A 139,654-nucleotide genomic window follows, 5' to 3' on the forward strand; every position below is an offset into this window, starting at 1 on the left:
ATGGAGGCAGACTGCCTCTGGGAGGTGTGTGTGCTGTGAGGGGTTGGTAGGATTCCTGGGAAACCACTGGAGCTAGACAGGAAAATCCTCTCCTTTCCTAGAGAGCTGGCAGAAAGCTCTGGGCTTGCACCTTTCATTCTGGAGACAGCACACAGGTCATAATTAAAGGTGCCTCTTACTCTTCCCACTCAGTAACTCGCCATTGTCTGGAAAATAAACACAGAGTTGAATAAAACAAGCGAGATTGCATTGCTCAGCCTGGCAATCCACCTTCTGCAGTCCCGTTTCATGCAGATGACTTCTTGTTTAGTCTCACTGTACCTTCCTCTTTCTTTCTGCCCATCTTAGCATTTCTTAAAAAAAACCCAAACATTGTAAAAATACCATTTCTCAAAAATACCACTTGCCTGGAGGTGGGGACAGAGGGAGTTGTCTTATCTCACTTGCTCGGGCAGACTCAAGCTTGGAAAGTAACTTAATTTCAAGTGACACACAACACTTAATCTTGGACAATAACTGAAGTCTGGAAGTCCACTCAGAGCTGAATTTTTAAAAGCTGAGCCCAGAGAATACATTTACACCTACTATGGGGCATTTTATGCAGAGGGGCCGTTCTACTGCGGAGGGTGATGAACGTTCAGGAGCAAAAAGTGGAATATTTAATATCTCTGGAGTTATTGCATGTGGAAAACTGCTCAGTGGGGAAGCTCTCCTCTGAGCTTTCTTAGAAACAGGGTGGTATTAAGGCCCACAAAGAAAGAGCCTGCTCCTCCTGCTGACACTCCAGAGCACCAACAGAAATCTCCTTTGCTCTTGCAGCAGATGCTGGCAGGAGCTTCCCAGGGAGGCCTCTGGGCAAGGACTCTCAGTTGTGATCGGTGTTTTTCCACCACCAGTGTACTGTCATTGCAAGGGGAAAAAGGATGTTTGCAGCCTGTGGAGTGCACATGCTGAATGTGTCTTCTGGGATGTGTTAAATCTGGGTACAGCTGCAGGTTTCCCTGGGGAAATCAGGTGGGGAGGCCACAAAGGTTGAGGAAGGTTGTGGTAAGCAGCACGGGCAAGTGGGAGTTTGGTCTGAAAAGCCACTGTCAATGATGGTGTAGACAGAGTTGATGTGGCAAGCAGAGCATGGGGGTGGAGCACGTACTTACTGTGCTCCACAAGCAATTCACAGCTTGCTCATGCCATATTTGGACCAAGCACCATGACACCTGAGCCCATACCTGTGGTCCTCACTATCTGCTGATGTCTGTTGTCTGGTGGCCCCTCGCTTGGAGATGTGCTGAGGGAAGGGCTCCACCAAACTCTGGCCTTTGCCTCAGCCTGTGGAAATCAAGGGATAAGCCTATGGGCTTAGACTCGCTCCAGGTCAGGTGCCAAATCCTTATGGAAAATCCTTGCTGTGATTACTGTGTGTGGTCAACACCGGCTGTGTTGTTGGCACTAAACACATATTCAGAAATAAGCCCTGTTTGTTCTGACAGTAGGATTTTATTAGGTATGAAAGCATAGGAAAAGCATTTGTTGCCATCAATAAGCCCAGGATCATTTCCATATGGACATACAAAATCAGAAATATACCCTTGTACTATCCAAAACGTTCCCCTTTGCTAACAGTCAGCTACCATTCATTAAGGAGACGCCTCTTCCCTTCAAAATGAGTTTAGGTCTATGTACATTTGTAGTGTGTGTGCCTACACCCACACACACAGAGCTCTCCGTGTTGAAACTGTTTTAACAGCTTCTCTACCCTTAAATTCTTCTCCATCACTTGTTCTAGACACAGAGTACTGCCTTTGCTTCTGCCTTCTCTCTTGATTCAGTTCCACGTTCAGCCTTCGCCTTGGTTTTACCATTTCCATGTAATGCTTCACAAGAGACACGTCAGTAATTCAGTGCAGCCCTTAAGTCTCTTCCTATGGGTAATGGCAAGCCCTGGTAGATTTACACACATTTCTTCTTCACAGAGCCTTTTAGACGAAGACAGAGCCATCCTGGTCGCTGGTGTTCACAGTGATGTTGCTGATCACAATGCTCTCCGCATAGCTGGCCGAGTGGCTGACCCGGTAGCGACTGCAAGGGCCACAGAAGCACAGGAAAGGGCAGTACCTTAAGCAGATGTGGTGAAGGTATCTCCTGAATTTCTCCCCAGCAAAAGCATAGATGAGAGGATTGAGACAGCAGTGGCTGAACGCAATGGTTTCGGTCAGGTGCATCGCGTAGTCCAAGGATTTGATTTGGTTGCAACTGGTGAACAACTCGAAGCGCTTTAAAGTCTCTAGAAAAATCAGGACGTTGTAGGGGGACCAAAACAGCAAAAACACCACCACCACAACCAAGACCAGCCTTATAGCTCGTGCCTTTTTCTGGTTTTTGCAGAGCAGCAGGGTTTTGACGATCCCACAGTAGCAGTAGCAGATGATACACACCGGGATGAAAAAGCCGACGGCGTTCAGCTCCACGTTGCAGAACACCGGCCAGATGTTCTCCAGCTCCCGGGGGAAGGCAGAAGTGCAGTCGCTTTCAACCAGCCTGGAGAACACAAAATGTGGCACTGAAACGAGAACTGCTGTTGCCCAGACTCCACAGGTCACGAGAAGGCCGTGTTTCACCGTTCTGGATTTCAGAGAATACGTTGCCCGGACGATGGCCGAGTACCTGTCGATACTGATAACAGTGATAAAGAACATGCCCCCAAAGAAGCCAATGTAATACAGTGAGGAAACAGCTGTGCATGGAATAGTCCCCAAGGTCCACCCACGCACCGTGTTGGAAGCCCAGAAGGGGAGGGAGACCACGAAGAGAAGGTCCGAGATAGCCAAGTTCAGGAGATAGATGTCAGTGATGCTTTTCTTACGGCCTTCTTTCACAATGGCAAGAACCACCATTAGATTCCCTGCGAGGCCAAGAGCAAACACTGCAATGTAAAATATGGGCAGAAATATTTTCCCAAACTCTTGGATGTCAGTCTTATTGCAGGAAAAAGCGTGTTCATCGTAAGTGTATTCAGCCGTCGTTTCTGTGGATGCTTCCGTCATGCTGGGCTTGCTGGCTAAGGCAACATCAAAAGGGAGAAGAGAATCGTGTTAGAGAGAGATCCAGTACTTGCTGTGGTAAAACAGTGAGAGACCTGTGGGAACTGGGGCTGTTTAGTCTGGAGGAGACTGACGGGGGATCTTATTTATAAGTATCTAAAGGGTGGGTGTCAGGAGGTTGGGACATCCCTTCTTTCTGTTGTATCCAGCAAGAGGACAAGGGGTGATGGGATGAAGCTGGAGCACAAAAAGTTCCATTTAAACATAAGGCAAAACTCTTTCCCTGTTGAGGTGAGGGAGCCCTGGCACAGGCTGCCCAGGGAGGGTGTGGAGGCTCCTTCCTTGGAGGTCTTCAAGATCCACCTGGACATGTTCCTGTGTGACCTGATCTAGGTGACCCTGCTTCTGCAGGGGGGTTGGGCTGGATGATCTCTAAAGGTCCCTTCCAACCCCACCATTTGGTGATTCTATGATCTCACCAACACTTTGGGATTTTGTCACTATGTGAGAGTTGTCTTGCTGTGGAGGTGGTGGTGGTGACAAACAAAATCCCAGACTCTGCTGTTACATGCACTTCACTCTCTTTAGGATAAGAAAAAAGAAATGAGAGTTTCCAGGCTGTCAGAGGAGGATCAGAAGAAGCAGCAAGCTGCTCTGGGACTGAGTGAGCTCTGCAGGTGGTGTGTGGCAGCTTAAGTGCAGGTGCTCTCCTGCAGTGCTTGGCAAGAAACCCTACCTGGCCTGTTGCTGTTGAGCAGCTCGAGGTGCTTCTGAGCACCACAATAAGCCCAATCTCACCCCACATGCTAACCCCAGAGGAGAAGGGTGGTTAGATGCTGAGTTTGGCTGGGTCTGAGGCAGTGCTTGGTGATGTGGGAGAAGCAAAGCTTGCTCTGGGACATCCCTTGGGAGCAAGGGTATCTATGATGAGTGAGTGGGGTCTGGTAAAAAATGAGCCTCTGATCGAAAGAGGAGAAACCACACTGATGTTCTCAGGCACCAGCATGTCTCATGATTGCTCCTGCCTTGGCCATGTGGTAGCCAGGTGAGAGCCTGGAGCTTGCTAGTTTGGAGGCTGCACTCAAAGAAGGCATGGGGTGCCGGTGTGGGACCTCTGGGCTCCCTGCTCTGCACATCCAGTAACCCAAAGCACCCATCAGTTCTTATGTGCTCCCTTGAGATGTGGTGTTCAAGTCTCAGCAAAGATTTCTGCTTGCAGGGAACCAAAACTCCTGAAGGGGTGCAGATGCTACTGCTTTGAGTCTGCTCCCTGGTTGAAGTAAAGTAGCCATTGCTTTCTTTCATTGTAGGAAATGAAGGAAGTTGAGTGGGGTATGCTGTGCAGGGGCCCAGGGAGATGACAACATGGCCAAAGCAGCCTGTTAAAGCCAAGACTGAAGGGACAGGTCAGTGACGACAGAACTGCAACCAATAACTACCCCTTGGTCACAGTGTCTCAAGCTTCTTACAGGCTTTCCAGTCTTCCCATTGACTGTAAAAGGACTCAGCTCAGTGATCATAAGCTGTCTCTAATACAGATGTTTACATCTCCTGTTAGTGGGAGGTGTAGTCAATACAGCCAATGCAGAGCAGTGCATCTGACCCAATGCAGGTCAGGCCAAATCTGCTTTCAGATGAGAAAGACCGCTTCCCAGATTCTGCTGACTGCACTGGTGGAACTCCTCTTGGCTATAAGGAGAGCGTGGGTGCATTACTCAGTGGCAGATGCTAATAGTGGATAACTACTCCCACTCCTGACAGAGAGAAGTGGTTGGAATCCCAACCTACATGTCAACTGACAGCAGTCGTTTTTATAGCCTCTGTTTAAAACAAGCCTCGCGAAACTAAGCGTGAAATAAAGATGCCCTGACACATGAGACAGTGCTTGCCTGACAAGTCTCATATGGTGTGGTGGTAACCACAACAAACTCCCTCATGGGTGGCTGCTGTGACCATACTGACATTTTCTTTAGTGCCTGATTGCCAGAGTGTTGTCTGTGGTGTGGGCCATCAAGTTCTGGCCTCTATTTGTAGTCGTTTCTCAAAGAGGAGGGTTTTTTTGGCACCAGTTGGAAATGCAGGCTCTCTGTTTTAAAATACCTTCTTATTCTGAGAGTTCAAAGCCTAGTTGTCCCCAAAACATTTAAATTAGAAGTGCCCTCAGTCATTAGAAAACAGTCTTTGTGGTTTTGCACAGGAAAAGTGGGCTAGAAGAAGGGCTGTCTCAGCGCTGATAGTTTCGGGGCACGGGCACAGCGTGGGGAAGGCTGTTTGCAGCAGGCAGGCACACCCATGGGCTGAGAGGCTCTTGCAGTGCCTTGCCACTTGAACTGGAAGGTGACATTGTCTGTGGAGCCTACCCAGAGCCTTGCTTGCAGCCCAGTTCAACTCTCCAGCTTCTGGAGATGTGTTATCTGACAGCAGCAGAATTAAAGGGGGTGAACAGGACGTGCCTAGGTGAAGGGCTGAAGCTGGTGGCAGTTGCAAACAAGATACTGATTTTCTACTGGTGAGATAGCTGAGTTGTCTACAGAGATACGTGATGGGTTCCTTATCTCTTCACCTGTCTGTTCCAGTCATTATCTACCCTGTAGAGGGGACACAGAAATGAGCAGGAGATATCTCACATAATCCAAATAGCCCATCTGCCTTCCCATCCTTGTGTTTTCTTTCTCTTCTGAGATTAAATGTATACAGCAGGTGCCTTTAACATGAAGAGCAGTGCTGGGGTACACCAAGTCTCTGGTGCTGACTATGAGTCACTACACCAGCTCCTTGCCACTGAGCTGCTCCTGCACCCATCTGCACAGCCTCAGAGCCTCTGTCTTAGCTCCACAACGGGTTCTTCACCAATGTACTGGTGTGCTGTAGCTGAGGGCTGCCAAAGTGATTGGAGCTGGAGCACTTGGTGTATGAGAAGATGCTGAGAAATGGGTTTGCTCAGCCACAGCAAGAGACATCTCAAGGGCCATCTAGTGAGAAGGAGTAAAGGTGAAGCACACAAGTTTCCTTAGAGGAAAATGGGACAGTGGCCATGGGGAATTGTTACTCAATGTATGAGAAAAATTACTTCACCATGAGAAAGGTCAAATACCAACACAGGGCTTCAGTGAGGTGTGAGTTCTCCATCCCTGGAGATATTTGAAACTTGGCTGGCCTTGATCTGAAGTCTGGAAGCTCCAGAAGTCCAGTTCTAACTTTGGACTCTGTGACAAAGCTGGACAGAGACCATGATGCCTCTGCAAAGTGCCCCAGCTTCCTCTCAGACGTGTAAACTCCTGTTTCAGACGTGCCTTAGCTGGCATGACAAGCAGAAGTCTCATCATGCACAGAGAAAACAACTGTTTGATGCCTGCTGGTATCCCATTAGCATCTTTTCCACCTCCATGGGCATCCAGAGAGGGCTGCCTGGTGCTGTTGGCCTAGATTGTGTGTGCTGTGAGAACTCCTTGACCTGGAGAGAGGCATTGCCTTACTCTCCTCTCTGAGAACCTCTAGCTCTGCTGGTCTTTGCCATCCTTGCTCCCTTAATCAATGTCTGGAAATATCAGCAAACTTCTAGAGCAGCAAATGATTTCCTTGACCCCTGGGTGGGTGGCTGCAAAGCCTGTGGTGCCCATGCTAACGGGAAGGGCAAGATGCTACACAGCTTGTCCAGGGGCAAGCGAGAGCTGCAGTTGCCAAAATGACACTGGCATCCAAAACTGCCAGCACAGGCTGTGGTTTGTTCACTCTCTAGCTCCCAGATTTTGTACATCACCAGCCACACACCCCTACCCTCCCACCACCACTCATCCTGCCCCATGCAATGACATTGGTTCCCTTTGGATATTTAGCTCCTCTTGTAGTCACTTTACTCAGTTTAAGCTGATGTTGCTCCACAAGTGGGCTGCAAACTCCAAAGGGCTCCCAAAACCCAGCCCATGGCAGACAGGAACAATATGATGACCTTTAGCTGCACCCTAAAAGCGAGGAAATGTAGCTGTGCCCATCCTCTGTGATCCCCTGACAGGTATTCCGTGTCAGCCTCACAAAGCCCACCTCAGCACACGCTATAGCTTGTCAGCTTCAACCCAGTTTGTGCCTGGGTTAAATGTTGACCCAAGGGACAAAGTGAGCATAAAGGACACTGAAGGAGAACCTCAGGGCTGTGAGGTGCCTCCAGCACTCGTTTTCCCTTGCTGAGCACAGAAAATAGTAGATTCACTTCTGCTTCTCATGGAACTGCTCAACAGCTTTGCTCTCTCTGCAGATTTCCCCAGCAGTGTTGCACCCTACTCCTCACAGACACTTCTGCCCTTTATCATGTTTATTGCTGTCTCAAAGACAATAGTCTGCAGGACCAAACCCCTTGTTTCTCAACCCAGCTATCCCCCACAACCATGTGCACTCTATGTAACATATAGGGAAGTGAAATTATGAGAGACCCACAAACTCCTCTAAGGAACAGAAGCTGCATTTCAACCTTCAAACAACACAAGAGCCAAATCCTATTTGTGCATCTGAGCTTTACAGTTATCAGCCCTGGCACTTCAGCCCAGTGCCACGTTACATGCTTTACTGCCAAGGAGAGGGCTCTGCAAGGAAAAATAACCAAAGGCAGAGCTCTGCTAGAGGGTCACAGCTCAGATCTGCACAGTAAGCTGGGAGAAGTGTTCACGCCTCAGAAAGATTTTCACACCTTAGTCAGCATTTCTGGGGGAGGCAGACTTGCACACTTTTCTCAGGCAAGCAAAGCACATTTCCAGCACGTGCATTGTGGGGTCATCAAGAAGAGTGTGGCCAGCAGGTCAAGGGAGGTTCTGCTCCCTGCCAACTCTGCCCTGCTGAGGCCTCATCTGGAGTCCTGTGTCCAGTTCTGGGCTCCTCAGCTCAAGAGGGACAAGGAACTGCTGGAGAGAGGCCAGTGCAGGGCCACCAAGATGATCAGGGGACTGGAGCATCTTCCTTATGAGGAAAGGCTGCGGGAACTGGGGCTGTTTAGTCTGGAGAAGAGGAGACTGAGGGGGGATCTCATTAACATTTACAAGTATATAAGAGGTGGATGTTGAGAGGACAGGGTGACACTTTTTTCCTGTAGTGTCAAGGGACAGGACAAGGGGCAACAGGATGAAGCTGGAACAGAAAAAGTACCACTTAAACACAAGGAGAAGCTCCTTTGGTGCTGAGGTGAGGGAGCCCTGGCCCAGGCTGCCCAGGGAGGGTGTGGAGGTTTCCAAACCCACCTGGACACGTTCCTGTGCCCCCTGGTCAATGGCAACCTGCTGTAGCAGGGAGTTGGGCTGGATGGTCTCTAGAGGTCCCTTCCAACCCTAACCATTCAGTGATTCTATGCTGAGTGTGTTGGAGCTGCACACTGAGGCTGCAGCTGGCTCAGGGAAGCTGTAGGCTTTGTGAGAACCCCTGTGAAACCCTTACAGGCACACATGCTATTCTCACCCTTAGATCTGAGCTGCCACCACCCTGCCCAAACATTACCACCTTGGCTTTTGCATGTTTGTGACTATACCCAGCTGTGTCTTACTGGCTGCTGGCTCTTGCCAAAACTGTAGGGATGTCCTTGGGTACCTCCAGAGGAAATGTTGTAGCTGACAGTGGCAGTTCTGACACGCACATAGAAAAAAGAGGTTGAAGGGAATTAACCAGAACTGGTTGGACACTAGCAGGAGAGATATGAGTCTTAATAGAGCTCTGGGTGAGACTCTCAACCAGCCTGGTGCTGGAGAGATATGAGTCTTAATAGAGCTCTGGGTGAGACTCACCGACCAACCTGGTGCTGAGCAGCTGCCACACAGTCACCAAACTGCTGCAGACATCTCTAACCACTGTTTGGATGAACCACTGCGTGGCTCCAGTCTTAGGGGATGGTCTCTGGAGTTGCTTCGGATGGCATGAGATGGCTGGGATTAAAAGCAGGCCTGGCACAGCACATGCAGTCACTTTAAATCTTAAATCTCTGTCTTTTATTCAATTTTGAAGTGGTGAGATGTTCTCCTCATTCCCCCCCCCGAAGGTGCTGGAAGCAACTGACACAATGCCTACCTTTGACAGCAAGCTGAAATCAGCTGGTGTAGCCTCACCTGGAACCTGGGCAAAATTGAAATCAGTGAAGGAGGAGAGTGTAGCTGCTGCCAATCTGTGTGGCTTTATAGAAGAGAAGCTTGAGTTTGGACACCTGATGAGACTGGAAGGTTGGTAAAGGGTAATGCATGTGAGAGTTGGAGCTTTGCTTTGTACTGCCTCCTTATTCAACTGGCACTTCCCTCCAGCCCAAAGCAACACCAGCCCAACAAAGCACGACAACAGGAGCTGGGCTGGTGAGCTGTCACATCTCAAAAGCCAGCCTGGGAATGTTGCTTGTGAAAGCCAAAAAAAACCCCTCCTCTATTTTTATTGTCAGTCTGAAAGCAAATTGGGATCCAGAGCTGGCAGGGGGAAGTGATAAAAGTGTTAGAGAATTGGACAGTGATTCAGAGAGATCTGAGTAATCTGGGGCTTCTCGGATGATTCACGTTGGCTTTGATGTAGCCAAAGCAACACGCCTGGGAGTGAAACAACACAGACCACGTCTGGAGAGTGGGGGCACATCTGCCAGGAAACCTGACTGCTGATCTGGGCAGACTCTGAAACCCAGCTCCCAGCCAGATGTGGCAAGAAGAGCTGATGCAACCCTCTGAAGAGATGCTAAATGGGAAGGAACAAAAGAGAGAAGACCTTACCATTGAGGAGCTTGACGCTGGGGCTGTAGACTCTGGCATACTTTGAATCATAGACTGGTAGGGGTTGGAAGGGACCTTTAGAGATCATCTAGTCCAACCTCCCTGCAGAAGCAGGTCCCACCTAGACCAGGTTGCAAACACTTGATAACACTTTGTTTTCACTCTTGCCAATAATCTTGCTAATTTAGTGAGATTACCCCTAAAAACCCCCGAGGCATGGAACACACACCACAAACACACAAGCGAGAAACCAGATACACATTTTTAATGGTGAAAGGCTAAGGACTGCAACAGGCTCTAAGTAAGACAAGGAGGCTCTTTTTGCATGTCTGAGGGTCTCCATGTCAAGAGAAATCAGCCTGGGAAAGGGCTTTAGGCCAGACACGATGGAGAAGCTCAGCAGACGGGCACTGTGTAGAACCCTGCAGCCCCTGATAGGCAGGGAGGCAGAGCAAACAGGACACTCTTCACCACTGTGACTCTGCTTTGGTAAGAAATGACTAGAAAAGCCAAACTGTCCTCTCCCCAGGTACTTCAGGAGCACTAGCTAGCCCAAATCCTGGGATGGGAGCCCCTGGAAGGATGTGGGGCCCTGTGCAGAGCATAGAGCAGCTGCTGAGGGCTGGGTTAGAGGGAAGGCTGTAGGATGGCTGTGGAAAGCGAGCAGCACAGTTTGGGGACAGGGATGTTGTTATCAAAAAGCCAGCCTGAGCTGCCTCTGTTAAACACTGTGTGTTTTCCCTCCTTCTAGCCAGTTCTTTCACCATCCCTCCATCACTTCCAAGTGGATGTGGTGTAATCCCAGATGCACCCTTGCTCCCTGCTCCCCCCAGTCCTTCCCTGATGGCTTTAAAGGTGAGCAAATTCCTTTCTTTGGTGTTTCCTCTTTCTCCTGTGATTGATTCTCAGGCCACTTCTGTGGCCCAGCAGAGTTCTGCAAGCTTATCGATTGCTGATGGATTTGAGTGATCTCATTTATGGAGGATCCCCCCAAAGACTTTTGATGATGAGTTTTTTAAAAGCAAGCAGTGCTCTGAAGTGATCAGAAGCATGATGGAGAGGCTTTCCAAAAATCAGAGCATTTAAGGTGTCCTAAATAAGGGACCCAGAAATGGAATCCTACTGAGCCACTGCTGATGAAGATAAACATAAGGCTGAATGTTGCAGAGGGCTGGGGTCCCTTTCTAAAGGCATTTAGGTCAAAGAGGTGAAAAAAAGTGCCCCTTTCCAGTTCTACAGTTTTTGCACCATTATCAAAAACTATGTTAGAAGCAGATACCACTAGCTGGAGATGAGCAGTATGTAACCTCGAATCAATCGTATGGGGTTAAAGAAATACATTGGAAAAGATCAGGCTTGGATCATGGAGAGCAGGATGGGGACAGCAGAGTCCAAAATCCCCGTGATTCAGAGCTTCAGAGCAACCACAGAGGGATTATTTTGAACAAGATCTTGCTAGGTGACCCTGCTTCTGCAGGGAGGGTGGACTAGATGATCTCTAAAGGTCCCTTCCAACCCTACCATTCTATGGTTCTTTTGCTCCATCGGTGTGTGGTCCAGCTGCCTGGGCCAGTGGCCTGGCTCGGGCTGGTTGTGCCACTGGCACAGCAAAGCAGGCACAGGGGACAGAATCCCGATGCCCTGGGTGAATCCTGCCCATCCCTTCCCTTGCTAGTTCAGTTTCCCTGCCAGGAAGACCCGCCGTGAGCCCTCTGGGAGGGACGGCAGCACTGCAGCTGTGTGTGGTTTGCTGAGGCCGTGGCAAACCCTGCCAAACCTCTGGCAGCTCATCCCTGCAGTGTATTTATAGCAAAAGCTCTGAGCTGGAGCTTTCAGTGGTTTCAGCTCCTTCCCTCTACTCTGGGCAGGGCAAAAGCCCTCTGAGGCAGACACAGTGGCCGTGCAGGAGACTTGGTGCCTGTCTCACCTACTCCTTAACGGAGCGGAGAATAGGCTCAGGTCAGGGCATCACCACGGCTCTGGAGCAAGTGAGGATGCAGATAGTCACATCAAAGCATTTCCATGGGGTGCCAGCATGGATTCAAATCAATCTGAATGGAGCTAAGCACTGAGGGGCTTCTGAAAAATCACACAAGGCCTTGGTCTGAACCTCTGGCAGTCAAAGTACCTTTAGAAATCTGTCCCTAAGGAGGTCAGAGCCTTAAATATCCATTTGAGAAATGACCTACTCATCTAGGAAATGCGGCCTGACGGTATGATTCAGACTCCCACATCTCCCCATGGTCTCAAAACTGAGGTTCAAACATCACTGAAATGGTTCTGAAGCTTTCATCCGTGACTCTCGGGGTCACGGCTTTGTGGTCTCAGTCCCAGCACCAGATCAAAGGGTTCTCTGCAACCTGAGATGGTTTCCAGGCGGTGTCCTGCCCCCAGGAGATGTGAAATTAGGAAACTGGTGTGAGAACCGTGCTGGAGATTAGTATTTTTTGTCCTTGCAGAGAGGCTGAGGAGCACTTCAGCTCGGCTGCAGGAGGGCAGGTGCCCTCCCAGGAGCTGCCCATGGTTTGGAGCTGGATGGTGATTGCCAGGATGGGGATTTGCACTGGAAAACTTGTTTCACAGGTATTTCCTCCTGCTTGTTAGTTCTCCTATCTGCCTTTTCTGCTTGCACAGTTGCCCCTGACACTCTGTACCCCCTTTTAAATGCATAGCTGAGCATTTTGCCCGTGTTTTCTCTTACCTGCTCTTCTTCAGGATTCTTTTTCCCAGGCCTTCCCAAGCTGCATTCAGGTTTCTTTGGTATTTTCTGTTGAAGGGACAGTGAAGACAGAGGCTTGTTTGTAGCTCTGTGCACTGTTGGTACTTGTTTATCACTCCCACTTGCTCTGTCCTCTTGCTGCCTTTAGCGTGGCACCTACTTACTTCCTGCCTCCCTTGCTGTTATTAATAACTTCACAGTGCTATTATTGAGAAATCAGGCTCTCTAGAAATGGGAGATCTCTCCAATCACCTTCTCCATCATGTTCGAGAGCAGCACACGTTAGTGCTCCTTGGCTGTGTCTGGATGAGATTTGAGTTCTGGAGCTGACAGCCCCTTCCTGGGAAAATCACATTTGCTATGTGATTTACTCTTACACAGAATCACAGAAGGGTTGGGGTTGGAAGGGACTTCCAGAGCTCATCCAGCCCAATTCCCTGCTAAAGCAGGTTCCCTTCAATCAGGGGCACAGGAGCATGTCCAGGTGGGTTTGGAAATCTCCAGAGAAGGAGCCTCCACACCCTCCCTGGGCAGCCTGGGCCAGGGCTCCCTCACCTCAGCACCAAAGCAGTTTTAGCTTAGGTTTAAGTGGAACTTGTTGTGTCCCAGCTTATGCCCATTACCCCTTGTCCTGTCACTGGGCACCACAGAAAACAGACTGGCCCCATCCTCTTGACACTCACCCTTTAGGTATTTATAAGCATTGATAAGATCCCTCTTCAGCCTTCTCTTCTCCAGGCTGAACAGCCCCAGGTCCCGCAGCCTTTCCTCCTCACAGAGACGCTCCAGTCCCCTCAGCATCCCGGTAGCCCTGTGATGGCCTCTCTCCAGCAGTTCCCTGTCCCTCTTGAACTGGAGAGCCCAGAATTTGCTCTCAATTTACCATCTGCTCTCCTTAGTCAAACTTCAGTCTTTTCCTCTCCCTTTTGGACTTCTTCTGCCCTGCCCAAACCCTCATAATTCATTACAGTTGTGTCTTTTCTCCTGTCACCCTCTTCCCTGCCTCTGCCTGTGCTGCCTCCACACAGGGGTTGCACCAGCAGACCTGATTTTGGCAACCACTGTTGTTTTTATACCACACAAGCACGTAAAGGGCTGCTGCCACTCTGTTACCCAAATATCTCACCGAAACCAGCAGACATCTCAGTGCAACATCCTTCCTATGGAAAGCTGAGTCACAGAGAAATGAAGTAATATAGTCATACAGAAAGCTGGGGTTTTCAAGTGTTTGGATTTGTGCCATTCTCTTGCTGGTCTGTCTGCATCAGACACTTTCTTATCATCTCTACCAGATTTGCTGTGTTGGGCTGCCTTTCAGGGTCAGTACTGTTTGGGATGTCGGTTCACTGACCCAAACTAAAGGTAAGCAATGCTGGCGGGTTGTGAAATCCCTGCAGACATCTAACAAAACCAGCTAATCAAGTAGAACAGCTGCATCTTTTTGGTCTGTCCTTCTGGGCTAATGCTGCACACTAGTCACCTATCAGCATTTTGCTTTAACCTTGAGGACTTCAAGCCAGGAGGAGGATTTTTCTCTTACCACAAGATGCCACAAATAATTAGTCACCGGGTAAAACCCATCCGCCCTGGTCCTCTCCAATTAATTAAAGTCTTCTCCTTTCTGCTTTCACAGATTGTAAACACTACCCAAATTAAGTATCACTCAGATCCCAAGCATTAAGCAGTGAAGAGTTTCACTGAGTCCATGAGACACCACTTCTTGCCACCTCGCTCTGTCAAATTATAGGTAAAATGCAGTTGTTTCTTACCTTAATTCATAGCTGCATTGAAAACCAAAGTTTCCTTCAAGCTGAGCCTGTTTGGGTTTAAATGTATGTTTCCTCTTCTCTAGTGCTCATGCCTACCCTATGAAACGTGAACTTTGGCAGGGCAGCTTCCTGGGCTGAGCTTCGGGGCTGAGCTGAGGCAGTATCGATGTGCTTTGCCGCAGTCCCGCTGGTGCCATGGGCAGCTGTGAAGCAAGATGCAGCCACTCAGAGGGTCAGAAGTGCTGGCAGGGGCTTGCACCTGAGACACAAATGCCTGAGGAGGTTCACACGCAGCATGTAAGAGCTCTCACCCCCTGGGCAGGATAAGGCACTTTTGAGTCAGACACTATTGGTACAGTGTACAGCAACACCAGCCTGGTACAATAGCAGGGCTCTTGGGCAGTGGGGATGTGGGATACAGGTGAAAGATAAAAGATGGGGACACAAGCTGGCATTGGGGAGCCTCCCCCCCAAGTTGTATGCAACTCACTGCTGGTCAGTTAAAAGCATGCAGACCTGAGGCTGGCAAAACTGGGTTTAGCGGTAGCAGACAGAACAAAAGTAGTATCTAACATACCTAAGGGGCACTGCACATAGTAATGTGGGGTTGCAGGCCAGTGGAGACAGAGAAGGTGGAGAAGCATGTTAGAAAACACATTAAAATGACCCAGGGAAGGGCTGGTGATGCTGACAGCTCCCTCTAACACACCCTTCCCCCCACTACCACCACCTGGGACCCGGAGGGGCAGAGGAAGGGTGAGCATTAGCACCGGGAAGAAGGCTAGAAACTATCTCTGTGCAAAACACTGTGAGCAGCATTAGTATTCTTCTCCTTTTTTTCTGCAACCAGCAGATCTAAACCCTTCCAACCCTTTAGATTCTGTGATTCTGTGATAAGGATTGGAGCCTTGAGATTGCCATGACACAAACAACAAATCCTTGGCTTTGCCTCTGTACACGTTGTGCCTCCTCCTGGCACCTCTCTGCAGCCCCGGGCTTCCAGTGGGCTGGAGGAGCATGAGGGTTTGAAAACATTGGCATGTTTGTTAATCAAAGAGCCTTCTTGGTCTCCTGAGCCCTCATCACATTCAGGGTTGCATTGCAGGTGCACCCACACCTGGGATCCTGCATAGCACATGTCCAAGCAGAGCAGTTAATCAGGCAGGGGGCCGCACAGTGGGGTGGGTTGTTATGGGCATCAGAGACACCAGTAGAGGCTGTACCAATCCCAAAGTGCTCTGGCACTGTCCCTGCCTCAGATGCCAAGAGGTTAAAATGCCTTCTCCCTGCAGGCAGAGTTGTGTGGCCTCCATGCAGGCTGAGCTGGATGAAGGTTTTGGGGCTGAGGGTACCTTCCAGGTTGTCTGAGCTGTTGCTCATTGATGGGTGGTAGCAAGTCACCAGGCAAATATTCTTGTGTAAGTTCAGTTGTGGTATTTCTGCCAGTTACATGGTTTTTCATGATGTTATGCTTTACCTAGTAAAGGTTCCCAACAGCTACACAGCAATTTACCAGAGATCAAACTGTGGGCCTCCAGCATCAGCTGAATGATGCAAGTGACGTCAGACACAGTGCCCATGGAAATAAGCAATACCTGGGTAGATCTTAGGCAGGAACATCAAAGGAACACTGCTGAAAATAAAGTTTGAAGCTCAGGGAACAGCACAGAGCAGCAGATCTTCAAAACTCACCTTGTAATCCTTTCTCTCTTCAAGTGCCAGCAGCCTCCTCCTGCCCTTTCTTTAAAAACAGGTGGAAAGAGCTCTGCACTTTTCCCAGGTAAACACCAAAAGGCTGATGGCTGGTTTCTTCCCACACACTGAAAGCAGGAGCTGTGACTGCTCAAATTAGGAACTTCCACCTTTCAGAACAATGATTTGTGGTGTGTAATGCTAAGGCAGCATTCTCACTGTGGGAGAAATGAAGTTGGTTGAAGGCAATACCCATATGGAGGACTTCAAATAAAGAGAAACCAAGTCAGGCTGACTCACAGATGTCCTCAACAGATCTCCCCTGGAGACAGAAAAGGCTTTGTGCTGTGTTCTGCTGTTAGTGATAACCCTAGATTAAGAGTGCTGCTCGTTATCATGGTGTGCACTTGCAATGCAACGTGAAGATATGAAATGCGCACTGCCTGAAAGACCATTGCAACATCAAGAAATACCTCTGCTCTCCATCTTCAACCTCTGTTCACCCTCTGGTATTGAGGACACACAGCTCAGGGATAAGAAAGTCTGAGGAAGCTGTAAAAAAGATTTTGATTCTGATCTCTACATAAGAGGGAGGAGCATCTTTGTTTCTCCAGGCCTAAAAGAAAGAGGCCTTGCATCCCTTGTAACCATCCAGAGAGGCTTTTCCTGGGAAGGGTGAGGTAGAGTTTACTGAGGCACAGGATGGTTTCAGAGGTGGAAATAAAAAGTTGGGCTGCACAGGGATACAGAAGGTAAAGAGGGCATGAACCCTCTTTTCTTTTTATCTCATCTCCCTCTGAGTTGCCTCTCAAACTTGAGTACTTATTTCTCTCAACATCTGGGGAGACAACAAGTACACCCACACCAGTGGCATCTCCTCCTGCTCCATGGCCAGGCTGCCAGGGCAGCTTGTGGAGGCAGCTTTCACACAGCAGCAGTGGCAAGTTCCAGCTCTGTGGAGCTGGTAAAGAAATGTCTGGCCTGAAGGATCAAAATGCTGTTTTCCCCAGCCCACCCTGCTTTCCCTGCTGTGTGGGAATGCCTGATGGTGGTTGGTTGTCCACAGAAAGGGGCTTCACTGGAATCCCCTCTGCAGGGACAATGGGCAACTGTAACTGCCTGAGGGTACCAGAGGGAACCTCAGCAACCTCCTCTCTCCCAGTGCTGTGACACCAGGGCTTCCCTCTGTGGACTACAGAAAATTGCCAGAGTTACCAGACTCTTTGTTTGATTGATTGCATGGCTCGAGTGGAAAGCAGTTACAGCTGAGGCCATGGCAAAGCTGGAACGAGTACATGCAGGCAGAACGTGGGTTTGGAGATGTAGCAGAAAAGGCTCTTGAGGATTTCATTCCTTGAGAGAATCACCTCTCACATCCTGAGAAAGAGCTCTGCCAGCCTCAAGCCCTGCCAGCTTCTTTGGCATTCGTTTCAAGTGAAGGGACAGGAGCAAACCCCAGGTAGCTGTGCCCTTTGCTGCACTGTCAGGAGCTGTATTGTTCAGGCTGTGTGCTTTGGAGATCCTCCTGAAGGCTGGGCAGTGAGCGGGGTTGGAGCCCCTGGGTCCTACTGAGGCTCTCTGATGCAGAGCTGCCCTGCACAGCTCAGCAGCACCATATGTGGGGGAAAGCTGTGACTGCACTGAACCCTGCTGGAAACTTTTGGTTTTCATCGTTTCTGTGCCTCTCTTCTGAAAGAACACCCGGCAGAGGGAGCTTCATCCTTTCGAGTCACTCTGCGGGAGAGATGCAAGGAGGCAAGCCAGTGGCAAACTCATTGATTCCTCATGAAAAAGGCGGTCAGGCAAAAATTAGCCTGAGAGACAGAGGAAGAAGGAAAGGGAGGAGGAGGGAGGGAAGCTATGTCTAGGGATGAAAACGTTTCAGCCCGAGGGCTGGTGAAGGCAAAAGCCAAAGAAAGCTGAAGGTTTGCACACTTTCTGCAAGGAAATATTAGTATCACAGAGATATCAGAGGAGAAACATCCCCATATTAGAAATTCCACCAAAGGGCTAAGGGCATTGGAACAGCTCAGTGCTCAGACTCACTCGTGCCTCAGTTACCACATCTGAGTTCTCAAGTGCAATCTCCTCTCATCCTCTGGCATGTTAGAATTCACCAAGGACTTGCATCCAGTGTGGAGGCAGCCAGCACAGAGGCAGGTGTGCTCAGCCACGCTTTGCTGCTGCAGACCATACCACACGTGCAGCAGGCCCCTGGGCACTGGGAAAGATCCCTTTGATTTCCAACTATGGGTCAGCATAGAGCTAGGGCTTGGAGGACTGATGGCCTTGCTGCACTCTGTCAGCCACCAGCCTGGGTTTGGGGTGGGGGTTTTTTTCTGTAGAAAAAGGAGAAAAAAAGTGGAGTGCTGAAGGCACAACAGCCTTGTTGTTGAGTCCCTCCTGAACCTGTGCTGCTCGTGGTGGACAGCTGTGATGTGAATCACAGAATCATAGAATCTTAAGGGTTGGAAGGGACCTGGAAACCTCACCCAGTGCAACCCCCCTGCCAGAGCAGCACCACCTAGAGTAGGTCACACAGGAACTCATCCAGCTGGGTTTGAACGTCTCCAGAGAAGGAGACTCCACAATCCATCTGGGCAGCCCCTGCCAGTGCTCCCTCACCTCAACAGGGAAGAAATTCTTCCTTGTATTTCTCTGGAATCTCTTCTGTTCCAGCTTGTACCCATTGCCCCTTGTCCTATCACTCGCCATCACTGAGCACAGCCTGGCTCCATCCTCCTGACACCCACCCTTTATGTATTTGTAACCATGAATGAGGTCACCCCTCAGTCTCCTCCAAGCTGTAGAGCCCCAGCTCCCTCAGCCTTTCATCACAAGGGAGATGTTCCACTCCCTGAATCACCTTGGTGGCCCTGTGCTGAGCTCTCTCCAGCAGCTCCCTGACCTTCTGGAACTGAAGGGCCCAGAACTGGACACAGTATCAGCTGGTTGTGCTGTTTGAGTGCCTTTTTCTTTCAGAGCTCCTGTGCTTTACCTTCTCTAAACCCAAGCCTGTTGGAGGTCTGTGGGGACCAAACACCCTCTGAGAGTGCCAGGTGAAGGATGGGATGGACACATTAATGTTTGTAAGACCAGAACAGATGTGAGGAAACCCAGCATCTACTGGGGTAAATGTTGGCTTGGTATCACTCTTCCAAAGAAACACAAGGAAGGATTTCTTCCCTGTTGAGGTGAGGGAGCACTGGCAGGGGCTGCCCAGATGGGCTGTGGAGGCTCCTTCTCTGGGGACATTCCAACCCAGCTGGATGAGTTCCTGTGTGACCTGCTCTAGGTGGCCCTGCTCTGGCAGGGGGGTTGCACTGGATGATCTTTCGAGGCTCCTTCCAGCCCTTGTGATCCTGTGGTTCTCTGGCACAGATCTCACCCCACAGGGTAAGCCTGGGCCACGCTCTGCCAGCTGCACAGCACACGGGCCAACCGCCAGACGAGAGCGGGTCAGGGCAAGGCCCTGGCAGGTGCCCTCCCCAGCAGAGGTTGTGGGAGCCCAACTGCCGGTGCTGCCGTGCTGAGGAGGGGTCTGTGGGACGTGGTGGCATTGGAGCTGAGTCAGCAGGAATGCGGGATGACGCACAGGCCGCTCAGGGCCGTGCGTCACAGCGGCCGGGGTACGGCTTTGCTCAGCAGTACTTTGCTACCTTTGAGGTACAAAGATTAACTGACAGTGCATGCCAGCCCACACATTCGTTACTCAGATGTATTCAGACTCAAGATACAACTGCCTTTCAGCTTCCCAGACTGGGGTTTTTTTTACCTCCAGGCAGAATAACTAAGGTCAGGTTTACTTTCTTCTCTATGGTGATCCTGTCTCGATCCTTTCCTGACACAGTCAGTAATTTCTATGGTGCTTTTGAACTTGTACATTAACATCAGTGTTTTCAAGAGGCTGAAACTCAAGTAGGATTAGCCTGGACACACACAATACAATTACCAGGGGTTTGGGGAGTTTTGTGCACGCTAACGCAGGCCCGGGAGAATCATTCAGCCAGGACAAGTGTGGGACACAAATACCCTTCATCAGCTTTTCTGGTTTTAACTCCTAGAACTTTGGACTGGTTCTGATCTCCAGCTGTAGCTGGATGTTCCCACAGCACAGAGAAGCAGAATTGTGCTGCTGACTGGGAGGACTCCCCTGGAAAGAGAAGCCAGAAGCTCTCACCCTCATCCTTGCACACAACGCTCTGAAGGAGTGACTTGAAAGACAGAAATTCTGACAAGGATTTCATCATTGTCCCCTCTGTGGTGGTTTAGCCTGATGTCCACCCAGTTGTAAAATCACTCCCCCTCCTAAACTGGACAGGAGAGAGTGAAATACAACAAAGGGCTTGTGAGTTAAGGACAGAGAGATCACTCGGCAATCAGCATCACGGGCAAAACAGACTCAACTTAGGGAGAAAAAGGTTTGATTTATTAAAGAAACAATAAGAGCAGGGAGATGAGAAATAAAACCATCTTAAAAACACCTCCCCCCACTCTCCTCTTCCCAGGACTCCCTTTCCTCCCCCCACTAGCAGTGCAGGGGATGGGGACTGGGGTCAGTTCATTACAGATGGACTTTGCTGCTGCTGCTGCTCAGGGGGAGCCCTCCTCACACTTCCCACTGCTGCACTGTGGGGTCCCTCCCCATGAGAGACAGTCCCTCACCAACTGCTCCAGCGTGGCTCCTTCCCATGGGCTGCAGCTCCTCACACCCTGCCCCAGCACGGGTCACTGGGAGGACAGTCCTTCAGGGACAGACTGCTCCAGCCTGGGTCCCTCACAGGGTCACAAGCCCTGACAGCAAACCTGCTCTGGCCTGGGCTCCTCTCTCCCCACGGGCTCCCAGGTCCTGCCAGGAGCTTGCTCCAGGGTGAGCTTCCCATGGAGTCACAGCCTCCTTCAGGCATCCACGTGCCTCAGCGTGGGCTCCTCCACGGGCTGCCAGTGGGTCTCTGCTTCCTGGTGGTCCTCCATGGGGTGCAGGGGGACAACCTGCTTCACCGTGGTCCTCACCACATATCACAGGGGAGCCTTTTCAGTGCCTTGGCACCCTCCTCCCCCTCCTTCTCCACTGACCTTGGTGTCTGCGGAGATGTCCTCACATTCTCCCTCCCTGTTGCTGCTGCAGTTCAGCAACTGCACAACTTCTTCTCCTTCTCAAATATGTTGTTCCCAGAGGCGTTACCTCCATCACTAATTGGCCAGGCCTGGGTCAGGTGCAGGGTCCAGCTTAAAATTGACTGGACCTAACCCTGTCAGCTACAGAGGAAGCTTCTGGCAACTCTTTTGTTTAAAGAAGCCACCCCTGTAGCCTCCTGCTACCAAAAAAACCTGGCCCAGGCAAAACCACTACACCCTCCGGAGGGAGAGGAGCTCTGAGAGCCACGGGGATGCTCCTGGCCTCCCACTGCCACAGAGGGCAGGTGCTGCCAGCCATGCAGCCTCCAGATGTGGGTCTCACCTGCTCCCTTTGCACAGGAAAGCAGCAGTAGCAGCTCAAAGCATTTGCACTGCAAGGAGAAATTGAGGTCAGGACTAGCTGCCTCTGGCAGGAAATATTTTAAGCTGCAGAAAGCATCTCCAGCCTCTGCTGGACGGGTTTGCAAGTGGAGCTGAGGCAGCAGCAGGGGAAAGAAGCTCTCCAGTGAGACCTGCAGAAATGAAAGACTTCGCAAAGAAGGCTCTGCACACCTGTGCTACCCTTGCTGCAAGGTTCCACTCCAACAGCTATACACCAGCAATCAATGAAACCTGTGTACAGAGGCAGATATTCCCTAGCAGAAATGCCCAGCAGCACCAGGGAAGAGCCACAGTCTCACCAGCTTGGGCAAATGGGCTCCAGCACCCATCCCCAAGCACTTACACAGGGACCCACAAAACGGGGCTGTGGGCTGCAGAAACCCTTCCCATCTCCTGTGCTTCAGCTGAGCAGAATTCAGCTGAGATTGGGCTAAACCCAGGGCTCACACTGTGAATCTGCAGGGGAGACAGCTGATGCTGTCACACTTTGGCTTTGCTTTTGTGAATCCCCTTCCAGAGCACTTGAGTGTTTGCATAGACAGAAATAGCCTGATTGCCCAAGGCACCTGAGCAGCAGGAGCTGTACCGGCTACCATCCTGCTGCTTGGACCTAGGCAGCACCTGAACCTTGTCCCCAGCTCACAGTCTCTGCTTTACAACTGGGAGAAGGTGTGTTGTGTCCCACACAAGGCAGCCTGTATCCTTTACACGCCTGCCATCACCAGACTGCTCTTGCAAAGGGTTGTGCCTTGCAAGATTGCAAATGTGAGCACTGATTAAAGTAAGTAAATCCTATCCAAAGAAGATTGGTGGTTTAAGGGAATTGTGTTTTGAGTTTTGCTCTGCTCTACCCTAGGAAGTAAGCCCAAGGCTACTCACTATGTGTAGAAACACCACGAGGGCAGAGTCCTGTGGGAAATTACATTTCTAGACTAAAAGATAATCCACTCTCCACTGCTTTTTCCCAGGGGAAGGGGAAGAGGGAGGGAGGAAGGAGAGAAGAGGCAGCTGGAGGGATTGTCAGTTTTGTAGAACTGCCCAGGACAGAAAGAAATGCACGAGCTGAAAGAATTAAGGATGAAACAGGTTCCTCAGGTACAGGGATTGTGCAGTTTCACTGCATGCAGTATCTTTATTATAAAGCTTCAAATATGGTGGTATCTTGTAGGGACAAATAGATCAGGACTAAAAGCTTCAGAACACCATTGCATCTATCTGTCAATACCTGTCTACAGAAAAAAGGTACATAAAGAGGTGCATGTGTATATCTGTGTGTATATTTGCACACATGTGCATGCATGCATCTGTACATCTACATTATAGGCATGGGTGACCATTCAGATAGAAATCAGTCATTTCCAGTTACTGAGGTAGAACAGCAACAAGGAGGTGAAGCCCAGCTGCTGCTCAATAGCAGCTTCCATCCTGGCACACCAGTTGCTTGAAGCATTCAAAAGGTTCCCTCATGGGCAAGTGTGAGGGTCATCTGGCTTTCAGGCTGCTCTGGAGCCTCTTGCCACTCAAAGCAGCCAGTGCTTGTGTGCTTGTGTGCACACCACCTCAGTTACAGGATGCTTGGTGCTTGTGTCTCTCTCCATCTGCAGAACACCCAGCCTCTCGGCCAGTGGCCTGTGGTTTACCAGCCAGCAGCTCCACAGGAAGCTTGGACAGGAAGCTCTTACACTCTCTCAGCTCACACAAGGTATTTTTTCAACTCTTTAGCCTTTTTTTTTTTTAACCTAGTAACTACTTCTCCACTCATCCCTGGGGTATGTGTTTATTCACGTAGTGTTTTTTCCCTTGACAAACCCTCCCAGCCCACGAGCTGCAGGCCTTTGGAGCAGATGGGGAGCCTCTCAACAAAACACACATGTAGCATTTATTTCCTCATTGCTTATCTAACTATTCACTCACCAAGGTCTTTCTGGGCTGGAAGCCTCATTCAACTGAATGCCAGGCCCTGGTATGATGGCTTAAACATGGCCACTGTTTCCCTCCAAAGAGCAGGCTCCCAGTCCTGCTGAGAGCCTTGTTCCTGCCTACAAAGCAAGTGTGCTCTGCTGAAATGAAGGAAAGAGCAGCCAAGCATCCGACTTTGGAAGCATAAAGAGTTCTTTTCAGTACTGAATCAGAGGTGGAGGAAGAAAGGTTTGTAAAGCACCTCTGTGTGCACTGTGCTGGTGATTGTGGGCTTTCACAAAGCAGGCGGGGCAGGATGTGAAAGAGAGGAAGAGAAAAGGGAGGAAGATGCAAAGGAAGGTGCTAAAAAGTAAAGACTCCAAAGGCAACCGTGATAAAAGCAAGCTCAAGCAGCTGCTTCCACTTTTCCAGTCCTAAAAGGCTGCCCAAACAGTGCATCCCTGCAGGAGGGATCCTCAGGGCCCCTCTTCAGGAGGAAAGTTTTTGCATGGTAGCTCTAGAAGGCAGTGCCAGCAAAAGACAACTGTGAGGACTTTGTGTGCAGAGAGGAGTGCTTTTCCAAGCTGTGCCCATCGAAACCACCTTTGCAGGCTGACAGAAAACGTGTGTATCTACTGAAAGCTTCGTGGAGTTGCTTCTTGAACTTCTGACCCACAAAGGCGTAGATGAAGGGGTTGAGGCAGCAGTGGATGAAGGAGAACGCCTCAGCCAGCTCCATGGCCAGGTCGAGCCTTTGGCTCGTGTGGCAGTCATCCAGGATGTACATGTACCTCAGAGAGTTCAGAAAAAGGGTGACATTGAGGGGGGTCCAGAAGAGGAAGAACACAATGACGACGATAAAAACCAGTTTCATTGCCTTGTACTTGTTGTGAGTGTGGCACTTGGGCAGGTTTTTCAAGATGCTGTGGTAGCAGAAGGTGAGGATGGCAGCGGGGATCAGCCACCCCAGGATATTGACTTCAAAATTGCTGAAGATCTTCCAGCCATTGTCACTGCCAGGATAATGAGGGACACACTTAGTCCAGTTATTTTCATTCATTGCCTGGAAAAAAACTAAGTCTGGTGTCGCTGCTAAAATGGCAAGTGCCCAAAGGAGCAGGCTGGTGAGGAGGCCGTGGGCAGGCGTGCGGATCTGCAGAGCGTGCACGGACTGCACGATGGCCAAGTACCGGTCAATGCTCAGGATGGTGATGAAGAAGGCGCTGCTGTAGAAGCCAATGAAGTAAGCTGAGCTGATGATTTTACACATGGCATTTCCGAAAGTCCACTGGCTCACGATGGAGTACTGAACCAAGAAAGGGAGGGAGAAAACAAAGAGGAGGTCAGAGATGGCGAGGTTCAGCAGGTACATGTCGGCCACGGCCTTGACTTTCCTGAGTGTTAGGATCCAAATGACCAAAGCATTTCCCACGAGGCCAGTCACGAACAGTAGGGAGTACAGCACTGGGAAAAAGGTAGATGCAAATGCTGGGATGTGTCCAAGGCCACAGTTGATGTCCAGATCTGTGTAGAAGTCCATGTAGTCATAGGCTGCAGAGGTGTTGGGTGTCAGTGACGTGTAATCCTCCTGTTCAAAGATAAAGAAGTTCATGAGGCCTCAGTCTCAAATTACCCTCTTAGTAAATATAATAGGCATGAGTCAGCTCACAGCAAGCCACATGAGGACAAAACAGCTGTGCCTCAGCTGTGCTGGAGGATGCAAATGAATGCGAGCGACCTGCCCTGCGAGATGTGGGATATGGTTCTTGCACCAGAGGGGCAGAGGACGTTGAGGAAAAGGCAGCCTGTGGTGTTATAGCAGAGGTAACCTGTATCTCCCTGCCAGCACCATGTGGACTGCCCAGCCCTGTGCCAGCAGTCCAGGTGAGGCATTGGGGCCAGAGACAGAGAACATCCCCAAGCCAGCAACCAAATGGGCATGGCCAGGGGTCTGAGAGCCCCTGACATAGGGTCTTATTCCTTGTTTCTTTCAAAAAGGGGAAAGAGAGCAGGGCTCAGGAAGGAATTGACATGTAAATGTGAATCTCCCAAAAGCTCCATTTCCAATTAGCTGCGTGCCAGAAATAGCCCTTGATGAGACAAGCAACTTCTGCAGAGGATTCCTGCACAGTTCAAGCAGGTTTTCAGCCGTAAAGGCACCAGCACATACAGGTCACCAGCGGGTGCTGCACATCACATGCTCTCTCCATCCCAGCAGGGCAGCTTTTCCCAAAGAGTAGAGGAGGCTTTCTGCCCCTTCCTGCCTCATCCCTAGCAGGAGCTTTGCCCTCTCAGCCTGTGCCAGCACAGACTGCTGCTGCCAGCAGGTCATGCCCATCAAAACTTTGCTGACAGGGATGGCTGGTTTTCCTTTCCAACACCAGCAGCCTTGCTCTCCTGGCAGCTGTCAGGATGCACCAGCAGCAGTGACCTGTCCCTTCCCTGCTGCTCCCTGCCCCCTCACAGACCCCCAGCAACAACCACCACATCCCCAGGCAAGACCTGTGGCAGCAAACAGCTAAAGATGATGGGTGGCAGCACATCTCCTGGCCCCCACTTCTAACACTGCTCCTGCCTATGAACACGGTCTCATCAGCCAAATATATTTTCACTTTGTGGGGGTTTTATCCAGAGAAAAACAACCACCCTGATTTCTCCTAAACCCTCATCTTTCATACCAGTGCCATGTGTCCTCGTAGGCAAAACTGGATGCTTCAGATGTACTACTGGCCTCAGCTTGCAGGGCAGCAGCCCAGTGGGAAGCAACTCACCAGCACGTCCTCGAAGCCTCCTCCACTGGACAGGTATGTCAAGTTCCCCTCCATAATCCAACACTGTGTCTGAAAGAGGAAACCCAAAAAGATCTGTATATCACAGGTTTTTAAGAAGTGGGCATACCCTCACACATGTACACCAGCAGTATTTACCTTAGCTTCTGTTGCAATGTCAAACCACAGGCAAGCTTCTCACCGTAGCACTGCAGTCATCAAATGCCTTTGCCTCTGTGTGATAGGTCTTACATTAAAGACACACCAAACCCCAAGCCAATGAGTTCAGGCTCCGTGCTTAGACAAATGGAAATGTGAGAGGTTTATCTTGAATAATCAGTAAGTCTTTTTCACTTTGAGCATTTATAGCAACATCAGTGGAAGAGATTCGCAATTTCCCGTCTGTAAAACGCTCCCATCCCTCACCTGAGTGCCCCATCCTGCCTGCCACCAGTCCTGCTGGCTGAGACAGAGGAAGCTGAGCTGCCTCTCCTCTGCTCTAAGGACTTTTGGTGAAGATGTCTGTGTGGGGGATGGCTCAGTGCTGCCCAACAGCCAGCGATGGCCAAGGGCACCATGTTTGCTTTAACACTTTGCTTTGGAAGGTGCCTTCCCCCTGCAGCCAGCCCCACACAGACAGAAGTACCCAAGAGAGCTGATCATAGAATCATAGAACCATTTAGGTTGGAAAAGACCTTTAAGATCATCAAATCCAACTGTAAACCTAACACTGCCAAGCCTCTATCGCCCTTCTTTCCCAAAACATCCTCCCTGCAGGATGCTCTCATAGACTAACACTGAAATAAAACCTTGAACAGCACTGGATTTCCACCAGACCTGCTGAGGCCTCATCCTCACCCAACATGGTTTACACCCCACAGCTCTCTCTGATCTCTCCCCACAATTCCTGGGGTCAGGCTTCGTCCCCAGCCAGATGTGCCAAAGGGCACCTCTGCTTGCAGCTCCTGAGCCCAGGAACCATGCAAATTGGCCACTAGCCCTGGAGGGAGGTGGCCAGTGCCCTCCTCCACTTTCAAAAAGTGAAGTCAGTGAGAGGAGAAGGCAGAGGAGCAGGCAGCAGGTGCCCAGGAGGAGCAGGCAGGGCTGGCAGCGTGCCCCAGCCCTGGGCAGGATGCCCTGCTCTCTCGCCTGCCCACTCCTTGGCCTCGCAGGTGCACTCCTGGTGTCACGGCAGAGGGAAAATGTGAGTAATGGCATGAGATAACCTTTAAAGGTCTCTTCCAACCTAAACTATTCAATGATTCTCTGACATAAGCGTTCTGGATAGAGCCTCACCAGAAAACTCCCTGCAGGCACTGCAGAGCCAAACCCTCCCAAGTTACAGCAGGGTCCTGGTCTGCAGCACAGCAGCACACAGCCCCTGTGGGATCCTTTTGGCTCTTGTCAAGAGCTAGAAAATGCCTTTCTTAACTCAAAGCCACAAATTTCTCACCTTCAGGAGCCAGGTGGTTGGTCTGGCCGCAGGGGTGCAGAGAGGGAGGTGGTGCTGGCTGCAAACACGCTCGCCAGCCTCAGCTCTGCCTCTCAGGGCTCACCAGCAGCTCCTCTCCTGCAGCAGTGCAGCTTTGTGCAGTCCTGGGGCCTCAGTGGTAATTCCACAAACCAAGCAATGGTTAGTTAGTAATTTGCAATTACAATACCTCTATGCCATTCTAAATGGCTACTATGCATGGTCTAAGAGGGTCTTTGGTGGTTTCTGGTGGTCCTTCGTGACTCAGTGGTCACCATCGCCCCCTACTGCAATTACCTTCCAACTAGTTTCTTCATTAGTTGGCCAGGCACAAGTGGTTCGTCGCAGTCTCTTGACTCTACTTCCCATCAATCCTACCCTGCTGTCTGCTTTTGACATGCCTATACAATAGTGAATTGCTCCAAGCTTGATCTTTGTTCTTACAGTGTTCCTAACAAAGTTGCCCTCATTCTTTTGACAGTCTGACAGCAATCTGGCTGCTGTCCAGACCTGCCATGGAGAGGTGGCCGCTGCACAGCCTCAGCTCCAACACGGTGGTGGGCTTGTTGAGCAGTGCTGTCACTGGGAATTATGTGGGGGGTGTGAGGAGGTGTCTCTCCTGAGCTGGCAGTGTCTCAAAGCAATGTTTGGCTCTGCAGAGGCCTGTGTCCTTCAGGAGTGTCAGTGACGCTTCACCTTTCAATCCCTGTCTCTAGCAGCTGGGGAATTTGGGACTGTAAGGACACCATAGTGTGAGATGTGGGGGCAGAAAAGCCCACGGTTTGAGAGTCATCCTGCACTTAAAGCCAACAGTGCCTGGGCACCCCAGCTGCAGGCACCAGCCTGGATCCAGAAGGTGCACCTAATTTTTCCCTCCCCACCCTTTTAATGAAGAATAAATGTGACTCCCTCTGGTGTCTGGAAAGCCATCAGAGCCCAGTCGTCTCCTCGCATCGCTCCAGGAGCGTGACCCAAAGGGCTGAGGCTCCCTCTGCTGGGTTTTCTTTCAGAAGTGAGGCACAGAAATCATCCCTGCAGAGAGATGTGCATGATCGGCAGTGCTCCCCCACCTCCTCATTCATCATGAGGCTCATTTTAAGGGAGAAAAACACTTTCAGGTCCATCTTCTCCAGGAAACTGGAGACAGCTGTTACTGACAGGGTTTTGTGCTGGAAGAGCTCTTTCCTGGGATGTGAGAAGTCCTGGCTTTTCTCTGTAAAACAGTAAAAGTGTTTGTAGCTCCACCCAAAGCCACGGAGAGAGAGGAGCCAGGAACACCACTCTCAGCTCCAACCAAATCCTCAGCTCCATACAGAAACATTTCAAATGCACCACTTGTGTTTGTCGGCCTAGTTAGACTTGTTAAGATCACTCCTCTAAATAAGCAACTGCACATGTTTTTATTGTGTCTTCAGAGGATAGACATCGCCATGGTGAAAGTCAGAATTGGTTCTGAGAACAAGACATCCCCTTAAGTGCTGGGGTACCTACCCAGCCGCACCAGCACTGCAGAAACACGCCAAAGGAGCTTTCTCAAACCCAGCCAGCTTCCTTATCTAATCAGTGATGATGTATTGGTAGCAAGGGGGCTGCCGTGTGGGCTTCTGTGAGAAGATGCCACAAGCTGACTCCAAGACAGATCTGCCACTAGCCAAAGCTGAGCCCATCAGAAACGTCGGTGGTTCCTCTGTGATAAGGTATTTAAAAAGTAAGGGGGAAATGCTGCACAACAGCAGCTGTGAGAAAGCAGTAAGAGTACATGAGAGAAACAGCCCTGCAGATACCATGGTCAGAGGAGGGAGAGTTGTTGCTCCAGGTGCTGGAGAAGATTTCCCTGCAGCCCATGGGGACACAAGTTATCCCCCATGGAAGTCCTCAGTGGAGTATGGTGTGAGCTAGGGAAAGGGGGCTGGGGTAATGGACATAAGCTGGAACACAGAAAAGTTTCACTTAAACACAAGGAAAAACACGTTTGGTGCTGAGGTGAGGGAGCCCTGGCCCAGGCTGCCCAGGGAGGGTGTGGAGGCTCTTTCTTGGGAGGTTTCCAAACCCGCCTGGACACATTCCTGTGCCCCCTGAGCGAGGGGAACCTGCTTTAGCAGGGGTTTGGGCTGGATGATTATTCTAGAGGTCTCTTCCAGCCCCTACCATCCTATGACTCTATGAAAGAAGCAACAGGAGGAATGGGGTTGAGCAGATCCCCTTTTCCATGAGTTGGGAAGCAGTCAGTTAATGAAATGTAAGACAGTCACTCCCTGGAGGAGGAAGCTGCATAAGGAGAGAGGAGCTTGCAAAAGGGAAGGTGGAGTCGCTAACACAGAGCTTTTGCTAGCCTGTGTGTTACATTTTATTACTGTCCCTCTTTCTTAAGGATCTGCCACATGGCAAAGCAATCAAACAAGAGCAAGAGGTTTGTGCACGTGGTTATCGCTGCGCCCAGGATTTTGTTTCTAGGATCAGCCCAAACTAGGTGGAGTGTGAGGTGTCTCAGCTGTGAGGTGTCTCAGTTGTGAGGTGTCTGGATGTGATGCCCCTTACAGGTCACAGCAAGCTTCCAGGCAAGGTTCTCAGAAAAGCAGCTTGCCAAAGGCGCTTTGTGCTCCTCCCAGCCTCCTGCTTCGCTGATAAGCAGCAGCTGGCTCTGCAGATGCCGTGGAGATGGCACAGAGCTGACGCAGGTCAAAACCAGAAGCGTCTCGTTTCGGCACATCACATTCAATGCTCTGGAAACACAGCCTTTCTCTGCTCCAGGCCCAGGATGTGGAAGGCCAAATGGAAACACTGGTGGTAAGAAAGCAACGTGTTTATGAACGCCATAGTCTCCATGGCAAGGTGGTTGTGGAGGTGGCTGTGGGAAGCCACGAAGACTACTCATTATAAATATTATATATTAGTGTGGCCAGTGGGCCCAGGGCAGTGATTGTCCCCTTGTACTCTGCACTGGTGTGGCTGCAGCTCAAGGGCTGTGTTCAGTGCCGGGTCCCTCACTGCCACAGGGACACTGAGGGGCTGCAGCGTGGCCAGAGCCGGGCACAGAGCTGGGAAAGGGGCTGGAGCACAAGGGTGCTGGGGAGGGGCTGAGGGAATGGGGGTGTTTTAGTCTGGAGGACACTGAGGGGAGACACAAGCGCTCTCTGTAATTACTTGATAGGTTATAGAGAGTTAGGGGTCAGTCTCTTCTCCCGAGTGACAGGACAAGAGGAAACGGCCTCAGGTTGTGCCAGGGGAGGCTGAGGTTGGAGCTGAGGCAGAACTGTTTCCCTGAGAGGGGTGTGAGCCCCTGTGCCAGGCTGCCCAGGGAGCTGGGGGAGTGCCCAGCCCTGGAGGGATCCCAGGGCCGTGGAGCTGAGGTGCTGAGGGCCGTGGGGTAGTGGTGGCTGTGGCAGGGTGAGGGGAGGGCTTGGACTCCAGGAGCCTAAAGGGCTTTTCCAACCAAAACGATCCTCTGAAACTGTCCCCTTCCCGCTGCTTCGTATCTAACAGAGCCCACGGGGCCTGGATGTGTAACAGCAGAGAGCCGTGACGCCGGCGGCACAGCAAGGGTTAAGAGCGGAGGCGCGTGCGCAGCCGGTGCCCCGGGCGGGCCGCGGGAGGGCGGGGCGGGGCGGGGCGGGGCGGGCGTCACGCGCTGCCGCTGCGCTCAGTGGCCGCCGCCGCCGCCGCGCTCAGGGCGATGCCGGCGCGAGAGGCCGAGGTAGCGGCGCGCGGCCTGCTGGGGCCTTCCGCTGCCGCCGGGCCCGCCCGGGAGCCCCGCGGCACCGAACGGCACGGCGAGGGGAGGGGAGGCTGCCCGAGGGACGGGAGGGAGGCTCGGGGCCTGCCCCGTAACGGTGTGCCCGGGTGAAGGCTGAGGCTGCTGCCGCGTTCGTGCGGAGGGTCGGGGCGGGTTTTGCGGCGGGGGCCGGAGGCGGTGGGTGTGAGGCAGCCGTGTGCAGCTCGCCGCCGAAGGGGCGGCTCTGGCTGTTGGAGCGTCCCTGCAGAACGCAGCGTGCTGCACAAACCGTCCCTGCCCAGCTTCTGCTTCCAGGGGCGTACAGACTTCTTCCTTAACAAAGCAGGCTGCCCAGGGATGGTGTGGAGGCTCCTCAGGAGGTTTCCAAACCCTTCTGGCCACGTTCCTGTGCCTCCTGATGGAGAGGAAACTGCTTCAGCAGGGGCCCGGGCTGGATGAGCTCTAGAGATCCCTTCCAACCCCCTCCACTCTATGATTCTATGGTTCCCTATTAAAAAAACCCCACACAACTCTCCACCCTGCTGTTGGTGGTTTAAGCCTTCAGCTTTACCCCCTGGGAAGTGCTGTGAAGCAGCAGCTGGTGTGCAGAGGAAAAGCAGGCCTTAGCTGAGCCATCCGTGCAGCACTTTGAGTTCTTTCAGCTGAATGATGTGGTGGGCACTTTTAAGGGAGAGCCTCACTAGTGCCTGTGGCAGTGGGGAGACCTTAGTGTGCACTGAGGAGAAAGGGCTGGAGGTGCTTCCAGCCAGGTGCTGAGCAGAGGTAGATGGAACTGGGGCTGAGGCACAGGTAATTAAGGGAGTGGTGGGACAAGAGCACCCATTTCTTTTCCGGTGGCAGATGGTTACCAGATAATACATTTGATGTTCAGGAAACTCCTTCTAGCCACCAAGGAGTTTCTGGAACAATCTCCCAGGAAAGGCAGAGGGATTGAAAACCATAAATAAAACTTAGGGTCTGAAGAGGTTTCCTATGCCCTGAGCAGCAGTCCTCAGCATCTGGGGTCAGCTCATCCTCCTGTCCTGTAACATGACATTTTATCTGCTTGTGCCATTATTAATTAAATGGCCACTTCAAGTCCTTTTCTTCATCTTCCAGATGCATCCCGTCCTAAAGGCCTTTGTGTGTGGCTCCATCAGTGGGACTTGCTCCACGCTCCTCTTCCAACCCCTTGACCTGCTGAAAACCCGCCTGCAAACTCTGCAGCCTGCTGTGAATGGGTGAGAGAGTGGGGATGCCCCACCATAGGCTTCTGCCTCATTTGCTGTCTGGGGCTTGGAGTTGTTAAGTGGGATACTGAGACTCTGAAAGAGGATATGTGTTTTTGTGGCATGGAGGAGAATCGATGTTTTGCTTCAGAAAAGAGCAACTGACTGCCTTTGTGAGTGCTGCTTTAAGAACGTTCAAGCTCAGCGTTTGTCTGTACTCATCTGAGAGACTGGTGTTTGCTGTGATTTCACAGGGTGCCCTCTGCCTGAAAAGTCCTGTGTGTTGTCACAAAACTTTTCCATGCTCCTGTTTGCTTGGTGTATTCAACCATGGCTACACCTGCTGCTAACAAATGCAGTGAGCAACTATAAATGCTAACTAGAGAAACCTCTAATGTGTGCTACTAGCAGTGGAAAAGAAGAAGGTGACAGAGAAGCCCTGCAGATAGTGACCAAGCGCTGCAGGCTGAGTTGACAGAGAGCGCCTTGGAGGTGCTGGGGCAATGCACAGAGCTGTGAGTGAAAGGGGGTTACTGCAAAGTGCATCTGCCAGAGAGCAGCAGCAGGGCATCTCTGTAGTTCCCCTCTTGTCTCTCTCTCAGGTCCGGTCGTGCTGGGATGGTGACGCTGCTCTTTAGGGTTGTCCGTACAGAGAGTCTTCTGGGGCTCTGGAAAGGTGTCTCTCCTGTAAGTGATGGTTTTTACTATGACTTCTAAACAAATAAGTAAATAGATAAACCTACTGTTTATGACAAACCATGACTGCCTGGATTTGTACAATTTGATGTGTACAAGCCAGCTCTTGTATGATTATGAACAGAACCATGTGATTCAGGTGAAATCCTGTTTTCAGGGGTTAATGTTGTGAATGCCACTGATTTGGTCACTGCAGTGGCTTTGCAGTCCCAACCAGATGAATCACAGAATGGTAGAGGTTGGAAGGGACCTTTAGAGATCATCCAGTCCAACCCCCCTGCAGAAGCAGGTCCCACCTAGATCAGGTCACACAGGAATGTGTCCAGGCCAGTCTTGAAGCCCTCCAAGGAAGGAGCCTCCACACCCTCCCTGGGCAGCCTGTGCCAGGGCTCCCTCAGTCTCACAGTGAAACAGTTTTTCCTTGAGTTTAAATGGAGCTTTTTGTGTTCCAGCTTCATCCCATCACCCCTTGTCCTGTTGCTGGATACCATAGAAAAAAGTGCTGCCCCAAACTCCTGACACCCAGCATTTAAATACTTGTAAATATGAATTAGATCCCCCCTCAGTCTCCTCTTCTGCAGACTAAATACTTGAACACACTTGAATACTTCTGCAAATGTGGGGTGACAACTACACCAGCTTCATTTTGGTTTGGAGGGTCTTATTCCTAGAAAACTGCCATTGAGGAAATGCATTAGATCTTGGCACCCTTTGAATCAGTTGACTCTTGGTGCTGTTAGTGTTTTTTACCTTTTCTTTCCTCAGCTTGTTGGCTTTAATGACTTCTTTGTTTCCTACAAAGCTTTCTGCCAAGCTTAACAGGTCTCAGAAATGTTCTCTGGTAGATGTTGTCTAACATATACCCTTTCCTTTCTCCATCTGCTTCCTCCTCAAGTCCTTTGCAAGATGTATTCCTGGGGTTGGGATTTACTTCAGCACTTTGTACATGATGAAGCAAAAGCTTCTAGTGGAGCGTTCACCCACAGCCCTGGAGTCTGTGTTTCTGGGAGCCACTGCACGTGCGGTTTCTGGAGTGTGCATGTTGCCAGTAACTGTAGTGAAGACCCGATACGAGGCAAGTATGACTTTCTAATTGGCTCTGTTAATGATTTCACAGCCCTTCCTGGTGATGAAAAAGAAATTGTTCTGTTTCTGGAAGGTTTACTGCCACGTGAGTACAGCCAGGCATGTGGTCCCAATCTCATCCTGGCTCACACGTTGTGCAGGAAATAGCATTATCAATTTAGACAAGAAGAAACAGAATTTCCTTTTCCTATTTTCCTTCCTGAAGGATTGTTTAGAGGCTGAGGTAGCTGAAACTCACTCTTTTGCCTCAGGCTGTCCTCTGTGCTGCCTTGAGTTACTATTTGTTTGGGTGCTGTGGCCTCAGGGCTTGTGTGGGGCTCCTTGACCTGTGCCTGGCACATGGGTGACTGACCATCACCTCCCCTTGCAGAGTGGAAGGTTTGGCTATGGGAGTGTGTATGGAGCTCTGAAGAACATCTATCAGACAGAAGGGGCTCGTGGCATGTTCAGTGGGCTGACGGCGACGCTGCTGCGGGATGCTCCCTTCTCTGGCATCTACCTGATGTTCTACACACAGACCAAAAAACTCTCACCTCAGGGTAAGGCTGAAGGTTGGAGGCTGTAATGGAACATGTTCCTCTTCTCACATCTTTCCCTGCAGTGAATGGCCTGCATGCTCTGCCTAGTCTCTGCCTCAGCAGTTAAATTAGTCTCTTGTAGGGCTTTAGGTGGGACAGTCACACTTGCCTATGAAGAACTGTAGACCTGAAGCTCAGGTTAGTGAACAGCTGAGAGGATGTCTTCAGCAGTGCTTTCTGCTGCTGGTTGTCTTGCATACTGCTCAGTTTCCACTGAACCAAGGTTTCTGTGATGTTAGAACTGACTGAGGCAACACTTGCCCAGCCTTTCCTTTTCTGAATTCCTGTCAAATTCAGTTCCCCTTTAAAGGTCTCTGTATCCTGTGTGGATTTTGGCTTCTTCCAGATTCTAATGCTGTTAATCATTCAGTATTTTTTCACTTTGCCAGGCAGCACGAGTCTTCCTGTCCTGTTTTGTGTCTGAGTGCATTCCCTCTGCTCTGTTGCAGACCAGCTGGATCCAGTGCTCATGCCCTTGCTGAATTTTGGCTGTGGGGTCTTTGCAGGAATCTTGGCCTCACTGGCAACGCAGCCTGCTGACGTCATCAAAACACACATGCAGCTCTGCCCTCAAAAGTACCACAGGACCAGCCAGGCCATTGCCTTCATCTACAAGGTAAGGTGAATCCCTTCTAATATGCACAGTCACAGTCTCACATCTGTTCTCCTTGCTTGAAACACAGTGCTGCAGAGAAAGTTGTTACCTTTTAAAAGAGATGAACAAGTGTGAGTGCTTGCTCTGCTCTTGCAGCCAGGCCCATTGGCATCAGCGTTTCCAGAAGTTGAAGCTGGTCGTGCTGTGAGAGACAGAGGCTGAATCTCTTGTCACTGGTTTATGTGCAGACCTGTTCAGTAGCAACTGGGAAGTACTCTGGTTGATGGTCTGAAAGCAGTCAGAAGCCTCAGTCTACTCCTTAGGGGCTGTTGTCACTACTCAGGTGTCTTTCTTGCTCCCCTCAAATGGATCACAAGGCAATGAACACACCCCCTGGTTATTCTTGCCATTCCTTAGTCCTCCACCTGTTTTCACAAAATGACAGGTGATGGGGAATCAGGGAGCAAGTATTAGAGTGGAGAGATGGATGTATTCAAGCATGCATATCCACACAGACCTGCTTCATGTTTCGGGCTGGTGAATGATTTCACTTCAGTTCTATCTGTTCCGTATCGATTCCTATACTTATAGTGATGGAAAGTGCATAGTTTGTCATCTTTACAGCTTCTCCTTCTCTTTGTGGGTCTGGAGTGTGACTTTCCCTGTCCTGCCATCCCCTTCTCTGCTCACTGCTTGTCCTGCTCTTGTGGGTGGCTACAGAGTGCTACGACTTCTTCCTAAACATTAAACACTACTGAAGCCTGGGGCTTTCAGAAACTGATGTAGGCCTGAGCTGAAATATGTAAATACTGCTGTTCCATGTAATAAATACAAAGTGAAAAGAGTTAGAGAGGCAGCTTGTGATGGCTGGCTGTTGGTTTCTCTCCTGTTGCAGGATTTTGGGTTGGTGGGCTTCTTCCGAGGCGGCGTGCCCCGTGCCCTCCGTCGGACTCTGATGGCAGCGATGGCATGGACAGTGTATGAACAGATGATGGAAAAAATGGGCTTGAAATCTTGACTGGCTTGCACAAGAAGTGACCAGCTTCACTCCTCCTCCTGCTTGCTGTGATCAACTGGCACTAGGAAGTTCCCAGTTCCACAGAGGAATAAGCCTTACTCAGCCAGAAAGAAGAAAGCGCTACTGAGACAGAGGATGAGGCCTTTTGGCAAGTCAAAGACTGTGCTTGCAGACTGCCATGGGAAATGGCAGTGTTTGGCAAGTCAAAGACTGTGCTTGCAGACTGCCATGGGAAATGGCAGTGTTTCCACCGCCTGGTAACTGTGCTGAGAGAAAAGCCCCTTTTAGAAACAGCTCTCTGCTCATGACCTTTATGCAATGAGACGTTGCTGAGCAAAGGTGTTCTGAGGAGAAAACAGCGATTGCAGAACGTGCCAGCCTGTCCCTTGCTGGTCTGGCCAGTAGGGTCACAATGACCCACCATCTGATGGAGATCCTCCTGCCTCAGATGCTTTGTTCTCACAGGGGAACGTTGCAGACCACGGTGGGAGACTGGATGTGTCTCCTAATGCAGGAGTGGGTGGAAGAGAAATGAAGTGCTGACGGAATCTGTTGTCACTTTTGTACTATGCAGGATAGCAGAGAAGGTAACTGGAACCTCCGTGCTTTGTCATGTGTTAGTATGTGTTGAGCATCTTAACACTCTTGGAATGTGCTTCTGCCTCTACAGCAGTGTTTGCACAGGAATTAAGAAGCATAAGGCACTTTAGAGTTGATTGCTACCAAAGTTCTACTCGTTCTCTGAGAAATATTTTTCCTGCTAGTCTGAGTATCAGGAACACACAAGTGGCTTTGGTTGTTTTTTAATCCAGTTGCACTAGAGACTTACTTGCTTCTGATTATTCATTTGCTGGTCCTTGATCAACGCCCCCAGTGAGAGCTGGTCCTTAGAGGTAGCTTTTAGGGTCATAGCTCATGATGAATGAATGTGTAACGGAAGCAGGATATAGATACGCTTGAGATTGCCCTTAAAAGCTGCTGCTGATTGCATGTGGAGTATCTTGGGGTTTAGAAAGAAAAGGTTACTGTCTTCTACAAGCTTTTCTCTCCAAACTTTCAGACCTGTGAGTGTTTGGTAGGGAACTTCCGTTCTCTGTGAGCTCCACATAGACCCTTCAGAGTTTCCTGGATGATCAGTTTCTATTAGTGGCTAGTCCATATTTCAGTATTCCTCACTTTAGGCTTAGAGGTAAATGTCTGCTGTGCCTTCTTCCTCATTGCTCCTTTGTTATACAGACCTCACAGTGTGTGCTGTCCCAACTCGGGTACAGCCCGCTCCCCTCTTCACTTGTACCTCTGTGCTGTCTGTCTGGCTTGGGATCCTTACTGCTCTGTTGGCATTGCCGCAAAGCTGGGCATGCAAGTGTGCTGCATCTTCTCAGGTGTGCCTTGCAGGAAACTGGTGTGGGGAAACTGGTGCTATGTGGTGCTGGAGTCACCAGGAATGGTGGTGGAGGGTCTCACGTGCACATGTCTACATGTTAATGATAGAGCACTTCATCAAATCATTCCATGTTGGGACTGATGAACTGTCAGATTGCCTCTGCTTCTTCTGTGTGCCCAGGCATGTGGGCACATAGTTTTCCAAATCCTAAATAATCCTAAATCCCAATTGTTCCTTTCTTTTGCTGTCCCTCCTACCCTTAGTGACCTGAACTCGTGAGACTGCATGAAACAGTGGTAACTGCACATCCTCCTTTGTTTCCTTATCCTGACTACTACTGCCACAGAGAGCTGGGGAACCCAAGTCTAGGATTGTTGGCCTGGCAGAGAAAGGTGCCAGTTACACAAGTTACCTCATTTATTTTTTATTCCCCAGTGTGTGGGATCAACATGTTGTACTGGAAGCCTGAGTGTATGTGTTGGTGTGTGAGCTGGATCTGGCGATCATCCTGGACTGTGGCAGCAAAGGGCTGCTTATGGTGTTCTGTGAAGTGCTTCATGACTGAATTCACGATCTAGCAATGGCAAAGTGATGTGCATTTAAAAATGAGGCAGGTGAGCAAAGATCGCCAGGTGGTTAAGACTTGAATTAAGTAACATCCTCATTGGAAGCCTGAAGTGCAGGAACACTTCCGTGGCTTTTATGCCCTATACTTCTGCCTGGTCAAGTAACAAAGGAAGAACTAGAGAGTTTATAGCATTGTGCTGGTGTTTTGAAGCCTACTGAGATTTTCTTTATGAAGTTTTATTATTTATTGTCTTAATCTGGATTCAGTGTTAGCTTTTCCTCCGGGAGTGTTCTTCCTTTCCCCTTACTTTGTGGACAGTGATGAGGCTCTTTGTTACTGTGGTAGAGTGAGAAAGTGTATGGTTTTGGCTTGTGAATTAGCCATTGTGAATGGCTCCTTTGAGTTGAAGAGATAGAGAATCTAAGCTACACTGTGTATCAACCCTTGGTGCTACAAATCCCTGCAGATGAGCTGGGGAGACTGAGGTTTTGCAATGCAAGTTTGTGGTTTGATATTCTTTCTTTGCTGTTTGTTGAAGCTACTTCTTGATAGCTGTAGCAAGTCAAAAACCACAAGTCTTAGATGTATTGCCCTTGAGGTTGAACACTTCTAATTAACAAGTGGGCACTGTACTACCTAAATGCTGAGTAAATCCATTAGAATACCCCTCATAAGAGGTGCTCAGTCACCTCCCTGCATCATGCCAGTGATTCAGCACTCACAGTCCCATGGGGTAATCATTTCCAAAGCCATCTTAGCTCAGATTCCAAAGAAGGTGGTGTCACCTGTTCTGTATGCAGCAGGATGGCAGTTGGGTCCCTCAGAACCCCACTGTCTGGGAACACACTGCTAGTGAAGGGGCATGGTGTCTGCTTCCCCTGCAGCTGTGCTGTAAGAACCCAGCTGGGTAACATCTGGAGCTGTAAGGACACGAGAGAAATAGTCTGGTTATTTATTCTTCAGAAACTTCACCTTTCCATTCTTCCTGTGCCAATGGTGTTTGGTTTGCACTGTTCAAACAGACCTGAAGCTTTGGAACATTGCATAGGTTTGAGTATTGTGTTCCTGTGTCTGTAAAACATTCACATCAGAAAGTGTATTAAATGTTTCTGCTAAAAACTGTTTTAAAGTGGTTCAAAAAAAATGACCATGTCATATCTTGGGTGTTCCTTTAAAAAAAACCCCAAACAACAAACCCTAAACCAATCAAACCCACAAGGGATGGGATGGAGTAAAGGGTTATGAAAGCAAAAGCTTCCCAAGAGGAGAGGACTATTGGTTGAGCTTGGAGCCTGTACAAGGCAATGCAGAGCCTCTCTTTCTGTGGGGTGTAATACACACAGCTGTGCTAGTACAACCTAAATCAGCTGTACTGAAAGGGAAAAAACACCCAGCCATGGGGAACCTTGTCTTTTTGCCAGCTTCCTCTGCCTGCCTGCCGAGTGTAAAGACTGATGGAAATTGAGTCTCCATAGTAGCTGGTGAGAAACCCACCTCTAGGACAGCAGGGCTTCAAGCATGCTTGGGAGAGACTGGTTTTCATCTGCTACCAACCAGGTCTTTGCTACTGTGGCAGCCTGATCTCAGCAGGGGACCTTGTGCCTAGGACATAATCCTTTGCTGCAAGGCACAGTTCAAGGGGACACTAGATGGCTGGGATCTGCTCTGGCTGGCACGGTACAGTCCTGGGGTTCAGTAGTGGGGAGGTTGTGCTGAGCTGATACCAAGATGCACATCTTCCAGAAGGGAAGATCTCAGACCTCTTTTCAGATGTTGCCTAGATGATACATGGAGCTATTTTTGTGGAGAGTGTGCAATGGACTCACCAGCCAGTCCTGGAGTGCAGCCTTGTGCGAGCTGGACCTGAGCCACTTGTGCAGGTACCTGATACCAAGTGAGGCTGGCGGTAGTGCCCACCCTTCCCCAGGGCTCCCCAGGGCTCCTGCTGCCCTGCAGAACCACCCCCAGGGGAAAGGGTGTTTCTGCTCATGCTGCTGACAGCTGCCCCAGCTGTGAGATGAGATAGCAGGCACGCTCCCTGACTCTCTTGCGTAGTGGAGGCTGGGAAAGATAGGAGAAGAACAGTTTAAAGGCACTGTCGTTGCAATGAAACATTGAATTGCCAATGTCCTTTCCACCTAAAAAGCAGACAAACACTTTGCTTGCTTTTTTCAATATTTAATGTATATGGGGCCATGTATAATCACTGAGGCCAGAACTGAGCAGGTGTGCTTGCTGATTTTCTTCCTCACACTTTCTTCATCTCCCTTTTTCTTTGACTATAAAATGCTTTGGGAGATTTTATCGTTAATGCATGAAGGATTTTTAGTCAAAATGACTAGAGGGCAGTAAGAGGTTAAAATGAGACCTCCACAACTTGTGTAACAGATGTGTCCCTTGGGAGAGAGGCCAGTGAAGGCTACCAAGGTGCTGAGGGGACTGGAACGTCTCTGTGAGGAGGAAAGGCTGCCGGGCTGTTCAGCCTGGAGAAGGCTGGGGGAAGGGAACCTTATTAATGCTTATAGATACCTCAAGGGTGAGTGTCAAGAGGATGGAGCCAGTCTGTTTTCTGTGGTGCCCAGTGACAGGATGAGGGGTAATGAGCACGTGCTGGAACACAACAAGGTCCACTTGATCATGAGGAGAAACTTGTTTGGTGTTGAGTTGAGGGAGCCCTGGCCCAGGCTGCCCAGGGAGGGTGTGGAGGCTCCTTCTCTGGAGATTTCCAAACCCAACTGGACACGTTCCTGTGCCCCTTGATGGAGGGGAACCTGCTTTAGCAGGGGCTTGGGCTGGATGAGCTCTGGAGAGCCCTTCCTTCCAACCATTCTGTGATTACCTCTCCTCTTCACTCCCCCTCTTCTCCCTCTTCTTCACGTCGTGCTCCTGTGAGGAGACAGATGTTGTACATAACAGCAAGAGGTCTGTGTGTTCTCCCCATCCACAACGTGTGTAGTAAAGTGCAACAAAAGCCTCTTACCCCGTTAGATACCCGTGAAAGGGCTCATGTTCTTGCTGAGAGCTCACTGAGTGATTTGCTGAGCTTCCGTTTACCTGCCTTTGTCACCACCGTGTGGCAAATGTGTGAATTCCTCTCATAAAGAATGTAAAGCCGATCTGGAGAGCTTGCTAATGAAGGCAGAAAAGAAGAACAGTGTGAGAGCCAGCTCCTGACTTGCAGGTTGGAGTTTTGTGGGAAGGAGGGGAGGTGGCTGGCAGCAGCTGCTCACCCAAACACGACAAGGGCTCATTTTACAAGCGGGGAATATATGTGAGAGGATGTTGTAACCTGCTGCTTAAACAAACCTCCTCCAGAGCCACCCACTGCACAGGCACAGCTGAGGGGCTACAAGGAGGTTTGATGCCCAGTCACATTCCTGTTATTAGAGTAGGTTAAAAGAGATGAGAGAAAACAGGGACATGAAGGTGAGTTCATTACTTGCAGAAGTACTGGCATTAGTGGCTGCATTAGCTGGAAGTCTATCCAAATCTGAAGGAGAGCAAGTGAAACAAAGCAAATGCCACCACTTTTAATCTAAGAAACTCCACTCTCTGGCCCGTGTTGGAACAGAAAAGAGTAGATGTCACTAAACATGTTTGCTCATAAAGACAGAGAAGTGGTCCAAATCTCTCATGTACATGCAAAGACACTGATTTTTCATTCAATGCTGTAATACTGAGGCTTCTCCAGAGCAGAAAAATCAGCTTCTCACTCCAGAAGACCAAGTTCATTCCAAAGAGAGCTTTTAAACAGCTGAGCTTGTATCTACTCTTTTTACCCTAAATAGGGTGAAGAAGAAGATGATGAAGCATCTTCAAATCTGATCGATTCCTTTTGCTTCTTCAAAGTCAGCAAACAAAATAGTCCCCCTGGAATATTGTGTCCAGTTCTGGGCCCCTCAGTTCCAGAAGGACAGGGTGCTGCTGGAGTGGAGTGGAACATCTCCCTTGTGATGAAAGGCTGAGGGAGCTGGGGCTCTGCAGCTTGGAGGAGACTGAGGGGTGACCTCATTCATGGTTACAAATACATAAAGGGTGGGTGTGAGGAGGATGGAGCCAGGCTGTGCTCAGGGATGGCCAATGACAGGACAAGGGGCAATGACAGGACAAGGGGCAATGGGTGCAAGCTGGAACAGAAGAGGTTCCAAAGAAACACAAGGAAGGATTTCTTCCCTGTTGAGGTGAGGGAGCACTGGCAGGGGCTGCCCAGATGGGCTGTGGAGGCTCCTTCTCTGGAGACATTCCAACCCAGCTGGATGAGTTCCTGTGTGCCCTGCTCTAGGTGGTCCTGCTCTGGCAGGGGGGTTGCCACAGGGGGTGAGCTTTCCACATCACTTCCAGCCCTGAGATTCAGTGCGTGCCCACTGCGGCACACAGTGCCTAAGCTCAGCGCCTCTGACTGCTCTTTGTGTAACGGGGGGACAGCCGTGCCAGCGCAAGCTCCCCAGGGCCGGGCGGTGCCCGTGAGGGGCCGCGGCCGCCATGTTCCCGTCCCGGCAGCGGCCCGCGCGCCGGCACGGCCCCAGCCTCTTCCGCCAGCACGCGCCGGGCCCCGCCCCCCGCGGCTCCCCATTGGCCGAGCGCCGCTATATATAGGTGTCACGTGGGGGCGGCCTCCTTTTCGGCCCCGAGCCCGCACGGCCTCCACGCGGCGTTGTCAGAGTGAGCGCGGGGGGACGGGGGGAAGGAGCCGAGGGGAGAGCGGCCGCGGCGGGGTCGGCTCGCCTCATCTGCGGCTGGGCCGCGGGGAGGGCCAGGGCCTGGCGGGTGGTGGCGGGGCGTTGGGATGCGCGGGTGAAGAGGCGACCGGCCTGGCCAAGATGGCGGCTGGTGGCGCGGGCGGGCGCGCGGGGCCTGGCCCTCGTGAGGCGAGGGAAAGGGCTGAGCCCGGCGCTTGTGGCCGCAGGTTCCCTGTCGTCGCTTCCAAAGGGAAACCCCACAATGTCCGGAGGCCTGGATGTCCTGCAGATGAAGGAGGAGGATGTCCTCAAATTCCTCGCTGCCGGGACCCACCTGGGAGGCACCAACCTGGACTTCCAGATGGAGCAGTACATCTACAAAAGGAAGAGCGATGGTAAAGCCCCATAGGATGGGCGGCCCTGGGGGTCCTGTAGGAGGGGAACTGGGGTTTTATGGGCACAGCCGAGGAAAGCAGTAAGGCACAAGCTAGAGCAGTTTCTCTGTGGCCTGACTGAATCTTGTTACCCAGAAGAGTGGCACGAAATATGGATTTTTAGAGCTTGGTAAGTCAGTCACGAGTGGCATTTGGGCACTTCTGATCATAGAATCGTGAAATGGTTGGGATAGGAAGGAACCTGCACAGCTCATCCAGCCCAACCTCCTGTTAAAGCAGGTTCCCCTCAGTCAGGGGGCACAGGAACGTGTCCAAGTGGGTTTGAAAACCTCCCAAGAAGGAGCCTCCACACCCTCCTTGGGCAGCCTGGGCCAGGGTTCCTTCAGCACCAAACGAGTTTTTCATGATAGTTCTTGACTGCAGATACAAAATGGTCTTAATGTGTCCACAGTTTTTCTGCTGCTCGTTTTCATTAGTCTTCCATCTAAGCTGCACTCTCTTAAAACATTAAAGCTCCTTCCAGGTTCTGTTTCAGGTTGATAGATGCTGGAAGTGTGCTATATAGAAAGCCATCTGGGGAGGATTTTCCTTGGAATAGCTTCCCACTAACTAGAATTTTGCAGGACAGAAAAGTACTATCCTGTGTTAGAATCTTGGTGTTTGCTGGTTGCTCTAAGGCCTTTTGTCACCAACAGGTATTTACATCATCAATCTCAAGAGGACTTGGGAGAAGCTGCTGCTGGCAGCCCGTGCCATCGTTGCCATTGAGAACCCAGCTGATGTGAGCGTCATTTCTTCCAGAAACACTGGACAGGTAGGATATTTGTTGGTCCCAAGGCCTGCAGCCTTGGACTGCTATTGCCTTTTGTCAGTGGCAGCTTGATGATGAAAAGGAGCAACACAAATTTTGTCTCAAGAAACACTTTTTGGGACACATGTTTCTCGTGTCACACTTGGGGCTCAGAACACAGCAGTTGAAACCCAGCTCCTTGTTTCTGTGGATTTGGGGTATTTGATGACTTGGTTTTCTTTCCTATCACAGAATCTTAAGGGTTGGAAGGGACCTTGAAAGCTCATCCAGCCCAACCCCCTGCCAGAGCAAGGCCACCTAGAGTAGGTCACACAAGAACTCCTGTTGGATTTATAGCTTGTTCGTGGTTGCTCCCCTGGTGCCCTTTTCCATGCCCCAGAGTTCTGTGAGTCACTGGCACTGCTTTTTGAGGACAATAAACACCTGATAGGAGAGTTTTCAGAGAAGTCTTTTGCTCTGTTATTGAGTAAGATGTAGTAACTAGTATATTTTAAACTTTGTAGATTTTGAGCAGCAGAGTTCTGTCACAGAAGGGGACACAACCTGTCCATAAAACCTGGCTAGCCACTGAAGCTTCTGTCTGTGAGCTCAGTGGCTTGAGACCAGTGCAGGTGGTGCCACAAGTGTTCAGGGAGATGGTGACTGACATGGGGTGGCCTGACAAAGGGAAAACTTGTGTCTCTGTGGACTGCACACTGTTAAAACTTGGTGCTGAGGTCAGTCTCTGGCCGATGAGCTCTCAAGTGTCGGAGGTGTGCTACAGCAAAGCAGACGGCAGGGTTTTCGCTGACACTCCAGGAGAGGAGCTCCCTCCAGGACTGGAGTTTGATAGTAGGCCCTGCCACATACCTGAGGGGTTGCAAGCTGTTGCAAGGGAACAAAAGCTGCCAGCTGCAATATAATGAGTACAGCTACAGTTTGTGTGTGTCCACTGTTGAGCTTTTCCACAGTTCCTTGAAGTTAAGCTACTGGGTGATGAAAGGATGTAGAAATAATTGAAGAAAATTAGGTGTTTTTCATGAGCTGCTTGTTTTACCCCACCTTTCATGATTTGATGGGGAGACTTTGGAGTGGAACTTGCAAATAACTGCAGGAAAGTGTGTTTTTTCTGTATCCTGACTTTGTGCTTTGGCTTCTGCAGGGGGATTGGACTTGGTGATCTCTAAAGGTCCCTTCCAGCCTCTACCATTCTGTGATACTGTGATTCTGTAATAGGCTCAAGAGGGACAGAGAACTGCTGGAGGGAGTCCAACTGAGGGCTACTAAGACAATCAGGGGACTGGAGAATCTCTCTCCGGAGGAAAAGCTGTGGGATCTGGAGCTGTTTAGCCTGGAGAAGGCTGAATCATAGAGTCATAGAGTGGTAGGGGTTGGAAGGGACCTTAGAGATAATCCAGTCCAACCCCCCTACAGAAGCAGGTTCACCTAGATCAGGTCACATAGGAACATGTCCAGGTGGGTCTTAAAGACCTCCAAGGAAGGAGCCTCCACAACCCCTCTGGGTGGAATGAGAGAGAGGAACTTTATAAATACATAAAGGGTGGGTGTCAGGGGGATGGGGTGACACTTTTTCTGTAGTGGCCAGCAAGAGGACAAATGGTAACGGACATAAGCTGGCGTATAGGAAGTTCCATTTAAACCCAAGGAGAAACTTGTTTATTGTTGAGGTGAGGGAGCCCTGGCCCAGGCTGCCCAGGGAGGGTGTGGATGCTCCTCGGGAGGTTTCCAACTCCCCCGGACACGTTCCTGCACCTCCTGATGGATGGGAACCTGCTATAGCAGGGAATTGGGCTGGATGAGCTGTGCAGGGCCCTTCCAACTGCCCATTGCATGATTCTGTGATGACATGATGATCTAACACCTGCTAAATCCCCCTGGGTGGCCTGGTTGAACTGCAGCTGTGCTTCAGCTCCTCTGTGGTCCCTCTTTCGCAGCGTGCTGTTCTGAAGTTCGCCGCAGCCACCGGAGCCACTCCCATTGCTGGCCGCTTCACCCCGGGCACCTTCACCAACCAGATCCAGGCAGCTTTCCGTGAGCCACGGCTCCTGGTCGTTACAGACCCCCGGGCTGATCACCAGCCCCTGACCGAGGCGTCTTACGTCAACATCCCCACCATCGCGCTCTGCAACACCGACTCCCCGCTGCGCTACGTGGACATCGCCATCCCCTGCAACAACAAGGTGACTCCCACCCGCCCCTTCCACACAGGGGATGGTTGCCTCTTACATCTCACATCTCCAGGGCATCAGGCTCGTGAAGGCTTCTCGTGAGCCAAGCGGGTGGGGAGGGGAGGGAGCTGAACTGCACACAGTTGGAGCTTGGAGCTGAGGCTGGTCTCTGGCCGAGGAACTCTCAAGTGTAGGACGTGTGCTATAGTAACCTGGCAGGACTTCTCGCTGACGCCATCAGGGTCTTTGTGGCCCAGTGAGGGGAGTTTGATAGTTGTCCTTGCCACAGTTAACAATGAAAGGGAACTGAGGAAGAAGCTGCTCTGAAACAGGAGCTTGCCAGAAGTTGCCTCAAAAGTGAAACCTAGTAGAGAAAATGAGGGCAACTATCCAGATGTCATTAGCCAAAACTGAGTTGTGAAGCAGGTGAGAGCACATCTGCAGGATTTGCTCCTTTGGTTAAGTTTTCTCTTTGTGCATTCTAGCATGTGTGATAAGCATAAATGCCTGTCTTTTGGTCAAGATTCCTGTGGGGTAGGGAGCAGTATGGAACTCCACAGCAGGAGAATGACTTCAGGCTTTGCTCTCTAAAGCAAATCCAGGTGTTGATGGTTCAAGTGTGCTGCAAAATGTCGCTGGGAACATCAGTTGCCCTTTCCCAAGTCCAGGTGCCAAAGTCTGGGCATTAGCTGCTGACGCTTTCTCGTGACTGACAAGAACCTTGGGTTGTGTTGCAGCTGAATAAGTCTTGCTCTGTCAAAGAAAAGAGGTGTTTGCAAAGGTCTGGCTTTACAGCAAGACTTTAAGCACCTCTTTCTTCTTGCAGGGAGCCCACTCGGTGGGTCTGATGTGGTGGATGTTGGCTCGGGAGGTGCTGCGCATGCGAGGCACCATCTCCCGCGAGCACCCGTGGGAGGTCATGCCCGACTTGTACTTCTACAGGGATCCTGAGGAGGTAGGAGACTTGTTTCTGGAATATCCCATCTTCTGCCCTGTGGTGCTCTGTGTGCCTGCTGTCAGGGACAGGCATTGCTGATCAAACACTTTGTGCTTGAGGGTGGTGGTTGGTTAATGATGTTGCCCGGTGTCAGTCGGTGCCTGTGGTCTTGGTGTAGGTGGTTGTGAGGGTGGTGAGGTGTTTCTGGAAGGCTTAAGCTACGCTTCTCCCTTGCAGATTGAAAAGGAGGAGCAGGCTGCTGCTGAGAAAGCAGTTACCAAGGAGGAGTTCCAGACGGAATGGACAGCCCCAGCTCCTGAATTCACAGCTCCTCCTCAGCCCGAGGTGGCGGATTGGTCTGAGGGAGTGCAGGTCCCCTCTGTGCCCATCCAGCAGTTCCCCACAGGTCAGTCTGGGGGGTGTCTGGGGTAAATGTTTGGAATGGGTGGGAAGAGCTGCTAAACATTGTTGCCTTTGTATTTGCAGAGGACTGGAGTGCCCAGCCTGCCACTGAGGACTGGTCAGCTGCCCCCACTGCCCAGGCTACCGAGTGGGTTGGTACTACCACAGAGTGGTCTTAACTTCAGTCCAGCTGCACTGGGAGAGAAATAAAGAGTGGTTTATACACAGTGTGCTTGGTACTGCTCTTTTAAACTTCTTGGCAGGTGAAATATCTGTGTGGGTTATGGCACAGCCCTTGACCAAGAGTGGAAGTGTCTGTAAAGGGCCCTGGCACCCCCTTGGGTGGAAGTTGGGGGCTGTAGACTCTGGCCCTATGGTGAGGATGGGGTCTTGTCGCCAGGAGCAGATGGGGTGGGTGTTCTCTTGTGAGGTGGGAGCTGCTGCCTTGCTGAAACAGCAGTTTCACCAAAATACTTCAGTAATCCTCAGGAGAAAACCCCATTAATCAACCTGTCAACAGGATTCTGTTTGTGTGATTGATTGCAGCAATGGCAGGTGTAACCTTCACCATTACAAACGGGGTTTTGATGATTAGGGGTAGAAATGTGTTCACATGGGATCCCTCTTTCCATATTGTTGCAGTGTCTGCCTTTAGCCCTGCCAGTTGACCTGTAATGTCTCCCTTTAACACGTTTGTCCCTTTGCTTGGACTCTTCTGGGATGTTGCTTAAACTCATTTTAGCTAGTGTGTCACTTCTTGTGTGACAGTCCTAAATGGTTGTGTTTTTACTAGCTACAAGGCCATTGATTTGCTTTAGCAGGGGGTTGGGCTGGATGATCTCTAGAGGTCCCTTCCAACCTTTACCATTCTGAGCTTCACTAGTACTGTTCATGACTAAAAAAAATGTGGGATGCACCCTTTGAAACAATGGCTCCCTAATCCTTTGAAGGCCAGAGAGCTGCTCAAAGGGGCTGTACACCTGCTCTGCCATGTGTGTGGGTTAGGGTTAGATGCAGGCTTAGGCAAAGGAGCTCAGGTGGGGATGAGGTGTGGCATGCTGCAAAACTTGGAGCTGGTCTGCCACGAGGACAGTTGTGTCAAAGGCTGGGATGAGCTTTTGCCATAACCAGGCACACTGGCAGGGCACCAGGTTAGAGAAGGATGGTCAAAAAGCAGCTCTGTAAGTGAACCTCTGCCTTTCAGGGTGATTCCCTGTGGTGAAGGAGATGGCCTGCCCCTCCTAAATATCCCAGCTGCTATTGGGTGCTGTAGGAGAGATTTAACACCATGGAAACCCCCTTCATATGGGGAGTAGTGAAATGTCTTCAGTGCCAGCTGGTATCCCCTGCAGCTGAAGCAGTTGGCACTTGCCCTGCCTCTTGCCTGGCTTTTTGGCTTCCCTGTAGCAGGATGGTGCCTTCTCCCAGCAGTCATACATTCCCTTGTATAAAACCCCCAAACCGTAGTGCTTTATTTATACATCTGAGTGTTAAACTACTTGCCTCTGTGCTCAGCTGCAAACCTTGGTATGTTGCTTTTGATCTCCCTAAAGGAGCAAGTGTGGGATGCTGTTGGCTTCCAGGGCAGAGAAACAGAGTGCTCCTAGTTGAAGATGCCTTGGAAACTTCCTAGCTGATCTCTCTCCTCTTTTGAGTTACTGCTTCCAGCATTTGTAGAGTGACTTGTCTTCTCCTTAGCACTCCCAAAGCTCACAGGGGTACAATTCACTGTAGCCGTTGGCTTTGCCTTTAAGAATTAAGCAGAGAGGGAATCAGTGTGTGTACCATTTTCTGTCACTTGATGTTTTGTTCTTAGAGGCTCTAATCTGAAGAGGAAAGTGTGTGTGGGGGGAAAAAAAAAGCAGCCCCCTGTGTTTCTCTGCACAGCATCATTCCTGGAGGCTCTGTTAAGATACCTGCCTGCTCCCAGCTGGGTAAGGAGTTACAAGCCTCAGGTGTGAGGGACTGGAGCATCTCCACCCTCTTGCTCACAGGGAGCAGTGTGGGGTGGGAGGAAGGGGGTACACTGGGGGCTTGCTTGGCTTTGTGAGGCAAACCCGCTTTTGAGTGCTGCCGGCAGCCAGTGGTTGTTTCTCCCCCAGCTCCTTTGGGAGGGCTGGGAAGTCTAGCAACCAGTTTTTCTGATGTGAAGGATTCAACCCTTTGAAAAGTTTTGAGATGAGTTTTAAATCTTCCTTTTGTTTGCCTGAGGAGTGCTTGGATCCCTCCTTCACTCCCAGCCCTCTCCCCCACCTTGCTTTACGTTTGCTTTTCCTTCTGTGGGAGCTACGTGGTTTCATTTCACAATGAGAGCTGGGGGGCTTTCTCAAACCATACCTTGAATATAGAAGCAGGAGCTTCACTAAAAAGTCAAACCTGAGCCTTGTGATATAAATTGCTGTGAGTTAGCAGGGCTGCCTGGTGCCCAGGTGGGATGAGTGCTCTGTGGAACTGGCCTCTTGAGGGGGAAGGTTGGTCTCTGCTGCCTGTTCCCCCCTGGGATCTGGAGGCTGCTCTGTTCAGGTAAGTGGTGAGCATGCATTTAATGTTTATTTGAAATCTTGGAATGCTGTTCTTCTGCCACTCCAAGAACAGCAGATTGACCTTCCCTTCTAATGCCTGTTTGGTAGGCAGCAGGGTTAGAGCAGAGCATCTCTCAGCTGGCTGCAGCCTGGGCACAGCTTGGTGTGCACGTGGGGGCCTGACTGTGTCCTGGGACATGAGGGCTGCTGGAAGGCTTTTCTGCCTTCTGGGACTGTGGCTCTTGGGGCTCTTCTGCTCATAAGGTAATTGCAACACAGAATAAGGAGGAGAGCAAGGAGTGCCTCCCATGGGGTGATGCAAGCCAGAGGGGAACAGTGTAGGGACTAGGCACAGAGTGCTGCCTCTTTCCTTGCTGAGGCTGGAGTGAACTTAGCAGTTGTGGTAGCTGCTTGAGCAATGTGTTGGCACTATAGAGACCCCTGTGGCAAATGGGCACATGGTACATCATCCTGGTTAGATGGAGTTTAATGGAGGCTGCCTGGGATACTTCTTGGCGCTGCAGAGCCTCCGTGTCTCACCTCTCTGGTGTGGGTGGTCCGTTTCCCACGGTGTAGGTTTGGGATAAGTGGTTCCTGTGGGGTGAGGGGAGATCTCACACTGCCTTGGTGACTGTGGAACCATTTAGGAGGTCCCTAGCATGAGGGGCTCCAAGCTCCAGGCTGGGATCCTGGCTGACCACCCTGAGGCTTCCATCTCACCTGTGCAAAGGTGGAGCAATGGCCTTGCAAATAGTTTTAAGCAGATCTCACTTGCAGAGGCTCTACCTCACAAACCTTATTCTTCCCTCTGAAGGTGAGGCCATGTCAGGAAAGGAGCACTCAGCCATCTGTGGGCAGCTGTGCCTGCCAAAGTGTCAATGCTGGCTCCTCATCACCCAGGGAGGACAACAGTGTGAAGTGCAGTTAGCAAACGACCTGTGGCTAAGGGCTTGAAGCAGTGTTGGGTCAGGATGTGCTTTTGGCTGGGAGGTGCATGATTTGGCAGAGGGTGTGGGGGGACCTGGGACTGTCTGTCCCTGAGCAGACTGCACTGGAGGGGATGGCAGCTGTGGGGCAGGTTGGAAGTGAGTGCAGTGGGTTGTGCTCCTCTCAGTTTTTAGGTATGACAGAATCCCAGAATGGTGGGTGTTGGAAGGAGCCTCTAGAGGTCACTCAGCCCAAGCCCCTGCCAAAGCAGGTTCCCCTTGATCAGGTCACACAGGAATGCATCCAGATCGGTTTGGAAACCTCCTGAGCAGGAGCCTCCACACCCTCCCTGGGCAGCCTGGGCCAGGGCTCCCTCACCTCAGCACCAAAGGACTTTCTCCTTGTGTTTAAGTGGAACTTCCCGTGTTCCAGCTTATGTCCATTGCCCCTTGTGCTGTCACTGGGCACCACAGAAAGCAGACTGGCTCCATCCTCTCAACACTCACCCTTGTTAATAAAGTTTCCCTGCTGCAGCTCTCTGCTGCTGTGGCACAGCCCTTCCCCACACGAGGACAACAGCAGACCTGTGTAAAGCTGAGCAGGAGCTGCAGAGAGTTTCCCAGGCTGAGCTGCAGCCGCTTAGAGCACAAAGCTTGCCGGTGGCTCCTTAGTTCTATCTCCGTACGCAGTGTCGAAACACATCCACAGCCTGCGCCTCCAAAAGTGCTGGGCTTCCTGGGGAGCTGGGTTAACTGGGGACCTCTGCCAAACCCCTGCAGCCCAGCCCTTGAGGCTGCTTCCCCCTACCACAGCAGCTGCTGATGGAGCTGCTGACCCACAAGCTGCAGCGCTGCTGCTGTGATGGGAGTGAAGCTCTGCTTCACGTTCAGGCTGTGTTTGCCCTGCTGGGACCAAGCTACTGGAGAAAAGTGTTGTGGCTAATGAAGAAGGCATAGAATCACAGAGTGGTAGGGCTTGGAAGGGACCTTTAGAAATCATCTAGTCTAACCCCCTTGCAGAAGCAGGGTCACCTAGATTTGTGGTTGTTTTTCCCCCTCTACCTGACCCTGAACCCTCCTGGCACCTGATGTAAGTAAATCTGATGATAACCTTCATATTTTGAAGACCCAAACCACCTGCTTAGGCACTGAATTACTGCTGCTGCTATCCCCAAAACCCAGAAGCCCCATATGTGTGGAATCTTTCCTAATTAGAGGCTCCCACTGCACACCACTGACCTTTTCCCTTAAGATAGCCAGAGCCCCAAAGGAAGACTGGGATGGATATATTCTTTCAACAAACATTGATGGGTGGGCAAGAGGAGGAATCAATGCTGAATTCTCAAAGGAGTATTTACTGCTGTTCCTAACATCAGGAAAACAGGGTTAAAACCAAACCCTACCCAATACCTCCATGAGCTTGAGGAATGGAACCTTCAGTTGAACGTGGCTGCTGAATAGGCTCAAACCTCGGAGGCAAATGATCATTTTGGTCAATAAGAGAGCTGAGGGTTGGTATTTTTACACCCTTCACAATGATTGTGCTCTAACAGAGGGCTCCATTGTGAACTGGACTCGGGAAAGAGTGTTGCCACCAGCCTGAAGTCACCCAGCTGATACCATCAGCCTCGTATCCCAGAGCCTCTGTGCTTGCAAAAGACATCGATCAATGGATGAACATAATGCAGTATCATTAGGGATGGGCAGACTTTGAAAGATTAATTAGCTAATGGGCAGTTGTATGCTCCAGAGATGACAAAGTGCTTTGTAATGCTCAGTGTAATTGCAGGTCCCCGAGGTCTGATTCAGAGAGCATTCAAACCCTGCAATAGTTTACTCATCTGGTCCTAAGGCTGCCTCTGCTTCTTAGCTTTTCAAAACCTATCTGGATTTCTCTATGGCTTCTTCATCGTGTTTCTTATTGCAAATAAATCAATGTCTACTTTTCTCCCCTGTATGCCCAGGCAGGTTTCCAGCCCCTTTATGTTTTCTAGCAAAGGTAAGACCTGGAGCCACGTCTCCTCTTTCCAAATTGTGTTTTAATGTGAGATGAGCTGCTGAGAGGAGGGAAATTCTATTCCTTGTGCAACCCTTCCCTAAGATACCACAGTCTGCAGGGCACTGTGTCATTTCTATGATATCCTGGGTTAGCAGGCTGGTGGCAGCACCTTCACCTAGCATTTTCTATGGATACCCGTGCAGAAAGGCTTCTCTCCCCTGAAGAAAAGGCTTTCTCTTGCCTGACTCGTCTCCAGTTTGATGGCTGGGTAGCTCTGCAGACAGAGGTGGCAGGAGAGGCAACCACAGCCGCGTTGCACCAGCAACTCACAGCAAAGAGGTAAGACAAGACCTTATCTGTGAGACACAGCTCAGAGAAATGTCCTTCCAAGACCAGGGGATAAATCTGAGCAGCTTCCCGTGTGGTGGCTTCCCAGGAGAATGAGCAACCCCAACCATCACAGGGTGCCTGGGACCTGCCAAACAGACTTGCAGCAGCACGAGGGACAACTGCTTCTGCAAATAACCCTTTGACTTTCCTGTGTTTGAAAGCAGAATTCAGTGGCTGAATTTGTGAAGGACTGCTGAATACCTCTTTTGTCTGACTCTCACTTTTATCTCCTGGAAGCATTTCTCTAGGGCTCGGGTCTCTTTTTCTAAAGCACAGTCATGAATAAAACGAGCTAGGTCTCTAACTGCACAATATTGAAACTCTGAATTCCTATGAGGAATCAGATGCCTAAATACTTTAATTGGTTTGGACCTGAAAAATAGAAGCCTTTCTCCAGTCTGCCTCATGTCTGACCTTACTGGGCTCCTTTCCACAGCTCCTTGAAGGTGGGCATTCCCAGACTGAAGGTCAAACAGTCTTTGCTTTGTCAAGCCATAGAGGAGAAATAAGTTACTGAGTCCATAGGACAAGATTGGTGCCATTTAGGGGAAAAATGAATATCCCAAACACCCCAGCTGCAGTGGAATTGATACTATGTCTATGGATTTGGTTATGCTGAAGGAGTTTATTTCTCACACAAATGTTTATGAAGAACAACACACATACAAACACCAGATGTGAGCTGGCCAGGGTGGGTTTGTGTCAGCTACTAGGAGAGACTGTAGGAGCAGATCAACCCAGAACCTGCAGATCCTTAAATTGCACTAGAGGTTTCTAACTAGTTACAATCAGAAACTAGGTCAAAATGTTTTTAAGTCCCTCAGTTGTGTTGGGTGGTGTTACTACAGTAGGAGTTGTATCTGAGGACTTGAAATAATGATGTAAGCTCCTGCCAACAGACTATGAAGAGCAGAGTGAGAACCCAGAGAAAGCAAAGGTGAGATATGGAGTGGGATGGAAAGGAAGATGAGAGTTTAGAGGAGATACACTGGAGGGAAGCTGTCAAAAAGGACAAAATGCAGCTGTCAAAGCTCCTCTTGTGCTGGTCTAGCAGGAGTTGTCCATTCTTAGCAGTGGCTGCCCGTGCACTTGCTTAAGTATTCATAGAATAGTTAATTCCTCAGGTAGAGTGACAGCAAAGACACATCCAACCCCTTTGTTGAAACAAGGGGTAAACTTATACTACTGTTAACTGAAGAAGCCTCTGAAGGGCCTGACAAGCACTTGTGCCACAAAGCCAGGTCTCCCTGCTGCTGTTGGTGGCCACAGGGCTGTGTCCTGCATGAAGCAGTTCAGTGATGCTACGGCTTGTCTTCATCCTGACCACTGCTTGTTTCCTTTTTGATCAAAGTTAGCACAGCCTTTGGGGGTTACAGCTCCAAACTACTACTGAGCTTCCAAAGAAAGCTGATTTAGATAGCACTAGATAGATACAGCTCATCACAAGTGGGATAACCAACATCCAGCAATAATTTCCTACTAAAACAACAACAGTTCATGCAGCACCTCTGTTTCCATGCCAAATGGGAGAGACGTTGCAGAGCTTACTGAGCAGCGTGTGAGTAACGTGGCTGTCCTCTCCCCCTTCCAGGGACTGGTCCCAGTGGGTATCCCCTTGTCCTGGGCTGGCCAGGGTAAGGTGGCCGGACAGCCAGCATTGGTGGCTGTGTCACAAAGATGTGTGGTGGTGGTGGGGTGAAGGCTGCTCCTCTCCCCCAGCTCAGGGGGCTGCCATCCAGGGCTCCTGCTTTGCTTTGTTTCCCAACGGGGATGGTTTGCTTAGGAGACTCTGTTTTCTTTTCTAGAGCAAAGATGATGAATGTTATTTTCCTTGAGAGCAAACACTGCCCTTTCTTCCTCTGCCCAGTGCCTGCTCCTCCTGCATGCAACAACCCAAGTGTCTAGGGGGTTGTTTTTGAGCCTCTGAGTGAAGAAACCATAAATAAGACCATTGTCCCTTGGCCAATAGCCACTACATATCTCTGTTGCCCAGGCCCTCTTTGCAGGTTCTTACTGATGTGTTTATGAGATATGATGGTCCTACCAGCATGGTGCACCTCTGGCCATGTGGCAGTCATGGCTAATTGCTGGCTTTAGTCCTTTTGCAGTGCACTCACAATGCTGCCAGCACTATTTCTGTTTAAATGAGCACCCTCAGTCTGCTCTGGAGGGAATCTCTGTCTGGTTTGTCTGAACTTTTGAGCTCACCTTGGCTTCTCCAAGAAACAACCCATCTCAATACAAGGAGGGTTATGGTGGCACTGGTCTGCTTTTCTTGTCTGCATTAAGATAAACCCAAAATCCTTCACAACTGAGAACATGAGGTGTTGGCAGTCAGGAAAGGGCCAGGATCTGTCTTCCTTGAGGGTGTCTGGACTCTGGTGCCAATGCCCCCTTCCACCCCTCTCTGCCCCACTATGGACCCTCTCAGCAGAGCTTCCAGCAGGCATTTATTTGCCCTAAGACCAACACAGTCCTGTGAAAAGGTTACATCTCCTTCCTAATGACTTTTCCATCAAAAACCTCAATTTGGAGAAACATCTGTTCCTGGCTCAACTCATCAGCCCAGAAGCAATGCTGGAAGCTTGAGCATTGCTCCCAGGATCAATTACTGGTTTCATGACCAGCATAATTAATAGCTGGGATATGAATTGGATAGAACTTGGAATTACAGTTCCCACACTGTGCTTAGTCTGTGTGAGACATAATCCAGTCTAGGAACTTGCCCTTTCTGGGTGTCCATTGGCAGGTGGACTTCTGCAAGCAGACAAAATCTATGCTGGTTATACTCATCTGATAGCTTGTAAATGAATATTGCTCCTGTCTCTCAATCCTTCCCAGTGAGTTTTGTGGTGAAAGGCACCTTTTCAGGAGAGCTGAGAGGAGGTGGTTTAGTTTTTACCTTCTGTTTGTTTGGAGTGACTTTCACTCTTCACACTTGGTGTAAACAAATCCTCCAGGTCTTGCAGCACAGGGTTAGTGCTGCCTTTGTTGTTTCTCTTGTTTTTCTCCTCTTCACGTTGCTGCATCAATTAAAAACCACTGGGTTTAGTTTTGAAACTGCAGGTGTAATCCATGAAAGAGTGGCCTGGTGTCATGGTTGGCCTGGCTGAGTGTTTGTTGCTATGGATGCGCTCTCTTTGCCAAGTTCAAGGATGTGAATCTTGGTGTAGTGACCAAGGGTTTTAGGGAGAGCTGGGAGCCTGGGAAGTGATGGCTCTGCAAAGCACTTGCTGATCAAGTGGTTTAAGTCTACCAGGCTATGTGCTTCTGCAACTGCTCATCTGCCCTCCCTGGGGTTGTGGTTTGTTCTAGATGTGTGCTCCTGGGGAGGGAGGGTGGCAATGAGAAGTGCTGGAGGAAGGCATGGCAGTGTGGGAATGGGCTCTGGGGCTCTCTTTGGTTTTACTTGCAGAAGTTTAGGTCTTCACAAGATTTCCTTCTGGATGGGGAAGAGAGAGGTTGCCCTCTCTTATGCTGAGAGAAAGCCTGGAGGGACTCCCTCATAGCTCCATCTGCCCTCCCAAAGGGGTGATTTGCCAGTGGAGGGAGCTGTGTGCTAGAGACATGGAACAGCCTCTGTCCAGTCAGCAAACCTGGCAGGCTTAGGGCACAGCTGCAGCAGATCTCTCAGAGCTCAACAGGTCATCCCATGGAGGTGTCTGGTGGGCTCCAACCCCTGACCACCCCTGCTGTGACCAGGCAGCTCCCATCCCTCACTCCCTAAGCAGTGGGGCTGTGCCCTCCCTTTCCCTCTGCACTGCTGTGTATCCCTCCTCTTGCCAGGCTTGGCTGCCTCAGCAAACCTACAGGTGCCCACAAGACAAAGATACACAAGGTTTATGCAAAGGCAGGTGCTTGTTTGCAGACGTTTCTGTTCCTTTGGGTAGTGTTGGGCCCTGCTTTGTGACTTTTGTGTAATGTGAAATGGTTTACATGCCTCTAAGTCAACTCTTACAATACCTGAGGATGCTCTGTGCGTCAAGACCCTTATTTTAGGCCACGTTGCACGAGTGATCAGTCCCGAATCTGCTGCCAGACCTCATTTGTATTAGTTCAGGAGTCTCTGCTTTATGGTCCTCGACATGCTGCAGCTTCTCCCAGCTCTTGATATCATGAGGTCCAAACCCTACCCTGCTGATTTGAGTCATGCATCTGCCTTACCTTGTTTTTCCCATTTACACAACATAGAATCAGAGAATGGTAGGGTTGGAAGGGACCTTTAGAGCTCATCCAGTCCAACCCCCCTGCAGAAGCAGGGTCACCTAGATCAGGTCACACAGGAACGTGTCCAGGTGAGTCCTGAAGACCTCCAAGGAAGGAGCCTCCACACCCTCCCTGGGCCTCTTTTGTAAAGTGCTTTGGGAATTACTGGTAAAAAATGTTATTGGCACATTGTTTCTGGCTCTTTGCTTCCCAGCTTGTACAAAACCTGGCTGTGGTTTTGATACCCCTGTCATTGTTCCATTGTCTCAGGCTCCAAAACGTTACTTCAACTTAGAGGTAACTCATGTTTCTAACTGGAAAACACACTTTATAGGAAAAATCACTGTAGTTTTAATGTATGAAATAGCTGCCTATTATGGGATGTGACCACTCCTTGTAGTTAGCCATCAAATGCCATCAGAAAGGACTGAACAACCATAAAATGGAGGCCTGTTGCCAGTGGAGTTCCACAGGGGTCGGTTCTGGGGCTAGTCTGGTTCAACATCTTCATCAAGACCTGGATGAGGGGACAGAGTGACCCTCAGCAAGTTCCCTGATGGCACCAAACTGGGAGCACTGGCTGATTCCCCAGAGGCTGTGCTGCCATTCAGCGGGATCTCGACCGGCTGGAGAGTTGGGCAGAGAGAAACCTCATGAGGTTCAACAAGGGCAAGGGCAGAGTCCTGCAGCTGGGAAGGAACAACCCCATGCACCAGCACAGGCTGGGGGTCGAACTGCTGGAGAGCAGCTCTGCAGAGAGAGACCTGGGAGTGCTGGTTGGTAATAAACTAAATATGAGCCAGCAATGTGCCCTCGTGGCCAAGAAGCCAATGGCAGCCTGGGATGTATCAAGGAGAGTGTGGGCAGCAGGTCAAGGGAGGTTCTGCTCTCCCTCTACTCTGCCCTGGTGAGGCCTCATCTGGAGTCCTGTGTCCAGTTCTGGGCTCCTCAGCTCAAGAGGGACAGGGAAGTGCTGGAGAGAGGCCAGTGCAGGGCCACCAAGATGCTCAGGGGACTGGAACATCTTTCATACAAGGAAAGGCTGCAGGAACTGGGGCTGTTTAGTCTGGAGAAGAGGAGACTGAGGGGGGATCTTATTAACATTTACAAATATCTAAAGGGTGGGTGTCAGGAGGTTGGGACAGCACCTTTTTCTATAGTAGCCAGCAACAGGACAAGGGGTGATGGGATGAAGCTGGAACACAAAAAGTTCCACTTAAACATAAGAAAAAACTATTTCAGTGTTTGAGTGAGGGAGCCCTGGCACAGGCTGCTCAGAGGGGTTGTGGAGGCTCCTTCCTTGGAGCTCTTCAAGATCTGCCTGGACATGTTCCTATGTGACCTGATCTAGGTGACCCTGTTTCTGCAGGAGGGTTGGACTGGATGATCTCTAAAGGTCCCTTCCAACTCCTACCATTCTGTGATTCTATGAAAATGCTCTTTCCCTTTGTGTCACTAGTGTCTTGGGAAACAAAGAGCAATTTGAAAGTGTATGTTGCAGATCAGACTTGAAGGCCATGGTGTTGCAAGGATGGCTTTGCCAGGTGAGTACCTACCATTTGCATTTTCTTCTTCAGCTCAGCGTTGGCGCGCTGGTACGCTTCAGCCACGGCGTTTAGGTAGTAGATGGCAAGGCTACAAAACAAAAAGTGTTGCTGTAGTGAGAGGATTAGGAGAGAGAGAAGGTTTCATAGGCAGTGAACATTTAATTTTTTACAGAATCCCAGAATGGTGGGGGTTGGAAGAGACCTCTAGAGCTCATCCAGCCCAAGCCCCTGCTAAAGCAGGTTCCCCCTGGTCAGGGGCACAGGAACCTGTCCAGGTGGGTTTGGGAAGCTCCCAACAAGAAGCCTCCACACCCTCCCTGGGCAGCCTGGGCCAGGGCTCCCTCACCTCAGCACCAAAGGAGTTTTTCCTCATGTGTAAGTGGACCTTGTTGTGTTCCATCACGTGCTCATTACCCCTCATCCTGTCACTGGGCACCACAGAAACCAGACTGGCCCCATCCTCTCGACACCCACCCTTTAGGTATTGATCAGCATTAATAAAGTCTCCCCTCAGCCTTCTCTTCTCCAGGCTGAACAGTCCCAGATCCCACAGCCTTTCCTCCTCACAGAGATGCTCCAGTTCCAGAGATGCTCAGCATCTTGGTAGCCTTCACTGGCCTCTCTCCAGCACTTCCCTGTCCTTGAGCTGAGGAGCAAAGAACTGGACACAGGACTCCAGATGAGGCCTCACCAGGGCAGAGTAGAGGGAGAGCAGAACCTCCCTTGCCCTGCTGGCCACACTCTTCTTGATGCATCCCAGGCTGCCATTGGCTTCTTGGCCACGAGGGCACATTGCTGGCTCATGGTCAGTTTATTATCAACCAGGACTCCCAGGTGTCTCTGCAGAGCTGCTCTTCAGCAGTTCAACCCCCAATATCTAGACCATGAGAAGCTGCAAACTTTGCTATGAAATCGAGTAAGATTTAGTAAATGGAGTTTATTGACATTCATTGGGGTGTTTTATATGTGTTTGCCTCCAATATGAGCCTAGGGATGCACCCTTATGCTTGAGCCGTTTAGCATGGAAGTGCTGTGACCCTGGCAGTCATCTTCTCTGATTTACTGCACCCCCAGAGCTGGGGAGAGAGTATGGAGCACTCTCCTTCATTAGCCTGAACAGTAGTTCTTAGTCTTTTCCTCCTTAATGCAGTGAGGTGCCTCCAGCTCCTGCCAGGAAGCTCTGCAAGCCATGGCTGGAAATCCTGCTCCCAGCCCAAGTGGGATTTACCTATGTGCCTGTGTGCACAGCATTTCTACTTCTTTCTTGCTCTTTGTTTCTTTTTCCTTGTCTTTGGGCAGATAGAAACAGGACTGTAAATTTAACATCAGTGTCACCCACTGGATCCCATCATTATTTGGGACCAGAAGGCAAGACTAGAAATAAACAGAAGCAGCAGTTTGGATTGTACTTGGAAAAAGAGATGGGGTTATCCTGGCTAGAGAAAATGACTTAATTCAGTCCACAGAAGCAGAAAATACTCCTGTTTTTGAGTGCTTGCCATCAAAATCAACAGTCCATCCATTTCCAATCCATGTGTTGCTCTTTATAGAGGCTATCTCTTAGGCTGCTTTGCAGGCTGCCCTGCCTGTTGCTTTCAGAGCTGTTGGCCAGGATCAAACGAAGCTTTTGCATTTCCCTGGTTTTAATCTCTTGGCAAGCTGGATGGAGATCAGTGTAAGGACTAGCTGCAGCCTGACCCTGTCCACTTGTCTTGCACCACAGCAAAAAGTAGCAGCAGAAGCTGCAGACTTTCAGGGAGAAGGCAAGAAACTGGGGGCTTCCTAGATGTGATTTCCTTGACTGAGAAGTTTCTGAGAGGAGAAAAGGATGCAAGCCTTAAGAAATGATGTTGTACAGAGCCTCTGCTTTTGTCTGGGATGTTTGCCTGGACATAGACATGATGAGAGCTACTGCCAAGGGTCTGTGGCTCTGGCTTGTGCACCCATTGTAGGGACAGATGTATTTTTTAAGGCTGTGGCTCTCTTGGGAGCAGCATGACTGGAAATCACAGCTAAAATCCTCAAAGTCTGCACAGGCAATGTGTCTGGGTGGGAAATGAGGGTGTTGTAGGTAACATGGGCATAGAGTATCTCACAGTGTGCAGAGGGGATCGGGGCAGAGACCAAAGGGAATCTTCAGGAGAGACAGACAGATGGGAAGGCCATGGAGTGGGAATAGTCCAGACTGGGAAGAGGTGATAAAAGATATCTCTTCAGCAAATAAACTGGGTTTGTGCTGTTCCCTGTCCCTGCTGCAAGTGGAGGAAAGGGTAGGAGATGGTCACCAAACAATATATTGTTTTAAAAGTTCTACTGCCCTCCCATCACATTGTTTGGGGGTTAAAGCCTCAGAAACCTGACCTGCAACCCTTTTGTAAAGCTCATCCATTGGACGTGGATTGGTTCTGCAGTCTTCATCTTGTGTTAGCAGTAACATCAGCTGCTGCTCTGAAACCCTTGGGCATAGGGCTTAATAACTCAGTACTATATTTGGCCCTACTAGAGATGTAGTGTGAGCCTTCTTGGATCCTGAGTGTACCTGATCTGATTAAGTGTAGGATCTATCTGCTTGAGTTACAGCACCTGACCATCTTTAGGTGAGGATGAGTGAGTGGTCTGAGGCAGGCAGAGGGATGACAGGTCATTTTCAGTTTAATGGGGATTTTTTCTCATGGGAACTTGATGCAATGGCATCATTTTCAAGTGTAACCTACTCAGAATTTAGCATTACAGTGCCCAAGAGTGACTGGAGCCCAAGAGTATTGGATCAGCCCTTCTCCAGTGTGTGTTAGTGCTCTAGAAAGAGTAAGAGCAAGCAAGCACATGTAATATTCTCTCCAACCCTCTCCCCATCTCTCACTGTTTAGTCTGGAGTGTTCAGAGCTGCCTATAAAATTTGGCCACAGCCCTCCCACTCATTTTGATAGCTCTGCAAACCTCAAGGCCAAAAACAAAGAGCCTTTATTTGCAAACAGAGAACTGTTCTGCTCCTAGTGATGCTTCTGCTCCTAGTGATGCTGCAGGTGCTGGAGATTTCAGTCTGGCTTCAGAAACCAACAGAAAAACAACAACCCAAACAAAAAACCACACCTCTTCATGTATTTGGAAGGTGTGATTTTTGAATGCCCTGGCTTGGCAGTGCTGTAAATACCACCAGCTGTGACAGAGATTGCTTCTCCAAAAGGCACCAGGCTGAGACTGTGCATTTATCTCCTGCTGGCTATGGAAAATCTTTTGTATGGAAGCTGTGACAGCTTTGATATCCACAAGGCCTCTGTCAGCAATATGAGTCACCTACAAAGTTGTGTTTAATTGGGTCAGGTAATTAAATTTGGGGAAACAGGGTTGGGTGAAGGTGAGGGGGGTAGGGAGCATGTGTCTGTCCTACTCCAGGCTGTTAAATCTGAGCAGAAGCTGTTATTTAGACATTGCTAACATCCCAGCATATATTTCCCCCCTCCCAACCTCCTCCCCAGGAATGGAATAGTGCAAAATCCAGCCAGGAATGGAATAGTGCAAAGAAAACTTACACCATGAGCAGTATTGCTGGGATAATCAGCCCTGGATTTGCCACATAGCTGAAGATCTTGGCAACAAAAAGTGGGAAATCGAGCTCGATGGTCTCTTGAATGACTTCATACATCCTTTTCTTCCCACTGGAAAGACAATAGGCCAGTTAAGGAATGTAGGTATGTTCTAGAGGGACAGAATGGCTCCTAATCTAACAGTGCCAAGCAGCATGTTTCCCCTCTTTTTTTTTTCAGTGAGCATCAGCTTGCTGTCAGCCACCAAGAGTTCTGAAATGCCTTCATGTTAGATCACAGAACGGTAGGGGTTGGAAGGGACCTTTAGAGATCATCCAGTCCAACCCCCCTGCAGAAGCAGGGTCACCTAGATCAGGTCACACAGGAACGTGTCCAGGTGGGTCTTGAAGACTTCCAAGGAAGGAGCCTCCACAACCCCTCTGGGCAGCCTGTGCCAGGGCTCCCTCACTGAAACAGGGAAACAGCTTTTTCTTATGTTTAAGTGGAACTGTTTGTGTTCCAGCTTCATCCCACTACCCCTTGTCCTGTTGCTGGCTACTATAGAAAAAAGGGATGTTCCAACCTCCTGACACCCACCCTTTAGGTATTTATAAATGTTAATAAGATCCCACCTCAGTCTCCTCTTCTCCAGACTAAACAGCCCCAGGTCCCACAGCCTTTCCTCATAAGGAAGATGCTCCAGTCCCCTGATCATCTTGGTGGCCCTGTGCTGGCCTCTCTCCATCAGTTCCCTGTCCCTCTTGAGCTGAGGAGCCCAGAACTGGACACAGGACTCCAGATGAGGCCTCACCAGGGCAGAGTAGAGAGGGAGCAGAACCTCCCTTGACCTGCTGCCCACACTCTTCTTGATGCATCCCAGGCTGCCATTGGCTTCTTGCCCACGAGGGCACATTGCTGGCTCGTGGTCAGTTTACTGTCAGCCAGCACTCCCAGGTCTCTCTCTGCAGAGCTGCTCTCCAGCAGGTCACCCCCAGCCTGTCCTGGTGCAGGGGGTTGTTCCTCCCCAGCTGCAGGACTCTGCCCTTGTCCTTGTTGAACCTCAGGAGGTTCCTCTCTGCCCAACTCTCCAGCCGGTCGAGATCCCGCTGAATGGCAGCACAGCCTCTGGGGAACCAGCCAGTGCTCCCAGTTTGGTGGAACTTGCTGAAGGTCACTCTGTCCCCTCATCCAGGTCTTGATGAAGATGTTGAACAAGACTGGCTCCAGAACCGATCCCTGTGGAACTCCACTGGCCACAGGCCTCCAACTCGACCCTGTGCCATTGATCGCCCCCCTCTGGGCTCTGTCATTCATCTCTTGGTCCATCCATTCCCCACCATCCCTTACTTTTTACAAGAATAATCTCTGCTAGGCCTACTTGCTCTAGGGTTTAAAACATTCACTTCCACATTTGTGTCCTTCATAAGTTCTGACTGTTCATCTGCTGAAGCCTGTGCAGACCCACAGATTGCAGTAACTGTGTTTCTGACCAATATCTGGTTAAAAACGGCCTTTTCATGGCAGGGATGACTTTCTATATGCAAATCCCATCTTTCTGACACAATGAGCCAGCTGGAAGAGCTGCTAAGCAATGACAAAAATAGCAAGCTGTGATTATTGCTTAATAGGAAGCTCAGTGGAAGATGCATTTCAAACTGGATGGGCAAAGCGGATGAGAGTATTCTGTATGAAAGGGGAACAAATCTGTGAGAGGCTGGATTACATAACTGACCTCCTCCTCTCCCCAGCATCTCTGGGTCTGTGAATTCAACCCTACAAGTGCTACTCCTCATATTCAGGCTCGTAGCCTCCTGGGATTTTGCAGGATTCTGTCTGAGAAGGTGTTGGACTCTGTCCCGATGATGAGAGTCCATAAACACAAACTTGGCTAAATGGTATCCCAGCTTCATCAGCTGCTTCAACCCCAGGAGAGCTGAGCTTTCAGTCCAGCTGAGAGGTGTGCCAAGGGTCTGAATCAGGCTGTGAGTGGCTTTTGAAGGGTTGACTGAGAGTTGAAATAGCTCTTTCAGGTTGCAGATTGGTCATCTCCAAATGATAGTTCCTCGTCAGATCTTCTGACATTGCTCATTAACACCCATCCTTGTTACAGAACTGAGGAAATTTGGGTCTCCTGCCTTCTCCCCCAAGCTTTCTGTTGTCATTCTCCATTAGCAAGTGGATAACCTAAGACAGTGCACCTACAGGAACAATTTGTTCCAAGCTGACTCCTTGCTGAGTCAGACTCAGGAGGCCAAGGAAATGGCATTAGTCAATCAAATTAGACTTTATTGGCATGTTAATCTGGTTCACTGAATGCTCTGTGCAGTGCTGATTCTGTTCTAATTAAAAAAACACCCCAAACTGTAACTCTTCAGGTTCAGACTTATCTTGCTGGGAGAGTTCTTGGCTCTGTGGAAGGTCTTAAAAAGAGGTTTTGGACCTGTTTTTCTCCCACAATGTTCCAGAGAGCCTTAGGGGGTCCTGCCATTGCCTTTTGTTTTTGTACTTGGAGCTGCAACCTGCTGTCCCCTGCTGCTTTCATCAGTGTCAGGGAAACACCAGGAAGCCTGTAGCAGAGGAGGGAAAGCAGCTGAGTTTGTGGAGCTTGCTGGGACACAAAAAGTTCCATTTAAATGTGAGAAAAAACCCTATTTTATTGTGAGGGAGAACAGGCTGCCCAGGGAGGGTGTGGAGGCTCCTTCTTAGGAGGTCTTCAAGACCTGCCTGGATGTGTTCCTGTGTGACCTGATCTAGGTGAACCTGCTTCTGCAGGGGGGTTGGACTGGATGATGTCTAAAGGTCCCCACCAACCATTCTGTGGTTCTATGGAGAAGGTCAGGCAGGAGCTCAGAGCAGGTTCAGTGCTCCCAGCTGACTGTGTGCACCTCACAGCTGGGCATGACCCATTCTCTCCCACTGCTAAGGATTTAACCAGACTGAGAATGGAGGCATTCCACCATCCTTGCTGGGATCCAGGCCTTCTACCTTCATAAAAACAGTCCCACATCCCAGAGCAGAAAGATGCCCTTCCTTGTGTTTTGCTGGTACCTGAACGGCCCGCAGTCAAAGGAGGGAGGCAGAGACATGATGGTGTAAGCCACAGGCAAGAGGCTGAGGAACAGGATCAACAGCAGAAGCCCCATGTAAAAATTATTAGACTTGGATGCTTTGAAGACTCGTTCATGAGGGACATTGCTGCTCATCACAGCCCAGCACTGGAAATACATGGAGGTCAATAAGCGCAGCACGTTGATACCCACGAGCCCTGGGGCATAAAAGGATCCCATCCTGAAAAAGAAATGAGAAGGACAGATGTTATGTTTTGTTGACAGGCTGTGGAAGGGGTTTTTTTATTATCAGGAGGAGGAAAACAAGCGTTCTTGGAGTAGCAAGTTTGCCCACAAGTGAAGTCTGAGCAGGCTGGCTTGGGCTACCGCTGTGCTCCCAGAGGAGAGGCTGCCTGTGTCCATGTTTAGGGTATGGTAACCATGCTCTGAGGACCAGACAGGTCTCAGATGCCTCTGTGGTTGCAAAGAAAGGTTGTCAGTTTGTGACAAAAGTCATTTGGAGATTGCTTGGGAAATGTCAGGAGTGTAATCAGCAGGGAGAACGTCCCCTTACATCTGCAAGGGCGTTGCAGGAGGGGAACCAGCAGAAGTTGTCAATCCATGGCAGGAGAAGCCTTGCTCCCTGGAGAAGGGAAGATGTGCTGTGCTGTTGCTTATTGCCTCTGGTGCTGCCACAGCAAGGGAGAGCAGCTCCTGTTTGCTCTCCTTTGGGGTGGTTTTGTGATATGCCCACCCTTGCATTGGTGTGTAAACTAATGGTGCCCCCAAATGCTTTCTGATCAGTTTCCCCAGCACATGGCCCATCTTATCACATTTTTGCTACTGGAAATAAGAGGACCTTGTATAAGTGAGAGCAGGACAGGGTTTCAAAATGGATCTCTGGTTCTGTTACTCCACTGCTGCTCCTCTTGGATGAGTGAGCTGGCATCTTAAACTTTCCACTTTTACACTGAAGCATGGAAAGCCAAACAATCAGAGAAACCAAAAGCTATTCTAAGCTGGCTGGGAAGCATTTTCACTCCACTGCCAGTCTTTCTAAATAATGAACCACCCCCTCACCAGAAAAAAAGAAACAAAAAGAAAGAAATCTCTTACCAAATCATTCCCTGGTTGAAGACCAAACCCAAAACGTTGCCACTAATGTCAAACTCAGCATAGGACGGCTGCACAGGGAAAGAAAGGAGAGTGTGTTGTTGCTAGAGCTATCTGCTTTTGTTTCTTGCTGGGTATAGAATCATAGAATGGTGGGGTTGGAAGGGAACTTTAGAGATCATCCAGTCCAACCCCTCTGCAGAAGCAGGGTCACCTAGATCAGGTCACACAGGAACGTGTCCAGGCGGGTCTTGAAGACCTCCAAGGAAGGAGCCTCCACAACCCCTCTGTGCAGCCTGTGCCAGGGCTCCCTCACTGAAACACTGAAATAGTTTTTCCTTATGTTTAAATGGAACCATTTGTGTATAAGGATGCTGATTTGAAGCTGGTGTGAGGATATGTTTGGGAGGGCTTCCACTGCGTGCATGAGTAGCCAGCAGCAGTGCAGTGAAAGCAAAATTGGAGTTACTGCACTGTGGGCTGCTGCTTCTTCTCTCTTGGCTTGCTGAAAATTGGAAAGATATATGGTGGTGCTTAGAGTTGCTCTGTGTTTATTTCTCCCTACTAATATAAAGCCATCTGTGAGCCAAGGAGCCACAGCACAGGGCTAGGTCTTACACTCCAGCTGGTATAGCTGCCTATGGACTTACAGTTGCCCCCTGGTAAAATGTTGAATGTTTATAGGGATGGTAATGATGAGTTGGAGGGCAGTTACTATGCCAGACAGATCCACTTCCTCAGATCTTGCAGCAGCAAGCTACTGAAGAATAGAGGATGAAAGGAGAGGGATATGAAGGGGATATATGACCTGATGGGTATCTGGTGGCATTTTGCTCTGTGCTTGCCTGTAGGTAAAACACAGCTTTACATTGAGCAACCTTTCTGACGTGGGTGCTAGTGGTGGCAAGCCCAAAAGTGAATCTAAACCAGGCTGGTCTAATCTATTGTCAGTACTAGTTGTCTTATAAATGATTTTTTCTGCTAGATTTGCCTATGCTGAAGCTACTGTTTCCTCTCTATATATCTGCTCTGTGCATGGAAATCTCAGATGGCTTTTGGTGGATTAAACCATGTGTGAAGTTTTTGGTTTACATTTTGTTGAAAAAAACCCACTCACTGTGTTTTACTGCAATGCAGAAACCACAGCTCTGAGTGAGAATGAGTGATGCCCTTACATATTAGAAATGTCCTGCACGGTGTGGCTGTTTTTCACACAACTTGCATGTATTTGATACCATCAGCAGTTCATAACATCGAGGTTTAAAATGTTTGTCTTTTATGATGTCTCACAAGGAGCCTAGTCACAGTCTTGCTTAGCTGACTGCTCACAGCTTTGGGAAAGGATGGGTGCAAACGTTGTTGTCTTTGCTCTTTTGATTCTAGTCCATTTCTGCTTCAAACCTTTAGCTAGATGTTAATGTTGGCTGCTTTTTTCCCATGAAAATGAAGCCAACTTTCAGTGCCTGCTGTCCTCTGCTTTGAGTACTTCTGTGTGAGAAGGCTGGGTTAAGCAAGAGACTTATTCACTATATACATTAAAAAACCACATATACAATTGTGCAGGTGCCCTTGGCTAAGTTGGGTTGGATGGCTGTTACCAAACCTTCTTTCACTCCTTTTTCATTCTCAGAGGGCAAAAAAACCCCCTCAATCCCTGCTTAAGCACCAGTGAAGCAATTCACATAACACCAGGAAGAATAGGCAAGTCCCCCAAGGTTGTAGGAGAAAGAGAGAAGGGAAGCTCCCTGTGCTTTCTTCTTTCTGTAACTACTATGGGAGCTGCTTGGCATGAGAGTTTTGCCTTTGCCAGGCTGCAGAGTGCCAACCCTCTAGTGCTGCCCATGGCATAAGCTGCTAATTCATGCTACTGCTTAGACCTAATAAAGAAGAGCCTTGCTCTGCTTCTTCTGAGCTCCCTGGGTTGGACTGCTCAGATGCTAAAGCCAACCTGCTGGAGCGTGTTAGCCTGGTCAGCCCCTGACTGATACTTGACTGTGCTTTGTTTCTCATTGCAAATCTGCCTTACAGCCTGCCTGGGCTGATGCTGAGTGCTGAGGAAAGGAGAGAGGGAAGTGCACAAGGAGTCCTAAAGCAGGTCTTTTAAAGAATTCACTGGAAGGTGGATGTTCAGGGAGGCTTTTTTTCCTCTGATTTCTTAAAAGCATCAAGGAGTCCCTGCAGGACAGAAAAGATCTCGAGCTATTTGTACAATGGAGATCCTAAGGATGAACAAAACCCTGTGTGGCATTTCTAAAATCCAAGGCAGCTAACAAAGTGAGAGGAGGATAAGGCCAGGAGGAGGAAACCAGAAGCCTCAACAAGACTGTGATCTGTGAGCCCATGCAATGGCAGCTGGTTTGTGCTGCTTGGCTGCCAAGGAGATTCTCTGAGCTTCAGAATCTCTCAGCCATCCTGGGAAACGTCCTCTGCCTTCCCCAGAGGAAATACAAACAGCTTCACAAGCAGTAAAATGTCTGTTATGCTCCAACTGCTTTTGCTTGACCAGACTCCTGTAGACACCTTGCAAAGCCTCCCTCTTTGCTCTTCCCCAGACCCTTCCTGGTAACCCTCCCAGTATGACAGCTCTTGCAAGGTATTTCCACTTCTGCCTGAGTCCATCTGATTCTGTCACTTCTTATATGAAACAATGGACATCTTTTTTCCTTTTCCCTTCATTGTTTTATTCTGTATTTGTGTTGCTTCAGTACTGGCTGCTTTGGAGATTGATGTAGCCTTTATGAATAGCAAGGAGTCCAGCACTCTAGTGTGTTCTGCATATGTGAGAGGTGAAGGAAACACTCCTTGCTCCACTGCAGCAGAAGTAACACCAGTTTCAAGCCTTGATTGGAAGAGTAAAACATGCCACTGCCTGTGGGCAGGGAACAGGAAGGTCTGGGGCTTTGAGGAGAGATATAGAAGGGCCCAAAGGTTTGGGGTTATAACAACTGGATGAACACCAGGCTAATTTTTCTTTAAGTCCTGAGGTGGAGAGAAGAACTGCATTTTTGTAGGGTTCTTTCTGGGATGGAACTGATTGGCTCAGAGAAGTGATGCAGAGACTACAGACACCAATTCTCAGACAAGACTGGAGCAGCACCAGAAGCATTCAAAGCCAGTCTGCTGCATTTGAGCAAATGGTCCTAAATTACCTCTGCCTGCTCAGATATAAGACATTGACTTACAAATCCAGCCTCGAGGTCCCAGCACCAACAGTAATTCACAAATCTGACGAAACAAGCTCGGATGAAGTCTCCCACCAGGATGGTGATGTAGGTCACCAGGATATCAGACACAGTGAGCCTTACAAACTCCTGCAATTCAAAACAAGGAAAAAACATTTAGCTCCTTATAATTTCATAGTACTTTCAGGAGTGTATTTTTAATTAAGTCATTTGATTTTATATGACAGTGACCTTTGGAGAAGCATGCCATGAACAACTGGCTTGAGAGTTGGGCAGAGAGGAACCTCATGAGGTTCAACAAGGACAAGGGCAGAGTCCTGCAGCTGGGAGGGAACAACCCCCTGCACCAGGACAGGCTGGGGGTCAAACTGCTGGAGAGCAGCTCTGCAGAGAGAGATCTGGGAGTGCTGGTTGATAATAAACTGACCATGAGCCAGCAATGTGCCCTTGTTGCCAAGAAGCCAATGGCAGCCTGGGATGCATCAAGAAGAGTGTGGGCAGCAGGTCAAGGGAGGTTCTACTTCCCCTCTACTCTGCCCTGGTGAGGCCTCATCTGGAGTCCTGTGTCCAGTTCTGGGCTCCTCAGCTCAAGAGGGACAGGGAACTGATGGAGAGAGGCCAGTGCAGGGCCACCAAGATGATCAGGGGACTGGAGCATCTTCCTTATGAGGAAAGGCTGCGGGACCTGGGGCTGTTTAGTCTGGAGAAGAGGAGACTGAGGGGGGATCTCATTAATATTTACAGGTATATAAGAGGTGGATGTTGAGAGGACAGGGTGACACTTTTTTTCTGTTGTATCTGGTGACAGGACAAGGAGCAACAGGATCAAACTGGAACACAAGAAGTTCCACTTAAACATAAGAAAAAACTATTTCAGTGTTTCAGTGAGGGAGCCCTGGCACAGGCTGCCCAGGGAGGGTGTGGAGGCTCCTTCCTTGGAGCTCTTCAAGACCCGCCTGGACACGTTCCTGTGTGACCTGATCTAGGTGACCCTGTTTCTGCAAGGGGGTTGGACTGGATGATCTCTAAAGGTCCCTTCCAACCCCTACCATTCTGTGATTCTGTGATTCTTACAATGCCAACAGTTGTCTCCCAGCAGGGTCCCCTGGGCACATCTGCAGGATCCAGGGGAGGTGGGGTGCCAGTGCTGTTGTCCCCCACGGATGAGTTGTGGTGAGCAAGCAGCGTCCAGTGCGTGATGTTCTTCACCACATCCTCTTCAGCCAGCTGCAAAACAGCCAGAAAGGTCAGGAAATAGGTGTCCCATAGGATGTGGTTGGAGAGAGTCAAGGTGCTGAGTTCCCTCCTGCTCCCTACCAGTTACCATCTGCAGTATGAGCATCTGCTTACAAGAGTCGCAGTGCTGGCAGTGGCACAGAAACTCCTTCCCTTTTGTCAGGAGCAGCAACCCTTCCAGACTACAAGCAGACTGGAGGACTATGGGTTTTGGGGAACTAGGAGCCTACTCCCCACATGTGGAGGTGCCAGTCTTCTTTCAAGCTTGCTGCATGCAGAGGGAGTCTCCACTCAGTCCTCTTTCCTCACCTTCTTCACAGTATTTCTGTGTGGAGCAAACTGCCCCGATTCCTCCAGTTCTTCTCAGCTTAGAACACAGGCATTTTTTTTTTCTATGGATGAATTAGACACTTTCCTGCAGTTATCTGCCTGCAACCTGCTACCAGGATGATGTTAAAGAGGGGATGGCAGGGGAAGAGGATTATAGATGATATCCTCGGGGTCTGCAGTAATAGAAATTGCAAACGGTGTCGAGATGGAGGGAAAAACAAATCACATTAGCCTAACGTGCCATGGTTATAGGAGACAATAATCATTCTCTTTTCAGGGCTGTAAAGAGAAGCTGGAGACCCTCTGGAAACCCCTCTGGTCAGGGCTGTCTCACTGCAGCTGGTGCTTGAGAGGACTGGGGATGGGGGAAGCGCTTACGGCACTGGGGAGGTGATTGTCCAGACTGTGCTTAACCTCAGCTCCACAAAACGTGAGTGAATGTGGCTTTTTGGGCTCAGTTCTTACTTTTTCATTGACATCATCCATCAAGGCCAATAAGAAGGTGTAGAGGTTGCCAAGGAAGAGGGCAAAGATTCGCCCCAGCTGCCATTTCAGACCGATGCGGGGATGGTAATTTTCTAGCGCAGCGATGGTTTCAAACAGCGGAGGGCAAAACATGCCCAGCAGGGACATCACGATCTCAACCTGCCACCAGAGGAAAGCAAAGCTTACCACTACTAGTGACAACAACTACTATCTCACTGTGAGCAGGGCAAGGGCTGCCAGCAAGGGGTTGGTGATTTCTACAGGAGAGGGAGCCAAAGCCAGCTCAGCCTGTGGCTTTGCTTAAGTGTGCAGGCAGCGCAGTGCCAGACCTCAGGGCTGGGTTGCACAGCTTGCTCTTGCAGGAGCATTTTTGCTGTTATCTCAAAGGGATGAGCTCTGAAGGATTTGTTCCCTGTCAGCCCTGACTCATGAATATTTAGGTTCCCCAGATCCCTGGTAGCACTGCTTGTGTCAGATCCTGAGGTTGGTATTTGAGCTTGGCAGGAAGCACAAGCCTTGGCCTGTGTGTGTAAAGAGAATTAATTGCTGCTAATGTTTATTGTCCACCTTTGCTTTTGCAATAGGCAATTACCTGAATGGAAGCACATCAAGGGCTCAGCTTTGCAGCTCAAGAAAATACATCCTGGTGGTACTTTTGTTGCTCTGTACAGTGTGAAATGCTAAAGTGTGCTGTGGTCAGCGAGGTCATTGTCAAGTCAGTGTTAGCTCAGGCATGACTTGCAGGCTCTAGCTCTTTTTACAGCCCTACAGTGCCCATTGTGTCTGTATAGCTGCTGGCACACTGATTCACAGGTCTCTCCTTTTGTGCTTTTCTTTCCAGGAGAGAACCCAGAACTGTGTAAATGCAGGTCTCTAACTTATCACCAGGGAAGTCCCAGAGGTTACATTTGATTTTTTAACAAGATTTTTCTTTCTCCTCTGTGGGAAAAGTTCACTGGAATAAATCAAAGCATTTCGTGAGAAAGTGCTGCCTTGCTAATGTTTTCTGAGGGAGCTGTAAAAATGCATGGCTTTGCATTTCATTTAGGCTTTGATATATAAATACATGATAATGTAGTGTGCATTGAAATGAAACCTTTCCATTGGGTGAACCAATGTTTTGGGGTTGGTTGTTTTTTTGGAGGGGGAAGAGCTTCAAGGTTTGAACTTCTCGTTCCAAAACCAGACACAGAGATATTGTGACGACTGGAATCTGTCTTCTCAAATCTCATTCTCATAATTCAAGCTGGATGATAAAGGTTTGAGTTGAGCTTTGGGTCTGATGATGGACAATTCTAACACCCAGAGAGCTTTGTAGCACAACAGAAGCCTTAATATGCACCTTGAGCAGATTCTTTAGCAAATAGCCAGTGTTCTAAGCGCCAAACACCCATTGACTTTATCATAATGTTGTCAGAATATTTCCCCCTTTCTGCAGGAGTTGTTAGTTTGCCCTAGAATCTCTCAGTGAGACCACTATGCCTCCTGCCTAAAACAAGTACAAAGGCACTGTAAAAGGACTTCTGGGCCCTGATGGGGAATTCTTCTGCCTTGGATGCTGTCCTCAAGCTGTGGCAATCCTTATGCAGAAGCCTCAGGTGAATTACCACAGCAGGAAACTGGAAGCAGAGTTCCCTTACCTCGTTTCTTTCATACCACCCAACGTTTTGCATTTTGGAAAACGTCTGGGAGCGTTTCACCACGAAATAAATGAGGTAGCCACTCCCACACAAGCAGCAGATGATGAGCACGTTGGCCAAAACCCGCAGGAACCTCCTCAGGTGGATATTCTCATCCTTGTTGCTTTCTTGCTCATCCACGATAGACTCCTGTAAAAGCAAAGGTGCTCACAGAATTGGAGCAAGTTTCTCACAGCATCAAGCCTAAGGCAACATCAGATGTTGTTGCACTCTTTGAAGTGCAATCCCACTGTATTACAGATGTATTGAGCTTGGCAGTTTAAGTTAAAACTAAGTTCATAGAGGCATCTTGATTTGACTGAAGGACATCAAGGGGCAAATGGGCTGCTGTGTCTCTGGCAAATGTGATGGAGGAACTGTGCTCTGAAGTAAAACAGGTTTATTTCAAACCCTGAAAGGAGGGTTAGTGTGACCCAGGGACTTGGAGCTGTCATGCTTCAGCACCATACCCTGCTTGTATGCAGAGATGTACAGGTACCCAGGTTTCCCCTTAAGCCTCTGCCATGATAAGTGCTGGGAGCATCCCCATAGCAGACAGAGCAGTGCTGGTTGGGGTTACCTTGAAGCTAGTGGTGATGGATGCAAACTTGTTGTCTGCAGTCTCTGGGTTGCCAATGAGGTAGTCCCAGCTGGTGAACATTTTCCAGCTGAAAATGAAGTTGTCATCATCCCCGTCTGCTGTGCTCTCGTTGGCGTTGCGTGCCATCCTGTGTAAGGACGTGTGTGGTCACAAGGCCATGGAATCATTTTGAGTTGGAAAAGACCTTTGAGATCATGGACTCTGACACTGCCAAGCCCATCACTAAACCATATCTCTCAGTGCCTCATCTACGTGGCTTTTAAATATCTCCAGGGCTGGGGATTCCACCACCCCCCTGGGCAGCCTGGGACAATGACTAACAAACCCTCAGTGAAAAAGTTCTTCCTCATCTCCAACCTAACACCCTCCAGTACAACTTGAGGCCACTGCCTCTTGTGCTGTCACTCGTTACTTGAGAGATGAGACTGACCCCCACCTCACTACAACCTCCTGTCAGGTAGCTGCAGAGTGCTCATGTCTCCTCTCAGCCTCCTCTTCTCCAGGCTGAACACCTCCAGCTCCCTCAGCTGCTCCCCATCACACTTGTTCTCCAAACCCTTCAGTAGCTTTACTGCCCTTCTCTGGATGTGGTCAGATCGTTTCACAGAGCTGCCACATCTCCTCCAGCTTTACAAAGCAGCGCTGGTGGCTTGGGATTGCTGCTGGGTAAGGAAGGAGCAGGATGACTGTTGTTGGGGTTTAGGTGACACTGTCTAACACATGCCTTAGGACCTTAGGTTTAAAGAGGACTGAACTGTTAAATGGGGTCTTCAGGCCTATCCAGGTCTTGTATTAAAAAGAGTAATGTAGCAAAAACCTAGCACAGGTGGTGAAGACAGGTTAAAGCTTGCATCCACCAACTCGTGCATGCAGAAGGTCTATTGACAATGCTTCTGAGTCCTAGGTAAAGTTTATGATTATGGCTACATTTAGTTGGTTAAATTTAGTCCAAAACCACTGGTGCTGCCCAACATACCCACTGCAACACAAAGTTTTAGAGAGACTTCAGTAGCTGCATAATGCTGGAGCCAAAACCCTTGCAGCAAGTCATGCAGGGAGAGAAAAGGATTATTCCTGTTAATCAGCATAGGAGCAGATATAGCTTCTGCTGTTTCCTCTCTATTATTTGATCCTTGAAATCCTTCTGTAACTCCCACCAGAGCTCCTAGCACCAGTCCCTCAAGGAAAGATGCTGCAATTTCATGGCAAATGTACAGCAAATCCCCATGTCCCACCCTGGCCAAAAGCTCGAGAGGCTCTTTCTGCTGCACAGAAATAGGGCCTGTTTTGGCAGTGATGCTAATCCAGGGGCTTATTCTTTCTTGCAAGGGAAACCTTTGCATGCTGTGTGCCCTCCAGGCAGAGATGGTGGGTGTGTGTGGGTATTTTTTTTCTGGCTTTGCAGAGAGCTTCTCAGCAGTGAGAAGTGGCTCAAATGCATCCTTGGTGACCTGGGGATGATGAGAGGGGCTCGAGGACAGTGTGCCAGGGGCATGGGGATTGGGGTGCTGCTTTAAAACTCCACTGATTGGTTTGGTAATGCACCAAAAGCATTCTGGTCCTGTTTGGCTCTTTTCTGTACCCCTCACACTGGCTCTGTGGCTCATGTTGGCTTTCAGGAACTGGTTTTTTTTGGAGGGAGTGTTAAAGTGGATCAGGGAGGAGGAGGAAGAAGAAGGCTGGAGAAGGAGGTGGGAGGGTTGGAAATAGCCAAAGCTGAACAGAGCAGTGAGCCATGCCCATGGAAGGGAATCCAACTGAGAGAAACCTGTGTGTTTTGCAGAGAGGGCAAGGCCAGCCATACTTACGTTCTTATGACGACCATCAGGCTGTAGCCAAACACACTGATCCCTACCATGAAATATGCCATGGGCAGCCTGTATTTTAACCAGCCAATTGTCCTCTGGTTGTTGTAGTAGCCGTAAAAGAGTGCTGAGTATTTGATGTAGCCCTGGAGGAAAAGCAAAAGCAAACCCTTGTATAAGCTGCACATCCTCACTTCTGCAGGAGAGAGGTTTCTGGTGAAAGCTGGAGATTTTATCCAAGGAAAATCAACTTTGAATAAACTTTAGTGTCTCATTCTAGGCTGCCTGGTCAGCTTTGAGAACTATCCTCCTAAGATCTTATCCCCCCCTAAGAGAGGAAAGAGCAAGAGTGCATCAGAAGATAGTGGCTCAAAACTGAAAAGTAGTTTTTATCCATCACTGTTTTCATCCCTCCCAGAAAAAAACCCACTCCTTATTGCTGTTTGTGGCTGTAGCTTGTCTGCTCCTCTGAGCCAGTATCAAACACTTAGATCTTGCAGAAATGCTGTATCAAGGGGGTTTCCCACCATGATATGTGACTTTTCATTTCAGCTAGGAGGCAGCTGATGCTGGGTACCCTGCAGATTTAGTTGCTTTTACAAGCTACCACCTGCAGAGCAAACACAATGAAAGACTAAAATCAAAGCATTTCAACTTGTGTTGTCTCCAGTGGTGTATTTCTGCTGTACAAACTGTTGGCCATTCAAAGAGTGTGCAGGTTGAATCTGCATGAGCAATCTCTCCCTATTTTTCTGTCATATCCCAGTTGATGTGGATCATTGTGTGGTGTACTTCTCTGTTGTTGGCCTGTTGTCTTTCAACTTGGAAGTTAAGTGTAGTTAAGCAGCCTGGCCATGGTAGTTGATCAGCTCCCCTCTGAACTGGAAACATCAAAATTGAGACATAACTTGAAGCTGATATCAGAGGGCTGTGCAATGGATCTTGTTTTAGGGACATTGAATAATTTACATGGGAAGGGACCTCCAGAAGTCACCTACTTAAGCCCCCTGCTCAAAATCAAAGTGCAGAGGCTCAGGACCACGTCCAACTTGAGTTTTCAAAGTCTCCAATGATGGAGATGGGTGTTTGCCCTAAACAAAGTGTAGTGCCACAGGCAGGGTGCAACTGGGCACATCTTTCTGCCAGTGCTGCTGAGCCACTTGGAGAAATGTAGGAAGGCTGTGGCTGGCAAGGCTCTTTGGGGCTTGTAGTGTGTTATGTATAATGTGTGCTGGGGAGGTGTGATGAATAAAGCCTCATCATATATAAAGCCAATCTTCCTGGAAGGTGCTTTTAAAGGGTTTTTTCCTTCAAGTTGTAATCCCTTACTGTTGTCTTTTTGATTCATCAAATGCTGGGGACTGAAAAATGAGTTTCTCTGCTCACATTATCCGATCTGTCCTTTAAACTCTACTTGTGAGACATGATGCCTAGTGTCCAAGTGAGATTTATTCCTTTCTACACCTCTAGATATCCATGATGTGACCTCCTTGCTGCCAAAGCACACATTTCCCTGCCTCCTCTCTCTTGAAATGTATTTTTCAGGATCACAGTATTGACTCTTCATTTTATGCCTGCTCTGAAATACATTTATCCACTACACCTTTCCTGTGGAGCACGTTGGCATAGGCATCTGTTAGTTTTCAAAGGGCTCTGTGAAGGGCTTAATTTGCCATCTTCTGGCTGCAGAGAGTACAGGTGTACATCCCTGCCCCATAACTGGAGATTGCTTCTCAAGCTCATGTGATTGCTCCCTGGTGTCAAACAGCAGTGGGGATGGGATGAGGACCTGCATGGCAGAAGGATTCAGAGGATCAAGGGCTCAGAGACAGCAGGGGAAAGCAGATGTATGTACCAAGCCACAGGTAAGAGACTGACAGGTCACGGTAGCCAGCCTTTCATGCAATGGTATAGCCTCACACACCAACAAATTTCCTTACTGATATAGCAAGAGTTTGTGATCTCCCAGATAAAATCAGCAGCCCCACTTCAGTAACACTCCTGCAGGGGTTTTTATTTCATTGTTTGGGCTTTATTTTTCCTACATGAATTAATTTAAACGCTGCTGCTTGTGTTTTTACCACGTGCTGCTTCAAATGGACTTTTAATTCAGTGCAATGGTATTCCAAATGTCACTGATGCACCTCTGAATTTTGGATTCTGGGAAGTGGGTGGAAGTGCTGGGAGAGCAAGAGCTAAAAGAATCCTCAGCAGGTGGTGAACGAAGGCCTGGCCCTGCCAGTGTCCTGGACACATCTGTCATAAGACTTATTAATAAATTCATTTAAATAACCAGTTTTCCATTAAAGTAGTTATTGGGCTGGTTTGGGTTGGTTTTTTTTTTAGCTGAAGGAATTGTGTGATGGGGTTTATTATTCTTGTGATATGTGGGGCAGTGCCAATAAGCATATCATAGGATCATAGAATGGTAGGGTTGGAAGGGACCTTTAGATATCACCTAGTCCAACTCCCATCATTCTGTGTAGATTTAAAATATAGCAGAAATAGATGTGTTTTGTGCTTTTTCCTCTGAAAAAGGACCTTTTTTATTCTACCTGAGTTGACTAACTCTGTGACCATGATTGAAGTGAGTTGCACCAGTTGCATCGCTGGGCAGTTTACTTAGTCACCTGCTTCTACTAATGCTCATACTTTGGCTCTTCACAAATACTGCCTAGATAAAAGTAAATGAGATTCCTAAAGCTGCTTTCACTTCCTTCAGGGTGGAACTGTGTAACTTCACGAGCCTTAGAGGATTTTATTTTGAGGTCACTGAGGAGGAACAGGGCAGACAGACTCTTTTTGGGTGGTGTTAGTGAGCTGTGTTGGGATGTGAAATGTCCACTTTGGAATAAAAGTGCATCTGCTTTTCTCCTGCAAACTCAAGAAATATGTTGGTGTATCTTAGTGTGGACATATACACATGTGACATCAGAGGTTCAAATCCATGTACAAGTGAGGAGAGGAGACTGAGGGGGGATCTCATTAATATTTACAAGTATCTCAATGGTGGATGTCAGGAGGTTGGGGCAGCACTTTTTTGATGGTATCTAGCAACAGGACAAGGGGTGATGGGATGAAGCTGCAACACAAAAAGTTCCATTTAAACATAAGAAAAATCTCTTTCCCTGTTGAGGTGAGGGAGCCCTGGCACAGGCTGCCCAGGGAGGGTGTGGAGGCTCCTTCCTTGGAGGTCTTCAAGACCTGCCTGGACACGTTCCTGTGTGACCTGATCTAGGTGAACCTGCCTCTGCAGGGGGGTTGGACTAGATGATTTCTAAAGGTCCCTCCCAAGCCCTACCATTCTATGATTCTATGAAGTGCCTGCATGTGCACATGCTGTTTTGGGCAGAAACTGTCTTCATTTTCTGGAAGAAATAGATATATGGATGGTTTCCCTTGGAACAAGTTCATCCCTGTAACTTCTGAAGGGTATTAGGAGGCAGTCAACCCATCTCTTATGATTAATGCTCCTGTACTTACTTCAAAATCCCAAAGAACAGAAAAATCCATAGCTGTTGCTTGTTCAGCCCGGGGTACAGTTTTCCTTGGCATGCTCCCATATGGCATTCCCATCAGGACCTGGTGAACATTAATAACAGGGATGCATCTATAACAGAACACACTGCACAGTTTTGTGCATTTTATTTTTCCTAATGAGTCCCTTTTGGTTTGGTTTTGGTTGGTTCTCCTTTTTCTTGATTTAAATACGTATTTTGTTTCTTGATACCAGAGCTGCAGTTTGCAATATTTAGGATGAATATTACCCAAATAACCAGAGGACTGTCCCTTTCCCTGGTAACATCCATTGCACAGGAAGTATTTTGCTGAGGAGCTGTATCCTTCAATGAACAGCTCCAGTTAAAATGTCCTTAGTTTAGTAAGGAGTTATTTGCTTGATCTTCATGGGTTTAATGCAATAAAGGGATTAGCTTTATCTGCTTCTGCAGGACCCCTCCTCTGAGAAAAGTCAAGAGCTCTGGGTTGAGCTTGCAGTACATTTTGTGTTTTATAGTCTTGAATTAAAAAATTATCTCAGGGTGAGGTGAAGGACAGCTAGGTTTGAGCAAAAAGTGCATGGCAAAACGATGCAAAGGGCAGTTTTCATGGTACAACCTCTCCTGATGGCACCACTCAAAGCAGGTCTTGCAGCCAACTCAGCTATTGAAGTCCAGACATGGAATGTCAAGGGCTATGGAGAGTTAATATGTTTACAAGCAGTCTCTGCCTGGTGCCTATAGCAAAATATCTCATTAGTATTCATAGCCTGGAAAGGTCCTAGCATATAATCCATCATTTATTCTGTTAGGGCTATCTGCTTAATTTCAAAATCGTTTGTGATTAAATGTTTATTGCCCAGCCACTCTGTGTATCGTAACAGCCCGGTGGGCAATGAGTAACAGTATGCATTTAGCCTTCTATGATATGCACAGATCCTGACAAAATACATCTGTATTGTTCAGTGCTAATGGTTATGTCTCTTCATCCTGGGAGGAAAACTGAGCTTTTACTTTTGAGCAACCACATTAAGGAGAACAAAAGCAGGGTCCTCGGGAGAGACTGCGCTGCGTTTTTGGTCTGCATCGAACAGAGCACATGCCACTGTCTGTGGATTGCACAGCCTTTAAAGACTGCACTGAGTAATTTAGCCAGAGCTGTAATGGCTACATTAAAAACATTCTTCAGTAAAGGACCATAGAAAGTTGGCTGTGAGATCCTTTTCTGTCTCCAGGAGCAGCGAGAAATATGACAAATGGAAAATAAAACTCTTCCTTGTGAATGGTCTGAATTAGAAGTAGAGAAAAGGGATATTTCCCAAACAAATGTTGGTTGGCAGAGTGTTGGGAAATTGTTCTTTTCCTTGACCGCTACTCCTGTGGGGCTGTGACCTGGCTGATGCCAGAAGGCCCAAAAGAAAGGTGTTAATCACTTTCAGAGCACAGTCCATTTCTCGCTGCTGCTACAGATCTGAGCTTATACCTGGGATTCACAGGTCACTGCAGTAAAAACATAAAACTAGCCTGAAACTAGGTCTTTGAGCTCCTGTTTTAGCTTCTGAATGGGCAGGATCTTTGATGGCATTTTAGATCTCCTGCCTTCAGCCTGTGTTTTACTCCTGTGTCAGCAACAGCCTTGTAAATTGTTCTTTGTAAATAATTGCCCTTACACGGTTCCTTTTCCTAAAGTGCTCAATCTTATAAGACACTTGTCTGTGTTGTCAATCTCATGTTCAGGTTAAGTTACAGGTAAGATATTACTGCAAGGAGAACCACTTACCTCTGGAATGATGACCAGTCCAAATATTAATCCGAAAAGGACAAGATTTACTCCGTACATCCACCGCAGGAATATGAAGTAGGAAGCGACTGAGGAGCCAAAGTGACCTTAAACCAGAAGACACTTTGTGGTTAGGGGTTTAGGAGGGTTAAACTGTCCTCACCAAGACCTGGACTCCTTTTCCCTTAGGTCTTCCCAGTCCTTTGCCCAAGACTTTCCCAACAGTCCCCACTGCTGATGGAGACAGCAATGCCTGGAGCTGCCTGGGGTCTGTGCTCCCCATTGGGCACCAGTGCTGAGAGCAAGTAGAGATTGGGGACCAGGGAGCTGGAGCATTGTTAGGATGAATGGAAACATTGTTAGGATGTCTTGGAAAATATCTCACTGTCATTACACAGCAACTTCCACTTACTCTCCACTTCTTTTATCTTCATCTCCCAGGGTATGCACTGGGTTTTGAAATTTTCAAAGTCTCTCTTAAATTTCACCCATTTCTGAAACAAGATAACATCACAGTGAGCAGAAACGTGTGGGGAGGGAGGCTGCTTTCCCTGCAGGGCATTCTGATGGCAGGGTTTGGTAGCATTGCTGGGAGTGGGTGAGAAGCCCAAAGCCAGAACTCTGGTCTGTGTCTGATCTTTTGGACTATTTCATAAACTACCTTTGATCCAAAAGCCTCCCCACCTCAAAGTGTTCACGCTTGTTATCTGAGTTTTAACCTTCTCAGGCTTTTGGAAAGCTGTAGTTGTGCTGTGAGTTGACCAAAATACACAGGGGTGGAAAATTCAGACCCATATTGAAAGAACTGATGCAGAACCACCTCTATGTAAAGCAAAATTCCATTTGATAAAATACTGAGCTCGAATCCTTCCTCATCAGACCAGCAGCTACATTCCCAATGATCTCATTATCTCAGGCCTGGCTCTGTTTCTCACTTCTCAGTGTAATCTCCATGGCAACATACAACTTGACTACCAACTTCAGTCTTAAAACACAGTCAGTATCCTCCCTGTTCTCTGCTCATCGCTGGGGAAGACAAAATTTGACTGGAGTCCATGGGACAATGCAAGAATCTGCCATAGCCTGTCTTTCCTTTTGGGGTATCTTGTCTTGCAGATCAAGGTTTTGGGGGTTGTGAGCAGAAAGATGTGGTTTTCCCTGCTCCTGCAGTCCCTCTCTTGCTTCAGAAAAGGTCACAATGTGCTTCAGGTGGGGGGAAATTCCACCCTCTATCAGGTTTGAAGCTGGTGAGTATCTTTTTGAATGTGGGCAAGAAGCTTCATTCTGATCTCCTGGTATCTGTTTTGCCAAACACAGGTTGATAAACCCTACCAAAAGTGGACTGAATACATAACCAGATACCCAAGCTTCTCCCTGCTGCTGTTGCAGCACTTACCTTTGCCATCATCATCTTATAGGCGTACAACTTTTTGCCCTTCCCTTTTCCCAGAGCTCCTTCAAACTTCTCTACAAAAGCTTGTGCCTCCCTAATTGGAAAATAAACAAGCAGGTTATTGAAACAGCAAAGAGGTCTCCAGCTTTTCACCTCTGCCTGTGCTGGTGGGAAAGCAGCCACGCTCAAGCAAAGGTGGGGGTTTGGGTTGTCTCCACATCCCACACTTCCTTTGGGATTCCAGCTGCTATTTATTGGTGCTGTTGCTGTGCCATGCCCACCTAAGGATGGCTCACAGGTCCCCAAAGCACTCATGTTCACGCAGAGACATGTCCCAAGTCTTGTTTCAAACTTCTCCCTGCATGTAGACCAAAAGCCTGCCTGTTCCTCTCATTCCAGAGCTCTCCCACCCCAGCAGGCCTGCTATAGCTTCTCTCTCCTGGTGCATTGGTCAAGAAGAAAACAACCTTATCTAGTGAAACAAACTCCAAGAGGATGCAGAAGTTTCCTACATAATCACCTCCCTGTGTAAATATCAGAGATACTCAGCTGGCCCAACAAGATAATCCCAGTGCCAGAGTGTATGCTAGTCAGGGGCAAAATCAAGCTGCAGATTGAAATCAGTTTTGGGGTAGAATTTCTAAGGGAAATAGAGAGTAAAGAACCTAGGTAGCTGGCATTAGAGTTTGCTGAGTTTGTGAATAAAATTCTATTGTATATTAGTGTTGCAAAACCATCACGAGAAGAGATTAAATTCCAGGAGTTTGGAGGTCCTTTACAATCCTAAGCCTGTGGGAAAGACAGGCTGCTGCGTGGTAGAAACAGCCCAGTTCAGCCTGTAACCTTGGGAAAAATAACTGCATCTTTATTTACAAACCTACAGTGAGATTTCTAAGTCTTGAATTTACTGTTTTGCTCTCTCTGCGTGCTTTCCATTCCTCGTCTGTGTAATGAAGCTAATCCTTTCTTGTCTCAGGGTACAGTTTGTGCAGTGAGAATCATAGGATGGTAGGGTTGGAAGGGACCTTTAGAGATCATGTACAGCTCCCTGAGAGTCTTTCAGGAGATCCCTGCACAAGGAGGGCAACAGTTTTGTTTAGGCTCATTAGCAGGTGGTAAATGATTGCCACAGTTCAAGAATAAAATGAAAGGATGGAAGTATGTTAGCAAACGTGATCCTAGGCAGGATTTTAGCCAGGATCCTACACTGAAAATGTGTCAGAAACAATACTGCTTTGCTTTTTTATTGTTTCATTTTATTTTACTGCAGAACTTTGGACTTTTAGGGTCATAAGATTTTATATGTAATGAGCTCAGGCTTGTAGCATGCCTGTGAGACAGAAAAGCTGCTTCAATACAGTTTCCCTGTATAGATCTTTACACTGACTTTTAGAAATAATTGGCAGTTTTCAAGGCTCTTGATTTTAATGGAAGTTGGAGCAGGTCTTGGCCTTCAGGGTGTAAAAGAGAGAAGCAGAGGCACAAAGTGTCTCACAGCCTTCACAGAGCGCTCACTGCAGCTCAGAGTAGCCTCTTGGTAAACACAGAGTGGGTCCATCATCGCTTTCCACAGGGCTAGGCATGCCTTGCAGCACTATTTTGAAAGCTCTCCTGGTTAGAAAGGGATTTCAGAGGAATTTTAACCAATAGAGCTGGTATTTGAATCACTGCCTCAACAGGGGAAGGGTTTGTTATGAGCCATTCCCCGTTGACCCATGGGTTTTGAACTCCCTCCTGTGCCCTGCCCCACTGCCCCCCCTTGCCATGCACTAAGGGGTTTCTTCAGCTGCCTGAGTTGTTCCCACATTCAGCATGGGCTGAGTGGCAATGTTTGCTTTGCTTCATAAACCTCTGCAAATAATACAGCATTTTCTTTTCCCAAGCAGCCCTGTCCCAAGAGTGTGAAGTAACCTGGTACTCTGCTGCTCTGATTTCTGTCTGACAATGGGCATGAATAAGCAAACCAGGGCAGGGAGTTTGCTTTAACAACTACCCTGACAGTAGTGAGTCATTTGGTTTTAAATACAAGGGTAGAATGACCTGGCCCTGGGTATCAGTTGAACAGATTTGCACCTTGTCTGTTCTTTGGTTACAGAGGCTGAAAATCAAATTCCACATTTAAATCCAGACAGGCTGTCCAGGCTCTGCTGCTGGCTTTTTTTTTTCTGAGACTGGGGTGTTAAAGTAGCAGCAGCAAAAAATGCAATTCTTAGGTAAAGTGCATCCAATAGTCAGCAAAGACCTCAGGGTTGTGGGCTGGCAGTTTGATGGGTACCTGAGCACTGAGAGCTTCTTCACCATCCTCCAGGGCTTGTTCCTCATGGTGGAAATCAGTTTCTTCTTTTGCTCCACCTGCTCCATCAGCATCGCCAGCTCCTCCTCAGACAGCGACTCTTCTTCGTCAGATGAGTTGGAAGAAGCAGAAGGAGCACTGGGAGAGATAAAAAACAAAGGGCACCAACATGACAACTAACAGGAGTCGGATGGAAGGTCTTGCTGGGAGTGGGCACAGTGCTACTGGTACTCAGGGATCCCACTATGATGTGGGCACAATGCCTCAACCATCCCCTGGCTTGGTGTGATGCCAGTGTGGCCCCTTTGTGCTCAGGGCAAGGCTGTTTCCAGCCAGGATAATGAAGAAATGGTTGTGCCCCACAAGATCTGGCATTGTGCTCTGGACCATGCTTCAACAGTAGAAGCATTGCCTAGGGCTAGAGCTGGCTCTGAGGAAATGTTTTTCACAACTGGAAGATATGGGGAGAAGCAGAGGGCTGGGATAAGAAAGATTTGGAAGACACTTGACGACATGAGGGATGTAGTTTAACCTACATATCTTTGATCAGTCAAAGAACTGCGCCAGAGTCTGTGTCGCTCATGCTGTCTGGTTTGAAAACGAGTCCTTTTTTAACCCTGTGAATCTGATCCTGGCTGGGAAATGATAATGACAGAAGGCCCTGGAGACAGTTGGGTTGTGTGGCAATTTAAACTGCAGTTTTCTGCTGTTGTACCTCTTTTGGGAGAGCAGCAACTTCTTTTCAGTCTATTGGTTTTGCCGTTCTATCCCATACGCCACCAGCATGTCGATATACCTCTGTCAGTTTGATGGGGGCACCATCCTCAGTCATTGTTTAGTTACCTGTTTTTCCTGTCTTTCTTCTGTGTGTTCACCTCTTCCTTTCCTTTCTTGTCTGTTCTCTTTTCTTTGTTTTCTGACTCCTTTTGATCTTTGGTAGGAGCCTTTTTGCCTCTGTCTCTCTGCCGGCTTCCTTTCTCTCCTGCTGCTTTTCCATCACTGTTTTTCCTTTGGTAGTTTTTTCTCTTAGAAGATCTGTTTTCTTGGCTACAAGTGTCTTCCTCTTTGATTTCATCTTCTTCTTTGTCTTCCTTTTGCTTCTTCCTTTCAAGTCTGCTTGCTCTGCCAGTTTCCCTGAGGGTCTGTTTCTTACATTTCTTGTCCTTTACTTCATCTTCTGCAAGGGATAAAAAACAAGTACTTTGGGAAATCCATAGTGGTAAAATAGGGATTCATCAGAAAAGCTCAGGCAGCCAGGATACCTGATGCAAACCCTAGGGAAGCCAATGAGCAGATAGATGCCCATTGACCTCAGCGGGCTTTGCCTTATGCCCTGTCCAAGAGCCACGTCCAACTTTATAGAGCTCCCATTTAAGTTAAGGTAGTACAGCCAATTTTAACACATCTGTGACTGACCTGTGACCAAGAAAATTAGAAATTAATTACCAATGCAAAACCCCATCCATCAGAAAGCACAGACAGATATCTTCCTGACCTGTAAACGCACCAGAGCAACGGAAACAGAAGCTGCAGTCGGTTACACAGTGTGTAGTTTGCTTATTGGTGAAATCAATGTCCTTGAAAGATGTTTACCTTTCAAGGCTGGAGATTGAGGTTTTCTATTTATAGGGAGAAAAGGTACAGCTTAGGCAGCACTTGGTTTTGTTTCTCTCTTTTATTTTATGTAGGAAGGTCTGTATCCAGAGAAGAAAAACATCAGATAGTCTCTGATCACAGAATCACAGAATCATAAGGACTGGAAGGGTCCTCAAATGATCATCCAGTTCAACCCCTGCCAGAGCAGGACCACCTAGAGTAGGTCACACAGCAACTCATCCAGGTGGGTTTGAAAGTCTCCAGAACAGGAGACTCCACAGCCCATCTGGTGAACCCCTTCCAGTGCTCCCTCATCCTGAAGAGGTTTCTTTGGAACCTCTTACGTTCATGTTTCATTCTTACAGGCAATCAAAACTAAACCCCTCTTTTGTCCAGAAGTCAGAGAAGCTTCCAATTTGAAGGAATGAAAAGGATCATGATTTAATTGCAGGGTGTTTTGGGAAGGGGGAAAATGACATTCAAAATACATTTGGAAAAATCCAAGCCCATCCACCTCTTTTACCACCAAGCACATGAAAATGAATAACACTCTTTCCAGAGTCTTTCAGCTTCTAATTTTGCAGAAATTCTGGCTGATGAGAATGAAGTTTTCAAACAAAAACCCCCAAATTTAATTTTGATATTGATTTAAGTTTTCCCCAGGGTTGCAGAAACTGTAATGGAGGAAACAGGTCTAAACAGGCTTTATGAGGAGGATAAGCAGGACCTCAGTGAGGTACAAAGCAGTCACAGCCCTGCATAAGGTGATACTTTTACTGCAATGCCTTGTTTACTAGGGATTACTGCTGAGGGACGTGGGCTCTGACAGTCTCCTGCTCTGAGAGCTTGAAAGAGGAAAGACTGCCTAAGAATCACTGCTGTAAGTCAAGGGAAAACCTGCTTGCTTACAAGTAGCTCATGAAATGGTTCTTGTTGCAGAGCAAGTCACAAGCCAGAAAGAAAAGAAAAGGTATCACCTCAGGTATTTCAAACAAGACCACATTCTTTAATCTCTACATTACCTTCACTCTCTGTGTCACTTTCCACTTGTCCATCAATCTCTATTCCGGCTGCAAGACAAAGAACAAAGAGTAATCACATTTGTTGCTGGGGTTTACACGTGTGGTGCTTTACACAGCCAGCCCCTAAGCGCCAGCTGAGCTTGGCAGAACATCCCTTATTGATTAGACATTATATTCTCTTCCTACAGTGCTGCTCTTCATATTTACTTAGTTTGGCAGACTGATGGAAGTTGTTTGCGTGAGACCAAACTTGAAATCGCGTGATCTTTGAGAGATGCAGAATGCTGTGCTTGGAAAGCCCCGAGACGTTTTGTCAAGTATTTGGCAGCATCCAAACCGAAATGACCTCATGGTGATACCAACCATCCTCCATGATGACCTGCAAAGCACATTTCTTTTTCTTCCCCATGACAGCCTCTTGTCTTTTGCACAGACACCGTAGCTGCTGTGCTGCCCACACACTCCCCAATCATATATGTGTTATTCCCTCTTCCCATAAGCTTGTCTCCTTGGCATCGCAGACAGACGGGTATGTCCAGCCTCTGGTGACTTCTTGCTTGCAAGCCATGCGGGCAGGGGAAGGCAGGAAGGGGTGGGAGAGGCAGGAAAGACCTCAGCCCACCCAACTGCTTTTCCTTCTGCTCCTTTCTCCTTGTGAAAAGCAAGGGGGAAAAAAAAAGCACCTGTCGGCATTACATTGCATTTCATTATTTAAACATGAAGGAAAACCCTTTGGTGGCTACTTGGTGGTATCGTATGAAACACAGACACAAGTCACGTCTGGTTCTGACATAAGCATGTGGCTGGAGGCTTTGAAAGGATCAATTTTCTTAATGCCATATTCTTTACTGCCCTGTGTCAATCTGTGTAACCCTGTTAGTCATTCTCCTGCACCTTCTTAAACCTCCCAGGAGGTGCCTTTTGGGGCACGGCTGTGGCTCACATTTTGTCCTCCGTGCGTGTCATCTGTAGGGGACTCATGAGCTAATAGATGCAGCGAGGAGTCAGGAGTCAGGACAGCAGCATCTCTCTTTCCTTTGCTCCTCTATTCTGTGTGACCTCTGCATCCTCATTGCACTTGCTGGTAAAATAGGATACATTTTCCTTCTAGGTGCTCTGAGGCTTAATTAATTAATGTGAGACCCTCATCCGGAAGGTCCTTTAGTACCGCAAAGTATTGTATTGCATGCTGCAGCTCGCAGGCTTTCGAGGGGCCAAGAAGAGGTTTAGCTGAGCAACCTCTGGTGTAAAACCTGCAGCACCTGCCCTAGTTGTAGCTTCCTCAGAGACCTCATGCATCCCCACCGCAGGCTTTCTCCTGCAGGCACGTGGATTAGGCAGGAACAGTTTCCCACAAGGAAAGCTTACCCTCACGTCCTCTCTGAGGGTTAATTCCCTATCCCCTTCCCTCCCAAAAGAGAGGAATATTGAGGAGATCAGCATGAGATCAACAGCTCTTACAGGTGACTCCTGGTCTGGGTCAGATGCAGCACTTGAGTAGATGCCAGTCTCCTGACTGTTGCTTTTTGCTCCCTGAAATTTGGTCCAAAGACACCTTTCAAGTACTTTAAAGTACATCCCATGGCTTGCTCGATTTGCCTGTGACTTCAGCTCAGCTTGCCTGAGCTAAATACATAATGTATGGTATATGCCCCTACATTATTAACAACTCTAACCCTACAAGTTTGTTACACAGGGCATTTTCACGGCGTGTTCCCAACACCAGTGGGGCTGAAGACAGCTGTAGCAGGTTTTGAAGGTCTTCCCAGTGAACAAGTTTCCCCTACAACCCTATGTGCTGATGTGACATGTTGAAAAGTTGCTCCAAATGTGATCACTAGGTCCTTGCATCAATACTACCCCAGCAAAATGGAGCAATTTGCAGTTGCTGGAGGCTGCTGGAAAGGATTTTCTGCAGGCCACTTCAGCTGCTTCAACTCTTGGCTTTTGGCATCTCTTTCCCAAACAGAGGATTTGGGGACTTTCTTTTCCTTATTAAATGAAAGACAGGTTCTGGAGAATCAGGTAGTAAGAGGCAAAAAGGGTTGTAGATGCCCATCTCACCCCCACAATACTGTGCTTGGTTCTGGCACTGCCTGTGTCTCGTGGCACCCTTCTTTCCATCAAGGCATCCTTCAGTGCTTTTGTGTGATCAGGGTATGCTCATGTGACCAACTGATTGTCAGAGTTGAGTGTCCTGGTTTCTGCCCTGCCACGTGGTCAGTAATTCACCCAGCATCTGCAGGGGGAGCTGGGGCAGCTGCAGGCTTCAGATTTGCTTGTGCTGCTTGGCATGCCCATAGGTTCCAGGTGCATGATGGCTGCAAGTTCATTTTACCACCAAAACACGTGGCCGGGTAATACCTCTATCTCCTGCTCTGACTTGAAACTACAATCTGTTCATGGTGGTAGTGGCAAGGTGTGACGCTTCCCTGGCAGTCAAAGAGTCCCTGGGCACCCCTTGCCACACAGAGGATGAGATCACCCTGTGCTGTAGGAGGGAGTGACAGCAGAGGGGTCCCCACTCAAAGGATGGAGCAGGAACAGTAGTGGTTGTGTATGGTGCTTGTGAGAAAACACTTATGTGTGGCTGTTTAGGGACTGAACATACTTGCAGTAAGCTCTGTATTGATGCTGCTTCTCCTTGTACCTACAGTGTCAAGGTAGTAAGACTGACCATGACAAAACTACTCTTTTAAAGGTCTACCCTTGGGTAGGTAGGGATCCTTATCTTTCATACTTCCAACTTACTGGACTCCATCCCATGGAGGGGAGGGAGGTGCAAAATGGCTAGCAATCATTTCCTAAGAAGAGGGTGATTAAAGTGGCTGCCTAAGAACTCACCCTCACAGAGAAATCCCTACATTACCTTTCAGATTCAGCCTCTGTATGGTACAACAGATCCCTTTGTATATGATCTGTTTCTCCCTCTGCCTTAGAGCCTCAACAAAAATAAACAACCCACCCCAGGTGATGCTATCTTCTTCCTCTGGAAGCAGTGGTCCACCTGCAGCTGATGTGCAGCCACGCAAGCATGATGAGACACCTTGGGGTCTTTGAAGGCTGGGGGAGCTGGAGGTGTTTAGTCTGGAGAAGAGGAGGTTGAGGGGAGACCTTTTCACTCTCTACAACTACCTGAAGGGTGAGGATCGGTCTGTTCTCCCAAGAAAAGAGTGATAGGACAAGAGGAAATGGCCTCAAGTTGCAGCAGGAAAGATTTAGGTTGGAGATTAGGAAGAACTTTTTCCCTGAGAAGGTTGTTAAGCACTGGCACAGGCTGCCAGGGAGGTGTTAGAATCCCAACCCCTGGAGGTACTTACAAGACACAATAGCTGGGGTGCTGAGGAATATGGGTTAGCGATGGGCTTGGCAGTGTGAGGTGAGTGGTTGGACTTGATGACCTTAAAGGTCTTTTCCAACTGAAATGATTCTGTGACTTTCATGTCCTTTTGACACCCACCTTTCTTTGACCATTGAAAGAAACATACACACAAAACCATTGCAACAGGAGCCAGTCAGGCTGCACATGATGGGGGGACATTCCCTGTCTATCAGTGTGTGTGTGCATGACACAGATGACAGGTGCCAAGACAGCTCCATGGAGGGCTGCCCAGGGCTTGCTCAGCCATACAGCAGGGAAAGGCTGCCATTCCTCAGCACCAAGCACACTGCTGTCCTCAGTGTACGAGCCTGATTTTCCTGAGAGGATAAAGTGTCTTGCAGGGTTTATGATTTCTTAAGATCATGGATTGGGGTGGGCATTAATGGATTAGTCTTTTACCTCTGAGTTATCCCACACAAGGTATGAATAAGTAATGTGCAGCCACGAATCCAGCTATTACTTATGTAAATGTCAGACTTTGTATGCAGAGGGTGAGCAATTTATAGAGCTGTAGGGCTAAGTTTTCTGTCCTGTACTGTTTAATCTGCTTCTCCTCCCATTGTTGACTGACACTGCATAATTTGACAGTTTTGGGTTTTAACATAAGAGGACATTGGGTGTCTTGCACACCTCCAAGTGTTAAATAAAAAGCAGTTGTGTTATGGAGAGAGGGTAACTGAATCCTGGAAGCACATACAACATGCTTCTAAATGCTTAATGAGCTAGTGTTTCTCCCTTCCTTGCTTTCTGATTAACATAGGGCTTTAGCTAATTAATCCATGGATTACATTTATTCAATATTCATCTCATCTATAAGTAATCTTTACTTGAGAAGGGTTTTCAGTAATAACAATAATACCTGACCTGCCTGTGAGTATTTCAATGAGGGCCTAAAACTTGCAACTTGCTGGGGACAAATTTAATGATATATCTGAGGCAGGCAGTTAAAAGTTAGAGATCAGTCCTCAGCACTGACTCAATTCTGTTGGACCAACTGTTAAACCAAACCACCTCTTCTTTTTCAAGGCAATGTAATAATGTTTTCTAGGGTCTCTCAGGCATGCTTCATAAAACTGGATTTGGCTCAGCTGCAAACCCAGCCTGGCTTTTCACCAAAATCTGGGTTTGCAAAAAAAAAACCAAGTGGCTCTAAGTCATGGAAATCCCCTGTGGGCTACACATTTCAGCTGAGCACATGTGTATGCAGAGGTCATCTTCATGTAATCTCTGCAACGCTGTAGTGTTTCTCTGCACTTTGGCACAAGGGTCTGGAGGGACCTCTGACAAAGCAGTATGGAAATGCTCAGAGAGCAAGCACTCATCAGCAGCATTCACAGCAAACCTATAGGAAGGCAGTGCCATTCATTTAACATAATCTGGGAAATCATTTTCTCAGCTCTTTTGCATCTTCTGAAAATAACCCCCTGGCTCCCATACAGAATGGTGGGTCTGGACTTTGGCTAGAGGCAGTAAAGGCTGCCAAAAAGATGTTTGTGCAGTGTGGGCATCCATTCCTTGTGAGGATGATGCAGTCCCAGGAGGAAGAAATTGTGCAATACTAATCTTGTGGTGTTCGGATGCTCAACTCAGAGCCTTGCCAGCTCCTGCTTTGCCTATGGAAATAACCTTTGTCTGAATATTCCCAATCCAAGATGGGGAGCACAAAGACCTCAGAGACAGAGCTACTGTTTTCTTTCTTCCTCTCTTTTCTCTCTTTTCTTCCCTGTTGTTAATTCATAATGTTCTCTCCCTGGCTTTCACTCACCTCATGCCTCGAGGCACAGCTGGGAGTTCCCCAAGAAGGAGCACAAGCAGCTCTGTTCATGCTGTTAGCCTGTGGTTCAGCTGAAGACCAATTACTGCCAGAGGGCTGATAATTCAGGTGGCTTGTCAGGAAGAATTAAACCAAAACAGGGGGAGGATGTGCACTGGCAGGCCTTGGAGGTGTGCCAGCTCAGAGAGATACCTCTGAACATCAGATCATTCACAGGACACGGTGTCTCAGTCTTCTACTGCTTCTCATGGTGTAGAAGGCAGCTACAATTGTAGTGTTTTGTTTTTAAAAGGTGCTTATATTGCCCATCTGAGTGAGAATAAAGTACCCCTTTAGCAGCAGCCTTGTGGAAACACTGCAGTTAAGGCTCCAGCCTGGGGCAAAACACAAGCCCATGTCTGTCAGCTCACTGAAACTGGTCAAGATGCTTGTGCAGGACTTCAGCAAACAATGGTTTGGACATCAAGGCTTTATATGAAAAGCTTCTGGTTTAAAGAATGCATGTGGGAAACTGAGAAGAGGGCAGGCTTTTGTCCCAAATTCTGGAGTAGGGTTCTTGGGGAACAACATCTTTGCTGGGCTCCCTTCACACGTGCTCAGTCTCACTCTGGAGGATAAATTCATGGTCCCCTCAGCTTTGCAGGAGGTGCTTGAAAGGCCAACAATGAAGGGCACAGTATGAGATGGACATCCTTCAGTGGAGGTGAGCCTTTTTGGCTGCCTTCAGTCCATCCCCTCCAGACACAGAGGGAATGCTGCTGCTGGATTTCTCCCTTTTTTGTTCTGGCTCTGAGAGGATTTATGTGGGAAAATTTCTTTCACTTTTGTCTGGAATCTCTTGGCCTGAAAAACAAGCTGTTTTTTCATTGTAGAAAGACAGAGGGAAAGCTGCCTGACAATCCAGTCATGGCAGGAGGATCTTGCCTGCTTTTAACCTCCTCCTAAAATGTGCAAAGCTCCCAGGAGAGCATCTGCATAAGCCAGACCCTCTGTTGCTATAAACTCTTTTAAAGCTTCCATGAGGCTCTGACAAGTTACACCACCCACTGGTTTGTGCCCTAAAGCTTATGCTGGATCGTGGGCTTGATGATGCACAGGAATTGGAGGGCTCTCCCCTCTCTGCTTTAGCACTTGCAGAGTCAGAAGGTCCCTGTGAAGGTCCTTATCTGTATCAGAAGAGGGGACTGGGAGTTGGAATCAGGGTCTCTTTAAAATCATCTCAAGGTGAGTTAATTGTCATTGGAAAATAACCAAAATGACATGCCACAGCTAGAGGGGTGAAACCATATTAATGAAGTGCTTCAAGTAGTTTTACTTGCCTTAGATTGTCCTAAGGTAAGTGTTTAAAAACGCAGCACAAACCCAGCATTATGGTAGTGCACAAACCTCACTTAGCAGGAGAGCAAGACAAGACAGAGCAGAGGCAGTTTGAGGAAGAGAAGTACAATGATTTGGCATCTTAAAGGGCTCCCTCCTTTGCCTCAGTGTCAGCTACTCCCTGAATGATGAACAGCTACAGCTCACGAGAGCTCTACTCCCCTTCTGCTCCTAAGAAAACAACATTGCTTGGGAGTAAGATGCCCCTGGTGTACTATCTAGCTGAGCTCTGACCCAGGTCAAGAGTGATGTACAATCAAAATGCCATTTAGCCCACGGACAACATGCCCACAAGCAGGGAGAGACATGGTGAGGTGGTTGGGGTAGGGAGAGCGTTTCAGAGGGATGGCATCCTTCATGTGCAAAATGGGCTTGAGCAAGAGAAGCAGATGGCTACCAGGCTTTCATGGCAGGGGGATGGAAGGAGTGCAGCTGAGCTGGGTTGTGGTGCAAAGGGACCTCCCTCCTGTGCCAGTCACTTTGCATAGCAAATTGCTCCATTTCAGCAGATTTACCATCTCTTCTGGCAGAGGTGCCAGAACTTTTAAGGACTCTTACTGAACATCTTGCTATCAAAGGATGTTTTTTTCTTCCTTTTCTTTTCTTTGTGTGTGTTTCTAATGTTTAACAGGACAAAGGTGAGTTTAGAATTGGAAAAATCTCTCAGGACTATTAGCCTGGGGAATTTTACAACCACTTACACTTATCACAAATATCTTTAAGGAAAGCCCCAAAGCACTGAGAGAGGGGCTGGAAGGATATAAGCTCATTATTTCCCAACAGGAACGAGGCATTTCTTGCAGCTGAGCTCAGCAAGTCAGGCAGTCTGCAGGATGGCTGAGATGGTGACCTGAGGTCAGTAATTCAATAGAATGATAGAAAAGTATTTAGATATGGAGCTAAAGTCATGAAAGTTTGTAAGAATTTGTTTTCAGGCAGCTAAGTAATTCAACTGACTCCAGCCATGCCATGTAAATGCTTTAAGATGTGCATAGCTTCAGATACTTGAGTTTGGGCCTCTTATGGCACCCAAGGCATGGAAGGATGCTCTGTTTGTTTCTAGTGTAATTCTGTTGCTGCTGGAAAGATGTGTTTTAAAGGTACCTGGAGCCCTTGTTGGTCTGAGGAAAAACATCTGGGCTCTGAATTGTTTTCATGATGTTTCTTTCCTTGAATGTACTGCCATAAACCTACTACTGGGGAAAGTACAGGGAAGTCAGCATGGATTCACCAAGGGGAAATGCTACTTGGCCAACCTGATAGCCTTCTGTGGTGACATGGTTGGCTGGGCAGACGAGGGGAGAGCAGTGGAGTTATCTACCTTGACTTCAGCAAGGCCTTTGACGGTGTCTTTTCAGCTTACAGATATTAATGTTCACTTCATCACTTGGAAGACTCAGTTTCTGAGCTGGGTAGATCCTGTGTTAAAACTGAAGCTGAGCTGGTACAAATGAAGTTTTCACTATCACAATGAAACTGGGTTTTGTTTTTTTGTTGAAACTTTAAAAATGGCATGCAGGTGTGTCCAAAACACCTTTTCCAACATCTTGGTCTGAGCTACCACCTGGGATAAATCTTAATCTTCCAGCAGATGAAGCAGGCTGGCAAAGTTGTTTCTTTAAATACCTAAGAAATGTTGTGATGTTTGCTGGGCAAATTAGCCTTTGTGTTATTGCTGAGCCCCTGCTGGGACACTTGACTCCTGTGACAGCCTAACAAGGTGAAATTTAGCCTACTGATTTAGATTTTATCAAGTACCTAGGCAATGGCCCAGTTCTGTGCTTCTTTGATCAGCAGCTTTTACTACAAGGACTTCATTTGTTAAATCCCTGTGAAGTGATTTTGAGATCAGGTGAAGCACATTGCCACAGAGATCCAAATGCATGAGATAGGAAGAGAGGCTGTTTAAGGAAGACAAACCACTGATGGTTAAAATATTAACCTTCCATGCAGAATGCATTTTGGTTTTTCTTGTTGCTTTTTACTGTGATTGCTTTGGCCAATCTGTGAGACAACATTTTAGCAAGAGCTCATTTACAGTGTCACTACACACACTATTGATACAATAATAATTGTAATAATAAATAACAAACCTTGTGGTTTGTTGTTGCTTGTTATGACTGCAGGACTCTTTACAAAACCAGTATTAACTTGCTTTAGCCATCGAAGAGAAAGATTAACCTGTTTGTATTGATTGAGACCAAATGGACAAAGTCCTCAGCAATCCAGTGTGAACTTGGCTTGGACCCCATTTTCAGCTGGGGTTTGGACTAGAGACATCCTGAGGTGTCTCCTCATCCTGAATGATCTTATGATTACTGAAAGATATCAAGTACTTGTAGGCTTGTGAGAACTGTTCTGTAGGGCACGAAGCAGAGGCTGTTTACACTATTTAATCTAGACTATATAGTATGAGCATTTAATTTGGGCTGAGTTCTGAATCCCTCCTTTCCTTTGCATAAAAAGATGTTAGTGTTCCCCTTGTGTGATGGAGAGAAATGCTGATTGCACCTGCTGGTTCCAACCTGAGCCTTGTCTCTGTCTTCCCCAAGCACCAGACTCTTTGTTTTCATTGGCTTTATGGAATTTTGAAGAGCTTTCTCTAAACTTCATGCCTTTATGCATGGGATTTGAAAGACATTCCTTTTGACCTGCTAAACTTGCAGCCTCTCTGGGGTTTGCCTCAGACTCGAGCTTTTATCTTGTTAAGCTATGCTAAAGTAATTTCCAGCATGTGGTATTTTAAGTCACCAGAATACTGCTGCCCATCTATTTTGTCTTTCTGTAGGTGAATGAAAGGAAATGGTGCCCCAGGAGAAACCTAACTTTATTCTTGTTTTGCTAGAGGGAAACTGAGTCTGAAAGGTATTACATTATGAGCTCAAGAAGGTGAATGAATGAAGGTCTTCAGATCTGGTCTCCTCGCTTCCATATTTGTGCTTTATCCATGTTTATTTGGAGCTTTTACTTTCCACTTTTGGTTTCACAAATCCACCTTTCTGTAAGATTTATTTTGCCTTTCTGAGGTAGTTGGTACTTCAGTGGCTTGGATGCCTGCCTGGGGTTTGAGAATTCCAGGCTGGGGCAACCTGCTCTGAACTGGGTAGATCTGGAGCTTACAGGCACTTCTACCTCTTGTAGGCAAATCCCTAACCTCAGTTTTGGTCCCTCAGTCTTATGTTATGGCTGCTCTGCTGCTGCTAAGCGAATGTGAACTGAATTAGGCACAGGCTTTTATGGCCAGGATGGGGAAAATTGCCCAGTGTAGACAGATGTGAGGCTGGGTCACTTGCTTCTTCAGAAAGAACCAAGCAGCTTGTGTAGCATCAGTTTTATTGCAATTTCTAATCCCTCCCTGAGATTTTTGTTGTTGTAATAGTTTCCTACCTGTTCTAAAAGTCTATGTCTCAAAGGTTGAACTCAGGGATGAGGAGGGGACCTGGATGCTGACAAAATCTAAGACCTAGTCTAAGTTGAGAATAGGGTTTAATGACTTAGCTACATTATATTAATCACTTATTCCTCTGTTGTCTCTGTTTCTACATTGAATTCAAAGTATACTTTAAGTGGATCTGCCTAAAGAATATCTACATCTAATGCTTCAGCAGCAAGGTGATGTGAGTTGTTTTCATTTTGTTCTTGTTTTATAACTGACTTATACATCAGTAATCAGTCTCAGGAAAAGACACATGGAGTTGATGGAACTGATCTGATTTATGCTTCCTAAAGATTCATTCCACCTCTTTGCCAAGCCTGTGCAAACTAGTGCTTTGTGCCCACTCTGTGCTCTTCTGGCAGGAGAGAATGAAACCAAGTGTGTTTGTATAGTATGTCTTTTAAAGACAATGAAAGCAATTGGGATCTGTGAACCTGCTTGAAATCGTGGAGCAAAATAGAGTCTGTGCAATTTTGGAGAGTCTTCAGAGTAGAGGTACCAGCTGAGGCACGAGACAACTCGGGATGTTGGTTGTAAAACCCAGAGGTGTTGTTTTTAGGCCATTGGACCTCATTTTGCTTAGTCTAGAAAGTTGTATGACAAAGTGAAATTGAGTTTTCCGAGGGATTTCAAGACGTGAAAAGTTTGGTTTAGCTGATAAGAGTTCCCATGCAACCAGAGGATCTTCCAGTGATGGGAAACCTGTCAGGGCAATCATTGCAGACAGAGTGGAACTTCTCAGGTTTGGTTTTTGGGTTTTTTTTGACTGTCTTTTCCCCACAATGACTCTTTGGCAGACAGTAAGAGTAGTTTAAATGCAAGTACCCCAACATTTTTCTGCGAATCAGACTGTGACTTGAAAAACTACTGAAAAGGAAGGTCTGAAAGGTGTGTTTTGCTTCCTGTAGCAAAACCTTTATCAAATGTATTATCAAATGTAATTGTAGGGCTGTCTGAACTGTATTGATTGGCATCTGCCAGCAGAGTCAGATTTTGAGAAGGGCTCAGGCTCTTGGTGTATGGAAAGAGCCCTTGAGAAGGAAATGGCTCCTGATACAAATGAAGTGGCCCAGGCTGTTGTTCAGAAAGTGTGGCTGAGAGATGGCTCAGGAAGCTGCTCCTTGCTTGCTTTTAACAAGAAGCCCTTACTGCCTTCCTGAGAGGAGGTACCATGCAATGGCTCTAAACTACCTGAGGACAGAGTCCAAAACCATAGCTTTCATTGCTGATTTCCTCCTCTCGAATACTACAGCAAGCAATCAGATTTTGTGAGCCCTTTGAATGCACTTGAGAACAGTCAGCCAGGTTAACTTTACCTGTGTCCACCATTTAGGGGCTTTCATCATCTCTTGGGGCACACTAAGGTACAGAAACCCTTCACCTCTCAGCTATGAGGCACTTGGCTCTAGGTACTTGGCTAGAACTGGCATGCACTGACTGTGTGTGAGTGCAGGATTTGCACATTGCTGGGCATGGTCAAGCATTCAGCAGCAAAATCATCCACATGAACCCAGAGATCTTGATGTTCCATCAAGAAGAGAACACACTCCAGCCCTATCCAACAGCATCTCTCTGCTTGTTCAGAGGTGGAGTGGTCTTTAACTGAGGCAAAGCAGCTCTGCTAAAAGCCAGTTTTGGGATTGTAGTGAGAGAGGAAATATTTATCAACATATGAATTTGGCAAGTAGAAAGAAAACATGCAGGGAGAAGGGTATAGTTGAAAGAAAAACAACAAACCACACAAAACCACAGGTATTTCATTCAGGTTTTTTTTTGGCACAGCCTTTTTTTCCCCCCTGAGAAATTTCTGCCTCTTTTCCATTTTCTCTGGATAAAAGAAGCTGTTTCAGTTTAAATTTAACTGGTTATGTTTATCTAAAAGGGGTTGCTTCAGTATTAATTCTCCTTATAGTTTTAAGGAGTATAATGATCATTAGACAAAGATATCCACTTGCCACACACCAAACCTTAGCTCCTTGTGCTTATTTGAAGCAAATGATTCTGCTGTAATGACACGATATGGACTACAATGGTTGGATTTGAGAAGTGTTTATCATGGATCCTTTAATATTTGACACTGATGGCACTGCACCAGTCCAGTGAACTTTCACTTTTGACCTCTGCCTCACCCAGATGCTGCAAATTGGTGCTGTTTCAAGAACTTCTGTAAGACTCCTTGACATCACATAGGTTTTGTTACACTGTCAAGTGAAAGAGAAGGTTCTGTCTGCTTCTCGGTGAGTACACTGTTGAGCTGTATTACTGCACTCACTGAGGACAACAAATTGGTAGTTTACTGGGGATGAAATGTTGTTACTATATAACAAAAATAAATGATGAAAATGAGATTGCTGTGTCAGGAAACTTGGCCATTAAAGTGCCTACTTGGATATCTGTATACACAGACGTAATGGGTGCAAGGCTATAAATGCAGAGAGGGGGGAATGGTTATAGCAGAAGACTTGTGTGGTTGTCAATCTATAAAAATCCAACAAGGATTTTTCAAACCAAGGTGGTTTTGAAGGCAAATTAGGATATTATAAACAGGAGAGAAAGATTTCAGGCAAGATAAATAGAAGATAATGTGTGATATTTACCATCTGAAAAGAGGATGGTTATGTTCAAAACCTCAGTTGCTTGAGCAAAGTTGCTTGAACAGATTGATACCTTTTAAAAGCATCTTTATCTGCCAGAAGGGTCTGTCTGCATCCCTACAAATAAAGTCTATCCTCTGTTCCTTCATAACAAACTTAATTGCTGGGTTTATCACCAGCAGCCATGGCTGCCAGGATGGAATTCGGGTTGCTCTTCTTCACTCCCTTCTTCATTTTCTTACTAGCCTGGCTCATCTGGATCCATTTTTTATTACTGCTCCTTGCACTTTTGAGGAACACAAGCAGAGACATCTATTTCAAAGAACATTAAGGAAAAGATCCCTTCTTCCTGACATTCTTGTGTGTGGTTTTAGCAGGGTGATTTCACAAACATTAATTGCAAGAGTAAAACCTGGTAGCAGAAGTCAAAACCCCAAAGGAGATCCTGTGTGAAATGAGGAAACCCCTGTCTGATCTGTAGAAGGAACTTGCTAAAAAAAGTCTGTATCTAAATGTCAGTTTTAGAAAAGGTATAGAACAGGATGGAAAGACATTGTCTTGAGGAGACTGGATGCTTGACTTTGAAAACCTGTAAGCCACGACCTTTTAATAGAAAAGGTAACTGGCATATATGGATATTTTTGTATTCACTAACACAAGCCAAAATTTTAATGTATGTAAGACTGAAGGAGAAAAAGGCTGTTGCATGCTAAGCCATGAGAAAAATGAGTTGCAGAAGCACCCTCCTGGCAGTCAATGACACTTTTCCATCATCAATATTGTTTGGAGGAAATAAGTTGGGGCATCCCCTTTTTCCTATGGTATCTAGCAACAGGACACGAGGTAATGGGATGAAGCTGGAACACAAAAGGTTCCATTTAAACATAAGCAAAAAGTATTTCACTGTGAGGGTGAGGGAGCCCTGGCACAGGCTGCCCAAGGAGGATGTGGAGTCTCTTTCCTTGGAGGTCTTCAAGACCCGCCTGGACATGTTCCTGTGTGACCTGATCTAGGTGACCCTGCTTCTGCAGGGGGGTTGGACTGGGTGATCTCAAAGGTCCCTTCCAACCCTACCATTCTATAACAAGTGTGTTGTGAAGTACTGTGTCTTGTTAATTTGCTCTCAGTGAAGCATGTTGGAGTGAAAGCAGTCAGTGCAAAGCAGCTGTGGGACATCACACCATGGCAAGGAGCACTGCGGTTACCTTCGCGGTGGGCACGAAGCACTCGGGGTGTAAAGTGTGAACACGAATAGGGACAATGGGATAGGTGTGAAGGTATCTTGTGAGCTGGTCTGAAAGCTCTTGGCATTTTTAATTTTGTTTTGTGTAGTATTGGGACATATTGTTCTTTTATCAGCACTTATTTCTGCCAAAGCTGCTTATTTGAAGTTCTAGTACGTGTACAACCAGCTCCCTGTGATGTCAAGTGCTTTGGAAATTCTTCTCATGACCCACAGAAGTACAAAACAGGGAAGTTATTCTTTTGAGTGCTTTAAAATTCCCATCTGTGTGTATATAGATGTGTATACAGATGTGTGTGTACCTCTCTTCCATGCATTGTGAACATACTGCTGTGATTTGTATGTAAGCATGAGGACCTAAATGATGCCTAAAGGTTTTGAGAGTGCAAGTGAGCCTAGAAACCTGTTCATAACCATATCCACAAATATGTGTGCTGTCTCACTTTGTTAGCTGTGTTTCCCCAGACAACTGTACTTTATAAAGGCTGGTCAGAGCTGGGTTGGGGGTTAATGCTGACTTGAGTGCAGACTAACATCAATGTTTTTACTAGATATCATTGATAAATCACTCAAATACATTTAAGTCTGTAGTTCAGTCTGTAGTTTCATTAATACTGGGGAGAACTGTGATCAAGTTCTCAGCCTGGATTTAAATATATGGGCAGCACAGAAAGATTTCATATGTGGTCTGGAAAGGTGAGGCTATTAGTTCTCTCTCTAGGTCTGTAATCTCACTGCAACACTTTCACATTTACAAGTATTAATAAATTCAATCCCCAGCACCATACAAAGCAGAGAAGCCCCTTTATGCCCCAGAAGGAAGGAAAACTGAAAGTGGGTTTGCTGTCTTAATGGTGTTTGGGTACAGGGCAAGATGTGAGCTGTCTTGATCCCAGTAGTAAGGATCACAGAATCTCAAGGGCTGGAAGGGACCTAGAAAGCTCATCCAGTGCAACCCCTTTGCCAGAGCAGCACCACCTAGAGTAGGTCACACAAGAACTCAAGGATGTGGGTTTCTGCCAACTATCTGGCAAAGATTCACTCTGGGTAATTGCTGTCACCTATGTCTGGCTTCCCTCTTCTTCCAAGAAGCAGAAACTCACAGCTTTTTCTCTCTGACTGTGGGGTTTTTCCTGCTAGGTGTGTTGAATTTTAAACAAGCTATCTGGCTCTTTCTCTAGTTTACAGTGGAGAGAGTATTTGCAGCTTGACTGTTAATGTAGTCTTAAAATGGAATAGAAATAATTGCAGTATCACATAATTCAAAATACATGCTGTCTAGCACTCCCTGTGAGGTGCTTTCTTATTCTCAGTAGAGAAAAATGGAACCTCTGATTGTAGCTGACTGCATTTAGTGCAGGCATGTCTCTTTCTCAGGAGCAATTTCCATGTGGCCCTTGCAGGTTAGAGAGGGAAAAGGAGGAATTATTGGGAAGACTCCTGCTCACACCCTGATTTTTCTTTCTTTCCCTCCTCAAATGTTTGTAAACAATTTATGAGGTGAAAAGGTGCCCAAGTTACCATCTGTTGTCTGTAGGCTCTTCCATACTTGGTCCCACAGAGATAACATATTGCATATGTGTACCCATGTTTATATCTGTGCATGATGCTTTAAAAAGGCAAAAATAGCATGGTGTGGTATGGATCTTTAATGCACAGACTTTTCCCACACTAGTACTAGTGTTATGAATACTTTTTTGATTGTTATAATATTGAGAAACTAAGCTAGTAGAAAGTGTGCTGTGCTGGGTGCAGAACAAAAGGTCTCTACCCAAAAGAGATCCGAGTCTTCTTCTAGTGTGTCCTGCTTGCTTGGAAAATGCAGCTGAGGATTTGCCTGTGAGCTATCCCTGCTCAGAGGAGGGAGAGAGGAGGACAGGGTCAACCAGGGAAGATGCTTTTAGCACAGAAGGCCAGGATGAGATTGTTACATTTGATATGCTGGGAGAGAAGGAGAAGATTTGGGACCCTCAGGGAAGGTGATTTAATCTCATAGTAGCCAAGACATGGCAAAAAAATCAGCATCATGGTTAATGGTCAGGCCTGCTGATCTAAGCTGGAGAAACTGGTCAAATGGGAAGTGTGGTTGCCTGAAAATTGAGATTCCTTTCAGCCATCAGCTGTTCTCCTGCAGCATGCATCTTAGTGCATCACTACACCTTGGAAAGACCAGGTTTCTTTAAATACCACTTAATCCTTATCCCAGCTGTGCAGTTGGTATAGCCTGATCTAAACTGGCCTGTGAAGCCTGGACAAAGAGCTGTATCTCCATCACCACCAGCATCTGAGAGTTAGTGGCACAAGGGTAGGCTCTGCCCCGTATCTGTGAGGGCACAGGAGGAAGGTTGCAGGCTGCTCTTCTGCAAGGCTCAGATTTCTCACGAGCACTGCCTGTGGCTTGGCCTTTATCTGGATGCTGAGCTCTGGGCTAAGCTACAGGCTGCTCGTGATCACATGCCCAAAGGCATCCACAGCAAAACCAAGTGATGCAGGTTTTGAAACGCAGCCTTGGTCACACACGGGGACAAATCCACCAAAGGAAATGGAGTGAATTCAAGTGTGAGCTCCTGATGTCAGGGAGTGATGGCTCAAGAGGCTGCACACGTGATGCTGCCAGCACAGGACTGAGAACACTTCCCAGAGGGAAGGGAGCAGCATGGAAGTCACTCCCTCTGTGTTTTCTTTTACTCCCAAGCTCAGGTGGCTACAGACTCACCTCCTCTGCTTCTGCCCATGTTCATGCAGGTGATAGCCAGAATTATTCTCTTGGTTATGAGATTAAACACTCACAGAATGCTAATGCCCCTGTTTGTGGAACAGCAGCAGCTGTGCCTGCCACTGGTCAGCTGAGTGTAAAATTGCACCACACCTGCATCAGGTGGAAACGGATGGGAACTGAAAACAAAACAAAAAGGGCTAAAAAAACCCCTTACAAAAGCCTGGAAAGACATGTGGGGAGCATCGGGGTGTCTGATATGATGCAGCAGTGTGTGCTGGCCACATCAGCACTGTGTTTACACAGTGATAGCCTAGCTATCACAACCTATTCATGGGGTTTTTCATAGGCCCATAAAGGATATAGGCTTCTTATTAGCTAACAAAACATCCTGTGTAGCTTAACTAGCTTCCTAGGGAGGAGAAAACCCTGTGGATTTCAGTTACAAGAAGGCTCATAGACTTAAACAAACTCTGCAGACACAAAGCATGGCTTTGGCCAGTCTCCTCATTTCCAGTTACACGGATTGGTTTTGTCCCTCTTACCAGCCCTCTGTGCTGCCTCCCTGTGTTTTACAGGGTTAAGGAAGCTGTGTTTTTATCTATAGTGGAGTGCTTTTATTGCTGTTTCCTTTTTTTAATCAGCATTCTTGACTGCAGTCAGCAGAAACCTCCAACTTTCTGCCCACCTGCTTTCAATTTCTGTGTCCCAGGAGGAGGCTGCTGCCCTGCTGACTCTCACACGGCACCCACCAAGCTGCCTGCTGATCCTCCTCCGTGGCAACTCCTTCCTGAGAAGCCCACACAATTCTTTAACAGCTGGCCTCAGATTATGGTTAACTGTTTTTTCAGCAGTTGAATTCAAAGTTGCCTGCCCCAAGAGACTTGGGAAAAGCAGAGAAAACATCTGTTCATTTGTCTTGGGTTGTATTGCTGCACCTTTATGGCAATCTGTTTCTTCACTATGAAATGCAGATAACCAATATCCCCCACACACTGTGAAGGCCAGAGAGGTGTGTCCACCCCCATTGTCCTCTTCCTTTAGTGATTTGTGCCAGAAACCACTCTTCAAGCCCTGCATTTTGAGTGTTGCTTCCTGCAACCTCACCTCTGCCTCCAGGGGAAGCATCAGAAGATGTTTTCACCATTAATCAGAGTCAAAACAAAGTTTCCTCCTTGGGACATTCACTACAACCACTTGGCTTGATTTTTCTCTTTGAAATAGTTAATAACTAAGCATCTGGCTGCATACTCCAGAAAGACTTACCTATGAGCCACTGGAGAAAGCTGAATATCTTTGTAGAAACCTGCATAAATGTGCTGTAGGATACTCTTTAGCAATAGGCTCTGTGGGAATGGGAGAAATCCTGATTCTGTGCAGTTCCTGGATCACTGAGGGACAACAGGTTTTCACATTTGGGATGCTGTAAGTTAATATGTATGAACAGGGAGGTGCTAAACAAGTGAAAGTCCTATGTTAGTCCTTCACAGAGGGCTTCTCACCACAGCGAGAGGCTGAGGACCTCCCATCCCTGAAGAACTCCTCCTGGCAGAGGTCCTAATCCTGACCTTCAGAGACAGGCATCAGTCCGGTAAAATGCTAGGCAAATCATTATGGTCTTTGAATCTGTCCTTCCCTGTTACATAGGTCATAAAAGGTCTTTCAATTGTTAATGAATGCCTAATTTTTTTGACTAAGCTTGAGTCTCGTCTGCAAAGCTAAAGACATTGCCTGGCTAAGATCCAGCACGTTGCAAGCTGCCTTATTCCCTTGCCCAATGTGGAAAGAATCCTCCTCCTTCCTTTTAGCCTGAATTTAGCTAAATCTGTCCTCCTGTCACTGATTATGGGGTGGGTTTTTTTTTAAAGCTTCATCTCACAGATTGGGTTCATCTGGAAATACATGTGTGGTGTTCTTTGTAAGCCTAGAAAGGTTCTTACAAAAGGTCTGGCTAAGGTTCTGGATACAGTTTGTAGATTGAACTGCCTCTCAAAAGCTGTGAGAGAGATCTGGTAGATCAGGAATCATTGTTTTCTGAACTTTTCCCAGTTAACAGTTTTTTGACAAGTGGGTGGAAATGGGGAACGTTCGGTTTCATTGTTGCCTTCAGTGGCGTGTAACAGAGGTTTGCAGTTCACTTTGACTTGAGATGTTCTTTCTCACCCATGCCAGACCAGCTCTTACTTCATTTATTAGTGAACTATTTCCCACCTCCTTCACAGCTTTGCTGGCCCCTCTGAGTCCAGTGCTCTGCCATGGCAAGGAGTGTGACTCTCCCATACAAAATGCAGCTGGAAGGGAATAGATGGGCTACCCATGGCATTGGCAACCCAGGCTGGGTATTTCTGAGGCAGTGAAACAGCCTGGGGAAGGTACAGCATCAGCAGCTGCGTGGTTCCCTGCTCCTTGAAAGCACCTCTGTGTGTAGCCCCAGGTTTGCCTTTTAACACTATCTCCATGGTTTTCCTAGTGATGACCTGCTTTAAGTGGGTAGTGCTAAGTGACCAAACTACCCACCACATGAATTGTATAACATCACCACAGGACAGTGATGCTTTGGGCCAAATTCTGCTGTTAAACAACGGATTAAATCCAGAGAGGCTTTGGAGGAGATCAAAAGTTGATATTTTTAACCCCCTGCTGTCCTCACATCCTCTCTCATCCTTTTTCTTCTTGTTCTCTGGCTCAGTCCTGTTCTCTTTGAGCCCGTGCTGTGCAAGAGATGGTCAGGCTTTCTCTCCTCACATGATGACATGCAAAAGCAGCACCTTGCTCTCGTGGGAGGAAAGAGACAAATGCTTTGCTTTCACACCCCTCACATCCCCTGTGCAGGGCAGGCTCAGGCCTTTAATCTAGGACTAAGTGGTAAATTGATGCGGAGGGCCATGAAGCAAGCTCACAAATTAGCCTCCTCAAAAGGCTGTGCTTTACATATTTGAAGATAATTGGACCATCATGACTAATTCATCAAGTGATAAAGCTTTGCCAGTAAAAGAGCTATCCATCCCCACCTTCTAGCCTTAGGTGAAATAGCAGGAAAGTCTCCTTTCCCCCGCCTCCTTCTTTCTGTACTAATGGATATGATTTTGAAACATGGATTTTTAACATTTTCTTTAGCATAAAAGGATCTTAGTTCTGCACTATAAAGGCATGAATGAGACAGTGGACATCGAGAAGAGGCTTGCTGTTGTTTATGTGGCCTTGTATCAGATGCCAAGGGCATCATTTTTATTGCATCCCAGCCTTGCTCAGCAATGACGTAAAGAAAAATCTATGCCATGGCTTTTTCTGCTGCAAACAGCAATCATATTTGCAGGGGGAAAAGAAAAAGGCTTCTGTTATTCTTACACTGGCTGCATCAAATTGATGACAACACTCTTGTAAATGGATATCTATCTTGCACAGCTCTGTTTCCATGACAGTAGCCAACACACAACTGTGCTACGATGGGGATAATAAAGTAGTCTTTCCATACTGAGCATCTTCATGCCCACAGTTATTCCCAGAGAATTTCTTTCAGGTCTCTTATTATTAGCTGTTTTGTGCAGGTCCAGAAATGAATACTGAAGAAATTTAATTTCCTCTTATTAAAACATCCTGCTCTAAGAAGGAACTAGAAAATGATTTTCTTGCTCCTTCTTAATGCCTTTTTATAAGCTGATCCTTAGATAATGATACAGAGCCTTTGATACCATGAAAATGAGTGGAAAATTGGAAAGAGGAAAGGAAGCAGAATAGCAAGATCCTGGAAGTTTCTATGCCTTGGGGGTAGAAGAGTAGTTTTGCTGGTAGTCATTGCTATTAGATAAGCAGTGCATGATATAAGAGATCAGTTGACCTTCTTTCCTGGCTTATTTGTAACCCTTCTATCACATTGGAAGGATTGCAATGAGCTGACTGAAATGCAAGTTAAACAGTGGCAAATGAGTTTTGTCTTCATTTGCTGAATTAGTGGCTGACCCATATGCTACAAACCCTACCCTCTGCCACTGCTTGGTTTGCTTCACCCTTGCTAATGCTCCTGCACCAGTTGTCTCTGTGAAACAGATGCTCCCTTGTATTGAGTGGGAATTTACAGAGCCAAGTGTTAGCCCAGGAAAGCAAAAAATAGCCAGAAAACTCCTGCAAGTTAAGGTTCTTTTGCAAATTAAGATGTGTTCCTTCTTTCTTTCTTGTTTTGTTGTTGAGAACAAGCCCATAGAAGGACATAAATAAGCTGAAGAAAAGGTTTTCCAGAAAGCAGAGTAGCCCAAGGCAGGGGTGGAAGGCAGGGAGATATACCTAGATACTGTTTGTTCCAGACTGAAAGCTAAGAATGAGCAGAAGGGCATGAGCTGAAGAAAACAAAATCTTACTTGAGAGTATCTAGGCTCAATTCTGAATGCACTCAGAAAGCATGTTAACTGTTAAATACTGGCTCCTCAGCTTTTATCAGCTCAGGCTGTGTGTACTGCCAGCCTTTTGGGCCCTGCCATAGCTCCCTCTCTCTGCATGTCAGTGAGCTTTGCCTTATCTCTCCTTAACCCCAAGCCCCATGTCTGGCTGTCCTTCCCTCACCTCCCAGCCCTGTTACCACATTTAACTCCTTACATCTTCCTTTCCTACATCTCTGAGACTTCTATTCAAAAAAAACCCCCAAAACATTAAAATCCATCCATGGCTCCTCAATCTTTGTTGTATCTCTCCAGGCTCTGTGCTGTAACATCTCTGATGTCCTCACATCTTTTCACTTCCAGCTTTTCCAATTGATCTGTTTCCTCCTGCTGTTGCTCTTCATTTTTACTCTTCCCCTCAGCCACTGCTTTTTCAGCTTTAATGCCTTTACTTGTTCCAAGCCATGGCTGGCCTCATTTTCCTTGCTGTAATTCTCTACACGATTTTCTCTATCGTCTTCCAAAAAGTGTGTCTGCCCAAGCTCCCAGCACCTCTTGCAGTGCCACCCCACTGACAGCAGCACTGATGGATAGTTGGGCTTGTGCACACCGTGCTCCTCTCTGATTTTCAAAGTCACCAAGGCATCTGGCTCACAAATCCTTTGGGTACTACAACCTGGAAATACTTCTAGATCCCTTGTCCTGCTCATGTAGGCAGAGACAGCCTTGGCTGAGCTGCACAAGGCTGAGGGTAAGGGGCTGGAGACACGTAAGAAAAGGGCTTAGGAATAGCTTACACCTCACAAAATTATACCAGGAGACTGAAATTCATCTGAAAGATCCTGCTCTTGAGTTTGTTTCCACTTTTGTATGTGCACTTTCCTCCTGTGTGTAGCCAGAAGCAAGGCGAGCTGCCTCTGCAGCCCAGCTGCACCTTTCTCAACCCTGCCACACTGATTCCCACTTTCTCCCTTTAACTGGCTAATTTCTGGAAGGAAAGTCTTGCTTGTGGCCTAGATTTTGCTTTCAACTTTTGAGCCAAAGCAGCATCTGCTGCTGTTTCCCACGTTCCTTGTGTGAGCACCTCCCCTGTGTCTGTGTGAGGCTGCAGCCCAGTGATGCTGCTCACCAACGCCTGTCATAGCCCTTTCCTCCCCTCTCCCAGCATGGAGAGGGCCCCTCCATGGAAATAAAGCCCTGTCACAAGGCAGGGGCTAGCCTGTGATGGGGGTTGTGCCATGCCTGTGTTTTCCCTGAGCAGCCACCCTAAGACAACCCGCTGTCTCCTCTTTTCTGAGTGGTGTATCACTTCAGAACCTGTTCATCAGCCCGTGCAACTTGGCTGCTGTTAAAACAACAGGGAGCTGTGCTGATTTACACCTCCTTAGGAGCCAGCCTGTCCTGCTGGCCTGGTATTTAAGTGATAAAAATATCAGAAGTAGTTGACTTCTACTCAGAGCTGCCATCATTTTCTGTAGCTGTGCCATGTCCCTTTGAATTTATCCACTCACTTATATATTTATATTGTTGTGCTTGAGAGTTATTTGCCTTTATTAGTGTTAGATTGAGGCAGAAATACTGAAGGTGGATTTGCTTCCCATCAATGCCAAGTTTAATGTGGCACAATTAAGAAAGCTTGGGGGGCACCTCCTCCCTTGTGATGGGAAAGGAGAAGGGTTTCTCTGGGGACCCAGCCAGCAGCATGATGGGCTTCTCCCTTGCCTGGTTCCTCTGGAAGTGCTTTGAAGCAGCAGAGAGGTGGGCATCACCCATTGCTCTCCCTGTGGACGCCACAGGAGGAGAGGAAAGCCTTCAGACTGATTTCCTTCTCAGTCTCTGAGAGGCAGCAGTGTGGACATATATACTTCTTTAAATAAGGAGCTCGTGTTATTGAGAGCAAGTGATGCCATAGGTAGGGAGTGATGGGCTCGTTGCCATGGGAACTACTCTTTCTACTTGAATAGCAAAATCAATAATTGCCATAAACCTCCACTGTGTGTTTGGAGTTTGGTCCCTTTTCATCATGTAGGTTTTGTGAGAGTGGATAGCACGGATTTTGCAAGAAAACAAAATCTCTGTGGATGCTCTGCACCGTTCCCTGCCCATCTCAGGCCCTGTGAGGTGATATATTAGTGCCATACCTTTGTTTAAATGGATGGAGGCTTTATCTTGCCATGCTAAAGGCCTAATCCTGTAACCTTTGCCTTTATTTTCAGGGAGCAAAGCTCATGCTCCTAGTAATGGCAACCAAAATATCAGCAGGGCTATCAGCAACTGGTCAAAATTGCTGGTGTCTATAAAGGCTATAAAGCTCTGACCACAATGTGAGGAGCATAGGGGCTGCTGGGTTTGACTCAGGTGGTCACAGTAACTACCTCTAATTCTGAATCTCTTTGGGAACTGGTGAGCCAGCCTCTTCCCTGGCACAACTCCCCAGAGTCGTGGGCACAGCTCCTTCATGTCCTAGTGACAGCCTGGGAGCTGGCATTGCTCTGTCAGTGTGGTGCCAAAATAAGGTATTGCTCCAAGTGCATCATGCATTTTCCTTTTGTTCCTTCCACCCCTTGCACACTCTGGTCAGCACTGAAATAATTCACAGTGTTAATGTGTTAGAGGCCCATTACCAGCAATGAAGTGAACGCCCCGCTGAGATGAACAGAGGTGATTCATGCAGCTCCAAACTGCTGGGTTCCGCTGTTTACACACTCAAGCTGCTGATGTGACTGCTCAGTTACCTCCCAGCTTAGGAGTTAGCTTTTTCTCATCATGAATTTCCTTTTGGGTAATGTTTTGTTGAGGGAGGGGTGCAAGCCTTAAAGGGATCCATTTAACTTCTGTGTATATGTCAGGAGGTTGGGGCATCCCTTTTTTCTATGGTATCAAGCAACAGGAGAAGGGGTGATGGGATGAAGCTGGAACACAAAAAGTTCCACTTAAATATAAGAAAAAACTATTTCACTGTGAGAGTGATGGAGCCCTGGCACAGGCTGCCCAGGGAGGTTGTGGAGGCTCCTTCCTTGGAGGTCTTCAAGACCCACCTGGAAACATTCCTGTGTGACCTGATCTAGGTGAACCTGCTTCTGCAGGGGGGTTGGACTAGATGATCTCTAAAGGTCCCTTCCAACCCTACCATTCTATGATATGTTTTGTGTATTTATTCTCACAACATTAAGAGACAGATGCATTTACATGCAAATATTTGTGTTTAGCAATGTGATGTATTCAGCAAAATGATTTAATGGTGATAGGGTATCATTCACGGGCGTTCCCTCCCTCAGCTACTTTAGGTAGTGCTGAGCTTTCACACCTGGGAGCCCCAGGGACATTTTTAATCTCTGCAGTTTATGAAATGCATCAACAACCTGAGAATAAACAAGAAAAATACTTGGAAGAGAACCTGGTTTCTCTTGTCATCATAACCAACTGGCATGGTTCAACTTCAGGCAGCATCTAAGCACCAGGCAGCTGCTTGCTCACTGCTTGCTTTACTCCAGAGTGGGATGGAGAGGAAAACTGGGGAAAAAAAACCCCAAAAACTTGTGAGTTAAGAAAAGTTTACTAAATAAAATGTTATCATAACAATGATTTTTAAAAAAGGAAAAGAAATATAACACAAAAGATAAATAAAAAACCCCCAAACCAGCAAACCATAACTGAGTGATGCCCAGTGCAGTTGCTCATCACCTGCTGCTGCCTGAGTAGTGAACAGCCCTTCCCCAACATCTCCCCACAGTTTCTGTGCTGGCTGTGATGTCCTATGGTTTGGAATAGCCCTGGGACTAGTTGGGGTCAGCTGTCCTGTCCGTGCTCCCTCCCAACTCCTTGTGCCCCTGCAGCCTCCTGACTGGCAGGGCAGGGTGAGTAGCAGAAGAGGCCTTGATGCTGTGCACCACTGCTCAGCAGTAACCAAAACACCCTTGTGTTAGCAACAGTGTTCTCAGCACAGACCCAAACCACAGCCCTGTACCAGCTGCTGGGAAGGAAACTCACTCTTTTCCACCTGAAACCAGGACACCCAACTTGTTTACACTGTTATTTTGGGGGTTGCTGGATTGCAATATCTCATATGGAGGACACTCAGATTGCAAAGATATCTTTCTTTTACTTTCCTTCCTCAAAGCAGAACAGATGTTCTTGCTTATCTATCACTGTGCCCACAGAGAGTTTGGGAAAGGCAAGGTCTGGAGTGCCGTTAGAGCTGGTAGACACGACCTGATCATTACACCAGTGCAGATGTAGGTGTTAAGATAAGGAGACCATGAAAATGGCAGCAAATAAGATCATCACATATTTTCCAATTGGTTGTTTTCCCAAGGCATGGCCTGGGCATGCAAACACCTGCTCTGAGCCGTGTCTCAAAGTCTTGGTGCATTCTGGTCTCAGTTCTAATCCACAAATGTAATGCAGTTTGGTCTGACCACTTAATTGGCATCTGCAATTGTGGGATGCTGCTAATGAATCTAGCAGGAGTTTGTGCCCAACTTGCACAAAATGTTTTGTACATTTGAAGTTTGTTGTCTTCAAAATGTTAAGGTCAGAAAAATGGCTCAGGACTGAGAGGTAGCAGTGGTATTGGGTACAGCATCAAAATGCCACACTGCATTTTACAGTGTTGGCAGGAATTTGTCAGGTTCATGCACTTGCAAAGCTTGTAACTTGGAGTTTAACTTCAAGCAGGCTAATTAGTCATAGTTTTAAGTAATTAAGGGGGTTGATGCAGTCATGATTCAGAGAAAGCTGGGCCCTGATCAGCACAACCTTCTGAAGGCTGGTCAAACAAGCATTTCTGTGGCATAAGGCAGCAAAGACCTCAGCTGGCCTAAATACGTCAGGACGATCTTGAAAAGCCTTATAAAGTCAGTGATGACTTTAAATGATCTCATTCTGGGTTGGAAAAACTAGTCTGGGAACCTCCTTTTTTTTCTTTCCAGACAATCAGGAGGTCTTTTTGGGGGATTCTTTTTTTGAGGTCAGGTTGTTTTTAGCTCACTGAATTTATTAGTAGGATTATTTCAGAAAGGATTTGAATATTTCCACTGATTTCTCCTTCCAGTCCCACTCAATGAAGAGCTATATCCCGTCCCTAACTTATTTCTGGTAGTGACAGAGATCCTCTGGTGCCTCTTCAGCATCTGGCTTCATATTCAGAAGCTTGCTTTTGCTATTTGCCTTTGTCTAACAGTGCTGTCAGCTGAAACACTGCCTGTTGCTCTCGGTGGTTTAGGCTGCTGTTCATAGACTACTTAAGTTTCCAGAAAATTAATGTTGAGGAGTCTCAAATGATTCAAAACTGTTTCCTTGCACTTATCCCATATGAGCCAGCAATGTGCCCTCGTGGCCAAGAAGCCAATGGCAGCCTGGGATGCATCAAGAGTGTGGGCAGCAGGTCAAGGGAGGTTCTGCTCCCCCTCTGCTCTGCCCTGATGAGGCCTCATCTGGAGTCCTGTGTCCAGTTCTGGGCTCCCCAGCTCAAGAGGGACAGGGAACTGCTGGAGAGAGGTCAGTGCAGGGCCACCAAGATGATCAGGGGACTGGAGCATCTTCCTTATGAGGAAAGGCTGCGGGAACTGGGGCTGTTTAGTCTGGAGAAGAGGAGACTGAGGGGGGATCTTATTAACGTTTATAAACATCTAAAGGGTGAGTGTCAGGAGGTTGGGACATCCCTTCTTTCTATAGTAGCCAGTAACAGGACAAGGGGTGATGGGATGAAGCTGGAACACAAAAAGTTCCACTTAAATATAAGAAAAAACTATTTCCCTGTTTCAGTGAGGGAGCCCTGGCACAGGCTGCCCAGAGGGGTTGTGGAGGCTCCTTCCTTGGAGGTCTTCAGGACCATCCTGGACACATTCCTATGTGACCTGATCTAGGTGACCCTGCTTGAGCAGGGAGGTTGGACTAGATGATCTCTAAAAGTCCCTTCCAATCCCTACCATTCTGTGATTCTATGATTCTATGATCCCTCTCCAGGGTACAGGGGTCCCTCATCACCACGGGCAGAGTTGTGTCCCTGTGTGACAAAGGGAGAAGAGGCAGGTTTAAAAAATTCCTCCCTTCCCTCATTTAGAAAGACAGAGAAAGGAATATTCATTTACTGATTTCTTTCTCTACTTTTCCAGCAAGAGGAGCTTTTCTCTTTCTGTTATTTCTGGACAAATAAATCCCCAGGGGGTTTCTGATGTGCTGACCTCAGCTTGGGCCATAGCGGAGCCTTGCTGGGGTGTCTCCCCATCCACACTCTCTGAAGAGCAACTGTTTTGCTCTAACAGAATCTATCAGGTTTGCCAGAAAAACAAACCCTCTGACACAAAAGGCATAAAGCTGACGTGAGGCAGGCAATGGTCTGTACTTAAACCATCCCACCTCCTGGATAACTGGGAGTAGTTGAGGCTTTGATGGATGAACTCTGTTACTCCAGTCGTTCGCTGCTGATTTTTTGCGCCTCTTTGAAACTCATAGGAATTCTTGTTGCTGTGTAGGTGATGAATATGAGCCTGGCTTGCTCTAAAGGATTTTTTTTTAACTGAAGATCTTCCCTCTCCTCTGTCTTCATGATTGACAAAGAGCCAGTTGCTGGAGCAGCCTTCGTTTCTAGAGGCCATCAGTTTTGATTTTCCTCTTAGGCGCTGCATTCCTGGTACCCGCACACTGGAAAGCTGGATTAGAGCCTTTAAATCAAGATGATTACTATCCCTGTTCCTGAGAGGAGCTGCTACCAAGCCTGCCAGTAGATTGCAGTAAATTGGAGCAACTCCCATCTAAATTTCTGCAGGGAATGGAGGAAAGCTAATGAAAGAGCCAGGCAGAACAGTTAAGGAAATCAGAGGTGTGTTGGCTTGAGGAGTCAGCAGTTTGAATAATTCCTTTTGTTATAGAGCAGCACTGACATAAGATATCAATACCTGGTAGAATAATAACATTTTTCTTGATTACATGCTTCAGGTTTGCATATTGCAGCATTTATCAGTATAGAAACAGAATGATGTGCTTGCAGAGTAGTCTGCAGTAGTTTGCTGCACTTCAGTCTTACAACGGGAAACAGAGAATAAGTCAGTGATACTGGGGGCTTATTGTTTCCTGTCTGCATGGGATCTTAATGCATGACTGCATGAATATACTATATATTTAGGACTGTCTGAACCCTGACATGTTTTTGCATATATAGCAAAATTGGGATTCAGGCAAAGGTGATAACAGAGGATGTCTAGTGAGTACACACCATTCAGCACCACAGTTTAAGGGCAGGAGTTTCTCTTATCTCTGCTAACATCATCTGAGAGAAAAAAGCTTTCAGGACAGGAGAAATAAATTGTGTGGGAAGGCACAACGTGGTATCCTATGACTCTTAAGTCCAAAGTGTATTTTCTGTTCTCTGACATGTAGCTGAAAAATACCATTGAGCCCAGTCTTACTTGATAGATGAGGCAGTGACTCCAGTGAGGGTAGGATATTACCACTTTCTAAAGTGATAATCTTTTATCTCTTATCACCTTTATAGAGTGCCTCAGCCCTTGCTTCCCTGGAGAGTGCACAGTGCAGCATTTCTACAGACTATCCTTGTTCCTGCACTCTGCCTGGGGCACTAGTTGGAGAAAACACCCTTTGGAGCTGGGTCATCTTTGGTCCCACACTGTACAGCCACTCTTCTGTCTTCCCTTTCATCTCCTGATCTAGAGACACGGAGACAACTGCTCACAGTCTGAGTTAGCATGTAAAACAAGACTTTCTGCAGCTGCAGGTCTGAGCCTCTAGTGCTGCGAGCCACCACGTTGAGCAATTCCCACCATCAATCAGTCTGCTTTAGAGTGGAGATATGCACAGCATCTTTCAGGCAGTTGGGATTATATGTGTAAAGATACTGTACTTTTAGAGAAAAACTTCAACAACTCAGAGGCAAAGGGGAAATCAGATGCAGGAGGTATCTGCAGTACACTTAATATCCAGTGAGCTGTGCACAGTTGCAACCCTCAGTGTTGCTGATTGTAGAACACTTAGAGATCATATAAAAGCTATGAATCTGAAAGCATGATAGTTCAAATTATTTGGCCTCTCTTATTTTGGATGCTGCTTCAAAATCTCAGTGCTCTACATCCCAAGTTAGATTTATCCCTGGCCAGTTTATACTCCTGTGTTCTTCTGCTAAAGGCAACTCTGTGTTTCTGACTAGTTGTTTAATATGCTTCTCTTTACAGAGGGCAGCTGTGTGTCCACTCAGTCCTGTCTCACACCTAGAACAAAGGCCTTCATCAAAGACAGACAGAAGCCTAGTCTGACATAACTGACATTGGGTAAATATATGCTAAATATATGTTCTCTTTTATGTCATTAATTAATCTTTTCTTCCCAGATTTGTTCTGAACACTTACATTCTGGTGAGATCAGACCATTAAATCTCAAGGTTGCTTTCAAAGCTCTTTTCCCCTCTTTCTTGAGTAACTGTGTGTGCTCTTCCATATAGTATGCTGCACTATGATAGAGGCTGGCTGTGCTGCCTTTGCATCTCTAATACAATTGTCCTGGATGGAAACAAGCAAAACCATCTCAATGTAGATTTGGGATGGCATCCAGATTGTCCTTAATCTTTTAAGCCCCTAAATCTTGTCCTTTCTTTTAGCAGGACAAATACTCTGTTCTCCTTCCTTCTGGGAGCCCTTTCCCACAGGTTTCTCCTTGGACTTCAGGTGGAAACTCTAAAGAGGACTTCTTTTTTCCCTTAGATGTATGGAAATATTGAGTATTTTGCATTTCAAAGACTCTGAGTTGTTCAGTCCAGCAGACTTGAATTTGCAGAAGTTCTTCTTGTTTTTCCATGTATGTCTTTGTAAGAAGCCCCTATTTTTCTCTTTTATTCTTTAAAGACAATCAACTCCCAGACAGCTTTCTACAAGCAGCTCTTTTATAGTCCCTTCTTTAGATGCCAACACCAACTTTTAAATATCAGCTCCTGTTGGCTAAGTGACTCTCTGTCACCTCTCACATCCAGACACCCATCTCAGATGAAGTCTTCTCCATTATGCTCAGCCCAGCATCTAGGCTTGATCTTTGCAGGCATTCTGGGAGTCTCCTTCTCTGGAGACATTCCAAACCCATCTGGATGAGTTCCTGTGTGCCCTACTCTAGGTGGTTCTGCTCTGGCAGGGGGGTTGCACTGGATGAGCTTTCAAGGTCCCTTCCAACCCTTAAGGTTCTGTGATTCCTCAGCAGGAAAGTGTCAGCCTAATGACATGTGTATGCTCCTAGAAGTCAAATTATACTAACCCTAACCTCCTAAACTTGTGGGTAAACCACCAATGTGATGCTGGTGCTCTGGGGCTGCTGAGCTCAGATCACTTGGAATGTGGATGAGGCATGTTGGCCTTATCTAGGGACTGGCTCTTCCCCCATTGCTTATTCTCACTTCAGTTTGGATGGCAGTGTTTTTGGGTTAATTTTGACAGTCAACTTTGTTGCCATTTACACTCAAAATATCTTATGATGCATACAGAGATGGACCCACTTCAGCCCAAGGAAAGTGCCTTTATCTCAGAGCAGCTCTACCTGCCTTTTGGGAAACAGGCACCTCTTGATTTCAGAGCTGCAGGCTGTTGGGAGGGAGGGATAGCCTGGAGCCTTTACTGTTCCTTCCTGGACAGTGGAGTGATGGCAGTGTGCAGAGGACAGGGCATACAGCCTGCAGCAAGAGAGAGAACTGGTCTCTTACCATCAGAGAAGCTGTGCCATGGGGAAAGGCAGCACAAAAAAGAAAGTGGATGATGCAAAATGTAAGGCTTGAAACTTCCCCTTTCCCTCCTCCAAGACTCCTGAAAGAAAAGCCAGCGTCCTTTGTCTTGAAAGGGTGCACAACTGCATAGTCCTGTAAAGCTAAAGCATTGTGTTCCCTTGAAATACAGTTTTCCACAAAGGCATCTTGCATGATATCCTTGCTTGGATGCTTTTGTAGAACTCTCCCAGTTCAGAAAACTCCTGTAATTGCTTTAAGTCTACTTTTCCACCACTCCAGGTCAAATCTCAACACAGTGACAGTGGTCACTTAAAGCTGCATGCAGATTTCAGCTAAAAACTTCATGACTTTGGCACCTCCTGGTCTCTGAAATCTATGGGTTTGGCTCAGGGAACCCTCCCTTCCATCTCTGTGGGTAGGTTATTGCCAGATCAGTCATGGGAAAGTCATCCATACACTTGCTGTAGCCTGCATGTCACTAGGGTTACAGCCCTAGATCCAGTCGTGTGTTCTGCAGAGCAGAGCTTTTCTGCCACTAACACAACTGATAATTTGGGGGTGTGAACCAAATATTTACTTTTGCTATGGGCTTTGCTTTGATTCAAACTGCACCTTCAGAGCTGCTATTTGAGATCTTTTTGGTGCTTTTCACAGACATATTAAAAGTAGGGGGGGTTATTTGAAAGGAATTTGAATGATTTTTTTTCAACACTTAATTTCAAAGCCTGTGAAGAAATCCAGTTCCTAGAAAAGATGTACTAAAACCACCTTTCATAGAATCATAGAATGGTAGGGTTGGAAAGGACCTTTAGAGATCATCCAGTCCAACCCCCTTTCAGTGTCATTCAGTTACATTTTAAGATATGTCAGACTTTGATACCTGAAAATTGGATGCATGCAAAATCATTAATTACTTCTCTTATTCAGGTCTTTGTCCCTTTTGCCTTTCTGTATAGGATGAGATTTGCTGCCTGAGAACTTTGTAATGGAAACTTAAAATCAGGGCTTGTTTGAACCTGGTGTGAGGATTGCACTGAATGATTGAGATCTAAATTGGTGCCTCTGGGCTGCATTTTCTCTTTAGGAGTATTTTTATACCCATTCATAAAAAAGAAGTTTCTAGTGGAAAGGAAGATCAAATAACCCTAAATCCTAGTTATGGAGTATTTCAAGTCTGTGTCTGATATGTGCCAGATGTGCCCTTCTGTAGTGTTCATGATGAATTTGCTGGAGAGCCTGGTGCCTGCATGCCTGTCCTCCCTGTCATTTCCCTGGGAAGGTGTATGTTGTCCCTGCCTGGCCATGACCCAACAATGGACAAACCTCTTGATTTAAATGCCATCTCCTCCTGCACTCCTGCTTGGTATTGTACAAATTCAGTACACTGACAATTTATGCATCATAGGTCAGCAGGTGCAGGCTCCTCTGCTCTGAAATCACTTGTGTAGGGTCACAGCAGATGGCTTTAGCTTCCCCATCGCTCCAGCATCACCTTATCTCCCTTCCCCAGGGATGGCAAAAGGACCTGGACATATTTGGGTTGAGAGCATGCACTCTTCAATTCTGGTAGAGACGTTGCCAGCAGTATTTGCCCTTCACTTGCTGCATTTATGTGACTATCAAGAGAAGTAAAAATGGTCTTGAAACACCAGTCCCCAGCAGCTCCCTCCTATGGCTGTGCCCCTGGGCAACATCCCTCTGACCACATTCCCTCAGCAGCAAGTGCTTGTGCAAAGAGATGCTTCCCCAGGCTTTTCTGTCCTCTGAAAGGCAGATGGCAAACTTTCCTCTGGTATCTCATTTTATTCCTTTTAGTGACTCCTTCTGGAAGGAGACAGTCAGCTGCTTATTCTCTTAAGGTGTTTGGCATTTGTGTTGTCAGTCTTATAAAGTCACTTACCAAGAGAGAAAGTGCTTTAATCTCACCTTAATACATATGCAGACATACTTGAACCACTAAGTAAACCTTTTACCAGCTCTCAGTTGTGCTTAGCTATGAAATCCAGCCACCCTTGCTTTACACTTCTTGCATCTCCTCAGAGATTGCTGCCTTTTTCCTCCCATGTTCCTGAAGATTTTTTCCATGCTTACAGATGGAATTTTGGGTGGTGTGTTTCTCCTGATATCATGCCTTATTTTAAAGGTTTTTCAGCATCACTTTGACATATCTCCAAGCTAGCTGTGTAGAGTCAGTCATTATTTGCTTTGCTGTTTATAATCAGGCTATTCATCATGAGGTTATTAGCTTCAAATTATCTTCCCCTCTGCTTTCCAGGGCTTCCTACTTTTCAGTACAGAGTTCTCCACTTCTTATTTTTGCCCACAGATACAATGCATTATTGAATCTGTGAGCTCTGACTTCTCAGTTTTTCTCCCACTTGTCAAGTTTATGCTCTGAAATTTCAGCTGCTGACACCACTTCACTTGGCAGAATTCTTTTCTAAGCTCCTGTGTCTGTGGATTTTGTTTAGCTCTGTAAGAAATAGCTTAGAAAAAGCAGCTACACTCTTATTAACAAAACTTTTGAGTTGATGATGCTGAAGTTTTATGTATTTACTGATCAAAAAGAGTCTTTACAAACTAGGAATTAGTTAATGCACTTCTCTAATGGCTAAATGAATCTTAAGCAGGGTGACACAATCCTAGTTCAGGGTATGACACCTACAGCAATTGCAGGACATCATGGATAGAGTTTGTCTCCTCTGAGTTTAGCTGCCTACAGGGTTGGCATTTATGTCTGAGCTACTCATCTTCATAGAATCATAGAATGGTAGGGTTGGAAGGGACCTTTAGAGATCATACAGTCCAGCCCCCCTGCAGAAGCAGGTCCACCTAGATCAGGTCGCTTAGGAACATGTCCAGGCGGGTCTTGAAGACCTCCAAGGAAGGAGATTCTAGTCTATGGAGAGATAGATGCTTCAGAGGATAAAAGCTCTCTACCAGGCAGATATCTCAGATGTGCCAGGGATTAGGGCACTGAAGTCTCTGCTGATCATGAGGTACATCCTCACATGCTCGCTCAGATGTAGACATTTATTGAGTGAAGGTGTAAATGACCGGGACAAATCCTACCCTGAAGGTATCTTTGAAACAACAGTGGAGGTCTTTACATTTTCATGGAGCTCCTCCTAGACTGTATCATGGTCTCTGCTGGTTGATAGGTAAATGCAAAGCTGCTCCTCACACAGTCTGCTGTCAGTGACACACAGATGTTTATTGATTTAGATGAGGAGTGCTTGTCAGCATCTCCTCAGGATGATTTCAAGTGCTCCTCACACACTTAGCTAATGTGGTATTATCTACAAAAGGTTAACTCAGCCTCTCTGGGCTTTGATGGAGTCAAGAGAGTTAAAAGTTAAAGTATGACAGACCAGCCTCTAGCCCTTTTATGAAACAGAAGACTTCAAATACAGTTATGCTTTTTCAAGAGAGTATTTGTCAGAGCCTTAGTGATAGACCTGCAGACCACTGGCCTTACCTTAACAGTAGAGCCAAACTAAGGTCATCAAAAGATACAATAAAACCAACACAGATTGAGCCAGAGATTTCCCAGAAGTACAGATGGCTGTATGAGACTGATCACAAATATCCAAACAGAAATATTTGCTCTATTTGTGGCAAGGTAACTTTATTTTAGTAGCACAGACAATAAAATAATAGCCCAGCTCCTGGCTGAAACTTCCATATTTCTGTATTGGTGCTTGCACAGGTTCTTTTCTGTAGGCAACCCCAGGTCTCCAGAGAGAGTTTAGTGGAGCTTCTGAGTTCATTGCATTTAATTTCTTTCCATATTGCTATGACTTGTGTCTGATGGTTGTGTGTTACCTGTATTGCATTGATTGTTTATTGACACATTATGAAGCATAGTTGCAATTTGGAATCAAATGTACTAGCTGCTTATGGGAGGGGGTTTTTTAAAGGTTGTGAAATGGTGCTTTTTCTCCTGCTGTATTCCTTGAAGATCTCTTGAAACTGCATGAGGATCAGCAGGAGGGGCTGACCCTGTTTTGACATGACACGGTCCAGAAAGAAGCTCCTCTTCCTTCACTGAGTGGCAGGAAGGGAGCCTGGGGTTATTATTAGCCTTGCTAATCTTTGTGAATATCCCCAGGCAGATGGAATGACTCTTAATATATTTATTCATGGTTTAGCTCAGGCAAGCGTAGCTAGGCAGCAGGCTGTCTGCTGCTTCTGTGTGCTGGCCATGGGAACCTGGGAGTCATGGTCACTGCTCCTTTCTGTCAGTAACACTTCCCCAACACTTCCCTGTGTCCTGGTAGGAGGATTCTTTGGGTGAGAGACTGGCAGGAGTCAGCTGTGGTACAGAGGAGGTGATACTGGTACCTGCTGGTACTGATGGTTGAACTGGGATGCCGGCTGAACCCTGTTCTCTGCAGCATGAGCTGGTGGCTCTTCAGTGGGACATCTTGCCTCTACCACCCATGGTCCTTACATGTCTGTTGCAAGCCAGGGCACAGCTCAAAGGAGAGGTTTTAAGCTGTTGTTATTGAAATATCACACTAAGATACACGCTGTCTCCATCTACTCAGCATTAATGACTAAAGGTTTTTAATGATTTCACAACACATGTCAAGAAAATGTGCTTCAGCAGCGTTACCTTCTTTTTTCACATGACAGAATAACAAGTCCCTCCAGGAGCAGAACAATTGCTTTGCCTTGACTGATTGCTAGTCAGTGTAAGGCTTCTGTCTGTCCTGTCAATACTGAGTGAAGGAAGCAAGCAAATGAAGCTGGTTTATGTATAGATTCTTCTTTCAGGCCTGAAAACACCTGCTCTACGAGGTCCAGGGGGTTGGAGTAGAACCATAGAATGGTAGGGGTTGGAAGGGACCTTTAGAGACCATCTAGTACTAGATGATCTTTCGAGGTCCCTTCCAACCCTTGACATTCTGTGATCTTATCTTGTTAAGACCAAAGTTGTTGACAACATCCAGAATTGAACTAGCTGGTTTCATTGCTTGCTTTCCAAGGGCATCCCCCAAGCTCCATGTCCTTCAGTGCTTAGTTAGACATGACACATATGCTTCAAACCTTCCATTACCCATCATGTTTGCTGCAAACACGTCAAGCGTTCACCAGCAACATGTAAATAAGAGCAGTAGCAGCAGATGTCCAAACAAACCCAGTAGTGTGTTATCCAAATTTCAACTTGGCACCCATCTTGTACAAGCTATTCACAGGGAAAGGTTGTTGCATCTACAAAAGCTATAAAACAATGAACTAAATCTGTCCAGCTCATATTTGCCACCTTGCATCTTGCTGCTCTGGCTTTGTACTGATTCTTTCCATGTTTATAATCCTTCAAAGTAGCTTGCCAGTGCATTAGCTCAACTTGTCTGGTTTTTAACATGATCTCTCTCATTTTCTAGTTCATTTTGTTGCTCAGCTGTTTCCTTATGACCCTATCACTTATAGAGCCCCACAGTACGTCGTATTGAAGCTGGCTCCAGCTGGAGGCTTCTGTTTGAGGTTTCCAAAGTACAGAGAACAAAGAGAGTTTTGAAAAGCTGGAAAAAAATTCAGCTTATCCTGAGAAAGAGTTTAACATGCAAGTAAAATATGTCTGGACTGTCTTGTCAGGATCTAATGTGGGCACGTGCCTTAGACTTCAGTGGCAGCACAGGGCAAAGTAGTCACACAGCTTTTCTGATCTTCAAATTTATATGTGATATGATAGGAAGATATGATTTATGATCATCTCTTATAGGCAACTGGGGTGACCCAAACCCTACAAGTCAAGGTTACAAGCAGGGAGGCAGAGAGGACTGCCAGGAGAAAGTGCACAAAGGCTTCAGAAAGAGAAGATCATAAAGGCAAAGGCTTGAGAGAGCCAGGTTGAGAGAAGCTTCAATGGAAGTTTCACCAGTGTATTAGATTGAGTTATTAATAAAATCAAGATTGACACTCAGGTCTTCTGAAAGTAGCACAAATAGACTTGGCTGCAGGGTCTTCAGTATTTTTACAGTGATTTATATGGCCAATAAGACTTTGTTTCAAGGTCTCTAGTGTTTCAAGGGCTGTATAGTAACTGCATTTATTTGCAGTGTAGTGCATACAAGGGGGATTTCTTCTGGGTTTTCCTTCAGATAGCTGATTGGTTTTGTTTACCAGCTGTTTTCACCAAATTCTGTTCACAGCTGCTTTTAAAGACACGGGTAGATCTTGATATCCCTTCTGCTAGCATTACCCTCACGGTATTCCATTGAAGCCCTTGGTAAAGCTTGCAGTTAACAGTGGGATTTTGGTTTGGTTTTGTTTTTCAGTAGGAGTAATGAACATGTGAGATGCTGAGACACTGTTTGCTTGGGTTTTTTTATCGTGGGTTTAACTCCTGACTGTAGCTATGTTATTCTTGTCATTGGAGATAAGGTATAAACATGACATAAGCTTAAAATCAGATCCAACATCTTAGTTTTTCTGTTGTGTATCCTTACAGACCTTTTTACAGTGCTGTTCTTACATACAGAGAAAAAAGATTTATCATCTATTTGGTTGATTTTTATTCAGCTTCAAGATCTTTCTCAGAAAACTACTGTGAAATATAATTTTACCTTTTCAAACACAGCTACATTTCTAGTCCAAGTTGGAACTGTTGGACTAGAAACACTCTTTATGAGGGTTAGTGAAAACAGTGTAATGACTGCTTTAGCTCACTGGCAGAGAAGCTGTCTAGAAAAAGATGCAGAGAAGGAACATAAACTGCCTACAACTTTACTGCAACTGTAACTCACTCTGGTTCAGTGTATTACTCCTGATTCCCGCTGGTGCTGCATTGCTGGCAAAGGCATGCCTTGTGGAAAATGCAGACCTTTGGTTTAGCAGCAAATAAATCCCAGCTCCAGCTCAGACCTGTTTGCAGCCTACAGAGAAAAGTGTTGTCTTCCTCACTGGATTTAACCTTATCATCTCTCTAGTAACAGAAAAAGGTCTTGCTGTGAATCCCTGTTTGCTGTGAGGAAATCAGCGTGGATGGGAATTTGTTGCTTCATCTCTCTTCCCTCCTCACCCCGACTGGTTTACTTTTAGAACATAAAAACTATGATGGATACATGCTGTGCAGAATACAGAACATAGCAGTAAGCTCTCTCTAGCAGTTTACCTTGAGAAAGTTTCCCCTGCAATGGTTTTCTATGCATGTACTGCATGTATTCACTCACCTCCTTCCTCTATCAATGTTTTTGGGTTTGGTTTTTTACAGGATTGCAGCTGCTGGTTCTAGTCTCTCTGATTTTATTGTTTAAAGCTAGAACAGATAGTGGTATGTCTGTGTGTCACTTATAAGGAGTGGCTGAGGGATCTGAGATTATTCAGCCTGGAGAAGAGGAGGCTGAGAGGAGACATGATCACTCTCTACAACTACCTGAAGAGAGGTTGTAGTGAGGTGGGAGTCTGTTCCTTCTCCCAAGTAAAGAGTGATAGGACAAGAGGAAACGGCCTCAAGTTGTGTCAGGGAAGGTTTAGATTGATGATGAGGAGGAACTTTTTACCTGAGAGGGTTGTCAGCCCCTGTGCCAGGCTGCCCATGGACGTGGTGGTGTCCCCATCCCTGAAGATATTTAAAAGCCACATAGATGAGGTGCTGAGGGTTCAGTAATAGGCTTGGCAGTATTAGGGTAGCTGTTGGACACGATCTTAGAGATCTTTTCAGCTGAAACAATTCTATGATTCTATGAAATACCAAACTGTGCTATGCAGGAATGATTATCACAGCTGAATTGTCTCCTTGTAAGAGTGATTTTATCCTTTGAAACAGATTAAAGGACTCAGAAGAAATTCACTGCACTGCTGCATGCCTGTGATGGGCTGAATGGGTGACACTCCATTCTTGGCCAAAAACACAACTAGCATCTTTTCCTACAGGAGTGGATTTAACACAGGTTTCTGCATCCTCTGAGGCAATGCAGAGTTGCAGTACAGGGAAGGGAGCTGAGCAGGGCTCTATGCTGGAGAACTGCCCCTGAGGCACGGGGTTAAAAGCCCTGCCAGCTACTGAGCTGCTTCCTTGCTGGTTTTCCATGGACCAGTTGCTCAGAGTTGCACAACAATGTTCCTGCAGGCACCGTATTTTCTTCTGTTCAGGTGATGGAGCACTGGAACAGGCTGCCCAAGTGGGTTGTTGAGTCTCCTTCTCCAGGGACATTCAAAACCCACCTGGATGAGCTCCTGTGTGCCCTACTCTAGGTGGCCCTGCTCTGGCAGGGGGGTTGCACTGGGTGAGCTTTCGAGATCCCTTCCAGCCCTTGAGATTCTGTGATTCTGTTTAGCATATTTTTCCAGGGGTTGCTCTGTATAGGATTGAAGAGCTCGAGGTCTTTGGGGCAGGAATGATTTTCTGTGTTAAATTTAGAATATATGATGGCTGGGTCAGCGTGCCCCAGCTTCTTCTCTTCATCTCTCATTGCTGCAATGTAAATAATTAATGGAAGGGCTGCTTGTAAAAAGCCACAGGAACTGCAGCCCTCTGAGATATGTTACAAAACAGGATTCAACAGGCCTGGATTTGGCTCCCTGAAGTATAATAGTCTCACCATCCAACATCTCTGATGCAATGGATCCAAATGTTCTTTAAAGTAGAATCCAGGTGTTTCCAAAGTGCAGGACCATACTTTGATATAACAAATACTGCCAGAAGGAATCTCATTTAGACAGTAAGATTCCAAATGCTCTATTCCTTTGCTTTCCTCAGTAAAATCCAGTTTGCTCTCAAGATGTTTAAAATGTTCTTTCTGTGCTTGTCAACTGACACTGTACAGTGCAATGAGTAACATCTGGAGAGCTTCATGTTGATGACACCCTGTGTGGAACCAAATTTCTCTGTACTTTCATTGATGAGGATGCAATGAGATGTCAGATAAGGGCTCTTGTATTGCAATCCAGCACCTCCCAGTTCAAATAGCCCCAAACCACTTTTTCAAGCGCAGACTTCACTGAGGGCTCATTTCCATTCTCTTATTCTCATGTTCACTTGCTGAAGCATTAGTTAAGCTGTGCTATGTGCCCTGTGTTAACTTGGAAACATTTCTATTTGGCCCAAAGCAGAGGTATTTTGCTGCATAGCTGTTTCAAGAACTCACCATCAGGATGGAGGCTGTGGCTGTTTCCTTCTCTTTCCCTCCACTACTGACCATTTCTCAGCAACTGCTTCTTGAAAGCTGTGTTGAGTATTTCTGACCAAGTTTGCAAATCTTTATAGCAGGCCAACACTGCATGTTTTGTAGCCACAACAAATGGAATTGCATTTTATCAACTCGTTGTCTTGGATGTATCCCAAGGCAACCCTCCATGGGTCCCATCAAACACTTCTGTTAGCCATGCCTTTGATCTGCTAGACAATGGCATGCTCCCTTATAACAACAGCAAGTGAATGGAAAAGCTCTTTCAAATCAACTCTATGTGTGTATTCTATAAAAATGATAATCCATAGAAAGGAAAGTGTCACTAGTTATCCAAGAGGATACAACATTGATAAGCATTTGGGGATATTCACTTTTCACATAAGAGTGTGGCTTCATCAGCTCTGCACCCCTATCATAATCTGTGTCTGGGTCAAAAACCTTCAGGCTGTGGTCAGTCTGGAAAACTTGTGATTTGAGGTACTTTACTTTGACTCTTGGCAAAATCCAGTTGTGCTGTTTAGACCCTAGGTCTTGAAGCTGAGATGTAAATGTGGATTAGTTGGCTGACAGCTTGACTTTCTTGTGGATATGATGAGATTTAGCAAGCACTACCAAGCCCTCCTTTTTCTCAGTCCTTTATTGTGCAGTAAATGAGAGCTCTCTTTTTGTTATCACCTTCATATTTCTCTTTGCTGTCCCTCCCATGAACAGGAGGTCAGGCTGGCTCCCACATGATCTCTTGTGTTGGTTGCTCTACAGAGGGCATATGCACAAGCAAAGAGCCAGAGGCAGACTCAGTAACTTGTTAACTCTGTCCCTTATACCCTATATGTGCCTCCTTGCTGTGTTTTCACAAATATAAGCTGATCATAAATGGAGTATATATGGCTGTAAAAAAGCTTTTTTTTTCAGGGTGCTTACAGAAGATAAAATCCTCATAGAAATTTATTGATGCAACTATTTGGGAGGAGAAGAAAGAAAGAAATGAGAAGCAAATTCTCTTTATGACCATTCCACCCTTTTAGATCCAACATCACTGCTTGAACTATTTTATTGGTGATGTTTAACAAAGGTTTCTGAAATCAGAAATATAAGCCAAACTCTTCTTGTTCTAAACACTTCTACTGAGCAGGCAAACTTTAAATCAAATTAGAGTCTGGCAGTACAGAGCTTGTTATCAAACCTCAAGAGTTAGTGGCAAATGTCAGAGGAATAAATTGCGTTGTCTACTGGTGAATGACATCTCCAAAGATAGTTCAAGCTAAACAAAGTCTTTCATTCCTTTCCCCTTGCAACCAGAAATCCTTCTCTGCAGTGAGATGAACTTTTTTTCTTCCTCTAAGCTTTTCTTATTAGATTTCACTTCTGTGTTGAGGACTAAAACTCGGTGAGTCATTTGCTCAGCAGAAGAATTCCTGAGGTAGTCGTCATTCTTTGAAGCAGATCTGTGTCCCTGGCCTTGCTGAAGAAATGAGATCTTAGTGAAGGTTTCCCAAAGCCAGAAAAAGAAGTACCTGTAGCTGCAGCAGGAACTGTACTTTTGTCATGATGCTCAAAGCTGCTCTGCTCTTGGGAGAGAAGCCCAATCTTTCCTGCTCACTCACAGGTGCTAGTGAGAGTCCAGGGGATAATCCCTTACCAGGGTATCTGGAGGCTGCCTGCTCCAGTTTGAGAGCTTACAGTTGCTCTTTATCCTTTTTGTTTTCTCTGGTAATGGGCAGGATGCCTGGAGGGAGCCATGCTCAAATACAAGTGTTTAAATCGACTGTGCTTTGGTCATGCTTAAAAATCTCTCTGTAAGGGACAAGGGTTTTGGCCCTGTCATTACATCTAATCACATCACACCCTCTTCACATTTTGACAGCAACCCATCACTGTGCCAGTCTCCTCTGTTTTGATGGTTTAACTGGAGGAATGATTAGCCCAAGGCACCACTTCTCAAAGCCATGCTCATGTTTAAAACGTCTCATTGGCACAATAGACCATAAAACAAACCCCAAGTATAAAAATGACAGAACCCTGAAGCAGAGGGGGAGGCAGAGAACAGCAAAAACCTGTGTTGGATGGCAAGTAGATCAAATTCAATCCTGTGAGACTGTTTTGCCCCCAGTGTGGGCTGTTGCTTCTAAAGATGCTTTTGCTTTTATGTTTAAGGAATTTTAATATACATCAACTTAAGCCTTTCATTTTGCCCATAGTAAATATCCTTTTCTCAAACCTCTTGGTCCAGATAAGCAGCTCACTGATGTTAGAAAGGAAGACTGAAGGAATACAGTTTTGGTTTGGTTCACTTTTTCCCTTATAGGAGGCAGCATATAGCAGATCATGGAAAACTTCTTTTTCCCTAAACTTAGGAAAGAGTACAGCTGTTCATATTCCTTTGACTTTGTCCCTGGAAGCTCTGTATCCTTACTGACAGAGAGTACACACCTTTGTCACAAACTCCACCTCTGAAGGGATAGCTGAGGTGAGAGCAGTTTCTTCTATACTTGAGTACAACTTAGTTATTTCCATCAACAGCTGAAAGTTGAAATGTTTAATGGAAAGTCTAGGGATTTGAAAAGCCTAAACAGATCAACAAACCTGTACATGAAACCCTGGGAACATTAATTAGAAATACACTGATTACTGCATCCTCTGGCAAGTAGAGATAGGAAATGCCTCAAGCAAAGATAGGAAATGCCCTGAGCACTGATACTCTACTTAATTTGGCCATTGCAAGTGTCATTCTTCTGACTGACAAAGTCCATTTCAAAACAGTTATGTTCCCTGATCCAGCTTTTGCAAGAGAAGTTGTAAACTGGCAGCTGATACTTTCGAGCAAGTAATTGAAAGAGCACTTCAGTGTTCTATGTTTCTCAGTAAAAGTAGTTGAGTTCACAAAGATGGTGATGTAACCCACACTGAAACAAATGATTGTGTGTACTGACCATGAGTGAAACCTTGCTCTGTCTTCATCCATGAGAACTCAACCAAAAACTTTATAAGGCCGGGAATTGTGGCTGTTGCCTGTTGTACAGACTGGTTTAACACAAGACAGGGCTCAAAATCCAGCTGGATGGTGCTTGATCTCAGAGCCTGAGTTCAACTGTTGAAGTTATGTCAATGTAGGCATTAATCTAGAGAAAGATACAGTGATGTATGAGAGATTTTGGGTTATGTCTTTGACCAATAGTGTAGTGGCTAGGAGTGCATGAAGAAGCTTTGGAGTCTTAGGCTTCATCACAGATACACGCTTGTTGTCATCTTGCTGGCCAGCTGATAGTGATCAGCCTCTGTAAGGATAATCACCCACAGTTCCTGAGAAGAAGGTGGCTTCCTTGGGAAAAGGTGCCTTAAAAATGGTTTTGCCTTTCCTTCTATGTCCTTGAAATAAGGAGGAAAAGTCTCTTCTCTTGTAACTACCCAAAGTCCAGCCTCTCACTTTAAAGAAAATCTCTTTATGCTGACAGGTCCCTCTGTCCTACGACAGACTCCTCTTTGCCCTTCTCACCAAAATGCAAAAGTAAAGCACCTCACACCCTCAGGCCAACACAAAGCATAAGGAAGCACACCAGGCACAAACACACATTTCCATTTGCAGTGACCTTTAATCTGTTTGTTTGAGTCGTGGGAAGCAATTGATAAAAATCTGGAAAGAGTGTCAGATTTGTCACAATATTTTCTGGATGCCAGATGGCTTGCTCTCTTGGTCTGTTTCTCAAATGCATGCTATTTTAATATGTCAATTCACACGTTTTCTTCATGCCAAGGAAAGAGGTGGTTATTTTAACAGCTAAAATCGCAGATGAGTCCTTTATTTTCCCTTTGCCTGCATTTTGCATTGCATTGCTGGTATTTAAAACGTTTAAGGGGGGAGAAGAGAGAGAGCCATCTTCCAGGCAGCTGAACACTTCTCTTATTTCTTATCTGAAAATGACAAGCCCTGGCCAAGTCAAAAAGCCTTTGAATTGGTCTTTTAAATCAAAGGTCTTTGCACACACAGTCAGGATCCAGTTCCCAGTCGTGTGGGGGGAGAGAGTAAAGATTCATGACCCTCTGTATCAAAGTGGAGAAGGGGAACAGTGGCTAGAGCAGCCACGGCATCTAGCTGCTAAACAGCCCATGCAAGCCAGATTTAGAGAGGTTTTGCTTTAATCTGTATTCTTTCATTTGGAAAAAAGGAGTTCCATAAACCTGATCAAAAGTTTGTTGATTCCAACAGAAGCCTGTGAAACACTGATACCGAGTTTAGCACGTTGGTTTACTTAATCCCCTTTCTCTGATCTCTGGGAACAGTTTTCCTTCCCCTAGCCCTCCACAGCCCCTGTTTGGTTTGGCAGCTCCCACTGAGACAGGCAGGACACTGCATTATTTTGCAAGCTCTGCCTCTGAGAAATGCCACCCAAGCAGCAAATGTTGCTGACGTGGGCTCACGAAAGCTCACAGAGCCCAGCGAGGAGAGCAGGGAAGTGGTTTGTCTGAAGAGGAAAGCAGAGGTAGCAGGAACTCAGATGCACAACATCTGTCTGTAACCCCATGGCTGAGTGCAGGGAGTTGTCCTCACCACAGCTGGCTGCCTATGCCCTCTCCATCCCCATCTCCCTTTCCCGCTGGGGGAGATGCTCAGCATCTCTTAGGAGCATCTCTGAATGCTGACATGTCCTCACCAGCTGTCAGTGGCATTTGGGAGAAGACAATCTGAGTTTTCCAGTGCCTGGATTAGGGATATTTCTCTTTCTTCACCTTTTTACTCTCTCAGCCCTGTTGGCTTCAGCTGCTTTCTTCATTTGTCTTTTTCGCTTTCCTTCGTGGTACTGTCAGATGAAAAATGATTCTGGGAAAGAAGTACACCTGTCTGATGTGTTGAAGGAGCAGTCCTAATTGTGTGTGGCACTGCAGCACAGTGTAAAATAATTGCTAGAGTCAGATCTCCTGTATTGTAGATACATTCATGATCCTAAATCTGCAAGTGCCTGTAATGACAAAGGAAGGAAATTTCCTTTGAAGTGACAAACATGACAACTGATCTTTTTCCTCTTTTAGCCAAAAGGGCAATTGACTGGTGTGCCAATCACACCTGCAACATCTACCTCTCAGGAGTCTGTCCCCAGCTCTAGGAGAGATTTGGGGTCTCTGTGACTGTTTTCTAGGTAGTTAGTTTAAAACGTGTAATTACTTCCACATCTTCTCAAAGCTGACAGTGCTAAAGTGCCAGTTAAAGTCACACTCTGGATTCAGATAGTTTTAAGAAGATGCATCAGGGACAGCTCATCAATTTAAAACCATATCAATTTCCACTTGAATTAAACCAGTTGTGTCTCACACAGACCAAGTCTCAGCCACCAGCCTGATGCATGTCCTATGCTCTTGGCCAAACTAAACCAATATGAGTTTTGATTCAACTGAAATCTGTTTGCTCTCAGGTGAAAGACTTGTTCAAAAGCTCTCAAGTGACAAGATCCTGTGTGACCTGATGGAGGTGGATCTGCTGTAGCAGGGGTTTGGGCTAGATGATCTCTGGAGGTCTCTTCCTATCTCTACCTTTCTATGATCCTATGATTTTATGACTCTAAGATGGTTTTACCTGAGAGTTACAGCTGTGCTGCAGGAACCAGCCTCATGGGCTACCTCACCCTCATGGGAAAGCAGAGCCCATGTGTTATCCTGAAGTACCATTCTGGCAAAGGCTAGAAACAGTCACAGGTAGGTTATTGCAGCTTGGGTGACAAGCACTGATTTTATAGGGCAGGCTAATGTGGATATGCTTGGCAGAAAAGGTAAAGGTAGTAATTACACTAACACTTATGCTAGTGAAGGACAAGGAAAGGCTGAAGGAACTGAAATGCAGGTGGTATCCTCTTTTCTCACATCACCTTCAGCCAGTGCCAGGTACATGGCTATGGTTTCACTTTGCTATCTGTGGTCATGCTGTCACTTACCACACCTTGGCTCAAATTAGACATGGGAATATGTGTCAGATTATGCCCAAGAGACACCCTGGGAGCAAACTGGACTGTGTCTAAAGGTACAGTGAAAGAGGTCTGAGATGATGGTTTTAGGTGTTGCCCTTCAAATATTTCTTCTTCAGTTAAAAGTGTGCTGGAGTTAAGGCCAGAGCTGTCTCTGGTCAGCATTCAGGCAGTGTTTCCTGAAAGTGAAGTGTGATGTGATTCCAGTATGGGAATGCTCTGTGTGTGTGTTTGGAAGAGCTGCTGTGTGTGTACAGGCTGTGTAGGTTCAGATAGTTTAATCTGTGCTCAGAATCCCCCAAATGCCTTTGCATGACACTGAAACATATTTCAAACTTGAGTTGGGGTGGCTGATGTTGAGGTTAGCCAAAGCCACACCTTGACACATACAATACATGCAATGCAACCTTGCCTAAACTCAGCTTTTCATCTCTTAATCAAGCTAAAGTCATGTGAAAGTTGATTTAGAAGCCAACTCATGTAAATAAGACAGAGTGGATAGAAATCAGGTGCTCTTTGCCCCTGCTGCTTGTTGGAGGCTCAGTGTGTGCTCTGCCACAGGTGCTTTGGTGTGATGGCCTCTGAGATTGCACTATGAAAAGCCATGTAACAAGAGATGCAGAAGCAGAATGCTTTCATGTGCAGAAAATAAATTCAAAGCTACCTAGTTTTTATTTCTTTGGCCTCACTTTTGCTTGGAGAGAGAGTGCTCAGCTCAAAGGACTTAGCTGTACTATGCAATAGCTTCTCAACCCTCAGCTTCCAAGTGACTCTAGCTTAGGAATAGTGTGTTGCCTTCCTTTTGGGGCCAATCCTGACAGTCACAGCTGTTATAGGTTACACCTTTCATTGCTAATCAACTTATTCTTTAAAAGTTTAAATTCTCAGGTCAAAGTTTTAATGGAGCTCTTGACCTGTTGTGCCCCTCTCAGTAGTTTGTTTACCTTTGGAGAACAGGAGGAAATAGAAAAGTTTCCCTTCAATGACATTCTGCCTACTCAAATACCAACAACAGGATTTACTAGCTTCTTGTCTCTTAACTCTGTTGCAGTTAAGCTACCACCATGCTTTGTGCCTGAGCCAGTTCTGCATCAGTGATGGATGGAGCATTGCATTTTTATGTACTAAATCTCAAGCCACAGATTGTGAATGCTCCACAATCCTTTTGGGGCAAAAAGCACCAGGTAACAACAGGTATGGATATTTTTGTGGAATACCTGGATGCACTTATTACTGATTTAGATATTCACCTCAGACCAGCTCTCAGATGTGTTAAGAAGACAGGCTTAAGTAAAACATAATTCAAAAGGTTTCTTCCTGTTTTAAGAGTTTGCATCACTTAATGCTTTTTTTTTTGCATGAAGGTAGGTAGATTGGGGTCTTTAAAATTCTATATTAAATGCTGTTTCCTAGTAGGCTAATGTGTTTGGGTTTCATGCTGCTCAGTGGGATTCTGTTTATAACTAAAAGTGAAAAATAATTTATCCCTTTCTCCCTCCCAAGGGATTGAGAATGATAATTGGATTCTCATCTGGAAGTTAGCTAAAGTGTGGTCTTTAAAAGAACAAGTAACCAAAAATAGGGTCTCTGAGGAGTATTGTGATACACTTAACAACTGAGCCAGCAATCTAAAGGCCAATGGAAGAAGAGTGTGGGCAGCAGGTCAAGGGAGGTTCTGCTCCCTCTCTGCTCTGCCCTGGTGAGGCCTCATCTGGAGTCCTGTGTCCAGTTCTGGGCTCCTCAGCTCAAGAGGGACAGGGAAGTGCTGGAGAGAGGCCAGTGCAGGGCCACCAAGATGATCTGAGGAATGGAACATCTTCCATCTGAGGAAAGGCTGCAGGAACTGGGGCTGTTTAGTCTGGAGAAGACTGAGGGGAGATCTTATCATATTTACAAGTATCTCAATGGTGGGTGTCAGGAGGTTGGAGCATCCCTCTTTTCTATAGTAGCTAGCAACAGGACAAGGGGTGATGGGATGAAGCTGGAACACAAAAAGTTCCATTTAAACATAAAAAACCCCTATTTCACTATGAGGTGATGGAGCCCTGGTACAGGCTGCCCAGGGATGGTGTGGAGGCTCCTTGCTTGGAGGCCTTCAAGACCCACCATTCCTGTGTGACCTGATCTAGGTGACCCTGCTTCTGCAGGGGGGTTGGACTGGATGATCTCTAAAGATCCCTTCCAACCCCTACCGTTCTATGATTCTATGAACTTATGTATTTCCTGCATGAGGCATCAGGTCACTGTAGTCTTCACTGGCAGACAAAAAGTTGTGTTCAGCATTCCTGTTGGGAGTTGCCAGTTTCTCAGCACATGCATATATGTATTTTGGTATTCAGGTATCTTCTAAGCATTTCTGCACCTTGTCAAACCACTATTAGTTTCTGGTTTAAACTTGTTGCAAATAAGGGACAGGATGATGTTGCTGGCTAAGGAAGAACCACACAGCGACTATTAAAATGTGATTGAGCTGGTGGCAGAGGAAAAGGAGCTTCCCTGCAGCTCCCATCACATGGCCTGGAGATGTGTGTGAAGGTGAAATGCAAGCACCAGAGGAAAACTGGGGGAAGCCCAGGAACAGGCACTGCATCTCCCTGGGAGATGGTGCTTGCTGCTGGGCTCACAGCACTCCAGGCAGCATCCTCTGGCATTTCTGACAAACCTGATGCAGTTCCTGGCAGCAAAGGCTTCTGATTTAAAAAGATTGGTTTAAAACATCTGTTTTCTTCTTCCTCTTCTCCAAGCCTCTAGGTATAGCCAAAGAGTAGTCATGCTTGGTGTTGCACATCTTAAAGCATCCTTGTGATGCTCCAAGACATCTTTTCACCTCTGAAAACAGAAACTGGGTTTTAGAGAGATGAAAGTGTCAGAGGTGTGGAAGAAAAAGGTTTCCCATCTACAGAAGGAAGATCTGTAGATTTATGCAGAGCATGAATGAACTGTACAAAACCTCAGGGGATGCTGAGGAAGCAGCAAAGGGTTGAACTCTGATCTGGAGAAGGGTGGTGATTACGAACCTGTGCCCACCTTCAGGTGTGCTTCTTGCACTGAATGCTCCCTCTTGCTTTCATCTCAAATCCATTTTAAGTTGGTCTGTCTTCACCCCAGCATTATTAGATCTGAATCAGCAGTAGTATTAGTAACTTTAAAAAACAATTGAGTTGATGAAGCGTTTCCCTTGATGCTCAAACAACAGTTTTCAGCTCTAGTTTGTTGTCATCAGGCAAAACGGGACTGTGGAAAGAGAGACCAAATTCAAGCAGAGAATTGAGTCTTGAGTGTCCTTCACTGACAGGCAACCTCATTTGCCTGGTTTCTCTTTGAGTTCGGGAAGGACTAGCAGGAGAGAAGCCCAGCTCACCTGAGGACATGATGCAGTGTTTAGAGCATATACAAGGGGAGGTCTGCTCTGCTCTCCCCCTTCTCAGCTAACAGGGAACTGAGCCTACTCTTAGCTGCTTTACCCCTTTAATCTTAGAGATGTACAGCAAGTAGGTAGTGCCTCTTCCTTCTCTATTTTTGTCTGTAGTTTCTCTAGCAATTCTTATTTCAAACCCTTTGCTGACTTTGGCAGAAACAAGTGGATAGTTTCTTATCCTTGTCTCCTTTTTTTTTTGGCAATACATTACATGCAGAATCTTACTGCACTTGAGTTTTATTTAGTCTTGCAGCTCAGCTGTAAATAGTGAACAGATATCTCACATCCCAGGTGGGAAGCAAGAGATAGAAGTTCTGCACCCCAAAACTGTGTTAACTGAGGAGGGGAGTCAGATGCACCTTGTGAGCTTGACTCTACCCTTCCTCTGTCTTGGGACCCCACATATCATGGCTGGTTCTACACACAGTGTCAATCCTGCTCTGGAACTGTCTTCTCAGGAGGTTTGCTGCAGAGTGAATATCCTATAGACTACCAAAGAAAAGATTGCTGTTAGCCTGGAGTGCTGTGAGAGCAGGAGCATCTTACTGCTGAAACAACAGCAGACTTTCACGAGCAAATGTGACTGACAAATCCTGTCTCAGTAGTTGTTCAGGGCACATCCATTCATTTAACACTTCTAGCTTTCACCATGGCTCAGCATTCTGCAAATTGGATTTTGATGGAGGTTTCATTAGAGCTCCAAAGGGACAAAGTTGCATTTATTTGATAATAGTTTAAAGAAAGACAGAACTCCTTCTGAAGCCCACTTAGATTGGCACCCTTTAACTTATTTATATAAAACAGGTTTGCCTGTTATTAGGAAACTGGGAATAACTCTATTTGTACAAGTTTCTAGTTTCAATTTGGCTCTAAGAGGCATGAAACTCTCTTATCACTTACACTCAGTCCACTCCAATGGCATTTGAAGATGACAAAATCCACTTGCTTCATTCTTACATGGTTTAAGAAAAGTTGTTGTTCACTTTCTTCTAACTGAACACACTTATTTTACTATTATTATTTCTGTTTCTTTTTTCAGGTAGACATTAGAATCTAAAATGTCTGCCTGCTTTCTCTCTAGAGCTAGAGGTAATGAGGGGTTGAGATCAAGCAGGACTGCCTTTCAGAGGCAGTGCTTCCTTACATCAGGGATGCTTGTCTTTCCCAACCCCAGATTTTATGCATCTGGCAAGTTGTCCATCCAGCAAATGGTCAGAGATGCTGCATGGGATATCTAAGATCTGAATTAACACTGAGACAGTTACTGGTTGGGCAAGTGCCCAGTGCTGTCCTATTAGCATGCAAGAGGCCTGCCAAGATGTTAAGAGGAAAAAGCAATGAGAGTGGGACATTGGAGAGGATGTGGCTGCAGCAGAGCCAGGGAGCTTCTGGCTCTCAGATTTGGATGCTGACCCTCTGCTGAGGGCATGGGACAGATCCCCAGAGGGGCTAGCCCTTAGCAGGTACTCATCTGCTACTATTATATCTGCCAGGAGCAGACCTGCTATGGAATCTGCAACCCAAGGGGACACATCTTGGCACCCTCTTCCTCCTCATGTCATGCACAGTGTTCCTGCCTCCCTGAATGCATCTCAGAGCCTCTGTTTGAGTAAGGAAGCTGGAAGAGAGGCTTTGTATGGGGGCTACAGGCTCAGTAACCCACAGTGCAAAACCTTCCAGGGTGCTGTGGCACCTGATGTTGTAGCAACAAGATACTTGGCTGAAAACCAGTTTTACTGGGAGAGACCAGCGTGGGGCTTTTCTGTTGCTCATCAGGATTCTTCTGTTTAAATTTCTGCTTGATCTTGTTGGATAATAACTTGGTGCTGCACAGCATAACAGAAAGACCAGCAGTAATGGCCTTAAGCAGCAGTAGCTTAGAGTAATCAAAGGAATGTCAGTGGCCAAGAGAATCAGCGGCTGTGCCAGCACGGCGCGCCGACGGCTCTTGGGCACAGCAACGCTGTCAGGGTACTGGGTCATTGATGGAGTTTGGCAACATAGCTGTCTCTGGTTTCTGTTAAGTTTTGGCTGCTTGAGCTGGAGAGGAAAGCAAGTTTTGAGAGACTGGCTGCCAGGTTTTAGGGGGCCTCATCTGCAGGTGCTTGGATTCAGGCTGTGGCACTGTCTGGGAAAATCAGCTTCATGGGACTGAAATGAAGAAGGAACAGAGATGAGATATTTTGTCTGTGGAACACCACAATGTTGTACTGAAATGCTGCTTGGACACTTGCCTTCAGATGGCTCTGCTCTTCAGAGGGGTGAGACATCAAAACACACAAGCAGAGCCCATAGCAGTCTAAAGATGCACACCAGAGCAGAGACTTGCACAATGCCATGGGCTGTCATCAAGGCCCCTTAAAAAGCAGGGCAGTCTTGGCTTTATGTGTGATTTCTCCTCCTTGGATACATTGCTACTTGTATTTTAAGGCCTGCTTTTTAAAACCTGTAGGTTTTTAGCTTTGTGAAGGATAGGATAACATTTGGAATAGAATTATTGCGACAAGG

The 139,654-nt window shown here is 47.2% G+C and overlaps 5 protein-coding genes and 2 non-coding genes across 13 annotated transcripts; 4 read left to right on the plus strand and 3 right to left on the minus strand.

Annotated features, from left to right (window-relative positions):
- Positions 1-1,512: 1,512 nt before the first annotated feature.
- Positions 1,513-14,317, minus strand: CX3CR1 (C-X3-C motif chemokine receptor 1). Of its 4 annotated transcripts, none has more exons than XM_061997013.1 (3): positions 14,246-14,317; positions 12,459-12,524; positions 1,513-3,055 (listed from the first exon to the last, which is right to left on the minus strand). In XM_061997013.1, the coding sequence occupies exon 3, from the start codon at positions 3,039-3,041 to the stop codon at positions 1,977-1,979; it is 1,065 nt and encodes a 354-aa protein (XP_061852997.1). In that variant the 5' UTR covers positions 3,042-3,055; positions 12,459-12,524; positions 14,246-14,317; the 3' UTR covers positions 1,513-1,976. The 4 variants fall into 4 exon arrangements, with proteins under 4 accessions (XP_061852997.1, XP_061852998.1, XP_061852999.1 ...); XM_061997014.1 differs by lacking the exon at positions 14,246-14,317 and adding an exon at positions 13,160-13,229; XM_061997015.1 differs by lacking the exons at positions 12,459-12,524; positions 14,246-14,317 and adding exons at positions 9,081-9,125; positions 9,758-9,773 and having other exon boundaries at positions 1,513-3,051.
- A 9,556-nt stretch (positions 14,318-23,873) lies between these two features.
- On the minus strand, positions 23,874-26,181 carry LOC133625493 (C-C chemokine receptor type 8-like). Its single transcript, XM_061996822.1, has 2 exons — positions 26,128-26,181; positions 23,874-24,944 (listed from the first exon to the last, which is right to left on the minus strand). Exons 1-2 carry the CDS (start codon positions 26,179-26,181, stop codon positions 23,874-23,876), a joined length of 1,125 nt encoding a protein of 374 aa, XP_061852806.1.
- Positions 26,182-30,220: 4,039 nt separating this feature from the next.
- SLC25A38 (solute carrier family 25 member 38) lies at positions 30,221-42,646 on the plus strand. 4 transcript variants are annotated; one of them, XR_009818779.1, is made up of 8 exons: positions 30,227-30,382; positions 32,427-32,548; positions 33,139-33,223; positions 34,128-34,307; positions 34,689-34,857; positions 35,346-35,512; positions 36,387-37,096; positions 40,243-42,646. XR_009818779.1 is itself a non-coding variant. In XM_061996698.1 (7 exons), exons 1-7 carry the CDS (start codon positions 30,314-30,316, stop codon positions 36,507-36,509), a joined length of 915 nt encoding a protein of 304 aa, XP_061852682.1. In that variant the 5' UTR covers positions 30,227-30,313; the 3' UTR covers positions 36,510-39,580. The 4 variants fall into 4 exon arrangements, 3 of the variants coding, with proteins under 3 accessions (XP_061852684.1, XP_061852682.1, XP_061852683.1); XM_061996698.1 differs by lacking the exon at positions 40,243-42,646 and having other exon boundaries at positions 36,387-39,580; XM_061996699.1 differs by lacking the exons at positions 30,227-30,382; positions 40,243-42,646 and adding an exon at positions 31,245-31,289 and having other exon boundaries at positions 36,387-39,580.
- Positions 42,647-43,034: 388 nt separating this feature from the next.
- RPSA (ribosomal protein SA) lies at positions 43,035-48,081 on the plus strand. The gene is made up of 7 exons (XM_061997222.1): positions 43,035-43,123; positions 43,368-43,535; positions 44,231-44,349; positions 46,281-46,526; positions 47,341-47,469; positions 47,689-47,857; positions 47,938-48,081. Exons 2-7 carry the CDS (start codon positions 43,403-43,405, stop codon positions 48,030-48,032), a joined length of 891 nt encoding a protein of 296 aa, XP_061853206.1. The 5' UTR covers positions 43,035-43,123; positions 43,368-43,402; the 3' UTR covers positions 48,033-48,081.
- LOC133625589 (small nucleolar RNA SNORA62/SNORA6 family) lies at positions 45,034-45,195 on the plus strand. The gene has a single exon (XR_009818844.1). It is a non-coding gene; the product is annotated as a small nucleolar RNA SNORA62/SNORA6 family (small nucleolar RNA).
- Positions 46,647-46,805, plus strand: LOC133625599 (small nucleolar RNA SNORA62/SNORA6 family). Its single transcript, XR_009818853.1, has one exon. It is a non-coding gene; the product is annotated as a small nucleolar RNA SNORA62/SNORA6 family (small nucleolar RNA).
- A 7,153-nt stretch (positions 48,082-55,234) lies between the features above and the next one.
- Positions 55,235-88,436, minus strand: TMC2 (transmembrane channel like 2). Its single transcript, XM_061997029.1, has 20 exons — positions 88,391-88,436; positions 88,028-88,075; positions 86,253-86,586; positions 85,392-85,547; positions 83,120-83,210; positions 82,136-82,217; positions 81,724-81,830; positions 79,930-80,028; positions 76,450-76,592; positions 74,621-74,768; positions 74,002-74,190; positions 72,341-72,520; positions 71,384-71,536; positions 70,310-70,438; positions 67,131-67,198; positions 66,016-66,255; positions 62,974-63,099; positions 59,453-59,531; positions 56,593-56,713; positions 55,235-55,491 (listed from the first exon to the last, which is right to left on the minus strand). The coding sequence occupies exons 1-20, from the start codon at positions 88,434-88,436 to the stop codon at positions 55,235-55,237; spliced, it is 2,796 nt and encodes a 931-aa protein (XP_061853013.1).
- Positions 88,437-139,654: the final 51,218 nt, after the last annotated feature.

Source organism: Colius striatus, chromosome 5 (assembly GCF_028858725.1).
Source record: "Colius striatus isolate bColStr4 chromosome 5, bColStr4.1.hap1, whole genome shotgun sequence".
Classification (NCBI taxonomy): Eukaryota; Metazoa; Chordata; class Aves; order Coliiformes; family Coliidae; genus Colius; species Colius striatus.

Excerpts from the sequence above, each read along its gene's own strand:
- CX3CR1 (XM_061997013.1), bottom strand. The coding sequence starts at position 3,041 with ATGACGGAAGCATCCACAGAAACGACGGCTGAATACACTTACGATGAA.
- LOC133625493 (XM_061996822.1), bottom strand. The coding sequence starts at position 26,181 with ATGGAGGGGAACTTGACATACCTGTCCAGTGGAGGAGGCTTCGAGGAC. Across the intron at positions 24,945-26,127 it reads GAGGCTTCGAGGACGTGCTG|GAGGATTACACGTCACTGAC; the intron begins GTGAGTTGCTTC and ends ATCTTTGAACAG.
- SLC25A38 (XM_061996698.1), top strand. The coding sequence starts at position 30,314 with ATGCTCTGGAAACACAGCCTTTCTCTGCTCCAGGCCCAGGATGTGGAA. Across the intron at positions 32,549-33,138 it reads CTGCAGCCTGCTGTGAATGG|GTCCGGTCGTGCTGGGATGG; the intron begins GTGAGAGAGTGG and ends TCTCTCTCTCAG. Across the intron at positions 35,513-36,386 it reads CCATTGCCTTCATCTACAAG|GATTTTGGGTTGGTGGGCTT; the intron begins GTAAGGTGAATC and ends CTCCTGTTGCAG.
- RPSA (XM_061997222.1), top strand. The coding sequence starts at position 43,403 with ATGTCCGGAGGCCTGGATGTCCTGCAGATGAAGGAGGAGGATGTCCTC. Across the intron at positions 46,527-47,340 it reads CCATCCCCTGCAACAACAAG|GGAGCCCACTCGGTGGGTCT; the intron begins GTGACTCCCACC and ends TTCTTCTTGCAG. Across the intron at positions 47,470-47,688 it reads TCTACAGGGATCCTGAGGAG|ATTGAAAAGGAGGAGCAGGC; the intron begins GTAGGAGACTTG and ends TCTCCCTTGCAG.
- TMC2 (XM_061997029.1), bottom strand. The coding sequence starts at position 88,436 with ATGGGGAAGAAAAAGAAATGTGCTTTGCAGGTCATCATGGAGGATG. Across the intron at positions 85,548-86,252 it reads AAGAAAGACAGGAAAAACAG|TGCTCCTTCTGCTTCTTCCA; the intron begins GTAACTAAACAA and ends TATCTCTCCCAG. Across the intron at positions 70,439-71,383 it reads GGGAGACAACTGTTGGCATT|GAGTTTGTAAGGCTCACTGT; the intron begins GTAAGAATCACA and ends TTTGAATTGCAG.